At 43.6% G+C, this 144,179-nt stretch overlaps 1 protein-coding gene across 5 annotated transcripts; it reads left to right on the top strand.

Annotated features, from left to right (window-relative positions):
- Positions 1–66,474: 66,474 nt before the first annotated feature.
- Positions 66,475–125,446, top strand: LOC127683357 (uncharacterized). 5 transcript variants are annotated; one of them, XR_007977525.1, is made up of 4 exons: positions 66,475–66,694; positions 98,709–98,844; positions 122,067–122,272; positions 123,852–125,446. XR_007977525.1 is itself a non-coding variant. In XM_052180534.1 (3 exons), the coding sequence occupies exons 1-3, from the start codon at positions 66,661–66,663 to the stop codon at positions 123,981–123,983; spliced, it is 372 nt and encodes a 123-aa protein (XP_052036494.1). In that variant the 5' UTR covers positions 66,475–66,660; the 3' UTR covers positions 123,984–125,446. The 5 variants fall into 5 exon arrangements, 2 of the variants coding, with proteins under 2 accessions (XP_052036494.1, XP_052036495.1); XR_007977526.1 differs by lacking the exon at positions 122,067–122,272; XM_052180534.1 differs by lacking the exon at positions 98,709–98,844.
- Positions 125,447–144,179: the final 18,733 nt, after the last annotated feature.

Raw genomic sequence — 144,179 nt, 5'->3', positions numbered from 1 at the left:
AACCATCCAGGGCAGGGTCCCTGTTGCCAAGACTCAATGGGTGAGTAAGACCCATTAGCAGAAGGACAGAGGGCTAATCATATTGTTAGTGTCTCCTAGGACTGTTCCTTCAGCTCATCCTAATTTGAAGGCTTCTTGCTGTCTGCTTAAAGAGAACACCATTCATATGTTCTCATAGGGCAGAAGGGACACAAGCTTATGACTTAGTCACTACCTGAAATCCCCTTCTTAATGATTTCAACATGAAAACTTTAGAAGGACATGATTATTCAAGCCATAACTCCACAGAATTCTAAGGCCTAGGGTAAGTCAAAAGTATGGGACCACAACCAGTAGAAGGTCGGTGGACTATAAGGGACCCACTGTAGATTTCACTCCAGAGTGTCTCCTGGAGCTGGAGAGGTGAGAGGTGATGCCTGACCCTGATGGTCCAGGCAGGACAGCTTCCATCTTGCCTCATTCTAAGTGGCTTTGGGCACCTGTCTGACATTATCTCTTCCTGCCTGTGCAGCAGCTGTTGGCTGACAGAGGCTGAGGTGGGGCCAGGAACCCATCTCAGGGAAGTGAGGAAGCATCAGGAAGTGGGATGGTGGCAAGTGAAGCTCTGAGCCTCTCTCCATCCACATCCTATGAATAAACAAATCACAGGTTCAAAAGCAAACTCATTAAGAACTGCAACACATGGGAGGGTGAGGCAGGAGGAAAGTGGTGAATTTGAAGTCACACAGTGAAACTTTTTTCTCAGTAAACCAAATCAAACCAACAAACCAATTAACCAGCCAACCAACCAACCAGCCAACCAACCAACCAACCAACCAATCAAACAAACAAAACCCTAAAATCCAAATAGGTTAGGGGCTTGGGAGAAGGCTCAGGGTAAAGTGCTTGCCCTGCAAGCCCGAAGGACTGAGTTCAGTCCTCAGAATCCACACAGGAGAATGCCTGTAAATCCAGCACTCTGCTGGGGAGATGAGAGGTAGATACCGAACAACTTCCTGGAAGCTCGCTGGCCAGCTTGCTGCAAGAAACACAAGTGGAGGGGAAGAACAGACAACTCCCCAAAGTTGTCCTCTGACCCCCACCAACATGTTGTGGCATGTGCTTGCCCCCACCTATTAAATATGTTTTAAAAATTCAGAATGGGTCTAGAGAGATGACTCAGCAGTTAGCAGCACTTGATTGCTTAACTGAACTCAGGTTCGGTTCCCAACGCCCACATAGTGGATCACAACCATCTGTAACTCCACCGTCTCTAACCTCACAATCACCAGGCATGCATGTGGTGCACATATATAACATGTAGGCAAGATACTCATACCCATCAGAAAATGCATCTAAAAAAAAGTTCAATAGAATCCATCTCTGAAAGCAGATTTCTGTACAACTGTCCCGGCCACAGTTCTTTGGGAATAAAAGGAGTCTTTTACACAAGCCAGGTTGAATAGACTGCAGATTCCGCAAGGCACACTGAACACTAGCCCTGAAAGGCAGACTGAGGAGGCAGACATCATTCTTGTAGGAACTGTTAGAGAGCAGAGAGAGATGTGGTGAACTTGGCCTCTGAGGAGGATTAATTTCCAGTGAGTTGTCTTTCAGAAGCTAGTGCCTTTCAATTCTCCCTTTTGTTGTTTTCAGACATAAAACTTGAAGGAGTGCTCTTTTGGCATCAAAGAAGGGCCTTGCCTGGGAGGTGTCTTCACCAGCTTTTCCCTACTGTCCCGCACAACATCTGCTGGAACTTTTGACATTCTGCTCTTCCTTGCCTCTAGATTTTAATGCCAACAAATTAATGCGTAAGATGCCAGCAGAAAATGACTTTGACGGGGCAGAGTGACCTTGCGTTTTTTGGTTGGGAGGAGAGGAAAGCATCAGGCACACTAATTGCTGAATTATAATGAACCTTTCTATGATCCTTTGAGTCTCTCAGAGGAATCAAAACAAAATGAAATTAGAGCAGTAATATCAAGCAGCCAGCCTTGCAGGGAGACAATAGGTGGAGATAAAAGCCAACCTCAACCTCCCTGAAAGGATGGGGAGGTGGTGGGACTTCTTTTCCAAAGGCTCTGTTAATGATTTTTATTGGTGTTGTTCTTGTCTTAGCAGTTTGTGAAAACAGACACATATGTGCAGGCGTACATGGGTGCATATGTATGCACATGGGTGTGCACATACTCTATGGATGTATATGTCACATACATATAAGAAAGACATTTTATATTATATATATTTTAATTCTTATATACTTACATAATTTCCTATTTCCCTTTCTTCCCTCCAAACCATATTCTGTACTCCTCCTTGCTCTCTTTTAAATTAATAGCCTCCTTTTCTTTACGTGTGTGTATGTGTGTGTGTGTGTGCTCGCATATACTCCTAAATATATAAATACAACTTGCTCAGTCCATACAATGTTATCAGTATGTATATGTTTTTACAGATAACCATTTGATATTGGATAATCAGTTGGTGTGCTCTTCCCTGGGGAAGATGATTTCTCTTGCTCTCAGCATTCCTTAGTTGCCGATAGGTTTTTGTGTAGGATTGAGACATGGGCAAAAGAGCTTTTCCTCTTCCTCATTAGAATATTTATTGGCGAGGTCTACGTTCAGGTCATGTTTAAGCAGCCATGTAGCAAGACTTCCTCAGTATAAGCTGGTGATATTTCTAGAGGATACAATCTTATTGCAGACTTACTATTCCTCAGCCTTTTCCGTTCTTTCTACCCCTTCCTAAGGATTTCTGAGCCTTAAATGCAAGAGTTATATTGTAGATGTGTCAGTTGGGTCTGGGCTTCATAACCTGCATTTTGATCCATCCTAGTTTTCTGTAATGGTCTCCATCTGTTGTGGTTCCTGGATGAGGGTGAGAACTATAGTTACCTTGGTACAGGGAACCCACAGAAGTGACCACTCAGGCACAGTTTATGGCCAATTAAAAGTCTTTGTTATAGCTAGCTGGGACTACACTAAGGTATTTGGAACCCAAGTTATAGTGCCAAAGTGTTTAAGGTAAGGGGTTTTTTAAAGGTAAAAACTACATCTCAGCATCTTTCTCACAGCTACAGCAGGAGGTTTTGTGCAAGCAAGCACTTTAACAGAAGCTAAGATAAATGAGCTGGGACATCTTGACCTAAGACAGAGTTGTAATTTTCCATGCAACTCTTCATCAAGGAGATTACATTTTAGTTAAACCTAAAATGGCCTGAGCAAGAATACAAGATGGCAGAACCTCTGCACTGTCTTGCCCTGTCATTATCTGTGGTTATAAATATTTACAATGTAGTTAGGGATTATGCTGGCTAATGTAGGCTATCCTCCAAGATCCATGACTTCACCAGCTCTGAAGTTGGCTAGGTTTCTAGGACTAGGGATTACCTCCCTCTTGTCTTAAATTTAATTAGAACTGTTGGTTAATGTCAAGGTATGTGTGCCATTACTGCATCCTTAGAGTTATCATACCATAGTGGACATAGAGCATCCTTAGGATTATTGTACCATGGTGGCCATAGATGTCATATGTGGGTAGGACCATTGGTTATTTCTCTGCTTTACAGGTTTGTATGGAATGTTGTGATACCCTGAAAGCTTGTGCTTTCAGGTCCTGCTTGGGTTCTCTGTGCATTGAGTCTGATGTACATGGTATCTTCAGCAACAAAAGCCTACGTACCTTGAGGTTATCATCAAGATGAATGCTTCTCATTGTCCTTACCTTTCTCAGTTGCCATGCAAATCAAGAACTTGCGAGTCAATTCTCATTGCTTGATTCTTCTGACCTCTGTGTCATTTATCTCCTTTTCTGACTTTTTCTCCTGCCCTCAGTACCTTCTGTGTTCTTTCACCAAGCCCATGGAGCTTTTACTGGTTACTAAAGCAGACTGCTAATATCTCTACGACACTGGGGTCTTCCTATTTATTTCTTTACCTGAAACTTGGCTCTTTTATGAAGCCAATATTTTCTATGAAGTTTGCTGAACTGGAAGTTGTCTTTCTCCTGAAGCTTTGCTTTGGAGTAGGGTGCCCCTTTCTACTCTACATTGTTCTTACTTCTCCTCCTTAACCTACAGTATTAGTCAGTGTTCTCTAGAGGAACAGAGAGAGATTCCTAGAGTGCTGCTGTTCTTTGGTTTACATTGAAAAAAGCTGATTTTAATATTGGTAAGGAATACAATAGCAACTTCCAGGAAGAAAGAGGTGCACAAAAAGGCAAAGGTTCTCCTTCTGCCTCCCTTCAGCTAGGCTGCCACATGTAGATGCCGCTCATATTTTAGGATAGATCCTCCTATGTCAAATAACCTGATCAAGAAAGCACCTCCTAAGAGTTCCCAGTGACTTTCGTCTTACTTGATTCCAGATCCAGTCAAGTTAACAAACAAGATTAGCCACCATGGACTACCTATGTGATTGCTCTGATTCCTGTCCTTGCTTCATGCAGTCTATGTTCAACACAATGAACTTCCACTGCTCAGAACCCTGAAGTGATGAATCCTTCCCAGAATTGACAAAAGCTCTCCCGGGGCTGTCTGCTCTTACTGCACCCAGGGCTTCCCAGGCCTTGTCACTATTTTCATTCTGTTCTCAACCCTATCATTTGCTTGGCCATGTCATAGACTTGCCAGCCATACTTCTACCATCTGCAAAATTTTTACCCACTGTTCAGTCCATTCTGCAGATGTTGTCATGGCTTAACCTATCTTCTTGCAATGTCTGATCTATATTAGTCAGTGTTCTATTGATGTAAAGAGACACCATGACCATGGCAACTTTTATAAAAACAAGCATTTAATTAGGGCTGGTTTACCATTTCAGAAGTTTAGTTTATTATCCTCATCACAAGAAGCATGGCAGCATGTAAGCAGACATGGTACTGGAGAAGGAGCTAGAGTTCTACAACTGGATTAGTAAGTAACAGAGAGAGAGAGAGAGAGAGAGAGAGAGAGAGAGAGAGAGAGAGAGAGAGAGAATACTGGGCCTGACTTGAACATCTGAAGCCTCAAAGCCAACCAGTGACATACTTTCTCCAACAAGGCTACACCCCCTAATCCTTCTCAAGTAGTGCAACTCACTAATGGGTATGTATTTAAATATATGAACCTACGGGGCCTGTTTAAAACACTGAATGCTGAGATGCTGTCTTTTCCCTGAGGGTCCTGAGGCAATTCAATCTAAATTAGTTACCACCCTCTTTTCTCATTCCCTGTCTCATGTTTCTGACTGCCACACCTATTGCACAATCTTTTGCTTGTTAATGTTCTTTTTTTCTCCCACAAGCACTGGAGATTTGTCAACATTATATTCCTATTCGTAATTTTTTTCCACACACATTCATCTGTGCATCTTCTTAAAGACTGAAGGTATCCTAAATGGGGTATTTTCTTGTGATATGTAGTTTCACTACATTTCTTACAACAAAATGATTGCTTTTGATTTGTGTTTCTATGACTGTATATCAAACAGAAGCTCTAAACAACCAGGTTCCAGGGACAACAAGTTGCCTCCTTCATGACTTCAACATGTATATTATTAATTACCTGGTAAACTATTGCAAACATTTCCATCCTATCATTTCTCCGTCTGAGACTGATGCTTGCTAGGGTATCAAGTATGAGCTTTTACACATCTGCTTCACTCTTTATTCATGCCCATCAGAGTATTCTCTTGATGTTTCAAAATCCTTTACCTTCGAAGCTGGCTAAAGAATTCATATGGAAGCATGATACCACTAGAAGTCTTTATGGACGGATACACCAGTTTTACATTTTTATGGATTTGACAACCCAGCTTTGAAAGAGACAATTGTGAAACATCACATATTGGAAGGTGTCTGGCTGATGCCTTAACCTAGTCTATGAGATACCTCATTTGTTCTTTATTTTGCCTGGCACTTGAGGATTTGCAAGTGTCTGACAAAGGTGTTAAGACCTGATTCAAGACAGTTGGCATTTACCCACAGTTTAAAAAGCACATTCAGAATGATTCCCACCTTTTAAATGTGTTTGTTATTATTCTATGGTGTGTAAAAGTGTAAAAAGAATGACATGGTTAATATATTAATATGACCTTCAATCATCTTTGTGCAGCATTTGCATCCGTTTATGCAACACCTAATTGACAGTTGGCCCTCCAGTCCTCTCCAGTGGAACTGCCTATTAAATGGAATTTATGGCCACTGATTTCTAAGTCGGTTAAAGGACATGAAATAAAAATTTACTTTAAGTGATGCTCAATGAAATCTTTCTCTGGTTGGGAAAAAAAAATTCATTTTAGAAAATAGCTATTTATGCTGCAGTCGAGAAAGCACATTGAAGGCATACTGAGCTTCTGGGTCCACGTGAGAAACACCTGGGTGCTTCTTTTAGGTGTGGGAACCCTGCCTGTTTGAATGCACAGATTCCAACCTTGCTACTGTTCTTCTGAGTGTTGCAGAGGACTAACAGAGAAGGTGGAGGATGCACATGTATCTGTTCATCGAGTATCTTAGATCTCTGGTGCACGCTGGCTTCCTCATCTCTCCATGGCCCTTCTGCAGTGTCGGCTCCCATGAGAAAGTGATCTTGTCTTATTTATGGATGCATCCGCTAGCTTTTAGTAAGCAAATCTTCACAAATCTTTGCTGGATGAATTAATGAACCAATACACTGATTACCTTGCCTTATTGTTACTGTGATTCTGATATAATTTTTTGCTGTTCTAAACCTGTTAAATATTTAGTTTACAAATCAATGCACTTATAATGATGCTCGAGAATAGATGCTCATTTACTTTCAGTAAGTGAATGAGCCATTGCAGGCTAAGAAGTGTCACCATCTTCAGCTGATTGCTGGTGAGCTCCATTAGGTAACCATGTCTTCATCATCCTACCTTGAGATTGCCAGAAGATCAAGCCTTGGGCAAATATAGAGCTGAATATATCCTCACAGTCTCTGGTCTCTTCAACAATAGATATGGGTAATGTAAGATCAATTGTTTTTTCTCTGTCACTCTTTCTACATCATCTTATTTTCTATCTTCTCACAGAACTAAGCAATGTACGGATATTTCTTGCTTCTCTCTGAAACCTAAAATCAAGTCAGTGGATTCACATACAAGAGCCTGTGGTAGTGTCTTAGTTAGGGTTTCTATTGCTGTGAAGAGATACCATGGCCACCACAACTCTTGTAAAACAAAACATTTCATTGGTGCTGACTTTCAGAGGATGAGGCCATTGTTGTCATGGCAGGAAGCCTGGCAGCATGCAGGCAGACATGGTGCTGGAGGAGCTGAGAGTTGTAGATCTTGATCTATAGGTAGCAAGGAGAGATTGTGTGCCACACAGGCATAGCTTGAACCCCTACACCCACAGTGGTACACTTTCTCCAACAAGGCCACACCTTCTAATAGTGCCACTTCTTATGGGCCAAGCATTCAAACACATCAGTCCATGGGTGCTATTCCTATTCAAACCACCCCAGATATTTTTTTTCCAAATTTTTGTTCAAGCTCTTTATCTAATACCATCCAGATATTCTGAATTTACTTAATCCACACGAATTCAATGTGAGGTCTTTTATCTTAGAAATATTATGGAAAAAGAAGTAGAAGTTCACATGTGTGACAAGTCTGGTCTTAGAAATCTGTGAAGGAAGCAGAGACACAAGCTGGAGCAGGATAGGTGAAGAGGACTACAGGTTGTAACGTGCTTTCTGTGTCTTCCTTTTTCTCCTTCATCTTATATTTATACGTAGAAGCAGATTGCAATGCTATATAATAGGAAAGTTTGCAGGAGGACAGGTGGGAACCCAAGAAGGGAAGGGGCACCTGAGTTCAGTACTCTTGCAGAAAGGAAATTATATTCTACATAATTTCTAGGTAAAGCGGGAATTTCAACACACATCAATACATTAGAAAAATAAAAACATTCAAGATAGACCAGCAGCAGCAGAAGAAAGAATTAAAAAGAGAACAGGACAAAGTCAAGGAAATGTGGGACAAAAGTTTGTTGTCATGCGGGGATTATGTTGGAGTTTTTAAGATGAGGGATGGAAAATTAGATAAAACTGTAGATATCCTTACATATTGGATTTATGACTTGTTATGAGAAAGTGACATATGAGTTAGGGTATAATGTTATAGTTTGGGCTGGAGAGATGGCTCAGTGGTTAAGAGCACTGACTTTTCTTCCAAAGGTCCTGAGTACAAATCCCAGCAACCACATGGTGGCTCACAACCATCCGTAATGAGATCTGACACCCTCTTCTGGGGTGCTGAAGACAGCTACAGTGTACTTACATATAATAATAAATAAATATTTAAAAAAAATGTTATAGTTAACTAATTTTTTACTAGTTAACTAATTCTGGAAAAACTATTAAACATTTGAAAATCCCCCAGTAGAGTGGCGGGGCAATGCTTCAGCTAGTGGTCACAGCACTGAGGTTCAAAGTAAAGGGAATGATGTTTTCTACCAATTCTTTCAAGAATTATTAATTGTAGGGTTGTTGAGGGAGCCAGGGCTCTAGTCTCTATGACAGTAGTTCTCCACCTGTGAGTCTGTATACCTTTGGAGGTTGTGTATCAGACATCCTACATATCAGATATTTATATTATGATTCCTAGCAGTAGCAACACTACAGTTATGAAGTAACAATGAAATAATTTTATGGTAGAGGACTCACCACAACACGGGGAACTGTATTAAAGGGTCACAGCATCAGGCAGGTTGAGAGCCACAAGCTTTAATAGTTGACATGTTAGTGCAGAGAGTCTGATGTCACACACACAAAGCAGCTAGAGGAAGGAAATGACGTGGTTTCAGGTAGTGATAATTGCTGTGAAGGGAAAGGACAAGGTAGGTAAGACTGATGAGACAGGTGTTGGAGGGCAAGTTGGTGTGTTAGACATGTCAGTTAGGAGCGTGGCCAGAGATGAAAGCTGGGGGTGGGCATGCTAGGCATGAGAAGCCAGAGAACTATGCTTGCAGGCGGGGGTAGCAGTGATCCCATGTTTGAGGGGTGGTATAAAGGTTGACATGGGTGACTCCAAGAATGAGGAGAAGGAAGAGGAAGGCTCTTAGAGACAGTCAAGACAGTTTACCGAGAGGAGGTTATTGTTGCATTTTTATTTATTTTCTTTAGTCTAAGGACAACCAGAAACAGGATTAGGACACAAACCATCAGTCTTTGAGAAGACAATTGTTGCATTACAAGAAGGGAGAGGCCAGACGAGAGACTGTGCAATATTTTAGGCAAGAAGTGTTGATAGCTTCACCAGGAGGGTTGCTGAGAAGCAGCGATACACGCATGCTCTATTCTGTGTACCCATTTGACCAGGAAAGGATGCTCAGAGGGCAGACAGTGTTCCTTTTGAGTACGGTTGTCTTCTGGAATTAGCATTTGAATCAAAGACTGACTGAGGAACATTACCCTCCTCAATACAGGCCTGGAGAGAACAAGGTAGTGGAAGCTAATCTCCTTCCTGTTTCATTTGGGACACCCACCTTCTCAGGCCTTCCTGGGGACATCACCCTCATAAACTCCCTTAAACTTGGACTGTGACTTACACCATTGGTTTCCATTGCTTCTCAGACCCTGGGCTCAATCAAATCAAAACATGCCACTGGCTTCCACGATTCCTCTGCTTGCACAGTTGATGAGAATCTATCACGTCTATAATTTTGTGAGCCAGCTCCTATAATGAGCCTTTCTCTTCTTTCTTTTCTTTCTATTTATCTAATATATACACAAATCCTCCACTTCTATATTCTATGTCTTCTATGGTTCTTCTTCTCTGGAGAACCCTAACTAATTTATTAATATATGGCTGGATTTGGGACATTTGGAGTGCTACCATACAATGTTGATCAATCGAGAATGGTCTTAGATAAAATGTTAAATAAAATCTCAGTATTTGCAAGGTTCCAAGCACATTCATAATAGATATTAAGATTTTATGACTTGGTACTCAGAAAGGAAGCTCAAAGGTTTTGATGTTGGAAATGGCATGAAACTGCACTCCAGTAAGTTAATTAGGTAGTATCATTAGCATGGGGAGATGATCTGTGTGTAGTGCTTCTCAACTTAAATGTCTACACGATTTCCCTGGAGACCTTGTCAGTACAGAATCTGGATCTATATATAGGTCACAGATGAGACACAAGAGTCTACCTTTTCAACAGGCTCCTAGTTGGTTCCAGAGTTGAGTTGCTGGTGTGCAAGCCACACTTCTGAGAGCAAAAAGTTCTTGGGATTGTATCTGGAGAAAGATGATTGTTATTTACACTGGGCTGGGAGTGTGAGTCTAGAGAAGAGAATTTTTCTTTCACAGTGGAGGTAGAGATTGGACAACAAAGAGGAATTAAGAAAAAAAAAAGCAAAGTATAGAACCAAGGTGTGAAGGAAATGAGAGGATCAAGAGTAGCTACTAAAATCAAGACTGCGGAAGGCATTTGCTAGTCAAAATTATTTTTCTCAGGCAGCAGCATAGGCCCTGATGAGAGTTCATGGGGTATCAGTCCCACGCCCTCCTCAGCTGTGTGTGAAGGGATGAAGTGTCAAGGTTTCTATCCTTTTGTGTCTCCTGAATGTTGGGGCACAGAGCCAACATGAAGAGCCCATGGTGAAGGTGGTGGTAACCTACACCAAGCAATGTCATTGGGCCAGAAATCAATAAGTCATTTTGGAAATTAGGAATGACTATGCCTTTTTTGGCCATGGTATCTGAGCCAGTTTCTGCATAGTTCCTGATTCTGCCTTCAGGTATTAATCATTCAAAGCCCAGGGATCATCACTCAAACTTTCATGGTGACAACAGAAACAGTGGCCCACATTACTGAGCATTAGGTAATAAGCACTTGCTAGGCACGTGAAAAATATCATTTCACTCAAACTTACAATGCTAGGAGAAAGATCATATTGTTATCCTGCCTCACTCAAAACACGGTGTCTTCCAATACTCTGCTTTTTAATCAAAGGACATTAGGTTTTTGGGAAGTTCAGTGGTTTGTCAAGGCCCCAGTAATGTGACAGACTGAACTGAGATCAAAGTGGCTCTTTTTAAATTTATTTTTTAAATATTATTCATTTAATGTGTATGAATACACTGTAGCTGTCTTCAGACACACTAGAAGAGGGCATCGATTCCCATTACAGATGGTTGTAGGCTACTATGTGGTTACTGGGAATTGAACTCAGAATCTCTGGAAGAGCAGTCAGTGCTCTTAACTGCTGAGCCATCTCTCCAACCCCAAAGTGATTCTTTCAACTAGCAGACCCAGGGGCCCTTCTTCCTGCAGCTCCCCTCTTAACCATTTGTAAAATGACTTCCCAACGGGACGATTTCAAAATCAGATACTTCCACTTTCCTGGAGTTAAATAAAACAGTGTCCCTGGGCAGCAGTGAATATAAATGGGTGCTCTCTAGCTATCCGAGTGACTTTAATCACAGGTCTTGAATGCTTGGGCTGAAATATTTTCACTTGGGGGAATTGGTGGTGGTTGGGGGAGGGGCTAGATGAAACTGATAGATTCTGTGTTCCAGTCAACATTTGAGCGACAACTCCCAAAGAGGGATGCTGAACAGCCTGTAGAGTCCAGTTCATACAGATTAGTAAAGGGCCCAGATAGTGGAGATTTTTACAGAGCCTCTGAGGTATTCTGGTGGACAGCCAAGGATATGTCCCCAGGTAGCACATCTTTCACTGTCTCCTAAGACTTCCTTATATAAATACCCACATGACATAGACTCGTGTGCCCGATGACTACCAACACTATTTTCATGGTGGCTTTGCTCTTGTCATGGAACTCAAGTGGGACTCTGTGGCTCTAAAGCCACATCTCAATGGCTCATACAAAACAAAACAAAACGAAACAAACTCTGGACTTCAGAGGTGAAAAAAATGTAAACATGGAAAGGATGAGCTTTTAAAAACTAAGGAAAGAAAAAAAAAAAGCTATTTCTGCAGAATGGCTTTCCCAGGAGCCTGACCCAGCTGTGGTACTTGGTGTGCTCAGAGGTAACCTGGAGTTAGGACACATCCTAAAGGCCAGCAGGATCCGCCTCAGTTTGGCTGAGAAAGTGCAGTCACTGGATGTCCGAGATATTACGCAGGGATCTGAATGCTGGGTACAAGCGCTACATGGAAATTATTTCAACAGTAAGTCTGAGTGTCACGTGTCCTGCTGGGACTCTGGGATCAGATGCTCCTGTGGGCAAACGGGGCAGAGCGGGAACCCCATGAAACCCCATTGCAAGGAGGTGGCACCGTGGACAGTAAAATTTGCCCTAGGGTTTTGGAGCTGGCCTTTCTGCTCCAAACCTCAGCAGTACGCTCTTATTTTCAGACGCTTCAGCTGTAAGAATATGTGTGTGTGTCCAAGCTCTCCAGATGGAGTCAGGTCTGTTGTGTTCCCTTTTGATCCCCACCGTCTCTTACTTCTGCTCCTGAACTGCTGAACCCGGAGCGCTGTTTGCCTTTCTGTGGCAGAATGACATCAGCAGGGAGGCAGTTCCTCGGCCAAGGGAGCCAAGTCCTCAGACACCATCTCGGAAGTAGGACAAGTACATTTTGTTTCTCCAATTCAACCCAGAGAACTGCTTGGTCCCTGAGATCTGTGCCAAATGTGTTTGCGCAACGTCGGCAGCGGTGCCCAAAATGCGGCGCAAGACCCGGCCAAAGGTTTCGTTTCGTTGTGGAATTGAATACTCACAGATGGCAGGGCTAGCGTTGGTGGCCGCGTCTATGCGAATTGCAGACTCAAACCTCAGGAGGGGTTAGGGTCCTAGAAGGCATGGTACTAGGCCTCTGGCTAGGCCTGTCATAGCCTATTGCCTCAGTACATAGCCTAGCCAAGGCGCACAGAGCATTGAGGTAAAGCTGGCCAGGGCACTGTGCCATCTTATTTTGGCTAGGAGCATGTTCCTGGGCGGGGGTGGGGGAGTTGGGGAGTTGGGAGGAGAAAAGCTACCAATTTGGCTGTTACTCCTGAACATTTGCTCTGCATTCTTGAATCCTCTTAGTTAAAATCCCTATACCCCAGGCAATGGGGCAAGAATACACACACTCTACACATGTGAATGCATGCACACACAGAGACCCAAAACCTCTTAGTAGATAAAAACAGCTATTGCATGTGTACCTATATGTGCATATTTTTGTTAGGAGAAATCAAGGACTATGAAAATATGTGCATATATATATATATATATATATATATATATATATATCAAACCAATATTTGAAGGCTAATGCTGGTATCTTTCGAAGTCTAATGTAATAATAAACTTGTATGTTTTGTAGGGCCTTATAGGTCACAGTAAATTCCATTCATCTCATGGGCCTAACCACTCTGTAGAACATGTGTTAGCTTCTTCTCTAGTTCAATACTTAAAGGAAACCAGGGAAATAACTTGCTCAAGATTGCATACCAATCAAGTCCCAGGATCAGGACTAAAACCAGAGGTCATCCTCATCCAATCTCTTTACCCTCCTGGCCCCTAATCTTTATGGTAAAATGACCAAAGGGAAACAATCCTGTAATCTACTCATCTATTTGCAGGACTGGATGACACAGCTCAATGCCTCCCAGAGTAGTCAAGAGACCAACAGCAACATCTGCTTTACTTGCGGAAAACAAAACAAAACAACAACAACAACCCCAAACAAACCAAAACCAAAAACAGAAACAAAAACCCAAAACAAAAGAACCAAAAACAACAGCGGTCCAAGTCCATCCCTGACCATTTGAGTCATAATCTGCACTTTGATAGCATCGTGTGTAATGAGCCGAGGTTGGGACACTAGGGAGGATGGGGCTAGGGCTATACTCTCTTTCTTGGCACACTTAAGAGCTCCTGAATGTTTAAATTACATAATCGAAGGAACAAAAAAGGGGGTGAGGTGGGAAGAGTTTGGTATTCTGTCTGGACTCCACCCCCACAGTTACCTGGCAACAACCAGGTATGCTCCACCCCACAGTTACCTGGGAAGAACCAGGGAGGCCTGGCCCACTATAAAAGGGAATGCTCGGCCCCTCCTCTCTCTCTCTTACTCTCTTACTCTTCTCTCTCTCTCTCTCTCTCTCTCTCTCTCTCTCTCTGGCTCTTCCTTTCCCATCCCTTCCCCCCTCTTTCGACGTGGTCATGGCCAGCCTCTACTTCTCTACTCTTTCTTTCTATTTGCCTTTCTCTGCCTCTACTACCCTCTTAACTCCCCTCCCCATGCCCTGAATAAACTCTATTCTATGCTATACCTTTGTGTGTGTGTGTGTGTGTGTGTGCATGCGTGTAGTCCCTCAGGGGGAAGGGATGCCTTGGCATGGGTCTGCTGAGGCACCCCCTTCCCCCACACCTCATAGAACATATTCTTACGCATATTTCTCTTTTTATGATCACAACAAAGAGGAAGGAGGAGGAGGAAAAGAAGGAGGAAGAGAAGGAGGAGGAAGAAAAGAAGAAAAGGAGGAGGAGGAGAAGGAGGAGGAAGAGGAGGAGGAGGAGGAGCTGTTGCCAGCTCATGCTAGGAACTTACACTGGACTGCTAAGAGCCTCCGAAACTCTCCAGGTAGCTGTTCTGCAGTCAGGGTTGAAAACTGATAGAGCAGAGCAAGTGCTTTCCACCTTTGCCAAGTCTGTGAGTCTTGTCCGCCGGAAACAACCTAAGCATGCATCACCTGCTCCATGCCTGGCAGCGACGTCAGGATTCATAAAACATTTGCAGCATTGAATCTAAACTTTCGTATTGCTTGGAGATCTTATCCGATAAGCCCCTGCGGGTGGCCATTCCCCGTGGCTAACTATTCCAAGGGCACAGTCAATTGGAGTCCCTTTTTTTTTCTTGGAAAAAGAATCAAAATGTCAAGAGAGAAGCTGCTAGCTTCCATATCTATCTGAAGAGATGTGAGTAGCTTTGTGGTGAGTGAGGAGCGTTGCGCAGCATTAGAATACTCAGGGTGAGGAGAATTTACTGGCTCAGATCATTTGCAATTCAGGCAAAGCTCTCGAGGGTGCCTGAGGATGGCCAGGATGGCCAGCCTCTCTGTACATGCCACCTAGAACATCAGCAAGAACAATGTCCAGGCCCTAGGAATGACTCGGCCACCTGGTGAGGCGCTGGTGGAGAGTCTGAGGGCATATTGTGCTTTATGGTTTCTCTTTTGATTTTTTTTTTTTTTTTTTTTTTTGAGATACAAAACCCCAAACAATCTCTACATTTTCCCGTATCCAGAGTCATCACAATGTCATATTTGGAGTCATGCTTACTCGGTTGTGGAGGCATCTGTTTGAGATATCAAGACAAAAATTCATCAGGGAATGCTTATATCTAGGTCAAGAGAGGACAGCTGTGTGGCGCAGGCCACAGACCCAGCCCACGCAGGAACTTGTAACTCTAGATGGCCCATAGCCAGGGGGACCCACTTATTTACTAGGTTTGCCAAGCAGTCCAGAAACAGATGAGGATTTCTTGTGGAGCCCTGCCTTACCACTGATAGGCAAGCCTGGGCACTTGTATTGTCATCTGACAGCTATGCCTGTCAGGCCTTGCCCTGGACATGTGAGGACACATGCTTAGTTTGGGTGCCGCACGCAGAGAATGGGCAGCTGTTGCCATTCTTGGCAGCTGGACTTGTGCCTGGTCACGTCCTGCTCTGCTAAGTGCCTTTCCTCCTCTGCTTTGCCTTCATGGCTTAAGAACTGTATGTATAAACTGTATGTAAACAGTATATATATATATACACACATATACATACATACACACACACATATACATATTCAAACACTTCTTGGATTTCTCTCTTCTCTTCCATTTCATCTCTTCCTGGCCCACATACAGGGTCCTAGCTAACTCTCTGGCTCTTCCTCCCAGACATGACCCCCCACACACCAGGGCAGTGGAAAGTAATGTGCAAGTGGTTTCTCCGAAGTCTTGGGCTAGAGATGCAGTAAGTTCTGGGTTCTCAGTACCTGAAACGACCCATGTTCACTCTCTGCGAGTGATGAGTTGGTCCACTGGCTATCTCATGACCACCACAAGACAAACTGTGAGAATCCACCAAAGCGAGAGGCTGAGATGGGAGAGATCATGTCTTCCTGCAGATCAGTGAAAAGCCGGACATGGGTTGAGGGTTCCTCCATTCTTCTACAACTTAGAGTCTTTTCAGAACATTTATATTCTTATTTTTAAAATTTTAAGTTAATTAAGTTTTTTTTATTAATTAAGTTTTAATCTTTTTTGTGCAATGACTAATATATATGGGTTCCAGTGATATTTTGAGATGCATATATTATACAATGACAAATTTTAAGTAATTAGCATATCTGTCATGTCAAATATTGATCAATGGCTTTGATAAATGACTATCTCCACCCTCATCCACTCCCAGAATCCTTATCTAACTAGAGTGGGGTGACTAGGCCTAAATATATTTTATAAGCTGTCTTGTTATTCCTCCTTCCTTGGGTAGGCAGTGTCTTTTATTCCTTTTCTAATATGTGTTTGATGTATGTGCTCAACTCCCCAAACTCCTACCTGCATGCTTTCAGACAAGGTTTCACGTCGCCCTGGGTGGCCTATATCTTTCTATGTGGCTGACAATGGCTTTGAACTTCTGGTTCTCCTGTGTCCTTTTCAGAGATGCCCCTACCCTACCACGACCATTTTATGAGGGGCTCGGAAAGCAACTGAGCTATATCTGCAGACTGCTAGATCTTAAATAACATCAAACTAGCAAATCCCTTCTTCCAAGGTGCAGAGCAAGATCCTTCCCAAATTCCCAGAATCCATGTAAAAGACAAGAGGGTAATCTCACATTCCCAGAGTCCTTAGAGGGAAGCCTGAGCAAGGGAAAGTGTCAGGGAAAAAATGCAGTTTCACTGCTCCCTTGCAAAGCAGTGGCTTATTAACTGCTAACTAAGTGTTGCCCTCTGGTTGTCCCAGAGGGGCTGGCTGTAATGAACAAGGTGGAAGAATCTGGCTCATTTGTAATTACACATTAGCACCACTGAAGTGCAGTTCACACCCACCCTCTCCTTACAGAGCATCTCTTAGACCAGTCTCTGTGCCCCAGGGCCAAACTTTCCATTGCTTATTCAATTATGTTGTTCCATAGCTAATCACTTTTTTCGTTCGCCTAATTCTTCCACAGTGAACTGCCTCTGGAATGGGGGAATCATTTGCATATCTGTGTCTTAATTACCCTCTGCTTCGGAGAGGGAACTGCCATTCCCCCTGCCTCTCCTCGCAGCTGGGCAGATTCCGGCTGGGCGAGGAAGGAGATGAAGCCCTGGCTGGAGGTTGTGGAGTTCCTCACCTGCTGACTTCCAGCTGCGCAGCTGAGCTAACTGCTAAGACAGAGCAGCAGGAGGACACCTGTGGACACCACTTGCACGTTTGGCCCAAGAAAGTGTATAAATAGCTCAGTGCTATAGCCTTTGCCTAGTCTGTGTGGTAAGGCCTTGAGTTTGAACCACACCAAACCAAACCAAATTGAACCGAAACTTCATTCCAACCAAATGAAAATCAAAACAATAAAACCAAGCAAGAATGAAACAATAAGCAAAACAAAACCAATTCTCTCCCCTCAAAACCAAAGCCAGCACAATGACAAGAATGTGTCCCCCTTCAACCATCTCCTCCAACCGTGGCAATAGATAGAGAAAGGGACAAACTTTTTTCCATGAATATTTACTTAAAATTTTTTAATTAATAAACTAGTCTGTGCATGTGAGAGAGAGAGAGAGAGAGAGAGAGAGAGAGAGAGAGAGAGAATCTGCATGTCGCAATACATGTCCAGGACAGTTCTTCAAGGGGGTCTGCTCACAAGTCCTCCGGTCGCTGCTTTTCTGTTTCCAGTTGAGCATGCTCCTGGTCAGGCTCCTAGACAGTTGTGCTATCTCTGCCTCCCATGCTGTCTTGGGAGTCCTGGGGTCACAGATACCCACCAGCCCACTGTAGGCTCCGGGCATTGAACTCAGGCTTCCAGGATTGTACAGCAAGAGTTTTTTAACTAAACCATCTCCCCAGCTTTGGAAGACAAGCCATTTAAAGAGGGCCCTTATAGAATAGCTTTATTATGTTGGTGGGGTTTCCCTACAAAGAATTGGGATCTCAGTGTGGAGGGATCCAACACCTAGCTTAGGGGCTCTGATGTTACACTACGCAGGTGTAGCTCCACTGACTGAATGAACCTTTCTGTGGTGATGGATTGTTTTGTATCCACAATGCTCAGATAGCCAATAGCTGCACATGGCTCCTGAACACCTAAAATTGGTTATTGTGACTGAAAATGCACACGTTAAAGTACACTTGATTTTAATAATTTGCCATTAAAAGTAAGTCACTCCATTTGTCTCAGGACTACTGGTTTACAGTCAGGCAAGGCAGGCAATGTGAAGCGTAACTAGCCCTAGGTGTGATGGGCACACCGTGTCCTGTCCACAGAACAGCTCTACTGTGCTCTAATAAAGAGCTGCTGTGTGAAACCCCAGTGGGCTGTGTAGAGGTGTTCCACTTGGCATGAGATTTTGTCCTGAGGAGACTATGACACATTGGAAATATAAACCCAAAGTACATTTGATGAACCCAGCCTGCAGAGTGATGTAGCTTTACCTGCATAGCACCCGGAAGCACAGTGGTGGTTTCCCTTCCCGATCACACACAAATGGCTGAATGGGAGCTGCACAGCAGGCTCAGAGATGACAAGGAAGAGATCAAAATTCAGAATCTGTCGCATGATCTCTCCTGAATGTGCATTCTCATCACATGACCTTAAAGTTGGAGCATCGTCAGGGAAATGACTGAAAGAAAACTGGAGCTGTATTTTTATCCCATTTTCTCCTCTGGACATGTTTGCTTTGCCAGACTGACATGGGAATTTATTCATTCCTCTTATTATTCCAGGCTGCAAGGCTATTCTCCAGGCATCTCAAATGCCCCTGTGGGAGGAAAGAGGGGCTCTGCCTCTTGGCTTCAAGGAGCTGGAAACAATCTTGTCTAGAGGACTGCAGTGTCTTTGAAGTATCACATTTTGTCTCCAAAAAATGGTATGAAACCATGGCAAACCACTCTTCAATATATTTGTACTTACTTAATATTAAGAGAAAATCCTCTCCAAATCTTCAAGTAAAACTGCGCTTATAAAGGGAGACAGCAGTTTTATCTCGTGGTTTCATGAATCATCATGCCTGTGGTCTGTCTCAGGGAGCCCCAGCCCGCCCGTAGACAAGTGTTGACATGCTCAAATGATTTAAACGGTCAATTTAAATTTCTCTGTCATCTCTACTCATTACTAGTTAACAGATAGGTAAGATATTTTTGTTTAACAACATCAAGGTTTCTAGTTGTTTCGAGAAAGGAGACTATGAACAGGCAGGACCCTGGATCCTGTCTCTTATCCTTAAATTTAAGGTATTTCCAGGTGTTGCATAACAGGTTTCTCCAAGACTAAAACATTCTATTGTCAGGAAGCTCTTTAAACAGGAAGTCTCTGAAGCTGACCAGATTCACGAGTCCCTCCCTGCCAGAGTCAGTAAGAAAAGCTGAGAGTCATTCTTAGAAGAAAGGAAGCTAAACTGCAAAGTAGACTCTCAGATACGCCACGCTGCAGACACGACTAAGACTACAACAGCTGCTTGGAAGACCGAGAAACTAGCTGAATTGTCTGGAAGAGGTTTAGACCAGAGTCACTAGAAAAATGACCCACTGTCCAGCCTGTTGAGCTGCTACAGGCTGTGCAGTGTGCTCCAGGTTCCCAGCTCTCATGAGCTGTCTGTCACCCATGCTGGGTGGGCTTTGGTGATGCAGCTGTCTCTGAGTTGCTCCTGTAAGTAACCCTTCACCATCACTCCTAGGGATGTGATCGATCCCAAGGGATAGGGAATCCTATCTGGGATGGCTAGATGTATGGATGTGCAGCATCTACCCAGGACAGGTTTTGTCACACAGCACAAGATCAAAAATATAGACATATGGCAAAGCAGACCTTATTACAAGGAGGAAAGAATTCAGCAGGGTGTGGTGGCACACACCTTTTATCTTAGCACTTGAAAGGCAGTGGCAGGCAGATCCTGGGTGAGTTTGAAGCTAATCTTATCTACGTAGAGAATTGCAGGTCAGCGGAGAACCTGTCTGGGGGAGGGGGGTGAGACAGACAGAGGGAGAGAAAGGGAGAGAGGAAAGAGGGAGAGAGAGGAGAGTGGGAGAGAGGGAGGGGGAAAGAAAGGGAGAAGGAGAGGGAGAGAGAGGGAGGGGTAGAGAAAGAGAGAGGGAGAGGGAGAGAGAGGGAGGGGTAGAGAAAAGGAGAGGGAGAGAGAGGGAGGAGGAGAGAAAGGGAGAGGGAGAGGGAGAATTCAAGGTCATTTGCTATTAAGAATGTCCTTGTTTTCTAGGCTACTTTTGTCTTAAAAGAGAAAGATGCACAGGATGCTATAGGAATCGTGAGAATTAAACTCAGCTCATGTTGGGGATTTAGTGAAAGTGGCTCTACTTCTGCTCCTAAAAGAAATCTCTTTAAGAAAGTCAATGTGAGTGAGGTTGCAATGAATATTTAGTGCATACATATATACTTTGAATGGGGAACATGTATGATACAAGAAGTACAGATCACACAAAAGAAGTCATAGGTTGCCACTAAACTCATATAGATGATGACCTTGAACTTCTGGTCCATCTGCCTGTACCTCTTTAAATGTGACATCACAGGCATGTACCACTTTGGTCAGTTTATACAATGGACTGAACCCAGAGCTTGTTGAATGCTAGGCAAATGCTCTGCCCATGAATCTAAATCCCCAGGTCCCTGGGTGAATTTTGGGCCTCTGGCTTCCCAGCACGCTACCATCTTTTCTCCACGCTTCTTCCTTGTTCCCTCCGTTTTGCTAAGGCTTCCAGTTGGTTGGTAGACGCTGAGGGAAGTAGGAGAATTGGTCGGTGAACAATGCGACAGTTCATGAGTATTTTTTAATTAGATAAGTGTTGGAAAATTAAGGATTCTTTGCATGTTGACTGTCAGCCTTGATGGGAACCATAGCAGAGTATATTGTGAGTCTCTTCTCAGGGACTGGTCCTACAGAGAGCTTTAGGTTTCTTCTTTGTTTGGTTGGTTTTTTAGGGGTTGGGGTAACTTTGGTCCCCTGTCTGCACTTTATTTTGTGGGTTTGCATTTTGTTTTTCTAATATTGAACTCACCATATTATATCCATTATTTTACTTTTTATCCTGCCTAATTTTTATCCCATCAAATATTGCTACCATAATTTTATTTGACTACTACATCCATTCCTACTATTGGAGTTCCATAAGCACCTTGAATGTGAAATTTGGTGAATAGAACTTAACAATTTTCATCCAGACCCTGCTCTCTAGCTGCCCCCTTTCTGTCAGATGGCAGGGAAATGACTCACAAAGCTCCTCAGGTCCAGGGCCATTCCTCAGTTGTCCATCTCGTGAGGTTTTCCTTGACTAGGTTCCTACTACTCCAAACTCATTGCCGTCTTCCTCACAGTCTGGGCAATGGCCTGGCTGCCATAGTGTTCTCTCCTTGAAATTTGATCTCAACTTCTGGGGTAATTTTGACCCTGCTCTCCTGAAATCATGTTTTTTTTAGAAAACAGATATAGCCATCTCTTACCTCAAATTTCCTATTGACCATTGTTTAAGATTTTCCGTAGAGGCTGCAAGATTTGTCCTAAGTGAACCTGGGTGGAACTTCTCAGTCAAAGCTTCAGTTGATTGTCTCCTAGTGCTTCATAATCAGGCTGCACAGAGAGCTAGCTGTTCACCACTCCTCAGATCTCACATAGCCACATGTGGCTCCGGGTTTGTATACTTCAATTGCCAGGGCCGCCTCTTCTTCCTACTTCTTAACCCATCAGTTGTTCAAGCCTGCTGGAAAGTGATGGTGTTACAGATTTAGTTCTTCTTCAGCTCCCTCAGTTAGGACTAGCTATTCTGTCTCTTACATCTTTCAGCTTGCCCATGGTTCTTTTATAGTGGCGATGTTCGTAATGTATAGATTAGTGACCTAGATGGGGAGATTCTGATGGCACATACTTTGTTTCTCGGTGTGTCCTCAGAGTCTAGCACAATGTAGATGCCCATAAGTTTTGCCTAAGTACTAATCTTAGCAGTGATGGTCAGTTAAGTCAGAATTCCTGGGGAATGTACATCCTTGACAGTGATCAAGGAGGCCAGAAGGAGGACTTGGTTCACCTAGAGCTGGTGGTTGTTAGCTGCTTCCTCTGGGTGCTAGGAACCAAACTCAGGTACCCTGGAAGAGGGGCAAACGTTCTTCACTGCTGAGCTATGTTTCTAGTCCCAAATTAAGATTTCATTAAAGGCATTTATGAGTGAATCAAGGGCTATCATCAGAAAAGGCCTCAAACTTATTTTAAATTACCTTGTGCCTGTCTGAAAAACTGAAATTATTGTTTAAGCCCCTCAGACATTACACCACTAATCCTTTTCTAATGATCTCATCCTAAGAAACAGCATCAGCAGGGGACTCTTGAGCCTCCCCTCCCCGTAACGACATAATGAGCAGATTTGGGTATTTACATAATAACTTAGGATGATTTCAGAGCATTTTAGACCAAATATACAGCCACTTAGATTGGAGTCATCACACCCATCTCAGCTCTCTTAGGAATTAAAGGGAGATGGAAATGGAAAAAGCCAAAGTCCAGTAGTGTTTGGGTGTGTCTCACTCGGTCTCGGTTCTTAAATGCCCTGGGTTTGTGTCATAATTAGGAAACTGGCTTCATAGAAAATTGCACCACTGAAGCTTTGAGCAAAATATTAAAAGTAAAAAATCAGTTGAAGCTAAAAGCAACTAACTCGGTTCCAAAGTGGTACTGAAAACAGCTAGTAATTATCATTTATACAGGGGAGGCCACTGAGCCCGGTTTGACATGACCTGCTATGTTGCTCATTTCTGGTGTATGGGCTGCCTTGTTTAGTATTTTACTTCTATGTCTTTTCTTTAAAATTCACAAATAACCCAACGGGTTATTTTTACCCTAAGACATTTACACGCATGTTTGCCATGTTCTTTGCGCCTCTTTATTCTTGGGAATCATTTTCTTTTGCCTGCAGCCACTCTTATAAGAGTGTCTGTCGACTCTATAACTACCGCTCCTAGGCTCTTCCTATTTAAAAAATGTGTTATTCTCACCCTCTCATTTCAAAGAGAGCTCTGTTGTGCCTCCAATGGTTCAGCTCTGGTTGTTGCTCTAGGCTGGTGTCCTGTTGCGATCACCTGTCTCGGTCTCTGTACACCTCTTCTTTGTCTTCAGTTATAATAGTTTGGTTATATTATTTGGTTGTTCTGCAGACTCACTGTGAAGTGTCTCCACGAATGTTGCTGTTTATGGCCTTCGTGAGTCACGAGGTAACTGCCATAAGTCCACTTTGGGAAAGACTCGTTTATTGCCTGCCGTCTTTCCTTTTGTTGTGATTACCCCCACCTGCCACTTCGAACCTGATTATCAGATTCCTTTGAGATCTCCATTGAGGTCTGTACCTCACATGTTTTTCAACTTCACATGTTTGAGTGCAGTTCAGCCCTAATCCTTTTAAACTATAGACATAATAACATATTCTGAGAGCCAAGGACAAGATAACTTACTCCAATCTCTTTCTCAGGTATATTTTATTTTATGTTTTGCAAAATTCAAGTGTTAAGAGTATGTCCCCACTGTCCTTCTCTATCTCTACTGCCCACAACCTGGGCAGGATGTGTACACCCTATGAACAGGATGAAACGCTTTGAACAACATAAGATGATTGTCTATTTTGAAATGACCTGTGTTACTTGGTATGTGCTGGCATCTTCCCAGACTGTCAAAAATCCACCTAGTTCTTGGAATTCTATAGAAGAAAATATTTGGTGTTAGTCTTCTCCTCAAGCTTGAAGATCACTGACCTAGTCTTTCTTTCTTAAAATCTGCCCTTTTATAATATGATAAAACTCTCAGGATAGGAAACAAGCTCACCAACCCTGGGTCATGATTAGAACACTGGAGAATATGTGTATAAGTCTCTGTCTATGCTGTGTGTCCATGTGTGCACACATCAGTGTAGAGGGAGAGCTGCAGATAGAGTGTGTGTATATGACTGTGTGTCTGTGTGTGCACCCACATCAGTGTGCAGGGAGAGCACACCGCCTTGTAGAGGTAAAGCCTGCCTAGGGTCATATCAAGCAGAACAGGCAGGGATTGGCTCAGGAAATGCAAGATAATAACTAATCTTGTATCTACTCACTTGTGTTCCTGTGGGGGTCCCCATTATGTGTGGGCTAATGATCTAGAGGAGGGCGTTGCTTATCCACTAATGACTTTAAATTGCATTAATTTTGAGGGCTTAGGTCATCAACATGGAATGAAAAAGAATGTATGTACATTGTATGAAATTTCCATGGCAGCTGAGACATATTACTACAGGGTAGGGACTAACACAGTCTGACAGGGGGTTGCTAGGCTAATGGCGAGGGGCAGGACAGACTGCATATCTTTTTCTTGTCTTTTCTGGCAGCCACAAAACTCTGCTGGTTTTGCCCAAAGTTGGCTATTCGCAGAGAGTGGGAGAAAAAAATCAGCAGGGCAGTGTCAAAGCCCTCCTAATGCTGTTCCCTCTTGACTATCTGTAGCTGGAAAAGCTTCACTCATTTGGAAGACCCTTATGCTTACATCAGGATGCCCAAGTTATCCAAGGTACTGCTCCCATCTCAAGCCTTGGTCTTCATCTGAAGCTCCCTTCTACTAAGTAAGGTGACATATTTATAGGATTAAGGGATTAGGAGTAGTTCTCAAATTGTGAGTTCAGACTCTCTCAGGGGGGTTGCATATCAGATAGCCTGCATATCATATATTTATATTATGATTACATAACAGTAGTAGAATTACACTTATGAAGTAGCAACAAAATAATTTTATGGTTGGGGGTCACCACAACATGAGGAGCTGTATTAACGAATCACAGCATTAGGAAGTTTAACAATCACTAGATTAGGGTGAGGACAAATTTTCAGGGATATTATCATTTGACTCACTGCTCACATCCAGAGGTTAGAAACCAGGGCCAGGTAAAACTCAGCCTCCAAATGGAATAAATGTATCGGGGATCTGCCATAGTTTGGTAGAACAGGAACTGGCAGGGACTAACGTGTTGAATAAGAAGCAGAGATTGTGTGGGTCAGAAGCTTATGGAATAAGTGCCCTCCTGGGCTCTGTCCAGGGGCCCCATGCCAGCCATTTTTTCCTAAGCCTATGAATATTATACTTAGTTCAAAATCAAAAGTCAGACTAATGTGTTTTAAATAATGAATATTTTTTGGGGGGGATAATGAGGTGTGGCAGGATTTTCCCTGTCCAATTAGTTTAAATATTAGTGCTGCAGTAGGCCTGTGATTGAACAGGGAAAAGGGAGGCAGAGCTAAAAATTGTAGAGACAGGGCAGATGAGAGAGAGAGAGAGGAAGCAAGATGGGTGATGGACAGGATGATTCAGACCCAGCGTGACTTTGACTAGCCACAGGTAGATATGTTATTATATAGGGATAAAATAATTGGGGTAACTTGTCTAGGTGGGCAGCTTGTATCATTATCAATTGACACAGAAATTATCATGTGGGCATTTTGTTGAGAATTTATTGATATGTAAATCGGACTGGTTAATTATAAGCTTCAAGAGTTTTGTTTCTACCGGGTTGCTGGGCGTTGTGGTGACTGACCACAGGGTGGACGGTCGTTGTGTGGGGCTGGATGGCAGTGACCCACTAAGGGAACTTGGGAGCTCCAGCCCAGAGAGACCATGGGAGTTGAGATCATCTGGCTAGAGCCATGTGGCCCAACTACACCCCGCGTAGTTCAAGAAGCATGGGGACTTGCCAGTCATTTTTAACATTTCCTGCAATAATGGGGTGTCTAGGAAGGAAGTATTTAAAGAGGTGAGCACATAGACTCATGGTTAAGAGGGAACCAGGGGATTCCTAAGAATGATAAACAAGTCATGTATGTAAAAACATCTTAAAGCATATTCAAGGGGTCTAACGAGGAACAATGGAATAAAAGATAATGTGAATCTACTTTGATCAGATACACAAGTAAAAAGTATTCAGGCTGGTACTGTGAAAGTGGAAGAATATTCCCTTAAAGAGACCCTAGTTCTAAACACCAGAACCTGTAGCCATATGACCTCGGATTTTGGTAGGACGTAGTGGCATATGTGATAGCTTCGGTGCTGTGAGGAGTGTTGGAAGGTGCTGGGAAAGGCTTTGAGTCATGAAGTGGGAACCTGCCCCCCTTCCCACTTGTCTGTATGAGTTGGAGGAGGGAGGGTGGGAGTGTGGAGAGGACAGGTAACAGCAACCCAGGACGTACCGCCTCACTGAACACCGAGGACCACGCGCGGATCGATGCGCGTGGCCTCTAGGAGCTGGAAAGGCTGAGAAGTGTCGAGTGCCCGGACAGAACCACGCCTTGCCAATGCCACACTTGGATTTTCACTTGAGGGACTCAGTTGTGGACTTCTGAATCACTGAATGCAACATAATAGCATTGGTTTTGAGACAGATTTTTACTATGTCACCCTGACTTGCCCAGAATTTGCTGTGTCAATTAGGCTATCCTCAGACCCATGGAGACTGGCTTACTTCTGCCCACCTCAAGTGCTTGGATTAAAGGTGTGCACCATCATAACTGGAAAGTTTGTATTGTTTTAAGGTAATAGGTTTGTGGTCATCTGTTGTGGTACAGTAGGTACAGGTGAAGGACATGTTTGTTTTTGCAAGTCTGTGTCTTGTGATGGAGCCCAATGATGATTGGCTGTCCTCTTCATTCACAACTTAAAGAACTAAAGAATAAGTGAACTATAGACTACGGTAAAATTGTCCCATCCTAGAAGAGTCAGGGTGATGATACTTCTTTGCTGTCATAACGTGTTTCCCTCTTTTGTAAGCTTCTTTTGATTTGGGCACAGACATCCACAGAGTATGCAAACATGGTCTACCACACACATGTATGTACAGGCACCTAAGCAACTCTCTGTCTTCTTAAATTAAGCCTTGGTTGAGGAAACAGAATGCTTTTCATTTGGAGCCCATCGTGCTCTGGTGGGATGGCCTGTAGGAAGCTAATGTTACAGCTCAGACTGTGTAATGTTCTGAATCAGATGACCTTAGACTCTTGGTTCAGTCTAATTAAGCCTTTTCTGCCTGTACGGAATGTTCTGGTTTGCAGCAGTAGTTGTGTAACTGTTTAAACTGTACACCTTTGCTCCAGGGAGCTGGCTGGTACAATACTCTCCACTCTTCTGTTGTTTTTCTGTGAAGCATGCAATAGGATAATCTGTGCCCCTTTAAATGAATAAGAATATATTACACACTCAGTTTTGTCGAGAAATTTCTGGGTTTGTGACTATCAAAGGGGTGAATTTGGGAGGCAGGCATGGGGTAGAAATGGTTAGAGTTACTTACTACTCAGAAAAGCAAAAGGTCTTTCCTCTCCTGCTGTGAGTGCTTTTGTCTGCATACTGTCCAGTGAGCCTTCAGCCTTGCCACAGGAGCCTTAAAGAACTGAAACTGAAAAGGGACAGTGAGAAGGTCACTGGAAGCCAACAGGAGAAATCTGGACTACTGAATTTTATCCTCAAAGTTAGTTCGAGAAGGGGCGGTGCTGGTTATACTTTGTTATTATATTAGTTGATCCTTTGTCATGACCTGGGTGAAATGGTGAGCCCACACAGCTTGGCTGGGATTCTTTGTAGGGAAGAGAAACAAGACCACCCCACTGCTTCAGCGTTGGCTTAGACTAAGGGTTTGTTTGTTTGTTTGTTTGTTAATAACCTCCCACTTTTAGAATGATATCACAACTTTTCTCAACTCAGATTGTTTAACCTACAGTTTGCCAGAGGTGATGGGGTCTCAAAAAGGGACTAATGCCTTCATGTGGGACAACTTGCTCAGCTTCTCTGTGACTTGGGTTTTCACCTGTAAAGTGAAGAGACTAGTGCAATGCTCAAAACATTGGTTTTTTTTTTTTTTTCCAGTGGGGGCTTAGCAAATTGTGCACAAAGAGTACACATGATATTGCTAACCAGAGAGTGCATCCTCTACAGAAAGCTACTCTTGTTATTGGCATACTCATGAAGTAAGACTCTATGCCAGAAATAAGGCTAAATGCTCTGGGGAAAAGATGAGCAAAGTGCTGCTGTGTTTTCCAGGGGAGAAAAATGCTGGAATAACTAAGAATAAAGCTAAGACTCTCTGCGGCTACGGCTCCACGATGGAGCAGTTCTCTAGCATATACAAGACTCAATTCCCAACTCTACTATCACAAAAGAAACTGAAACTAAAACCATGCATGCTGTGCAGACTATGAACAGGGCAGAGCACGCTGACCACTGGACCTGGGAAGTTTTGGCTCATGAAGGACGTTTCTATCTTTTAACTTCTGAGTAAAGAAGTGAAGGGTACGTAGGTATTCAGGAGACAGATGTGTGGGAAGGATATTTCAGATGGAACTGTATCCCTCTCCTTCCTGCTTGGTTACACATCTCACAGAGGGGACAGGGTACAAAGTTTAACATACAGACGTGGAGTATCTGATACCCATCCTCAGACTGTTTACACACCTTAGCTGTGACCGCACTTAGGTTCATTGAAAGTAGACAAATAGAGGCTTGGCTCTGTTTAACAGAAAAGAGAGCAGTTATCAAAAATACCTCAGCTGGGTGGTGGTGGCATACACCTTTAATCCCAGCTCTCCAGAGGCAGAGACAGGCAGATTTCAAAGACTGAGGCCAGGACAGCCAGAGCTACACAGAGAAAACCTATCTTCAAAAAAAATCAACCAACCAACCAACCAACCAACCAGCCAACCAATCAACCAAAATAACCAAAAACAAACAAAACCAAGACCCCAAATAACACCCCCTCTACTACCACCACCACCACCACCACCCCTGCAAATACAACCCCTCAATGACCCCTCAATGTCTACAATCACAGTGTTTACCAGGAACATGGGGAGATCCAGCAGCCTAGCCTCTCCTGGTCTTCATACTTCTGCTAGACCCTGCTTTTGCTTGCAGCAATGCCAGAACAGGAGAAGAAGAGAACCCCAAGGAAAAGCATTCTGCTGCAGATGTAAGAGAAAATAAGCCCCATCACTTGCTCAGCTGTGCATTTCTTCCATGCCTCGCTCGGACCATCCCTTTCCTTCCTTTGGTGAAAGCTACTGACTTTAGTTGTTCGTAGGGAGTATGTGAAACATCAGATCATGTGAAAAACTCTGTCTCTCTAGACTGTCTTCTTGGTGGGCGGCACTTAAGTCTGTTTTGTACTTAGTAGGTATTCAATAAATACTAGTTGACTTAAGACGTTGGGTCTTATATGAATAGAGGTTTGTTTTTAGGATTTATTTGGCTTGTAAGTTACATGAAGGGAAAGGCCAGTCTTGACCTGCTCATTAGGGTCTTGGAGCTAACACAGGTGGTGGTCAGGAGGTGCAATCTATCTATCTATCTATCTATCTATCTATCTATCTATCTATCTATCTATCTATGGAGGTGCTAAATATATACATTTAGCACCTTTGGTATCAGTCTCCACCTCCTTTCTTCTATGCATAATGAGTAGCTGGTGGTGACTGTGATTGCGCTTACTGTGCATACTAAGCACAAACGGACATGCTGAGTAGGTGGATAGATTGACGCTTGAATAAACAAATTACTGGATGAGTGAATGAGTAGATTGGTTGACAGACGGAGAGTTGGGTGGGTAGGTGGGCAGAATGGGCATATGGGTTGGTGAATGAATGAAGTGTGAATGAGTGAAGGTGCATGTGCATGTATTAATGCATCGGATAATTACTGATGAGCCACTTTTCTAGGGATGTTTTCAACTGTCATAATATTCCCACAGCTGACTTTATCTGTGAGTATGTGTGTCATACAGTAAAGCTAAACACACAGCTGCAGGTGTGTCTTCCTTATTTTCTGATGCAGTGAGGAAACGCTTATGAGGAGAGGGGGGGCTGAGGGATATATCCTTCCAGGTGTATAATGAGATTCCTTGAAACCGCCCCATTTACACGACCATGTTTAATCCTCACAGCGATTTTAATGAAACAAGTGTTCTTATTACCACCAAATTGCAAGCACTTAATGAAGAGGAATAGCTTGCTCGGAACATTGTAGAGCTAGCGAGGACTCGAACCTGGCTAGGTTGCACTCATTTAGAAGTCTGGACCCTTTCCTAATATACAGAGCAGAGAAATCTTAGTGTATAGTTGACCAAGAGGCCTCAGAAATATGAGTGGTTTTGTTTGAACCCAGTGAAGCCACTAATTTCTTGCCTTGGCAAATCGCTTAATTTGCCTTCTCGGTTTACTCTATATTTTAATGGAGGAAATAGAGTCTTCTTAGCAGGAGTGCTTGCTTGGAACAATCAAGGCCTATAATAGAAAGCTTTGAGATAAAGAGCTGGAGGGGCGTGGGTTGAACACACTGCTGAGCAGGAGTGAGGAACTCCATCTTGCTCTATCTTAGTGAGCGCGTTTGTAGTGCGCTGTGTCTGCAGAAGATTCATTCATTACCACGAGAGACACATAACTGGGCAAAGCCCTGAGGATAAGTGACTGTTGGGTTTGCAGCTCTAAATGCGACGTCAGTACTATTCCTTTCATGGCTTAGGGACTGTCACAGAAGAAGCCGAACACAGGTGAAGGTTGGGAGGAGCGCTATGAGCGCTACGTCCCCTGGGCATGGCTCAGATGTTGTGCTCTTGAGCTCAATTACCTGTGGCTATCTGCTCAAGACCTGCACAACCTTGAGTCTATCAGCATTCTCTCCTCGATGCGGGTGGGGCTCACGAGGCCTCCTTCCCCCCACAAGGAACTATTCATAGTTAATGATTGTTGGGAGAGGAGGAATAATTTTCTTCAGCATTGTATCTAATGTTAAGCTGCCCAAATTACTTTAAATAACCCTCCATCTCCCAAGGCCATAGGACGAACCCTGAGCCCAGTGGGTTTCTCTCTCTCACACACAAAAGACCCGAGGGGATGGAGGGATGATTTATTGATTAAGAGGACATACTTTTCTAGGAGAGGATTCAAGATCAGTTCCCAGAACCTATGTTTGGTGGTTCAAAACCACCTCAAACTCCAGTTCCAGGGTTCTGACACCTTTGACCCCTCAGTCTGTCTTACACACGCACTTAAAATTTTTTTAAAAAATGAATCTTTAAAGATACAAAAATAGGAGGAATATCTGTGAAGAAGAGTTCAGCAGGACTAGGAGGGTCTAAGAAAGGGTTATGGGATGGTGGTGAATATGACCAAAATATACTATACGCATGTGCGAAGTTGCCAGAGAATGAACACATGTAGTTTACAAATTAAACCATCTTCCAGTGATGAGTTCTAGAGAGGAAGTCAGACTTGGTAAATAATTTCTAGATTTAATTTTCACATGCTTGTTTTAAACAGTGTTTTTAACATTGTATTATTGTGAAAGAAAGCTATTGCTATGGCTTGCTAATGGTGGCATTTCAGTTCTGCTGGGCAGTCAGAAAAGCAAGCACATCACAGCCATCACCTCTGCTGTCAAGGTTGACACACTTGGCATGGTGTGATTTTCTGTAGTAAATTGAATGAAGCCACAGGCCATGAACAAGACATGGGAAAAGGACATCTCTCCATGCTTTTTGGGTCTTTTCTTTCCAGAAGGGGTATCTTGGGGTAATTTTTTAAAAAAAAATAATTTTAGCTGATACGTACAACCAGTGCACATTTATGCTGCTTTCCTCTTCTGTCTCTGATGAGGACTACCATAGATTCATATATTACCTTTCATCCATTCTTTGGTTTGTCAATTATTTACAGAGCATTAGCTCTGTGCCAGGCACTGTCTAGGTAGAATGGAGACGACCTTACCTCCTAGAGAGACTCACAGAGAAGAAACCACTTGAGACTCAATCATGGAAAAATAAAAGGTAAGAAAAATGAGGGAAAGTGGTAGGATCTGGGAGACAAACCAGGAAATTGTCTAGGAAATCAGCCTCAGGAATGGATTTGAAATGAAATCTGAACACCAAGCAGGAGTAACACGGCTGGGCTTTGTGGTGTGTGGGACACCAAAATGAGTGGGGCAAAGGGCAAAGCCTCACCCCGGGTGCTCCTGGTCTGGTGTCTAGGGACATGAACAAATACACTTGCCAGTTACAGTAGCATCAGGTGCTGCAGTCAGAGATGCACCAAGGAGTGTAAGCCTGCGGACCTGATCCCTGGACCGGTCCTGGGGAAGCCGATGCCTAGTGGATAGGGTTACAGACAGAGAGCATCGGAAGGGAGGGCATGGCGAAGGAGGTCTCCTGGGAAGGCCAAGGATGCCAAAGAAGAGCCCAGCTGACAAGTGAAAGCAACATTTCAAATCTGGAAGATGGCGTGTGTCTGATCTCAGTGTGAACCTCTGAAGACCTGTGGGAAGATTTTAACCAGGAGGGAAAACGATGGGGTTTACACCAGAGAGACTCTGTACAGCAGGAGAAGGCTGAGAGTGGGTTAGAAGGGAGGCCTGGAGCCATATTAGGAACTGACAAAGAAGCATTGGGGATACAGGTAGCAGAAATGGGCAAACTTGAGAATGAAGATGGGTGGCTGGTGGCCCGAGCAGGAGGTCACAGACAGCAGTCATGGTAAGATTCTCTACTTTGCTCGCTGCACTATTCCTCCAATAATGAGTTCCATCTGCATCTTGCCCACCCCCAATTCCCACAGTGTCCTGGGTAAGCATCCAGCACCACAGAGTCCTGATGAAATGGTTCAGGTTTTCCAGATATCTGTCTTGGGAATATTCCTTATTTTATGTACCATCAGAGTGATCTTCCTCAAAGTGACTTTTGGATGAACTTCAGATCTCTTGTCACTCTCCACAAGTCCTTTCTTGACCTAGCATTTGACAGAGACCACTCCAAAGGGTGGCTGTGTGTGATTTGTCTGTGAGGGCACAGGAGATAGACGTTGACGTTTCAAGCAGGTTCTTTTTGAAATGCCAGAGTATACCTCTTTGAGATTGTATTGCTTAATCCCCCATCCACCCCCTGGTCTTTCTACCTCTGTGTCTCTGTCTCTGTGTCCATCTCTTTCTCTTCCATCCATGTCTGGTGTTGGTTTGTGTGCACACGTGTATGTTCTCTCCTGTGCAAGCCAGAGGTTGACACCAGTCTTCTTCAGTTGTTTGTCCACAGAGTCCCCCACTGAGCCTAGAGATTACCATTATGACTGGCCAGAGAGTCCCAGGATCTGCCTGTTTCTACCCCTCAGTCACAAGGTTACAGATGTGTGCCACTACACCCAGCTTTTATTGGGGCGCTGGGAATCTGTGTTCATGACCCTATATTTTTGCAGTAAATGTTTTACCCGCTGAGCCTTCTCCCCAATCCAAGTTTCTACATTTTTGTTAAGAGTACAATACCCTGGCAATAAGCAAGACTTAGGCAACTATACTCTATTGTTCACATTTTAGGTTGTGGCCAGATACTGAAATCTGGAAATATTCTACCCAGTCCTGTGAAGAACTTGACAGAATCTGTCAGAAGCTAGTTTATCTGACTATTTTGCAGCAGATAGGTTGCTTTACCCATCCAAGTCTTCACTTGTGTTGACTCTGGCCACTGTCACATGCTCTGCTGTGTTGTTTTGGACTCTGACACATACATTTCATTGTGTTATGCATTGGGGTATGCTTTATAGACAACTGTAAGCCACGGGTATGTAGAAGCTGTTGTTAATTCTAAAGTAGAGAAGGAGTCAAGGACTCCCTCCAAACTATCACACAGGTGAGTTCCAACATGAAAAATCACTCTAGGAACCTAAAGGAGTGATAGAAGGTCCTTCTCTGGAGACCTGGTTTGTTTTTATCTAATGGATTTAGTGACTCTGGCAATGAGCATATTCTCCTTAGACAGGTCTTAGGAGAGGCTTGGACATACAGGACTGTGTAAAGTTCCTCTGGTTCAGTGATCTTCCTACCTAGACTTTCTTGTTGATGTTTGAGAATGTCATAAATGAATGCATTATGACCAAACTCAGAGTTTTATGGAAAAAAAGTGATGCGTAAATATTTAAAGGAAACTCAGTGAAATTGTCCTGGGTTCAGATATGATAGCAGGGATTTCTATTTGGAAATACAGATTCACAAGTTATACAACTATAAATAATCGTTGATGCATATAGACAAAGTCCATATGACATGGCAAGAAAAGCAAGAGACAGAAGCCGGGTGTATGCGGCAGAAGAAAACAGAGGCAAAACAAGGAAGACTGGAAAACTTCCTAGAGTGGGGGAAAGACGGTCATATGACCCCACAGAGAGGCTCCTCACTAAAGATGGGAGAGGGAAAACAGAGGACAAGGCTCTCATAGGGCTCAAGAAAGAGGATTCTGGAGCTGGGAATGTGGGCTTTGCCGGTGGCTTTAGGAAGTGAAAGATGTGGTTTGAGGACAGAGTCCAAACTCTGGGGAAGAAAGAGCCTTAAAATACAAAAACAAAAAGAGGGAGATAATAAAGAATTAGCCTTGAAGAAGTGGAAGCAAAGGAAACTTGCAACAGAGGGAAAAGGTCCTTGAATGTGAAGAGGAAACCCTGTTGTACTAACGTGAGGGTAGAAAGGGTGCCCAGCATGGTGGGGGCTGGGCTGTGGCTCAGTACACCATCGTCCTGTCTCTAGATACACTGTCTCCCAGTGTGCTTTTCACGTACCTGCCATAGAAACATGTATAGAAATGGTGTGTGCCTCTTATAGATTCCCCATGCTCGGTTCTCCAGATGTTCACAGTCTAGCAGGTAGGGAAGGTGGCCTTCAAAGAGACTTTGGAGGCCACGTGGTGAAGGTCATCGAGTCACCTTTGGCCTGGCTTCCTGGTTGAGTGTACTAAGTTTCTTCCACTGCTTTCAGTCCCACTATTTCCTTCTTCTCCTGCAAAGGCTCATGATGAAGATGAGGTTAGAAACAAGAACAGGAAAACACTTTGAAGATTCTGGAGGCTGCTACCTGTTACATGGAAACTTTGTGTTCCTGACCTCTCCCAGAAGGCGCGCCTTCCAGCTTCCCACATGTCTGATCTCTCCTTAATTTCTACCTGCCTTGCCTTATGCTACTGTAAGTTACAATTCCTCTGTCCTCTACTTACTGCTTGCTAATGTTAGATTGCATTTAAAACAAAGACCTAAACAGTATGCACTATGCAAACCTTTGGTCATGTATTTCCTTGTATGTTGGACATATCTTCATCCATTCACTCTGCCAAAGAGTAATTATTTATTTGTAACTCTGTCCTAACTTATGAAAACAAAAGCAAAAGCCATGCATAGTCTTTGTCTTCATGATCTGAAGTCTTTGATAGAAATTAAATAATTAGGTGGTCATTATAGAACAGATCACAGGCGGCTTATAGAAACATTGGAGTGTTATATCTAAGCTAAATTTAAGATATCTTAGAATTCCTGAGAGAAGAAATAGAGGATCCTTTATCTACAGAGAGAGAGCATGCCTTTCCTATACATGCACATGCAAGACAAGGCTCAGAACCATGTGGCATTTTAATCTTCTTTAAAAGTTTGATGCAGTTGTTGTTACTGGCAGATTGCAAGGAGTCTTTCTTCCATACAACTCCTTGTCAAAAATGGCAATGGAAGGCTCAAGAAGGTACTGGCAAGTGAAAGATGAGAACCTGGAAAATCTGTTAATGTGGACCTGACTCTGGAAGACTGACCGTTGATGTGCTCATCCACATCAAGGGCCTTCCATTATCCTCAAGCTGACCCACTACTCAATATACTACCGGGGGGGGGGGGTGTCTTTCACTATCTCTTGCACCAGAAGAAGAGGCAGAGCCTTGTGCACATACCCCCAGTGAGGCTCTCGTGTAGGTCAGATGCTCCTTGTAACCATGAACATCTAAAGAGCACATCTCAGGGTAGGGCCTGGGCTTGTGCTGTTGGCACGGAACTGCCTTGCAGCCTGACTCCTTGGCCTTTGGCTGGATTGTTGGGAACACAGAGCTATCTGTACCCAGAGTATGAATTCAGTAGAAAGCTTTTGTATGGGTTTTTTGTTCCCCAGTCCTCATGGCAACCTGGGCATGCTCCCAGATGTGAAATTCCTGTTCTCCAGATGTTTCTGTGGACAACTCTCAGAAACGGGTGGACCTAGAGAATGTTCTACACAGAAACATTTGTGACTTTGTGGCCCTTTCCAGTGCAGTTCTGTGAACCAGAGATTTGGGGGCGGGGAGGGGGAGAATTAGCAGGGGACTTACGAAAGCCTGGGCAGTCCACATGACATGCTCTCAGAGCAACTCTAGTCACTATTGATGCAGTGATTCTTCTGGATGGAGCACAGGGCATTGGTTGCTTTAACGAAGGTACCTCTGGCAGACAAATGTAACCCCTTCCTTGTTTTAGTGGTAACAAAGCTATTAATTAGTATTTTTTTATTTTAGCTACCTGTGCTCTCTTGGAAAAATAAAAATTAAAAAAAAATTCTCCCCAAGGTAAGGTGGAGTTTATTGTGACTAACTTCAAGAGATGTTAAAGGATCCTGTATAGACATGCCTTATGCCTTGCCAAGGGTCTTTTACAAAGCTTGTCACATAGTAGAGTCACAGTTCATACTGGATCCCCCTCTTGCTTTGGTCCCTCTCTTAAGTTACTGATAAGGAATCTAGGCCTCACCTCAGGACTGGTCCTTGAATTTAATAGTGCTCACAGGGATATGGCCCTGTCTGACTGTCTCTCCATATGAATAAAGTTGTGGAGACCTGTTTGCAGCACATTTATCTTCTTGTTGTAGAAATAGGCAAGGGAACCTTGCCTCTAGGCGTTAGAGGCAACCTCTCTGTTTCTGACTTTAGCCATACCTAAGTTAATGAAGGCATATTTTCTTAACCTAGTTGTGATCAGTGTGCAGTGGGCGTGGAGTCTCCTGAGGCCTATGACAAACTATGTTCCAAAATGATCGCTTGCCTCTGGTCTGATATATATATTTCAGATATATCTGGAGTGGGTTCTCTATTTCAAGATATGTCACACACACAAGTCAAGTAGTTGATGACTGTGCATGCTGACAGGGAATAGAGAGGCATAAGACTGTGAATTAAATGGATTACCATGTCCTCGTGTTATGGCTGTGTTTGGCTATTTGTTCAATGGTTCAGTTTTCAAGTGTTAAGTGATGTCCATTTCTTCAACACCTACTGGCTGATGGTTCCTATACTATGCTTTATATCAGGAACCATCTAGGAAACTGACTTTCCTAGAGATGGCCCACCATTTTTATATGGCCTGCATGGGTGTGCTCTGAGAGGCAACGTCCCAAGAGACTTTATCCTAGGATTTCTTCTTGCTGATGCCTTTTCCTGTCACTATTGTTTAGCATAATGATTCCTGGACTTTAGACCACCCTATTGGGCATATTTCCTGAAGATCAACATGAAGATGAACTTTCACAAATTAATGTTGTTTAGATGAATTAATGATTTTATAGAATTTCTGATCTGATTCAAATAATTTTAGAAAGCAAGTTTTAGGAGATGGTTGTTTTGCAAGAAAGATGAAATAAAATCATAATCAAGAGTAGAATGTGCCCACTCCTCATAGAATACTAAGTAAAGGCTACATAATAATGAATACAATGAGCTTTCACAATTACACTAAAAAGAGAATCAGGCTTGGGACAAATTTATGATCGAGAAAAAAACATTCATTCTAAGTCAGATCCAAGGATGAAGCCACAGGTGTGCACCATGATAAAGCAAGGCCATGGGAAACTGTGGCTTTGAACTTATAATGAGCTTATAGAAGAAAACACTGCTTTTAACATAATACCAATATCTTTCTGTAACTCCTCATTTATGTAACAATTTATTGATGAGGTAATTTTCTAAGGAAATTTTGTCTAAGAAGATATTAGAAGGTCAGAGAGAAGTAATGAACTCCACCTGGGATTCTGTCCCATACACCCACCAAGTGATTGTGTATGGCTTGCGCGGGGGGGGGGGGGGGGGGATGTTCTGCCCCATCCACCAAATGTATATATGTATATATCTGTTTTTCTATACAGACATATGTGTATATATGTAAGTATGCATGAACACTTGTGGAACTGACAAGACAGGTGGTTGGGTCTGACCAGTATGTGTGTGTGTGTGTGTGTGTGTGTGTGTCTGTGTTTGTGTGTGTGTGCGCGAATATGTATGTGTCTGTGCATATGTGTCCGTATATGTGCTTGTATAAAAGATTTTAATTCCTTAATTCTTTTCTTTTCTCTCTGGTTCATGAAGAGTTGATAAATTTTAAGCCTCTTGTTCTGCCTTCAAGAGGTCCTAAGGAGGGAGGGAGGGAGGGAGGGAGGGAAGGAGAGAGAGAGAGAGAGAGAGAGAGAGAGAGAGAGAGAGAGAGAGAGCTTATTAAAGCACAAATAGTATGAAACTAGTGCTTATTAAAGCACAAATAGAGAACTATAGAGAAAGAAAAACTAGAGCTTATCAGCACAGAACAATAAGAAAGAGTTACATTTCCAGGGGCCATAAACTTCTGGCCTCCCAGAACAGTAAGAGAGAGTTACAAGGCCATAGATCATCAGTCTTTGGCCTTCATCCAACTCTGTGTCCCACCTCAGTACTTGTGATTCTGGGAAGGTCCCCAGCAGTTCTAGGAATTAGGTAAGATGCAAGAAATAGCTCTTTCCCTGAGAAATGCATAGCCCAATGGGTAAAGGCAAACAAATTCAAATATATATTAACCCACAGTGTGGAGATAAATGGTGGAATAATGCATTCTGAGTCCACTGTGAAGCAATAATCAAGACAGCTCATGATATACCAAGAAAGAAGAACATCATCCGCCATTTACTGAGTACTCTCCATGCCCTGTTTTTTGTCTGAGATATATTACACAACTTTATCATAACAATCCTCTGAGACAAGGACTGGGACGTTGCTTGTTGAAAGATTTTGTGCAAAGCTGTACAGCTAACAACTAGAAGAACTGAAATATCATACCTATGGCCATGCTAATGGCCATACTGTGCTGTCTTCCTGGAAAGAAAATCTATCAACCACTGAACTCCTTCTACATGTGGAGCTCACTTAGTTGGATACTCCTGATATTTCCAAGACATCCAGAACACAGGAAAGAGGATCTGTGAGTCCTCACTGGTCACACACCTGTCTGGGTCCCACTACTCCATCAGTTAGCCAGAGCCTGACAGTGAGCAGGTCTAGGCTTACACCACGTTGGCCGTTTTCTCACTGCCTGCCAGGACTTGCCTCCTCTAGCCTTAGCTCCCTCGTCAGTTTACTCCGTGTTCCTCGTGCAGAGAACAGTTTGTCCTGAGTGTCAACATCAGCCTCCATCAATAGCTAGTGTCACTGAGGTGGCCATTGTATCCATTCGGCGGCGGTATGACTAACCGTTGCAGTATACATTTCCACAATCATCCACTGCGGAATATAAACAAGGCCCTTCTGAGAGGGTAAGGTGGGTGCTTAGAGAAAGCAGCTGTCTGTTAGAACAGGAACCGGGGCTCCCCAGCACCTCACATTGCATACGCCAGCCCTCTGAGTCACCCAGCAACACCCTTCACTTCCTCTCCTAAAAACAGTTGCACTTTGTGCCACTGGAAGCACGTCTACTCCAGCACTAGCCACACTTAATGGTGGTCCTGGACACCTTGATATTAAGAAGAATTAAATATGACAGAGCCCTAATTACACAGTTTCTGTATTATAAATTACTTTTGGTTGTCAATTGCAAATTTATTTTTCCTTCCTTCTTTTTTTTTTCTTTTTCTTTAATCTGTTTGTTTTATTTGGTCCTCTAAAACCAGGAATCAAATCAAATACATAGATGTCCTTCCTATGAATGAAGATTAAAAACCCCCTCTTCTGATCTCAAATTGCTACTAAGGCCATTTGTTCCAAGTTCCTATGCTGGATCCTATGACATCATGTAGAAAGAAATGGGAGAAGAGGGGCTTCTCCTGATGGTTATAGAGAGCTGAGCCTCTTGGGGCCCTAAAAGGTATCAAATATAATAAATTGTGGTAACATCATGTGAACTTCACTCGAGGGCATCATAAATCAGAGGGCAGGAGGTACTGACCTTCAGGTAGTGCTCCGCATGCTTGTCACACTGGAGGCCCTAGGCCTGCTGGGAAATGAGTGAGACAGGTGCTTCTAGGTGTGGGATGGAGGATGAGTCCTTCTAACACCTTGTGCTGAGTCCGAAGCACGTGTACAATTGTTCTGTAGATGCGCAGTCTCTCTAGTCCACCTGACTCACAGGTTGGTAACTTAGTAATTGATGAGGTATTCTTTAGGTTGTTTTTACCAGTGAGTCACAAGTGTGGAGGAAAAGGGATACTGATGGTGGTTCAAATTGTTTCATGATGTCACTGGGAGGTAAGGATACTTCTCTGACTCTTCAGGAGACAGTCGCTTGCCAGCCAAGAGTCATTCCTGTTAGAGACAGGCTGGTGTCACTCCTGGAACCCCCACATACCTGGTTCCCCCCCAGGAAAGAGTCGGGATGAGTGAGGTTGTATGTGTAAAATGTTTGACAGGTAAAGGACGTTTTCTCCCATGATCCCATTCCCTCAAATAGTCTTTCAACCACTCCTCATGAACACTGAAACTCCCTGCCCTGGAAGCTGTGCCCGAGCCTGCCTAGGGGCCTGCTCGCTCATCCTCTCCCACTGTCCACGGGAAGCCATGTTCACGCCAGGCTGAGTGGTCCTTCGTGGGCATTGCTCTTTTCCTTAGAGACTCTCTCTGAAGTACTGCAGCTTTGGCACCAGGTCTCACCATTGCCCACTGTCCTGCTCTGAGCCAGTTCTTGTCGGTGACTTGTGAAGACCGCTCCTGCACGCTGATGCGCTGGTAGTACCTGGCTGTGTTCATCTTTTCATGCTTCCATTCAGATTCTATTCGAGGGCCTATTGTATGCCACACGCTATGAAATGAGTTGGAGATGTAGGAAGAAAATCTATACTCTACATCCTTCTGCTGTATATCAATCTATGTCTTGAATGCATACAACGAAATGATAAATAGGATTCAAAGGAATTATCTCACACCGCAGGGAAATAATTCTGCCTCCCTCAATAGTGTGCTTAGCTTACCACCAGCCTAGAGTATTGCTGAGCCCAGTTCTTCCTTCCTGTGAATCTCTGTCGATTTTCTGGGCTCCCCCATTCCCAGAGCCATGGCCCCCTTGCCTATGTGGAGATGAAGGCCTTCTCCCCTTCCTCTTGTTCTTCTAAGGCTGAGAGTGGGTGCTTGCACCACTGAGGTATGACCTGTTATTGCACTACCCCCTGGATTGTTCTACTCTCTTGATACTTTTATTGGGGTGAGAAGATCTTAAGCCAAAATCAAATTGCACTTAGCTTGAGAGAGAAGTCATAAAGACAAATAAATGAGAAGTAATAAATATAATGAATATAAAAAGAAGCCTCTCTCCCCCCTCTCTCTTACCCCCCCAAAGAGAGAATTTCAATGTTTTGCAATTTGCCTACAAGTTAAAAGGATTTATTTATTCAATCATATATTACTCAGAATCTTACAAGTAGGCTAAAGTATGCAGAGCAGGTTTCTCCTCCACTAGATGTATTGATTCAACATTTGAATCATCATTCATCAAGGACAAGGACCACCCTTCTGTAGCCTTGGTACAGTTGTTAGCAAGCCAAGTGTTTATTACAGTCAAGTTCTATGCATATATGGTCACTGGTTTCATGTGTCTAGAGAAACAACTCTCACACTGGTAGTCCCCAGTCCCCCAGGTCTGGCTCAGTGTTCTAGAACCCTACAGTCTCGGGCCACTCCCATCTTCTGACTAGGGTAAAAGGAACAGCCCCATTAAAGGACAGTCCAGCAGGGTATACCTGAAGCTGTGTCTGGAAATCCAGCCTACCGCCTACTTTCCTGTTTTCTGAGCACTGGTTTTCCTGTTTAAAATAATTACAATGGCCTCTATTTCCTGCTGCCAAACCCTGATAGAAAATGGCAGCATACGAACAGTGATTTATCTTTTACCTTAATTTTAAAGTATGTCCCGGGATTGTTGCAATTAGATCCAGTCTGGAGAATATGGCATGAGAACTCGAGTTCCTGTTCTGTACCCAATGGGCATCTGTGCATGTGACTTTAAAAAGGTTTTCTTAATCACTTGAGAATTCCACACAATCTATTTTGATCATAATGATCACTCCTCCCTCTTCAGGAGCATACAATCTTAAACAGCATTTCAACTTCCAGTGTCCTTTTCCCCTAGGTGCCAAATAAGGCACACAGAACTGCTTCACTCTCTGCCACGCCCGCCCCATCCTTAAATGCAGAGAACGTATGTAGCTTTGAGCAATACAGTGTGGCGGTTCCCTTTCCTCCTCTGTGACCCCATAAAGCCCAACTTCTTCCTTTCAGAATGTATGTTGGAAAGCTGATAATCAACACGAAGTGGGAGATGAAATCAAATGTCCTGCCTTACGCTCTAGTCAGGATGCTGTGGGGAGAAATCTCAAAGCCACGGTTCTGAAACTGTGTGCAGTGAGAGCTGACAAATATTCAGACTAATGAGGAAACAGAAAGGCGGTGGGCCTTTCAAAGTCAGACACCTCTCAAGACCGACATTGCCGTCCTCTACCACGGGTCCCATGGAAGAGAAGTCAGACTACAGCGGCGAATCAATCATAGCGAGCTGGTGAGCAGGCCATCCACCTCTTTACACCGCTGAGAACATTTGCCATGCAAAAGACTGTTTGTTAGACTTGAGCTGGCTCATGCAGGTGGTTCAAAGTGTATTAGGAAAACTGTCATCATAAGCAAATTACATGCCCATTAATACAAACCATTAAAAAACAAGCCACAGAAATAAAATCAATGATATTTGCATGTTTTTCATTCTCGATGAAGCCTGTCTGCTGGTGGGACAGACAGCCCAGCAAACTGCCGCCGGAGCCTCTGTGCAGGTCCCATGCTCTTTGCCGTGCCCTGCCCAGGATTTTCCTCTCCAAACTGTTGCTCTCTGAGGGGATGCCTTCTTTGCCTACACAGTATTCGTCTTGGGGTCTCTAATTGAGGCCTGCATTCTGAGGAGAAATTTGAGATTAACACCGCTCTCTATTGGCGTAGACTCTAAGCATGACCATGTTTCCTGTCTCCCATGAATTAATCACTGTATTACTTTTAGATTTTAATTGCCTAAAGCCAACTTCCCAATGTATTCTCTACAGGTATACTACTGTTGCAGAGCAGGTCTCATTTGCTTAATTTGCTAGATAAGGAAAACAACCTTGGGAGCTAATGTTATTTAGGTATATTCATTTTATTTATTTATTTGGTACTAGGGAAAATAATCTAGGGCCTTGAGAATACTAAGGTTCACTTAACCCTGAGCTTCGTCAACTTTAATTATCTTAATTAGCATTTTTAGTTAATGGAGATTGGAATAGAATAGCAATAAGAAATTAATAAAGTTTAATGAGCTCTAATTCGAATGGATCCAGCATCTTCCTGGTAAAGGAAGCCGGTGAAGGGTGCTGCCCAGGCCTGAGTGAAAGCGAGACTGTAACGTCCTGGCCTCTTCGCTGTTTCCTGTCTGTTTCCTACTTTGTGTCTGCGCAGCTTTCCACATGAGCAAACACACCTTCATCCTGCGTGATACGCATGGCAGGGTAGGCGAGGGGAACTAAAGCAACAGGAAATGATGTCACCCTTTTGGCTGCGAGCCATTCTATACAGTGTCAAGTACACCATATATCAGTGGGAGAATGTGTCTGTCTAATTGTTCTAGTTCTGATTAAAGTGAGTGAGCGGAGAGCCTTGTGTCTCCTGAAGAGTTCCTTTTGTGTACATCTGAGTAACCGTTAGCTAGAAGTGGCATTCATATCCTTAGAATAAAAAAAGGGGGGTGGGAGGAAGCATATAATAGAGAGAGACAGGAAGAGCCATTTCAATTATTTTTTGTTTTGTTTGTATGTGTATGAGCGTTTTTGCTCATCTGTCTGCGTAAACTCTGCATCCTGAAATTAGAGTTGCGAACAGTCATGAACTGCAAATGTGGGTGCTGGGAATTGAACCCGGGTCCTCTATACAAACAAGTACTCATAACCATTGACTCATCCCTCTAGTCCAGGAAGAAATACTTAAGAGAGAAGATCTACAGCTGCTTGCCAGAAGTGATATTAAAAAAATTTAAAAAAAATTAATGTCAATAAATAATGCTATACATTTTAAGAGTTTTCAAGTATATAGTTTTTATTTTCTTGACTTAAAATTTTAAATTCAATTTTATTCTTGGAGTGTGTTAGATGTTATTTTATTTATATTGCATGCAGGTGTATGGGGAGGGGTGCATGCGCATGACCCATGTGCAGGTGGAGGAACTTGGTTCTCACATTCCATACTTGTGGAGAGTCTCTTGTGGAGACTAGAGATTAAATTCAAGTCATCGGGCTCAGTAGCAGGCATCTTTATCTAATGAGTCAGCTTGTTAGCCCTAAGCACGTGATTTTTATATCTACTGTCTTTTTAAAGCTTCACTGTAACCCTGTGTAGTACGTAGAAATATTGTTCTGATTTCAAGTTTGTGTATAAAGAAATGTATTTAGGGTCAAGATGTAGCTCAACATTTGAGCACTTATACAACCTGTGTCTTCACCCAGAACCCCAGAAAAAGAAAACAAAACAAACAAAAAGATTCGGTTCAATAACATCTCTCTGACCTGTGGACACAGCAAATTTCATTATAAATGATTTCGAGAAGTGTGCGTATCTGAATAATTTATTAGCTCCTGTTTTGTTTCTAGATGTCAGGCTATCCCACTAATTAATTTAATGTCACGTTAGGATTGGAATCAGCCAGGGTTACCCTGGAGCAGACAGGAACATGACAGGACTCTCTTCCAAATGAGAATTTTGCTCCAGTGAGGAGTCATGTTGGCCTGGCTATATTAGCTATTAAGCTCAAAGTATGTACCAAGCAAAACATGCCAGACATTTGTAGATGTTTTTCTTGCTCCGCCTTATAGAATCTTATCTACCCCAGCTGATGAGATGGCTCAGCGGGCAAAAGAATTTGTCGCCAAGCCTACGGTCTGAGTTTGATTCCTGGAACCCATATGGTAGAAGGAGAAAACCAAATCTCTCAGGTTGTCCTTTGATCTCCACAGATGTACTGTGCCATGCATGCATGCATACACATACACTGTCCCCCCAATATGCCAGCAGATGTAAAACAGAAAAGAAAGTTTGGAGGCGGGCTCAACTAAAAAAAAAATGGTTACCCCAAAGACCCGGTGGCATGAACCCAAACTTTGGAACCTACATGGAGATCGAGAAGGAGTGAAGCCACCTCCACAGAGATGGCCTTTGACCTCTACATGTGCTATTACACACACACACACACATGTACGTACATGCCACATATACACACCTCATACATATCACACACACACTAATGATGATGATGATAATAATAAAAATTTTTTAAAAGAATATGTATACCCCAAAGAGACACAGAACTGAAAAAATAGAGAATATTATTTGGAATATTCTGGATTACTTACAGGTAAATGAGGATCAGCCTGGCCTCTCTCCAGTTATCTGTTCAGCTGTGGTGTCAGCAACTAGAAATCAGCTGGAAGTCTCCGCCATGTGATCGTGCAAAAGGCATTTTTTTTTTTTTTTGTACTCTGAGTTCCTTTGATTTGTTAGGAAGCTGTTGATCTTCATCATTACCCTATGGGCTAGGGATGGCATAGTTTTCTTCCCTGGGGACCCCACAATGTAGAGAGGTAAATGAACAGGGCCCCAAGCAAAGCAGCAATTAAACCCACCCAAACAACACAATCACAATGACTGCGAGAATGCGCCATAGCAGAAGCAAGCAGTTTGAAGGGATGGGGAAAGCTTCTTGGAAGCGGGGATGCTGGGGAAATACAAAAGTAGCTTCAGCTCACAGAGAGGCAACCACCATTGCATCCAAAATAAAGAGGATAGCTAAATGTGCAGAGTAGTGTGTTAAAATGGACAACTCATAAGATATGCACAGAAGTTCAAGTTAAAATGAAAAGGGATATGCATAAAGATAGTTTTAATCAGATGCTTCCGCATGCACAGAAGGTTTTCTGTGACTCGTTTTGTAAGCAGCTCAGCTCCGAAGGAGTAAGTCTTAGGATTTCACGTGCATAGGATATGTGAACACAAATCTTATCCAAACACAGAGCATGGTCAAGTCTACTCCTGGGGCAGGACACTGTATGTTTCTTTGTGTCCAGGCGGTGCTGGGGCTGTTAGTCTGCAGACCACCTTGTAGATTTGGCTGCTGAGCGGGAGAATAATGAGTGATAGGCTTGGCCATCGTGGAGAGGCCAGTAGCCGAAGCTCGTGTGCCATGGGCTGGGTGGGATGCTGTTAGGCAAGAGGCCAAAGTGGTGTTGTTTTGTTGTGTTTTAAATTTATTTTATATATGTGAGTCCACTGTCGCTGTCTTCAAACACACCAGAAGAGGGCTTTGGGTCCCATTACCTTTGGTTGTGAGCCATTGTGTGCTTGCTGGGAACTGAACTCAGCTCCTCTAGAAGAGCAGTCAGTGTTCTTAACCGCTCTAGCCCAAGGTCAAAATGTTTTTTAAAAAAAAGAGGGATGGTAAGATCACATCTGTGTCTAATGACAATGAGAAGAATGGCTGTCAGGGTGGGACAAGCCACAAGGCTGAGAGAGAGCGCCTGTTGCCACGATCCAGGCACTGTTGATTAAAATCAAGCAAACAAACACCAAAAACCCGAACATCACCAGTGGTCGCAACAAGTATAAAGGAGTGAGAGTGGATGACAGGAATGTTCAAGAGATAAGACAGGCAGGCTGTGAGGGATTTGAGGCAGAGGCAGAGAAGAGGAGAGGGTGATGCTTAAGCAGCAGCTGTGAAAGAGCAAGGTTGGCTCTGTCGTGGGGATGTCTAGAACGCAGACATGGGGATTGGTCAAGCTTGGAGTAGAAGGAAGACGCCTTGGTTATGATGCAGAAGTAAGGTCCAGGGAAGCTGGGCACAGACTAAGGTGCCCAGGTAAAGTCACAGAAACGGGGAGATGAGGGCAGGATTCATTACTGCATGGGCCAACACAGAGGAAGCCACCAGCATCCACACCACAGCACGAGGAACACAGCAAATCCTGCAGAGGTTACACAGCAATGATGGATGTAGCATTTGAATGTTCAAGATGGCTCAAGGGAAGTAATTTCAGAAACACTGCAGATGCAGGACCAAGTCAATTGCTCTTTTGTGATTCTTCATTGTTAAAATACTTACTTTGAAGCTTGGAAACAGGTTGGCAGCCAAACTCTCAGAGTCACTGTCTCTGGAGCAGAGGCTAGGATAGGATGACTGGAGGTTTAGTCTCTATGTTTAGATGTTTCATTATTCCGTTTACACTAAGATGAATTTCACAGATATGTAATATCCCAATTTTATGTCAGGGACTGTAATACATCCCTTACTCTTGAAACTTATCTTTTCAAAATATTTTCATGTTTATAGTCGAGTCACACACACAGTACACAGATGTCCTGAATTTCTACCCCACTTTCACGCCCCTTGGCTTACATCAAGGTCTTGCACCAGTCTGATATGCTTGTGATGATGGCCAACACATCATGGGCTGTTGACCTTAGGGTTTGCTTTTGATATAACTTGTTTTTAACCTAAAATGGCTGGGATGCTCACCCCCACCAACCCTTCAATGCTTGGTTCTCTTTGACTTCCATTTTCTTGCTGTGATCACTCCGTCGCCCATGGAAGCTCACAACCAAGCAGGCTCCAAGCATCCTGTGTGATGGACACTGCTTGCTGCTTGGTCTCACTCAGCAGACTGGGCTCTTATAGTACGCTCTTAACATGTGCTCTTTCCTCATGGTACCATTTGATGGTTGCATACCAAGCTGTCATAAGGAAGAGGCAGCGGGTACGCTTTGAGCCCACGGAGGCATTGGTAGTAAACCTCAGCTGTTCCCCGGAGACACCATCCTGTTCTAGCTCTTTCCTTAACCTGTCCCTTTGTCTTGTGTTCTGTCCCCCCTAAATGCTTTCCTCTGGGATTTGATGCAAATTTGGGGCCTGACAGCTTTTATTGCCTTGCCTACTCCCTAGGGTGGTAAGCAACAGAGAAATAGCAATTGTTGATGACATTGCTATTGGCTTTCAAAAGAGAGATGGTTCAGGGCATTGGGGTAATTGACTCAAAAATGTCTTTAATCATTTCAAAAAAAGAATTATATATATTTCAATGCAACCTTAAAATATTCATGAGTACTGCGTTCTTCCGGTGTGGTGGAAGAAAGCTGCAAGAAGCCAGATATATACATATTTAGTATAAATTAAGTGCATCCCAAGTATACATTCCAATGTCATACTGTCAGTTTCTTAACACTCATAAAGGCTACAATCTAAGCATGGCCTTCCGTTATCTTTCCTGTGTGCACCTATAGTTTTCGTTGCCATCAGAGATGTGCAATTATGATTATTGAGCATTTTACGGTTCTTATCCAATCCAACTCATAGATCCTTCTCAGAGCTCAGAGCATGGCGCTCATCAGCAGCACAATTGTCACCTGTGCTTGATAATAATGTTCATGGTGCTGTCTGTCACCTCAGTGCTCCATGGACACAGCAGTTTCCATGGACACAGGCTTTACAGGGCACAGGCCTGCCTTACTCAATGGAAAGGCATACTGCTCAAGCCAGGACTTGGGCTCCAGGACACTTTCTTTATTCCAAAGGAACAGCTGTGAGGACAAGGTATGTTGGAAGTCACATTCTGTGACTCGCTTACCCTTCTGTGATAGCCTATGTTGTGTGTCCTTCCTGTTTTAAGTTACCTGGCTGACTTTACCCTCAGCAGCGGCTGGGTGGCTCTTTCATTGGTGGACATGTGCCAATGTGGGTACTGGACAACACAGGCAAAACCACGAACAATTCCTTTTCTGTATTTGTGCTGAACCTGTGGGATCAAGTCCTGCGGACGTGTCCTCTCCCAACCATCTTATTATTAGCGACACTACTATTAACCCTTATTTCTTTTCCCCCTTTGTATTAATGCCATTCTGATGACCAGTCTGGGGAATATTTATTCATGTTCCTGTTCAGCAGCTAGTAGTTATTAACTAATGTGGAATGAACGTCTTCCCGTGCAGTGAAGATATGTAGTCAAATGACGCATTTGGTTTGTGCCCCAAGAGTAGCATAGAAATGGGCAAGAAATGGGCAAGGGGTCCTTTTTATCCCTTTTCATCTGAAGAAGTTGGCTTGTCCATCTGGGAGCATCTGGATAGCCCCTCAGCTTTGAGGTGTCTTCACCTAGTGTCCAGCTCCCTGCGCACCCGTGGGGAGAGGCCTCCTTCTTTCACATCTGGAACTTAGAATACGCCCATGGAGACTGGTAATGACTTCCTTCTTGGCTCTCAGAGTTTCCTGGGTTTTCTGATATTTCTCTGTGCGGAAGAAGATTGGCCTGGCTGTTAAAACATATTAGTAGAAGAACGGATTCTATAGAGCAAAGGAAAAGAAACGTATGCACACGTGGGCACTGGCAGCTAACTCAACCAGACCTACCTTCCACAGCCATTGTTCAGTCCTCAGAGCGGTCCAGGCCCTGGCAGGAAAGGAAGAGGCCACCCGGAGAGGCATTTCCTAAGGCAAGATTAAGCAGTCTGGGGAGACTAGACTTGGCCAAAAGGAAATGGAAGAAGGTGCTCTGTCTCCAATGGAGAGATTCTGGGAGAAGACAGAATGATAGGAACCCAACAACGAAGACTCTCAACATAAACAAACCTCCCTTATCACTGCCTAAGCAGGCCGGGACTTCTGTCAAAGTGCAGGGCTCCACCCCTCACACTTCAGACAAGTTCCCTCCCAGGCATCCCTTCAGCATCTTTTTCCAGTGACACATTGCAGGGCTGAACCTTCCTCCCGCTGGAGGACCTTTCTCATGTCTTACCCGGATCGCTTCCGCTGGAGTTCAATCCTGCTTGCAAAGTTTAAATGGAAGTGGAAAAAACAAAACAAAACCGTAGCCCTTTCCTCTTTCCTGAGCTGTCCAGTCATTTGATGGCTTTGAGAATAAATGTTTTTCCCCTTTTGGTCATTAGAATGTCTCTCTGAACTGGTAAATTCAAGAGAAACTTTGTCAAATCCTTACACTCCAGGGAATAAGCTGTAATTACCCAACAGATTAAAAGTGCAGCCGCAGTACCCCTTCCCCCTACTCCCCATCTGGTTTGTGCAGGAAAATCTTTTGCTCTGGACTCCTAATTTCCACCCGGAACACAGCTCACTGCTTAAAGAGCATTTTGTTTTCTGTTTCTGGAAGCCATTGTGTATTGCACCAGGGACAATGAGCTGGTCATTCAACTGTAGCCACCAAGCATTAAACTGACCACAAGGGTCCACATTAGCTCTCAGAGGGCTGAGACCCCCCAGAACCACACATGTGTCCTTCCATGTCCCCACATGTATGCAGAAAGGTGGTTGTCATCCCTGGACCCACTCTGTCCACTTGACCATCATGAAGCACTCGTAGCCTCTCTGTCAGCTCTGGAGGCTGTCCCCACAGCCACCCTTACACACTGTGGAACTGGATTGTTGTTGGCACAGTCCAGGGGACAGCAAGCCAGATTGGGCGGGGAGAGCATTCCATTATTATAACACAATGCCATAATAGGGTTCAGAATTCTTTTCATATTAATTCTTATATAATAGGAATCTTCAAACTCAACTTTTATCCTGAAAAGGGAGAGGTAGAAGGCGGTCAGGCTCTTGGCTGTGTTTGAACACGTTCATCTAGCTGAGTACCAAGAAGTTCTCTCTCCCTCACCACGCAGCTCAGCACATCTCCCCGTGGTCTTGGTTGCATGACCCTGAACCTGGGAGCCCATGCTGCTCTTGGGAAACTGGCCCTTCTGGAAGACTGGCTGGTTCTTCTTGCCCCACGCTCAGAGTGCTTTTGGGTGTGGAGCCAAAACATCTCCAGGCCTCCCCAGAGGCCTCCGGCTTGTGTAGCAGGCCAAGCTGACAGGTTGCCAGTTGGTCTCCAAGTGAAGTGTCCCTCGCAGCCCCCAGTCACCCACTGGCAGGGTTCAAGTGAGAGGCTTTCCAGCAGGCCTCTGGAAAGGTGACTCCTTCCTAGGTAACTCTTCCCAAATGCAGCAGAGACTTTCAAGTGTCTTGTTGACAGACTACCTCACAGACTAGACATGGACACTGAGACCCAGAAACCCGGACGCTATTTCAGACTTGGCCACAGTCCCCTGGGTGTGGTTTTCCTACCACAGAGAGGACAGTAGGCAGGGACTAAGCCAGGTAGCAATTCCTTTGTAATTAAAGTGCAGGCAATGAAGTTTAGCAGTCTTTGTAGCCTTGTCCATCTCAGTTCAATATGATACTGGCAGTGCTTTGAGTAGAAACTACCCTAGGTAATCCCTACGAATTCAAGAGACCTCTAACATGCCTATGACAGCAATTCAGCTCTCATCTTTAACTCTCTTATTACTTGTTCACTGAGCAGACACGCATCTAGACTATATAGTGATAGCACTAAATCACCATGTATTTTAAGTGTGAATAAGTAACATCGTCTAAGCCTGTGCTCCCCTGTGCTCTTGAAACACTGTTCAAGGATTCTGCAAAGTGGGTGCTACTTAGACATTATTGCAGCCTCTCTTAATGCCACTGGGGAAAGAGGACTCTTTTTCCTCTTTTCCCTTGAGGTTCTACTGATTTTCGATGAAAGGGACTCCATGTGTAAATGTGATTAGTTTCTCTAAAATTCATCTGTGCAACTTGAGTCTATTGGGGTTGTTTGTACAGGATTTGGGCCCAAATCTCAGTGGTAACTTCTAACCGAGGAAAGTAATAAAGTCCATAAAAAAAAAAAATCAACATTGCTAAAGAGGACCATAAGATCCCCTTCTCCTCAGGCTCCAACTCCAAGGATCACTAGCAAGTGACCCTGATCTGATCTAATGAAGTGGGGCTCCCTCTCATTAGGACAGAGTGGGCCTAGCATCTTCCGCAGCACAGCCACCCCGTCTCTGAGCGTGCCAGGCAAATGCGGAATGTTCTCCAAGCCGGAGGGAGCTGGCAGTGGACAGTGAGGACATTCCACTGAAACTGGGCCATCGGGAGCCGAAGACAAAGGCAGCTGATTCGAGTGCACCAAATTGGAGTTTCTCTAATCAAATATATTAAATTCGCCATCATTCTTGATTGTTTTAATGGGAAGAAGGGGCAGCTGTGCCTTTCATTCTCTGAGCATTTTATTTTGTGCCACGGGGAAAGAGGAAGGGGAGGGGGAGGGGAAGTCAGCTGGAAAGGGAAGAGGGATAGAGACGGCAAAGAAAACTACAGGAAACTGAAGTCCTTTGTCTTACACGGAAAGTGATTTTGCTCGCCGCTGAGCTCCACATGGCGCGTTCCCAGAGCTGCCAGTCACCGAGAATGCTCCCCAGAGACTGTGCCCACGAAGCGCTCTTATACAGAAAAGTAGCCCGCGAACAGACTCAGGGCCCAGAACACTCTGCAAAGAACCCTGGTGACTCGCACGTTAAGTGGCTTTGCTTGGCTGGCCACATGGAAACCTGCTCAGCAGAACATTTCCCCTCGATATTTGCGCTTTGTACAAGAATTAAGTCTCAAGGCACTTAGGGGCAACTCATCCCTACTCCTTTTGTAACCTTTCGGGGCTAAGTGCTGAATCCACAAAAGGCCCCCTTTTACCTTTTGAACGTTGAGCTTAAAATCCCACTGAAGAAACCTGGCCCTCGCTATTCACTTTTTAAATAGCCTAACAGATGGTCCAAGAGAGAGGTTTCCTGCCCCAAGTGAGCACAGCATACAATGTTTTGGCGTAGCACCTTCAGCCTCAGAGCAAAGCTTGGTCTTGTGATGTCATTTCCTCGTGTCGGATGGCGTTGATAACAGGATGAACCCGAGTGAGATGGGAACCAAACATTCTGCCTTGGGATCAATAATGTGGGCCGTGTTAGGCAGGCGACTTCAGAAGACATCGTGCTAGTGCACGTAGCTTTTTACACACGGGCACAAGTCTCAGTGAGAACAGAGGTCTGTGTCCCCCACAGTTCTAGGCACACAGACTCTCACAGGATAACTTGAGTCATCCAGGGCTTTGGAACCTCGTGCCTGTTACAGGCTGAAGCCAGCCTGTTTCTGAGCTGGAATGTGAAGGCAGCTGCCTGTGTCAAAGGGCCAGAGAATAAAGCCACAGTGTAAAATGAAGCCCCAATTCACCAGAGAGAAGATGCTGTTAAACCATTCTCTGCTTCCCGCCCCCACCCCACCCCCTGCCACTTCCTTGGGGGCCCCCTTGGAGACAAACGAATCTACTCCTCCTCTGAGAAAGAAGGGTGGAGGCCCCTTTCAGAAAAAAAAATGTTATTGGGCTCCCTTTAAATGTCCTCATTTGAGGGGAATTAAAAGGAAATGTCATAAGACAGCGTCTGTGCACTCAGGGGCATTGTATCAAGTGACACAATGCAGGGGAAATGAAGCTCTCATCCTCTGGGGGAATCTAATAACTCCATCCATCAACGCGGGGCTCCTGCCATCCACGGTAGGCCTCCAGCCTCCTCAGGCAGGTCCCGTGATTCCCCGTGAGGCAGCTGGATGAAGCAGGCAGAGGAGAGGAAATTTGCAGGGCATCCTTCCTTCTTCTCTCTCTCTCTCTCTCTCTCTCTCTCTCTCTCTCTCTCTCTCTCTCTCTCTTGGACAATGCCCCTTTGTCCTCAAGGCCCCGCTCCCCTCCGGGCATGGCCTGAACAAGCACTGTGGCAAAAGCCAAAGGAACAGTTTAGTTCTCAGCCTGTTCTTCAGCAGCCCTGAGTGGCGTGAGCCTTGTCCACAGCAGCCCAGGAGCCCCATCCTGAGAGAAATCACAGGGCCGAGAGCCAGGTGACTGACTCCATCACCAGTTACTTAGTAAACTTTTGGCAAGTCCCCTTGCCTTCCTGTGCCTCAGTCTTCCCTGCAGACTTTGAGGCTATATGAGGATGGAGGACCTTTTAGCCCTGGTGATGTGAGTGTGATATTGCCAGGGACAGCTGAGGACGGGGTTACAGGAGACTTCTGAGTCAGACAGTGATTGAATCCCAATCTCACCACCATATGGTTTGGTTCACACTGTAAAGCTTCTGTTTTTCTTTTGAGAAAGTATCAAGTTAAGCCCAATCTACCACACAAACGCACTGGGAGTTTAATAACAGGACTCAGAAGAAAGAATCGGATTGATGCCTACACACAATCCATCTAGAAAGTGAGCTTTTCTTGTAACCTGTCAGCGTTGAGTAAATAAAAAGCCACATTCATCCAAAGCCTCAAAACTTGAAAGAAACCGTATTGCCAGTTCATGTCATAAGTTCTAAATACTAATTTCAGAGAGAACATTGAAAAAAATTAGTTATTGGAAGATAGGATTATAGCTTGGTTGATTTTGCCAAGCAAGTTTATTAATACACAGTGCTCACCTATCTCCTTATTTCTCAATTAAAAATAGTGTGTGTGTGCCTGTGCACGTGCATGCATTCCTGTGTGTGTGTATGTGTGTGTGTGTGGACACGTACATGTATGTGACTGTAGGTACCTACATGCTAGAGAGCATGTGTGGACATCAGAGAACAACTTTCAGGAATTGCTTTTCTTCCTCTACCATGTCACCCAAGGACTGAACTCAAGTTGTCAGGCTTATGTGACAAGTGCTGTCATCCAGTGGGACATCCTGATAGCCTTATCGCATGTTTTAAAAAGATACAGGTCTTAATGGTTAATCATTCTTCCCTGGGAAAGGACCCTTATGAAGCTTACTTATGCAAAGCACATGCAAGTTCATTAGGAACATACAGGTTCCTTTTAAAAAAATTATTTATGCCTGTGCATGACATGTATGTGTGAGGGGACACATAAGCTGAGGTGAACCTGTGGCAGTCTGAGGACAGCTCTGTGGAGCTGGTTCTCTTCTTCAGCCTTTACATGGGTTCCAAAGATCAAATCCAAGTTACCAAGCTTCTGTGGCAAGAACTTTGGCCTCTGAACCATCTCATCATGCCAGCCCTAGGTTCCTCAAATATGTTTTAAATGTATGGTGTTTCTTCCTCCCTGTTTCGAGCCTACTGTAAGCATGGGATGGGTTCCCTACTCTGTCATCTATATAAGGCTAGTCTTGGGACATGTTTTCTGAGGAGTGGTTACCGAGTTACTCTGCCTCTAGGTGACTGTGATATTTTATTTTTTTTTCCCTTCTCTTTAACACAGCACCTACATGTATGCCATCTTTGTGTTATGGGCTGAATCTGTACACCCAGAACTTCACAGAAGGGAGCAGAAGGATTTGTAGGACCTGGACCATGCTATTCTGCACTCTGCCTGCCTCCATACTTAGGCCCATATGGAAAGCATTCTCCTTATACCCCTGAAGAGCAAAGCTGAGCTCACATCTCAAAGCTTGGCCTCTCCTTTCATTGCCATCCATGGCATTTTGGGGGTACCTGGGTCTCCTCCTGGAACTCCCCACACAGTTGCCACTGAACTCGTGGAAACTCACAGGAAGTGGACATCTTTGAAGCTCAATAGATTCTCCTGGTCCTTCAGCCACGCTTCTATCTTGGCCCAACCCTGGGGCAGAAGGGTATCCGAGTTCACCTGTCCCTTTGCTCCTGTCTTTCCCTGGCAGGATTAGCATGAGTCCCCAGCACAGAGAGGACTATTTCTTTCGAGCGAGCGCCTGGGCTGCTCTCATCAGCTTGGAATCTGGCCATTTCCCGCCCCCACCCCTGCCCTGTGGAGTTGAGGGCTAATTGGACAGGCTAGATATGAGAAGCTGGATGGCTCCCCACCTCCTACTGGTTCGGGTTCTTACACAGAGGCCTCATGTGTTGTGAATTATAGAAATGCCAGCCACACCCACAATGAAATACAAGCACCAAAAAGCTTTTGCGAGCCAAGCATACGTGACTCTGAATTCCTGTCTCTGCTTGCGCTAGCTCTATGAGGCTGGCTTCCGCGAGGGCCAATGACCATCCGTCCTGGTATTTGCTTGCTTGGCACCAGGTTGCCTCGTTTCTGATGCTTTTCTTTAACTCTTTGCTGCCAGCAGCTAGAGCAGTGTCACAGTCTGTCTGTATGGGTGGGAGGACCCCTCTCCATGGGAGGCATCTTTACCATCAGAAGAAACACAGAAAAGCCATTTAGGCCCAGTATCAAGTCATCTGGTAAGAGATGTCAGTGCCTCTTGCTGGGATCTGATTCACAGCATTTCAGAGCTTAGAGAGTGCTTGTGTTCAAGGGTCCATCTGGCTAGACACAGATATTAAGTCCTGTGCTGCCTCTCTGCTCCTCCAATCACAGAGCACCAGGAACCGCTCCCTCTTGTCTGAACTTATGCTGGTAGCTTAGAAAGGTAGCATGCTAAGGTCACCATGTACATGGGCTTTGTCTTTCTGGATTTGAAAAAGAAAAACTTTATGAGTTTCTTTTAAGGTGATTTTGACTACAAAGAACACTGTACTCTTTTATCATTTGGGAGACTTCAGTTCTACTAGGATCTTGTCAAGCGTTAAGAGCCTGCTTGAGGTTGACATGCTGTCTCTTCATGTGGTTTGAAGCGCTCCAGGCTTACTTACTTCTGATGTGGTATCTGTAGCCAATGACAGCTCTTCCCCTCCCACTCCTCACCCCGGGCCCCCACTCAAAGATATAATATGGGTGTTTTGGGGTTTGGTCTTTAACATTTCCCCCTCTGTGAAATTTCTTTAATTCTAAGAACATTTTCTCAGCTACTCCAAGGAGCTGCCATGTTCGTTTCTTCCTTTGCTCAATAATGGGGGCAGTAGGAAGCCTGTGAAGCGAGCCTGGGCAGTGGAAGCAGGTGGTCACCTTCCCACCCAGTATTTCTGAGTGCATGCTCAGTGTCGGAGATATGCTAAGAGCAATAGTTGTACCCAGCCCACAGTCTAACCTACTTAAGACACAAAGAATTCCATCATCCTCTTTTATAAAATTGTGTGTATGCACACGTGCACGTACGTACGTACATCCATATGCATGTATGTGACTTTTGTTTGAGACAGGAGCTCTCATTGGCCTACATCTAGGTAGTCTAGGCTAGCTGGACAGTAAGCACCAGGGATTCCTTTGTTTCCACACCCATCCTGCCATTGTTGAGAGTACAGATACATACTGCTGTGTCTGACCTTTTACATGGGTCTGCAGAGCTGAACTCAGTTCCTTCACAGAGTAAAGGCATAAGCTTCACTGACTGGCCTATGTCTTCAGTGACACCTCTTAAAGGTCACCCACTCTCTAAGCTACAAATCTGAAGATCGTATCCAGTACTCTGATTCTTTTCTCTCCCTCAAGTTCTGGGGCCTATCGGACATCACACCTTTAAGTCCTTATTTATTAAGCAGAGGCCTCTGAACTGGTTAATTGAATGGCATGGGAAAGGGTACCATGCATGGTTAGAAATATGTCTTTTATCCCAGTATCGGTCCCTGTCCTGTTCTGATTTGTTATCCCTTTGTGACCACCTCTCAGGGACAGTTTCTCACCTATTGGAAGCCTAGGCAGAATGATTTTCAGGCCAGTAGAGAGGAGTGCCTTTGTCAGCGACTTGAGTTCAAATGATCAGAACTTAGCAGAGAAGGGAGTGTCTGGGTCCTATATAGATTTAGGCAACCACAGAGCAGGTGTGGACTCCAATTTCCAGGATCAGAAAGCAGGGGATGGAGGCTGGGACTCCAGGCAGCTGGAGTCTGGGGGGCTAGGTCTGCAGGCTGCAGAGTCAGTCTGCAGCTAGCTGTATGTGAAGACAGCAATCCCTTGTCCCAGAATGACTTATGGAATCCAATGGGATTCAGAGTGCTTCAAGAGGGGACAGATTTCACAAAAGGAAGAAGTATTCTAAGACAAGGAAATAAAGCAAAGTCAGCCACGCCAGCCCTAACATCTTCCTTGTTTCTGTTGGGAAAGGGCTGTTAGTGAGCAGTCAAAGCTTCATGGCTGTTATGTCCCATTTGGGTTGCCAGAGATTTCCATGTGCAGTAGAAATGCTGAGTGTCTTGGCTAAATACATGGAGGACACACATAGTCTCAGACATTTGGTGCTTGAGCGTGGCGATGTGCTGTGAGGTGATCAATGCTGGTTGTTTCTTGACCCGATCCATCTCTGAATACACCACCCGAACCTTCCAACAGTTCCTCATGATTAATGAGTGCCTTACACACACCTTCACATGTTGACATCCCCCTCACCTATCTCCTTTTGGCTATAGAACGGTCTGCATGTCTGGGTCCTCCCTTCAAATTTCCATGATAAAATCTGTGCCACCAAGGCCAAAGTGATCTTTGGAAAGTGACTAAGTCATGAGGTCTGCTTTTACATGAATTGGGCTAATTCCCTTATAAATGAGACCTCAGAGAGTTTTCATTCCTTCCACCATAGGAGGATACAGTAACAATCATCCCGAATGTGAAAGAGGAAATGGTCCAAGCCAGACACAGCATTTTGCTGGCTCTTTGATCTAGGGCCGCCATCTTCTAGAACCTCAACATATACATTTCTGTTGTTTCTAAGGCAGTTGGTCTGTTACTATGGGATTGGATGGGATGTACTATGGCACGTCGAATGAAGGCTGTAACAAACTAACATGCTGCCCTGCCTCACCAGACCCCACTTTGAACACACTATCTCCTCATAGAAGGTTGAGTCTGCCTTATGCCTTTGCTATTGCCTCTTTCATCTCTAGGGGTGGTTAATCTCCCTCCCTATCAGGAGGCTTTCTGATTCCATCTCTCAGAAGAAGCCTGTCTACCATGGTCTCAAGCAATGCCCTGGTTCAGTTCTTGCAGAGCAACCCATGTCTATCTTTGGCATTGTGACTTTTCTGCATCCTATAATTGTTGGCTTAATATTGTCCATGAGCTCTGGAGGAGGGTGGGGGGGGCAGATCTCTCAGTCTTACATCCTTAGGTACATAATATAGATCATAGAATTGTTACTGAATTGGGGGGGGAAAGGCAATTATACAAACCCAAAATATATTGTTTACCTTAACAAGGTCTTAGGATACACTAGGAGACTGCAGCGGCAGCACCTAACCTTGAGTAGTTAATCCGAAAGATGTAAAAGGATCCATTTGGAAATGCTTTTAAAAAGACAGGGCATACTTCAGGATTTAGAAAATGCCACGTTGACCTGGGCAGGGAGCAAATATGGCCTTAGACTTAATTCTCTATTCCGAACTAACTGTTCTCTACTTACAGATTCAGATTCTAGAGTTCTATGGTTCCTGTTCTCACGATGGGACCTGAAAACAGGCGCTGTTGACATGTTCACTTGGTCATTCTGAGACTCCACGTAAGGCTGGTGAAGGGTAGGATGGAAGGCCTATGAGCTACTTTCTTCGTTGCTATGACCAAACTCCTCACAAGATGTAAGTCTGTCATGGTGGGAAAGGCAAGTAGTGTGGGGTGTCTGTAGGACAATTTGTCACATCTCAATGAGCAAGGGAGCAGAGCTAGGGCAGAGGTGGCTGTCCTGCAATGCTGGAGTCTCTCCCTGCAGGGAGCTACTTTCTCAACCTTAGGCCCCACTCCCCCTAAGCATTCTACAAGCTCCCTACAGGTCCTTGTCAGCAACTGGAGACCAAGTGTTCAAACACAGGAGCTCGTGGAAAGACATTTCAGATTTAAACCGTAACGTCGAAGGGATAAGGAGAAGGAGCGAGTGGTGCTTAAAGGCGCAGTTATTACCGTTGAAGAACGCTAGGCTCAGAAGAATGCTCGGCTCTGCACAGAACAGGCAGTCATAGGAGAGCAACTTGACTTTACAATCAAACCTCTCTCCAGCTTCCTTCCTTCCTTCTGTGATATTTGAAACATTTGTAGCACAAGGAAGAGGGCCAAGACTTTCTGAATGTCACATTATGCCACCTGGATATTGGAACAAGGGCCATAGACATGAGCAGTCAACACATCTTGACGGAAGGGTGGATGTTATTAGCCGTGTCTTTGCTGAGGGAGGAGGAAAGACCTGTGTCACTCAATTTGGCAGACAGAAATAAATAGACCACCCTGTAAGGGCCTGAGGAAAAAACCAGGCCTCCTGAGGTTTTGCCTCTCTTGCTTCTGAAAGAAAGTAAACAACAAATAGACACAATGAATTTCCTCTCCCGGGCCTTATATCCCAGGGCCTCCATTAGCTTGGGAAGTCTCCTCAGACTGGAAGAATGGGGAAGGAACTTTAGGTTGAGAGCTTTGGGGTCTCTTGGGTATTGGTAGGAGACCAGTGCCTTTGTGGACAGCAGAAGTCCGAGGGGGCTGAAGACTTCTGACTGGGGTTCACAGTTTTCTACCCTGGCCCCATGAGAGGCTCAGCCCGCTTCTGCCCTGCTCCCCCAGCTTGCAATTTTCTCCCCAGGGTTGAACTGTGGTTGGGTTATTGTGAGTGGGGAAAGCTCTGTAAGCCAGGAGAGAGGAGAGAGATGGATGGCCAGTGAGTCCTGTCCAAGTAGTGAGCTGATGGTGATTCATGTCCATCTGGGGCTAAAAACAGGTTCAGAGGGAAAGCTGCTCAAGGTACCGAAAGCCAAGAAACCCACAAATAACACCCAGAACCTTCAGCTGGCTTTGGGAAGCTTGTCTCACCACTGAAACGAAAGGAAAATGGAGTATATGTGACTCCACGGCTGAGACGTCTGAGGGTGTGTCTCTGATGCCGGAAGAAGTGACCGACTTCATCCTATGTATTTACTTTCATAGGTTTTGAAACTGATGATGAAATAAAAAAAATCTAGGAAGCAGAGAAGGGAATTGGTTACATATGTTGGTTTTAGTTATTTTCCTTAACACTAAAAGCTAAGTAGAAAAATTCCTTGTATGTATGTGTACACACACACACACACACACACACACACACACACACACACTTTTAAACCCTTCCCTTGAAATTCAAGTGACTTTACCTATCGTAATGAAATTATAACCGCTGGCAATGACAACTCTGGAAGATGTGACAAGATGCAGCAATCGGCTAATATTTACCAAGCAAGGGTTTTAAAATTCATTTGCCCTGAAGTCACCTGTGCGAAAGCTGTGTATGATAGACCGTTAAACTCCCACTTATCTTTGAACACCTTTACATTCTAATGGAATCTAGACTCAAATTACATATTTAAAGAAGGCTCCCATATAAAATATGTCCCAGATCAGTAAACTCAGTTTGTGTTTTCCAGTTATAATTTAGTAGAGATAGACCCCAGAAAACAAAAATAAATAAGAGTGATTAGTGATATTGCTAAAGATTTTTTTCCAGATTCTATGTGGGGTTACTTTAACTAAACATTGATTATTTATTTCTCCTTTTTTTTTTCTGTCCAGAATGTAGGGTTATAATTATCACACAAGTTCGCCAAGTGTGTATTATTAGCTATTTGATGAATCAGTACATTTCTCAACACCAGTTCTTTAAATAACCAGGTGTCCCCCTTTTAACTGTCGATACGAAAATACAAACATTGACACCAGGCAGGTCTTCCTGACCCTGTAAGATCGACAGCCAAGGACTACTATGTTTACACTCTTAGATAAGGACAGCTTATCTCTCTGACATGCTGTGTCTGGAATTTTGAAACACAACCCATGACTTGGCTTTTCTAGGTATGGAAGGACTTCATGTGCTACTGGCCACTCTGCCCTTGCGCATGGCACACGGATGGGTGAGTGGGAGAGCATCCCCTTGGAGCCATGGACCTGGATCTGCCTTTGGCCTGCTGTATTTCTGTGGGCCATTCCTGGGTCCAGGGTATTCCATGACAGTTCTACTCTGGGTTGAACTTTGTTCCCCTTCCCCAATCCATATACTGAAGCTCTGACTTTCAAAGTATCACCCAAAGTGACCAAAAAGAGTCTTTTTTGTTTGTTTGTTTGTTTGTTTGTTTTGTAGTAATGGGTAGGCAAATGTTCCGCAGCCCCCTTTTCTTCCTTCCTTTCTTCCTTTCTTTTTCCTTTCCTTTCCTCTTCTCTTCTCTTCTCTCCTCTCCTCTCTCTCCCTTTCTTCCTTCCTTCCTTTTGTTCTTTCTTTCATTTGTTCTTTCTACCTATCTTTCTACCTTCCTTCCTTCCTTCCTTTCTTTCTTTCTTCCTTCCTTCCTTCCTTCCTTTCTTTCTTTCTTTCTTTCTTTCTTTCTTTCTTTCTTTCTTTCTTTCTTTCTTTCTTTCTTTCTTTCTTTCTTTCTTTCCTTCCTTCCTTCCTTCCTTCCTTCCTTCCTTCCTTCCTTCCTTCCTTCCTTCCTTCCTTCCTTCCTTCCTTCCTTCCTTCCTTCCTTCTTCTTCTTCTTTCTTTCTTTCTTTCTTTCTTTCTTTCTTTCTTTCTTTCTTTCTTTCTTTCTTTCTTCTTTGAGAGTTTCACTAAATCGCCCAGGCTAGTCTTGTGTTCCTTGAACTTCCAATCCTCCTGTATCAGCCTCCTGAAGTCTGGTGCAGAGAGAATCTTTAATAGGAAATTTAGGTGGATTACATTCTTAAAGGTGGAGGTCTTAATCTGAAAGGAGCTCACTGAGCTGCTTCTGCAGAGGACCTAAGCTTAGTTCCCAGTGTCTACACGGTGACTCACAACCACGGGTAACTCCAGTTCCGGGGGATCTGATGCCGTCCATGGGCACTGCTCACATTCGGTGCTCAGATGTATTCATACATATAAAATAAAAATAATTTTAAAAAGTAGGAACAGAGATTTCTCTCTTTGCCGTGAGAACATAAGAAGTTAATGTTGGAAAGCCCGAAGTGGCGCCCTCCCCAGCATCCTGTCGGCCTGGTACCCTGATTCTCCCATTTCCAGAGCCATAAGAAAATAAATCTTCATTGTCTAAGCTGCTCACTATGGTATTTTTGTCACACACACCCCACCCCCAATACTAATACAGATGTGAAGCTGGTTATAAAAGAACTGTCAAGGCACAACTTGTTTGAGCAGAAAACATCTTGTTCCTTTGTAGTCCTTCCTCAAGACAGCACCCTCTGTCCCTCCTTCTCTCGGTGTTACCTGTACTTACACAAACTGATGCTCTTTCTGTTACTAATATACAACACTTACCAAGGTCTCACAATGGGCTAAACTCTGTACTCAGTGCTTCTGTAGTGTTTGTTAAAGGAGTAAGACATACTGGTGCGAACCAACTGAAGTCAATCTTTATAACGACTCAGCAAAGTTGTCAGTATTATCAGCACTCCACTTCATAGTTACTAAACTGATAATTTAGTTAAGTCGGGTAGCAGAGTGGAGATTTGAACCCTGCTTTCAGGGCCCCTGCTGTGAACCACTTGTTATGTTCCCACGAGAAGCCTGTTTTAAAGCACACCACGGACTTGCACAGTAGGTGATGTGAGAGACTTACTTTGCTGGCAGAGAAAACCAAGGCACAAAATGTCCATGGTTCCAATCATTCCCAGCATCATGCATTCAAACCTAGGCTCTCCAAGCAAGGCTGGACTCTTCTACCCTTACCATCTATACAGATCCTCTAAAGCTGATAATGCTGGAGATAGATTGTCTCCTGCAGGTGCCATCTATGGAGCTCCCATGGAAAGGCCAATGCAGGGAACAGCTCCTGGAGGTTGGGCCGCATGCTTGCAAAAAGTAGACACAGTTGGTGATGCTCTTTTGGCCATGGGTACCAACTCTACATCTGGCTGTATTCCATGTATTTTACCAGAGATTCTCAGAGGCAGGGAGGGGACTCAAGTCTCTGGGTCCTGACTCAGATAGAGTCCACGTGTTTAGGAGTCAAAGCTTCTTTGTCTGACATTGGAACAACTTCTCTCGTTCAAAGTCTGCTGTGCACCTGCAGATTCCCATTAAACTGCCTGCCGAATCAGGAATAATGATTCTCAGGGGGAAGAGATATTATTTGCATTTGAATTAATGTTGAGTTCAGAGTCACAGATTCCTCATCAAGAAGGATTTAGAGCAATTGCTGATATCCTGGGGATCTGTGGCCAGCTCATTATTTTCATCTCGCGGGGTAGCACTAGAATCCTTAATTTTTTTCAAGTCTTCTTTCAAAAGTTTGGCTCTTTTTACCCCCATGATCATAATTATAATAATTTTGAAACATCAGTCAGCTCAGATATCAAGGTGTTGAATGGATAATTTCACTTTAATGAATATGTCTCATATGGGCTTATTTTCCACATCTGCCCTGAACTGAATAGCTAACTGGTTAATATGAGAACTGTTCCGTTTCATTAGCTTCTCCCCGTTCATCTCCTTGAGGTGGAACGGATGCTCTGCCAGTTGTGAGCCCAGTCAGCCATTTCCAAATTCTGGAAGAATTAAATAAATAAATAAATAAATAAATAAATAAATAAATAACTGAGATAGTCTTCTGCAAGATTAGCAAGTGTTTGTTATGGGCGTCATAGGCACCTGTACCTGAGACTATCACAGGCAAAGTATTCAAAGAAGGACACACAACCCTGGCAAGGACTGATGTCAGTGGAGACAAGGTGAGGGAAGGTGGGAGAGAGGGGTAAAGGGAGAAATTAGGGCATCATGGTAATCTGGGAGCATTGCCAAGTGAGTTGAAAGCTTTGCCACATTTTATGGAGGTATCTTGGCTACTGTATGGCCCAGGAGAATATTTTAGAATGTAGTTTCAACTAAGATGGGGTCAGGAGATGCCACAGCACCCTGGAAAGAGAAGAGGTGGTCACTTGCCTTCCTGGACCTCCCAGCTCAGCCCAGATGGAGACAAGATCAGTTAGGACAATCTGGACTGTGAGAGAAAAATCTGAGCCTTCCAAGAAGGAGCCAGACCACGCCTCCCAGCCGGAAGGTCGAGTGCATGTCAGTGGGGCTGTGATGAGTATCTTTCTGCTCCGATGTCCTTTGCCTAAGATAATCCTTAAGCTTTTCTACTTGGGGCTGTATGATGACCACTGATTAAAAAAGCAGAGTTGGTATGCTTCTGTTTTTATGCTACCCCCAGGATGGGAATAGTTGGAGAGTCTCCCATTCAGGAAAGAAACATTCTTCACCTCAGGTCTGGCTGGGTGAATAAGCCTTGTCCTGCTCTGGGAAATAGAATTGATCTAAAAGAAAAGTCTTAAATCTGAGCTCTGGAATCAATGACTGGCAAGAGGTTTGGGTGAGCTCCATCCAAACGGGCCAATCAGTGCTAGGAGAATTATTTTGTGGGATGTGTGGGTTCTGGAGAAATAGAACTAGAGAAGTGAAGGAAGAAGTAGAGTGTCAGTCAGCTTTCTGTTACTGTAACTAAATGCCTGAGACAATCAACTTAAATGCAGGCAAAGGTATGTTTGACTCACAGTTTCCAAGGTTTCCGTTCATGACCACTTGCCTCTGTGAATAACACACCGTGAAGAGAAAGTACAAAGATGGAGGGGCCTGTTTACCTGTATAGGAGGCGGGGGTTGAGGAGAAGATGGGAAGAGACTTTAGGACCAATATCCCTTTAAGAGTCATACCTGCAGTTCACCACCACAGCTCTACAAAGCTCCACACCCTCAAAGTTCTGCCATCTCACCGTAGTGCCAAGGCCTTGGTTCCAGGCCTTCAACACACTTTATGGACTGTTAGAGAGATAAACATATCTCGGAAGGAAAGACAAAGAAACAGAACTCATTATGCTAGTCCTTACTAAAGAGTGTCTCCAGTCGTGCTTTGAGGTGAAGAGATTATCTGATGTCTAGTGGTCCAACCTGAGCCAACTTTCCCTAAGGCTAGAAAACCAGTTGTTTTACTTTAGGTGTTTACAAAGTATATTATCAAAGCAAGCAAGCAAGCAAGCAAGCAAGCAAACACCAAGAACTTAAACTGAAAAAAGTGGGGTGTGTATGTGTGTACACTCCAAGGCTATTAGGTGTGTGCCCTGCCCCCTGTCCTGCAAGCCTTCAGAGGAATGGAGCCAGGACACCCCAAGTTGTCCAGTCAGAAGAGAGCGCAGAATGAGCTGGAAATTCAGCATGAGGTGCCTTCCGGTGTGGGCAAACCATCTCTGTGGCAACCACACCTTGTTCTCCGAACACTTGGTTAACTTACACATTCTTTGTGTCCTATATGTGTTTCTACTTCTCGTTGTCACCCAGGAACATTTCTACGTTGTCCATTTCATGGACTTCTCTGTTTGGGATTAGCAGCTGGAATGTCTTCTCTTTTAGCTGAAGGTTTGGAATGTAGGTGGAAACAGCCAGGTTATGGTGTACTTGTGTTATCAGTTTACGTTTTAAGGAGCTGTGAAATTCATGACAGCTGTCTAAAGATGAGCAGGATGTGGGCACAGTCACAGGGTGTGCTCCCGCAGGATGGTCCCTCCGTAGGCCTTCAGCGAGAGTGGGGGTGGGTGGGTGGGTGGGGGAGTGGGAAAGAATTGCGTAGCCTGTGTTCGGTTCGCAGAGTGGTTGAATAATAAGTGACCATGGGCGTAAACTCGAGAGCTCAGATACCTGAGGACAACTGAGGAGAAGATGCTGCTGTTGTGTGAACCTCATGACCCCACGAGGTTCTCCTGTTAGAGGTTTCTGCTGCTGGAAAGTGTGGAGCCTTTAAGAAGGAGACTATGGGATGTCACTTCTTTCTCTTCCAAGCCACAGGTGAGCAGTTTTGCTTTGCTGGTTTACCTCGCTATATGTTGTTTCTTAAGATCCGAAAGGAAACAGAGCCAATTAATTATGGACTGGGACATGTAAAAACCATGTGCTAAAATCTATCTTTTCCCTGTAAACTGATTGTCTCAGGTGTGCCAGTTAGTTTGACTGGCAGTTGGATTGTGAAATTGAGGGGATTAATGAAGCACTTCCTAGGTGTGTCTGTGATGGCATTTCAAATGGAAATTAAATCTTGAGACAGCAGCATAAGGAATGTATCACTCTCTTGAGGAACTCATAGCCCGATGGCATAGTTTGGTGGAGGTAGGGGTCCAGCTGAAGAAAAGAGGTTACCAGGGTGCTCCTTGGAGCACTCAATCTGATGCTCCCCCTCTCTCTGCTCCTCAGTCACCACCAAGTAGACAGCTCTCCTCAACTTGCTTTTGCTGCCATGGTGTATTTGTCCATAAGAATGAGTATAAAAGACAATGAACACGAATCCTCTGAAACCTGGAGCCAAAGTACATTTCCTCCCTATGTGCCTGTCAGACAGGCTGGTGCAGCACAGAGAAAGATAACGTATTTATTGGGTATTTGTTATGGCAACGGAAAGAGTGGCAGGAGGACGTGTCACATGGGAAGCAGACGAGACCTCACAGCTTGAGTCCTTCTGTGTCTTCCTTTTCCTATAATGGCAGCCAAAGTACCCTGGCATGCCCAAATGGCTCTCCAGGTACCCACTACGTTGTTCCGTCACAGAATAAGTGAGGATGACACAGCAAGCAGTACCTAGGCATCCGGGGTGATGGAACTGGAGCTGACGGCTCAGAGAGGCGCTAACAGAGTTTAGAGGACCTTGCTCCAGGGATGTGAAGAACAGCAAGGAGAATGGAAGGACCTAGTTAGTGTCCCAGAGACTTCGGAGTCTGATGCTGTCCTGATCAATCCAGTGCAGCAGGACAGCCAGCATCTGTACTAGGAACATTCAGACCCTGGGTACTTCTGTTGGATCTACCCTGGGTAATGCTGCACGGAGGAGGTTTTGAGCCTCTCTGGCCTCCATGTACTAAATGTCAGTCCTCTCTTCCCTCTCCCAGGGAAAGGAACAGGGTGGCTAACAAAGCTGGCTCCTGGAAACCGTCAGTTTGCCTGATGAAAATTTTAATCCCTAGTTGGGAACAACTGCACTAGAGAAAAAGCAGAACTCAAGTGTCTGGGGTTATAGGTTATCTATGGGACGGATGGCTGGGCAGCCTTAACCCAGGAGCCCAGAGCAATGACAGCACTGGCAAAAAAGACTCACAGCCGAGGAAAGAAGGTTGGAAGGAAACTTGGAGAATGACTTCAAGATAGAGAAGCATCTAGACTTAAAATCTTAGCCACTTACGTTTGTATCCTTCTAGCCTCTGTCCCACAGTTACCCGGAGATAACCAGGTATGTCTGACTCACTATAAAAGGGGCTGCTCACCCTCTCTTCACCCTCTTACTCTCCTACCCTCCCTCCCTCTCACCTCCCTCCCTGCTCCTCCCTTCCTCCCTCAGTCCCTACTCTCTCTCTCTCTCTCTCTCTCTCTCTCTCTCTCTCTCTCTCTCGCCCCCCTCTCCTCACTCTTCAGTCTCTCTTCTTTACCTTCCCCTCCCCCACTCCCTGAGGCACCTCTGTTAATAAAGCCAGAGAGAGAGAGAGAGAGAGAGAGAGAGAGAGAGAGAGAGAGAGAAAGAAAGAGAGAGAGACCTGACCTGGCTTGCCTTGATTTGTTCCGGAGTGTGACGTTTCATCTAACAACTTAGTGCAAAGCAAATAAACAAACAAATAAATAAAAAGAAGCAAGAGATTGAGAATTGAATGGATGTCTCGATTTAAAAACAATAGTGAACACAAAACCTCAAGGGTCTGTCAAGGGTGTGTGTTGACAGAAATGCTGATGGCACTGAAGATGAAGGGGCTCAGGTGGAACACCGATTACATCTACTTAACAGTAACATAGATACTACCAAGGCGAGAATCATCTTCATTTTGTAGAGGAGGGTTCTGAGCCACCAGCTGCTCTTCTCGAAGCTAGAAGCTGCGGTGGTTTGAATGGCTATGGCCCCCATAGAGTCACGTGTTTGAATGCTTGGCCCATAGGGAGTGGCACTATTAGGTGTGGCCTTGTTGGAGGAAGTGTGTTGTGATGGGGGTGGGCTCTGAGGTCTCCTATGCTTAGGCTCCGCCCAGTGGGACGATCCAGCCTCCTCCTGCTGCCTGTACATCAAGATGTAGAACTCCCGGCTCCTCCAGCACCTTGTCTGTTGCATGTTGCCATGCTTCCTGCCATGATAGTTGTGGGGCAGAGCTTAGACAGAATCCTACCATTCCCCAGTCTTGGTTTAATTAAAAAAGAAAAAAATTAAAAAGAGGTGATGGCGAAGCAGGAATAGGGTCATTGTGATCGCTGGCTGCTTCATGCTGACATTGGGGGCGACGTGTCTCTGGGGAACCTAGAGAAAGGGGTATGGGGGGTGTTTGTGCAGTCTCAGGAGAATTGACTGCTTCCTTGCTGTCCAGGGTCTGTGAGTCATCTGAGGATAGGTCAGAAGAGCAGGTCCAATAGAAGCTGTCTGTGTCTAGAGAAGCTGAGAGGAGACTGGAACGTCTGAAGGTTGATTCTCTGGAGCTGTCCTGGATGAGGCAAGGGCCTGGACTTGACAAGATGTTGAAACACATTATAGGTGGGGAATAAGATTAAGTAATTGAAACCCAGAGGAATCCCAGCCTTTGGAATAGGTAGTAAGTAGGAACTTTGGGTAGTGTACTTATCTGGATGGAGCCTATTCTGTCCATGAGAGATAGCTCTGTGTAGGTTTCCTGTAGCTAACAAGTTTAACAACATGAGTTAACCACATGAACAGTCTTTAAGTGAGCCTTTTGTGATGCAGAAGGAACAAGATTGAAAGTTGGATCAGTTAGTGGAATATTTATTATTAGAGTTGGGCAAATCTATAGGAACTCAGATGTTAGGACAGTGTCAAGAGCAAGAAGAGGAAATATGAAATATTTAATGGAAACAGAGTTTAGGTAAGGAGATGACTGTCTAAGAATCCTAACAATAGTAATGGATGAAGCCTCTGAAACTGTAAGCCAGCCCCGACTAAATGTTTGCTCTGATCAGAGTGTCTCTTCACAGCAGTAAAACCCTAACCAAGACAGAGGCTAAAACCATTTCTGTCCAGTTGCAAAGTTCGTGTTGCTTTCTCCGTGTTAAAATGCAGATTCTTACCAGGAACCTGCGTGGGAGAAACTCTTAAGTTTCCACCGGCCCAGGAAACCTGAGCAGGACCTCCAAGCAGGGCTCCTCAAGCACCAGAGACAAGAAAACTTCTGCTCTTCCAGAAGTTTCACTGTAAGGCAAGCCAGTTATGAAAAACTTGGCTATAGCAAAGCTTCTGGCTCAAGAGGAACAAAATAAAATGGTGCTTCGATGATCGTGGCAGCAGGCAAGGAGAAAAGGATACATAGGGTCTTTCCCCACCAGAAAACAGAGTGCGAGGGCGAGGCTTTAGCAATAGGGTTTTAGAGAAGTTTGTAAGATCGTTTCTATGTGCAGAACGTGGTAAGCCTACCAAGCCCATTGCTTCTAAATACCAAAGATTACAAACCCAGGACGCCAGGAATAAAACAGGTCATTCCATAACTGGGGAAGCTCACTGCGGACTGGGGAGACCTTGGAGCTCACTCTAACTTTTGACACTCTCAGTGTTCTAAGACAAAAATGAGTATTTATAATTCTCAGAAAAGTTCCTCTCCCCTCCCATCCCCTCTCCCTCATTTTTCATGGAAAAAATTCCTTTTGGATGCTAGATTGGCGAGGGGGGGCGTGTTGGAGGGGTGTGTCTGGGGTATTTCTGAGAAGTAAGTGTTACCGGGGGTAGAAGATGAGCGCCTATGCCTTTACATCCTCCCCTGTGCAATTCCCAAGGGACCCTGCTAGGGGACCCTGTGGGGGATGGGAAATCACCATGCTTAGCTGTATTCCTGAGGCAGATGGTTAGAGTCCCAGTCATGCATGCCAACAATACTTGTTCCAGTGTGTGTACCCAAATCACTCTTTTATTCTACAAATACCTGTAAACGGTCCTATGTTGCAATTGGGTACATAAAATGAGCTGAATGCTCTCCCTTCACAGAGACGGAGTCAGAAAATGATGAGCAGTAAAGTTTGTCTTTATCGACATGGGCATAAGCTAGGAAACATCCCACAACTGGCACATTCAGATTGGGTGGGTCTAGTAAGGAAATATTACCTTAAAGTCTGTAAGACCAGTGAGGGGTAGCCTTGCAAAGAGCCAGGGAAAAAGGCATTCTGGACGTAAAGACTTTAGGGAGGCGTGTGGAAGGCTGGTGTTGGGATCCTAATTAGAATAGTAGTGTTCTACTTGCAGAAACTGGAGAGACAGAGGAGTTCTGGCCCAAGATTAGTTCAACTTCCAGCTCGATGCACTGGATATCCATCCACCAGGAACTTTTGAGCAGGAGGGAGTGTGCCCTCCTGTGTTCTAGAGCTCCTTCCTGTGTTCCTCCCCCAGTTATTCAAGTTGTACGGTCCCGTGGATGTGCTCGGTTCTGACATCAAGTGACACTGGGCAAGGACATTGTGTGATGGGCACGGGCTGCTGCTGGCATCCATCCAATGTGTGTCGTCGTTGTCGTCGTCGTCGTCGTCGTCACACCTCCGAGACATAGGCTGCCCTGGTGAGGGAAGAGAGGGTTGGCACAGACAGGTGAGAGCACGTGACTGGCAGAGCTATCTGTTTCTATGGCCCCGGGTCTGGCATGGAGCAGGGGCCAGGAGTCCTCACAGAACTCTCCGGCCTGTGTTGTCTGTCTGCTTTGTACTGTATTCTTGGAGGAGGAATAGGCAGACTGAGGTAGAGGCCCCCAAACCACTTTATATTTCACATTCTGTCCTGTCACCTGCATACAGTACTCCCTGAGGTGTGAGGGATAATTTAGATTACTAGTTGCTAAAATTATTAGCCTCTTAGTGGTAGCTGGTGAGTCAAACCGAGAAACACATTTTTTTTTTTAAATGGCCTTGCCACTGATGAATAGAAAAATCACTTGCTTTGTTTCTTCTTTAAAATACATCAACTTATGGTGAATTTAGCTTGAAGCAAATGGATTCATGTTATCATCATATTAGTGTCCTGACCCCAGAGCTAGAAATCTCCTAGCCGATAGAAGGGACACAAGCATTTAGCTTAGCTTTTCTCATGAGACGTCTCACAGCGATGGGTTTGAATCCAAAGCCAGGAACAGGAAATCTTCCGGTTTCAGCCCCCTGATTTTCTAGACAGTTGCTCAGGGGATTCCCTTACTGGTGGGGAAACAAAAGAAGGAACTTGGAATTCTGCTGGACAGCTTCTAGAGTGAGAAATGACTTTTCTTTCTTTTTTTTTTAATCGAATGTTGGTTTTTTTCTATATTCTTTGTTTACATTTCAAATGATTTCCCCTTTCCCAGTTCCCCCTCCCCATAAGTCCCATAAGCCCTCTTCCCTCTGCCCATTCCCCAATCACCCCCCCCCCACTTCTCTGTCCTGGTAATCCCCTACTTTGCTGCATCAAGCCTTTCCAGGACCAGGGCCCTATCCTTGGAAATGATTTGATATGTGAATTGTGTCTTGGGTATTCAGAGCTTCTGGGCTAATATCCACTTATCAGTGATTCCATTCCATGTGTGTTCTTTTGTTGTGAATGAGTTACCTCACTTAGGATGATATGAGAAATGACTTTTCTTAAAACACTTTCACATGAGAAATTTCTAGAAAGAAATGCCCTCTTGATTGCTCCCTCTTACCGGCTCACCTTCCAGCATATCCCAACATATTTAGGATTCTGCAAAAAGAAGCTGGAAGTTCCTGTTACAGGGGGTCACATCTCGAACTGAAGGAACCAAGCTGCCAAAAACAAAGCCAGGGCACCTGAAACTGATTGGCTTTCTAAGAGCTGCCCATATTTATTTGCTTACAAAGTAGTATAGGCACACACGGGGGCAATGGTCTCAGTTGATCCAGTCTCTTTTATTTTCTTATTTTCTTTTTGTCTTTATTTTTAATATAAGAAACTTATTAGCAATACTTTTATACCTCTTCTTTAAAAAAATGTCATTTCTTTTCTGGAAAGGTTTTTTAAAATCGTTTTCACCACCAGTGTGATAGTGGTGTAGGCCACCCACCTGCACCACCCACCCAGCACTGGGGAAGCAAAAACAGGTGGGTCTGAGTTTGAAGCCAGCCTAGTCTACAGAGTGAGTTCCAGGGCAGCCAGGGCTACCCAGAGAAAACCCTATTTTACAAAACAAACCAGCAACAAACAAATCATTTTGACCAGTCTAGGTATTTTGATGTGAGGTTTTTTTTCCTCCATCATAAGGAACCTAAGCAGCTTTTGTCCCAGATTGGAGGTGAGGGAGAATGGAAGTATTCAGAATCCTCCAGAAGTTTTGCAGGTGAGAGACCGAAGGCACGGAGGCACGGTCTGAAATTCTCAGGCTGGTCTCCATCTCCCCGTGCAACTGCTGCAAAGAAGTGAAACCACGCTAGATAAATAGATAGTATGGGATCCCAGAAGGGACGCTGTGCCTGTAATACACAGAAGCACTGTTAGAGGAGAGCTCTGCTCCATTGTCAGTGATAACAATAATTAAAGGGCTCTGGAACCTCAGCGCTCACCCCTGGGATGTTTAATAGTAATTATTGGTAATTACATATTATTATGTCAGAGATATATAATCATATAATTGTTATTATTAAGTATGATGTTGGCCATTGAGGTTTCAACCCCTTCTTCATTTGTGGGTCCGCTGTTGGGCTGGTAATTGAGATAATAGAGGCTAAGGTACAGAGGAGGGAAAGTAATTGGGTGAGGCATGCTTGCCTGGCTCCTCCAGAACCCCCGGAGTCAGCCGCCTCTCTACCCCAGTGGTTTGGTTGGCATCTCTGGCTGACCCAGGAGAAAATGATTCTCAAAGAATTTCTGGCACGGAGGGTTCTGGCTTCATCCCCCTCCCCCACGGCCTCTGCAGACCGTCTGACTGTGGCATTGCTCGTGGGCAGCTTGTGTAGCATCCTGCCTTCATTTTTATTTTGGGTGGGTGACTGGGAACAGCAGAATTGGCGAGGGGCCACAGAAAGAGAAAGAGTAGACAGGACACTGTGGGCCCCGGAGGGGGAGGGAGGGCAGTTCCCTAAATGTTTCACCTTGGGTCATTTTATTGATTCTTTCAACAATGCTGTGAGGGGAGGCTAGAGTGCTCAGAGAAGCCACCTTTTGGGTTTGTCAAGAAAGACCCCGAGTTTTTGCGCTCCACGGCCCTGGCGTTACCTTCATCTAGTGTGTCTGTGGGGTCGCAGTATCTTTCAGAGGCAGTCTAGAACATTGGACAGCATGTGCAAACCATCCACAGCAGGGCCTGGCTTGGGAAGTGTTCAGTGACTGAGAAGGCTTGGTAGGTGGCCCACAGAGAGCAAGGCCTCAGAGAGAGCAGAAGCTCACTCTGCAGGAGTGAGCAGTGAAGAAGGACATAGCAGCCTGTTTCCATATTGTGGGGAGTGCCCTAGTGAGAGGCTCTCGAGGCCCTCGAAGGTGCCTATCCTGTGAAACGGCCTTCTGGGAGCCCCGGGGTGATCAGTTGAGCAGCTCTTTCAATACAGTTCTGTTTTCAGCAGAGCCCTAGACAAGCTGAGGCTTGTTTGCCTCGTCTTGAGTGTTGCCCAGGTCGCAGGGAGGGAGTTGCTAGGCAATGACTGGGAAGCGTTCCACAGAGCAGTGGATTAGCCAGGGAGGCGGGCAGGTTCGGTGGGAAGAGCGGAGCCCGGGAGGCTCGGGCGCGGAGATGGGTGGGTGTGGCTGGGCTGGGCTCACCTGGAGCAGCTCTGGTCTCCAGAGAGGTGAGGTGAGTCGCAGGAAGAGTTACACACAGACGCGATGCCCCAGGTGTAAACAGCCTAGTTACCTAGCTTGTTCACAGTATCCTTCCAAAGGCTCAAGTGAACCCATCCCCCAAGATAACACAAATCTAGGGAGAGAAGAAACAATACCATTAGCCCTGGGCTAAGGTGTGATAAAATCTCTCTTCCTGGAGAGAAAACCCTTCAAGATTAGACTGAAGAAAGATTTGAGTGAAGAAAAATAAAGGATAATCAGGCTTCTAAGTATTTTATTTCTCTGGCTTTTTTTTTTTTTTTTTTTTTTTTTTTTTGTCTTGAGGACTTAAGAGTATTCTCAAACATTTGTGTTTAATTATCGCCAGCTCCCTTCAATAGAAATACAGCAGAGACAGAGCCAGTCTCCTGTAATGTGAGCAAAGTCACTTTTAAGATAAGTTGGTTTTGTGTGTGCATGTGTGGTGTGTGTGTGACTAGGATTGAACCTAGGTCCTTATCCATGCCATGCAAGCGCTCTTCCATAGGTGCACATCCTTCTCTAGGACTGAGCCTACGTTCTTATCCATGCCATGCAAGCGCTCTTCCACAGGTGCACGTCCTTTTCTAGGACTGAGCCTAGGTCCTTATGCATGCCGTGCAAGCGCTCTTCCACAGGTGCACGTCCTTTTCTAGGACTGAGCCTAGGTCCTTATGCATGCCATACAAGTGCTCTTCCACAGGTGCACATCCTTTTCTAGGACTGAGCCTAGGTTCTTATCCATGCCATGCAAGCGCTCTTCCACAGGTGCACATCCTTTCTAGGACTGAGCCTAGGTCCTTATGCATGCCGTGCAAGCGCTCTTCCACAGGTGCACGTCCTTTTCTTCCCCTCTCCTTTTTTATTTTGAGACATTATTTCACTAAGTTATCCCAGGCCGGCCTTGAACACACCCTACAGTCCAAACAGACCCTGAACTTGTGATTCCCTCTTGCCCCTGCCTCTCAAAACTGCAGTTACAAGCATGGCAAACAGGTCTGCCTGCCGGCAGGTTTTGCCTTTCCTTTCTCCCCCAGTCTCTCTGCATTGCTAAAAACCCTTAGATTACACTCCTAAAGCGAGCCCCCAGCGTCTAGTCCCTTATTTGGCCACTTCCTCCTCCCGAGGCTGACTACCAAGGTCCAGCTATCAAAATATTGAAGTCCAACAATCAAAAGCCCCCTTTGGCCACCTTAATTAGCATGCCCAACCAAAATCAACCAACTTAGCCTAAAACCTCTATAAGCTGACATTTACCTATGGGCCGTGTTTGTCTCCTCTCTATCCAGACCTCTATCCAGATGCAATCCTTTGTGTGTCCTCCCCAGCCTCCCACCCCCAGGCAAATGTCTGTCCCCTCTCTCCTTTGTTCCTTCCAGGGCCCCTCATCCTCTGTTTCCTGTCTTTGACTCTTATTCCCTGACCTTTGTTCCTTTGGGAAAAATAAATCTTTGGACTAAGAACTTAGTCTTGGGGTGTCTTGTGCTGACTTTGAGGTCCTTTGAGGTCTATGCCACAAGACCCACCCAAGATAAAATAATGTTCTTAAATCATTTTTTTTTTTTATGTCTCCAACTTAGTGCTTCTGTCTCTATTATGGGATTAACCAGACTTCATTTCGTTTTAGTAGATATGCATATTTTACAACCTTCCAGAATAAGAATAAGATATGCTTTTTCCTATTTTGTTGTGAAAGTGTGTGTGTGTGTGTGTGTGTGCGCGCGCGTGTGTGTGTGTGTGTGTATGGTGACCATACATATGGTCATGATGAACAGGAGGTAAATTTACCCAAGGATGCTGGGAACTGAACTCAGTTCCTCTGGGAAAAGACTGAGGCATTCTTAGTTGCCAAGCCCTCTCTCCAACCCCAGAAGGGAAATTTAGAATCCAAGTGAGGAACTGGCCTGGGGACAGGACAGCGGAAGCAGGGAGTAATACTTTTGACCAGTTTGTCCAAAAGTAATTAACACCAAGTACTCTTAAGAAGCACTGACAGAGCTCTAGGCAAGTCTGGGCTGCTTTGGCAGCATTGGCAGCACGTTAACAGGAAGACTGCCTTTTGGAGTGGCCACCACCCTCAGGCCTAGTCTCAGGCTATCACGCCTTAATTGCTGTATCACATGATGTATCCATGCTGAGCCGGAGGAGGATGTGCTTCCTTTTGTTGGCTGACTGCAGGTTGTTTCAGGGACAAAGAGGTGTGGCCATGAGACCTAGGAGAGTCAGATGATTGATGCTGGGGTTAAAGAGACAACAGGGTCATTCCAACTGGATCTTTTGACTTTTGAGGGTCAGGACAGGGGCTTCAATGATGGCTGTGGGACAGCCGATTCGTACAATTACCTATATTGGTCTGTGTGTTAGTTATGTCTGTTGCTGTAGCAAATTAATCAGCTCTAAACCTCGCCCCACCCCCTATGCTGTGCAAGTTTCTCGATACCTGCCCCAATGCTCTGGATTCTCCAACGAGAGACACACTCACACAGCTTTATAGTTAATATGCCTTAAACAGCTCAATGGCTGGGCAACTCTTAAACTTCCACATTGCTAACACCTCCCCTGCTATACTCCTGAGTTTTTACTTACTAAAATCTGTATTCCATCTTTGCTACCCTGGACCCAATGAGGGGGTGGCAGTGGTGCTGGGGCTGCTCTTCCCTGCTCTTATGTGATTAGTACACCTCATCTTCCTGCCGCTCTCCAGCCCGGATCTTATTCCTTTCCTGGCATGGCAATTCTGCTTCTTCTTCAGTCCCCTTGCCCACGCATCCTAAAGTCCTATCTCTGACTCCCTGCCTAACCATTGGCCTCTGGCAACTTTATCCACCAATCAGAACCAGCTGGGAGCACGGACCCTCAACATCTTACATGAGGGATTCTCCTGCAGTTTGGGAACCCAAATAACATAATACAAGCATTAAACCAAATCCACCACAGATATCTCCTGTTCTATAACCAAATACCCTACAAGAAGGTGACTTAAGGGAAGGAGGTTTTGGTCGTTGTTTCCACTGTAGTTTGGGCTTTGGTTGTTTACTTTGTTTTACTTGTTATGGTTTAAGAACTGACTGAGCTCATCTTGCTGGGAACTATGGTGCTAGGAGCCTGTGGCTGTTAGTTACACTGTATCTGTCAGGAAGCAGAAAGATGAAACCGGCTCAGTTTGTTCCTTTCTTCCTTCCTTTCTTTTTCTTCCTTCCTTCCTTCCTTCCTTCCTTCCTTCCTTCCTTCCTTCCTTCCTTCCTTCCTTCCTTCCTTTCTTTCTTTCTTTCTTTCTTTCTTTCTTTCTTTCTTTCTTTCTTTCTTTCTTTCTTTCTTTCTTTCTTTCTTTCTTTCTTTCCTTTTTCCTTCAGTTCAGTATTCCAGCTGCTGGATAGTATCCTCTCTACCTTCACAGTGGGTCTTCCTTAGTGAAACCTCCCAGGGACACCCTAATGGCCACACCCAGAGATGTGTCTCCTGGGAGATTGGATCCTGTCAAGCTGACAGGATCAACTATCATATTCTTGGAAAATCAGTTGTGTCTCACATTCATCAATTTAAACAATGAAACAGGAAAACACACCTGCATTGCCTATGCAGACATAGGCTCACTCATCTAGACAGTGAATTCACAAATTCACTGGTTACGTCCAGATTTCAGAAAAGGTACCCAGAGGCTTAGCAACCTTCATCGCTGCACTCTGCAGACAAGACCCAAGAAGTTCTGATGACAAAGAAACTGATGACTCTTGGTACTGATCCGTGATGATAGATTTATATTTCCAAGTAAGCAAGAAAAGTGGCCATCCGTTAGCCTTGTTTCCTTTTCTTGGTCAGAAGTGAGGAAAACATACCTCTTCCTAGTGCTTTGAGACTCCTAACCAGTATCACAAGGATTATCACCAGAAAGCCAAAGAATGACAACCAGTTTGAGGTTTTAGTGTGGTTTTGAAAATGTTTAGGGAATGACTAGCTGTCCAAGCCAGGTCTATTTTGCTCGTGACTATTTTGGTGGTCTCTAAAAGGCAATAATTGAAATATCTTTGACTTTGTAACATATAATTTCTCCATAACACAAACTCTAAATACGTTCCTCTTGCTTCATTGGAAGTTTGTTGCTACAAGTGCGGGCCATGTGGTCTCATGCACATAGCATGGGGGAGGTCCTATAGGCAACCCCCCCGGGGGGGGGGAGGGCACCCGGAGAAGCCTGACTAATTCACATCTGTAGATGCTCACTTTGAGTCAGAGACAGAAGCTAGGGTTTAAAGTCACACACACACACACACACACACACACACACACACACAATACACATATACACACATACAGGCACCCCACCCCACACAGACACACACACACACATACACACACACTAGGACACTTGTTATAATTACATGGTAGAAACACAGTGTGTTGGGAATCAAATGTTGATTAATGTTAATTTTAGGATAAACAGAAGAGGAGAAAGACAGGAAAATCCAGTGGACTCCAAGGATAAAAATATTCTCGAGTTGAGACTCAGCATCTATGGCTGCACAACCCAATAATTACTTCTGAATCGTGATTACCTGTTCTTATATAATTAACTCTGAGGTTCACTGGAATGGTTAGAACTTCTGTCCTGGAATGTACCGATCTCTGTGGTTCACAGACCACTGGACCAAAATACAGTAATATCCACACATTCCACCCGGCCCATATAGAACAAGTGTCCTCTTTCTCTGGAGTACAGGAGGGACAGTGTTCATTAGAGACTAAATCTGCTCGGATGGTAATGACAGCAGCAAGATTGTCAAGGGTGATGCGATCTCTGAAGGGGACTCGGAGGTACTTGTAGCTTCATTTAATTAAAGCCTCCCATCTTAGACTCCCTCTCTCTGCCTCGCTTGGGAAAGCCTAGAAAAGAAAATGTTAATCAGCCCTTCAGCTGCCTAGCGCTGATTAGTACAAGCTGTGTCCAAAATAAAGCGAGAGTGAGAGACCCAGGGGAGAAGAAGAAAGATCTTCCAGTCTATGAACATGAAAGAGTTGTAAATGCCTGTAAACTCAAACTGCGCTGAGATGAAATGGAAGTCGAGGGTGGGATGGGGTTGGAGAACCAACCATGTGCGTTCTTCTCTCACGGAGACGAGAAGAGAGCCTGTCTATCGCTCATTGTCTCCAGAAGCTATTGCTCGTCGCTTAGCAGTAGCCATGTTCACTTCCATGGTAACAGAGCTGTGTCTGTATTTGGGGAATCCACCCTCTTCCACACTGTCATCTGCCTCAGAAGAAAGTCTTGCTTCTTTTGGGTATCAGTTTAGGCAAAACTGCGTGGTACAGTTTTGACACATGGAGGAAGGCTTTTGATGGGATGAAGTTCTCTGGGAAGGCTTATTTTATTCTATTGTATGTGTGTGTGGTGTATATATGTGTGTGTGGTGTATGTGTGTGTGTGTGTGTGGTGTTGTGTATGTATGTGTGTGTGGTATGGTGGATGTATGTGTGTGGTGTATGTGCACATTAATGTGTGGCTACGTGGAGGCCAGAGGAGGATGTTGGATGTCTCCTCTGTCCTCTATCGCCTTCTGTCTTGTTCCATTGAGATGGGCTCTGCCACTGAACACGAGGCTCAATATTGTGTGTCTACACTGGTAGCCCAAGTGTCATAGAAACCTTTCTTTTTCTGCCCCACACAGTGCTGTCATTACAGGGATGTGTGCAACCATGATTGGCTTTTTTTTTCTTTTTTATGCAGAGGTTGGGGATTCAAACTCGGATCCTCATGTGTGACTGCAGATATTCTCACTCACTGAACCTTCTCCCTATACCCAGAGGGTCTACCTTGTGTTTTCTTTCTTAAAGAAGATACGATCAGGACGACGGGGTACCTTCAGCTCTGTTGATAGCACGTATCTTCATATGGTAATGGACTTGGCTATTTTACTCCCATGAGATGAGGTAACATAACAGGCAAACAACAAGGAGGACCAAGCAGTGGGGACATCAAGGGGTCTGTTACCTCTCCTTGGAGCGCTTCTGCCTGAGAGTAACTCCCTTGTTGCTTATGGTAATTGAGTCAGGGTTCCCTATCTGGTGATGAGACCCTCTCAGCCAATATAACGCTTTCTTAGTTGGGTTGTATTTCTTTTTATATCAAATCTACTTTTCTCACCATGCCAGGAGTTTCAGATCCTTAGAAAGGCATCTTCTGATTAGGACTGATGAGGATGACAGTAACCTGTGCTTGTCTAGGCTACCTCCGTAAAATACATTAATCCTTTACAATAACTCAGGGAGTCAGACTAAAGGGAGATAATCATTTCTGTTTTCAAGATCAGGAAAACAACTCTAGGAGGTGAAACAACTCATAGGACATGTCCAATCAGAGTGTCGATATGAAAGCAAGGATATGAACTTACATTCGAAGAGAACTATTTTATTGGTGAGGGACAGTAAAAAAGATTTATAAACCTGAACTTAAGACACTGCCAGCAATGGGTCTAAATTCTCACCCAACCTCCTTTAACCTCTGGAGTCTTAGACAAGTTCTGTAAGTCTCTCCAAACTTTGGCATCCTCTCTTCAAAGGTGACAATGATAAAATTCATCCCACCAGGACATTTCAAAACCTTAGATGAACAACTGTACTTGAAGTATAGAAGCCAGTGGCTGGCACACAGTGGATTCCCTACCCTTAAAAAAATGTTCAACATTAGGCAGGCATTGTGGGAAGTCTGTCCTTGCAAGTATTGTTCAAATTAATTTTTTAGGTCAGCATGCATAGCAATAGGCTTCATTATTCAGCTTTTTAAAGATAAAATGGGTAACTCTGAGTGCCATTCAAAGCAAAAGACTCAATAGAAGCCATTATATCTAGAAACCATTTAAAAAAAAAAAAAACAAGAAAAACATATCCAACAAGAGGAGGCGCTTTGGAAGTGTTTCTGGCTGGTGGGTAAGAAAGGCAAGTGATGGAAAACAGGATCACACTTAGTAGAGAGGAGGCTGGGTAATTTATGTGGGAATGAAAATAAGGGCATAAAAACAGGCCAGGAAGGAGCTGGCAATGTACAAGTATGGAAGAAGAAGCCTGGGTGGGTGGAGGGGCTGCAGTGGCAGGCAAGCTACACGTAAGGTGGTTGCGTTTTGTTCTTATTAAGAAAAGGCAATAGTAGCCCTGGAATTCACAAACAAGCACCTAGCATGTGGGGCCTGAGAGAGTGGAGTCTCCGGCCCCATCCAGCTTCCAGGCAGCCTCTTAGAGCACTATCTGCATTATTTTTTTTGTTGTTGTTGTTGTTTTGGTTTTTTTTTTTTTTTTTGTTATGTTTTTCCTACCTCTTAAGTGAGACTGGATAACTGAGGAGGGGTCTGAAGAAAACTACAGAGATGAGGAATAGAAGTGCTGAGGATAGGTGAACAGGTCTGAACAATGGGTTCAATTTCTCCTGTAGGTCCAAGGGCAAGCAATGAGCTTAACACAAAGTCATGTGTGGAGGTATTTTCTCTCTGACGTACCATATGTCAGGTGCTAAGGTAACCACTTGGTGATGAAACTAGTGATGTCATCTCTAGATGCCTTCTGAATATTCAGGTAGAGCACACTGCAAAACCCCTTTTGACACTAAGCACTGGAGAGTTGGGAATATCAGTCCTAGAGTTTTCTTTGCTCTAGTGCAAAGTGTGCTGCTTCCCCTTAAGGACGCTCGTCTCTTTCACACCCATCACTGCTTTGTCTTGTTTTACATAAAAATGTAAACATCTGTACATTCCTTTTCTGGTCAAACCACATCCTTTTTATGCATCTTTCTACCTCACTTTTTGTTCTGTGTTTCACTGGAAACCTGGCTGAAGGGAGCCAGCAATAACCACACTACTACCTGGCTCTCACACTGTCTTGAAATTTCCTCTGTCAAAGAAATTAGTCCATTGCATCTCAGTTAATCCTTACTCAAAGTTTCAAGATATAAGCAAATCATAGATATCAGTGATTCACAGATGACCTCTAGTCCATTTTCCTAGAGAGTCCTTATCCCCAGCGGGAGTCTGTTCTTTTCTTTACTGCCCTTTCTTCTCTTTACATCCTGGCCATTCAAATTACCACCAGAGGCAAACATTAACAGATGAGATGCAAAAAGTTCATTCTAAAGCTCCTCCAGCCAGTTTGGCTTTCCTATGGGTTCGGTGCCTGAGGCATCTGCAGACTAACCGCCTTCAGAGAAGGGACAGTTAAAAGCTGAGAGGCGAAGGTTCATAGCCTGACCTGTTCTTCTGGGGTCTGATAGTACTTCTTGAAGTTTTTCCGTAATAACCCATCTTCAGATCTGACTTGCTGGTTTCTTTGAAACCAATTGTTTTCTGGCCTGGTGCCTCAAGAATCCTCCCAGGAAATGTCGGTGAGGGTGGCAGTGATTATGACAAGGATCGGGTCAGGGAGGATCTTCATGAATCTGCCTGGGAATTAGGATGTTAGCTTCTTAGTCTATACTTTTGCAAATCCCTCCAGGGAGGCTGTGTCTTCCTGTACTGCCTGTGCTAGCATTTGGGGAAGGACACGTGCGTGCCTGGTGAACTCAGGTCCTCGGCTACCTGGTTTGCTCTCTCTCTTTTCCTTTAAGTCCATTGCTAGCTCTTTACCATTTTCCTCTCTGACCAAAGTCTTCTTTTTCCCCAGCAGCCGCAATTTAATTGTGTCCTGACTCTTTCAGTCTTAAACTTTTGGAGTTAACGAACTGTAATAATCAGTGTGATGAGCAAACTTTTACATTAAAAAGCGATGTCACATCTGTTAGAGAATCCACACCTGAGGCAATGATTAAAAGCACTCAGTGCTCACACTGAAGTCTCCATCATCCTGAAAGGGATGTCGATGTATACAGGTTTTGTGCAGAAACCTGGACCGCAATCCTTGTATGTATGTGTCTGATCATACATGCAATAATGGAGAGCAACTGATAGTTTTAAAATTAGTTTCTCCTTCTGCTTTTCCTACTGTCTCTCCTTTGCTGAGCAGGTACCACAGTGAGCTATTGTGTTTCCTGATCTCAGGGGTCCTCAGCTGGCGAGACGTTCATCCCTCATCTGTGTTTGGAAGGTTATAGTCTGCCCCCCCCCCATTAATCATTTTATTCATTTACATTTCAAATGATGTCCCCCCCACCCAGGCTACCCTTCCACAACCTCCCATCCCATCCCCTTCTCTCCTCCCTCTATGAAGCTGCTCCTCCACCTACTCGCCCAGTCTCTCCTCCTCACTGCTCTAGCATCCCCCTATGCTGGGTCACCAAACCTCCACAGGACCAAGGGCATTCCCTCTTGTTGATGTCAGACAAGGCTATCCTCTGCTACATAGGTTTCTGGAGCCATGGGTCCCTCCATGTATATTCTTTGGTTGGTGGTTTAGTCCCTGGGAGCTCTGGTGGTCCAGTTAGTTGATATCGTTCTTCCTGTGGGGATTCAATCCCCTTCATCTCCTTCAGTCTTACCCTCTAGCTCGTCATTTGGGGTCCCCAGGCTCAGTCCGATGGTTGGCTGTTGGTCAGATGCTGATAGAACCTCTCAGGGAACAACCATACCAGACTCCTGTCAGCAAGTGCTTCTTGGCATCAGCAATGGTGTGGGGGATTTGGTGCTCTCCTCTTTGTCGGGTATTTGGCTAAAATCATTGGTTGGATGTTGGGAGCCTCTCACTTCCCTGGAGTCTGGGATTTTCCAGTGGCTACCCCCAGGTCCCCACTGCTACATGTTTCTATTCAATTTCCTGACCCTCTGCAGCCCTACAGGCAAAGAAACTCCGGAGACCTAATCAGGGAGCATGAAGGAAAAAAATGAAAAGCCAGGAAAGATGCTAAAATGTCAATTATGCACCCATGATATCACTACTTATCTCCCCTGGCAACGATGGGTTGTGAAAAGGATAGGCAGAGCAAAGGACAGTGTAGTCAGGGGCTCTAGCCCGGTGCTGCTCACCGGCAGCCTCCAGCGTGGAGGGTCGGGTGTTAAAACCAGACAGCTGGAGCCTCTCTGTTTTGCAACACACACAGCTGAGGTTTGTCTTGGAAATTGGCTCTCTCTCTTTCCAAAAACTTCAGATCACCCTTGGAATATAAGTAATGACATCCCAGGATCGAGAATGCTCTTGTGCCCACAGAATGCAGAATGACTGACTGTCTGGGTGTGCCTGTGAGTTTCGAATTCAGCATGACTGACATTTTAAATAAAAATCACCTAGCCTGGTTTACCATATGTCTGAAGAAAATACTGTAAAAATGGAGTGCGGATCTTTGCAATTCACTTTGGAGCAAATGCATCTGCTGTCTCGAGTCTGAGATATTTATTTCTCCTTATTTTAAGTGTGCCCAGTTCCATCTTTCCAGATGCGTGTCAGAGGCACAAGTAAGAAATGGAAAATAACCTCTCAATTATTTGAACATGCAGCAGATACAGGGTTTTAGAAAATGAGAAGAGAAAATTTCAGAGAAAACAGGTGAAATACCCATGTCCCAGGTGTTAGAAACCCTCCTTCAGGGCTTCCGAGACACCTGCTGGGAGGCATCCAGTTACATTGTGCCTGGTGTCATCTGGGAAGCTGTGGTCCCACACAGTGAGGGAGCTGGATAGTTCTGGCCTGGCTCTCTTATCTTGACAATGACAATGAAAAGAGGTAGAAAATAAATGCAAAACAATACAGTGTTGTAGAAGCTACTCGTGGAAGCTGACCCCGCCCCAGCTCCCGGAAGCTAGGGAGTGAGGGCAGGAAGTGCCTCTCCCTGGCTGTTGGTGCAGCAAGCCCCTCGTCCCTCTTTACTCCATCGAAGCCACGTGATCGGAAGGCACAGATATCACTTTGTTGCCTCCTCGGGGAGGTGGAGCCTGCTTGGCCACAGCCAGCCTCCGGTTGCTCTAGTCTCCTAGCAGATTTGCAGCACCCTGGCTTCCTGTGTAGCCTGGCGGTATCCAGGGGCCAGGCTCTCAGTGTTCCTGGAGCCCCAGAGGACTCCGAGGGCACTCCACACTGCCAGTGTCACAGTAGATCTGTCCATCCAATCAAACAGTTGTCATGACGTTGGAGCTGGTACCACCCTGACTTGTCAGTGTCTTTTGAGGAATTTTGAAAAGCCGATTTAGTCAATATACTGAGGCTGGCACTGGTTCCACCAGCTACTGCTTGGTCTTAGGCCAGTATTTTTGCCCTCCTCAGACTTTATGGGTCGTTCAAACCACGAAGCCACCTTACCATGGATTCTTCCAATAAGCAGACACTCTTTCTTCCCACTATGGGAATCCTTGAATTTCACTTGTAAACGCCTCAAAAAACAAAGCACAACACAACACAACAACAACAACAACAACAAAAGCATTCATTTTAAGATGTCACTAGTAGGCTTAAGGACTCTATGACTAGCAGTTTGTCAAGATGGCTTAGCTCCTGCCTATATCCAGTGGTAATACTGGTGGCAGAGGGTGGTAACAACACAGAAGTCTTGAGTCCCGGTTCTGGGAGCTATTCTTTCCCCACAGAGCCTATTTCCCTATTTGTAGGTCACTATCAGATTGGATTAAGGCCCACCCTAACAATCTCACTAAAGATTTGCCTCTGAACACAGCTGTGTCCTGGAGTTCTGGGAGTTGAGGCTTCAACATTGGAATCCTGTGTGGCAAGATTCAGCCGTAGCATACTTCAGCAGTCTGAAGTCTATTTCCTAACTTGAGAGGGGTAGGGTGGGGATCTCAAAGGTCCAGGAAATTATTGACGAAACTGGGAATCAAGAAGAGGCTCCGCCCTCTGGCTTCTCCTGTGGGCGTGGCCAGGAGTCCACCTGGAGGCTGGGTCCCCCTAGGCTTTCCTCTCCTTTAAGGGAGGTGAACAGGACTGACTCTCTTCGGTGGTTCCTAGAAATAGTAAACGGAATCCGAATCTGCAAATTCCCTGTGGTTGTTTCCCTTTACCCCGTCGTGTGTATCGAAGGCTCATGCCTGATTGTTGGCAGTTTCTCTTTATACTGGAAATCAATTACCTAATCACATGGGTAGTTACCGTTTATTGAATTCCTGACATGTTTCCTGTCCGGCTGGTGCTAAGATATCAGTGTAAATGTTAACCAGTCTCCTCAACAATTTAATCGGGTCATTAATATTACTCTCACATTACAGGTAGGCAAAGGAAGACTATGAGAGGCTAAAAGAACATTGCCAGGGATTAGGGAAATCCAAAGCTGAACACAGGTCTACACAATAAACACACCTTTTTGGAATAACTGGAGGAATTTGAGTGTTGAATTGTTATTAGATAATGATATGGTATTACAGTTAAGTATCCCGAGTGTGGTTATGTGGCATTGTGGTCATGGAGGAGAATATTGTTCTTCCTAGGAGAGTCGTGCTGACCTGCTCAGCTGGGAAAGGTCCCAACATCTGATAAAATACTCAACTTTAGCAAATTAACAAGCATGTGGGTGTGCCGGCACAAATGCATAGTGGATAAGAGAAAGCAGATGAGACTTTAAAATAATGAGCATTCTCTATATGCTGATTATAATTTTTCTGTAGCTTTGAAATTTTTCAAAAACATAAACAGTTCATGGAGCCAGGCTCGTGCAGTGGAGCATACTGACAGTGCCTCCCTCGGACGGCAGAGATGGGAGGATTTCAAGTCCCACAGCAATCTATATCACATAACAAGCTTAGAGTCATCTTGGGTGACATGGTGACACTGGTTTTATAAACCCAAGGGCTAGAGATGTAGCACAGGGTTAGAGCACTCTCCCAGAATGCTCGAGGCCCTGGCGGTATCTTAGGATACAATGTTGTAAGGTGAAAGGCTCTTACACAACCTGCAGACTCTCACAAGCAGTGGCATACAGCCCAGGCACAACAAGCCCGGGGTCTAACATGTCATGTAGATGTTTCTCACTTGGGCTATGGGTCTAAGTCTTTATTAATGTGTGAGTCATTCTATGACTGCCCGTGCATCTGCCAGCCAACCACCCAGAGCCCAACTATTTGCCAACTCTGTCTCCAGTTATTGCGTTGGAGATTTTCACGAGCTTGAATTTAAGGGTTAGCACACATAGCAGCTGAAAGTGCAAAGTGCCCGGTGAGTTAGAACTTCAAATAAGGAAATTGCTTTGAATTTTAAGGTGTTAAATGTTTCAGTGGGACATAATTCTATTAAAGATTGACCATTGTTAATATTAAATTTAAATATAATTTGATATTCTGTATTTAACCTACTAGTGGTTGACCTGTGATCTAGTATCCTACAAGAGAGATCATGATCCGCTATGAAGACTAAATAGAGTATTAGACATCTCTGCCCCTCCTCCACAGTACACCCATACACAAACCTACAGGTTTGCTAACTGCTGTGATCCTGGATCTTCTGTATTCTAGCAGCTGTCTGAGCAGGAAGGGATGGGCAGATACAGGGAGGAAAAATGCCTCAGAGACTCACCAAGGCTGGGGTTGACCCTTGCCCAGCTACACACATAGATGCGCTGGCACGCTGCACAGCCTCTCATACAGCCAGTTACTGCATGGAGCTGATCTGGCAGAGTTTCGATCCTAGCTTTACTCCTCGCTGGTTCTGTGAACTCTCACCTGTATAATCCAGAAGACAACAGTTCCCTTCTTATGAAGGACTAATTGGTCGATATTTGCCAAGTGCTGGGGACGGTGCCCAGTGCATGGTAAGCCCTGTATAATAAGTATTTGCCCAATAAACAAATAATCTATTGATAGAGAATGTTTGGATTTCTGTGGGGTAGGACTGTTGGTCTAAGATCCCCAGGGCCTTAAGTAGCTCTGACTTGGTGGGGGTGTGGCACACAGTCTTTGGTAATAAGCTTGGTCCTATGGGTTCATTTCTTTCTGAGTACTTGGAGTGAAGGAAGTCTCAGAGGTAATATATAGGCAGAAAGGGTGGCAGCCTGCGGGAGTGACTTTATGCCCCTGACATAGCTGGTTATTGCTGTTTGGGAGGGGATATTAGTATGGTTTGCTTTGGGAACAGCCTCTTGACCTATCCCATTTACCGTGATACTATATTTATAGTGTCTCTTCTGATCTCCGATGCCTCCTTTCTTCCACTCAGATCCTTGTTTCTTTCCCTTTACTTAGCTTTATGTCTTGTCTCAGGATTTCTCCCCCCCTGCTCTCCTTTAAATTCCTTCATCCACTTTTGGTTTCGAAAAGGAAACCATCACTCAAAGAGTGTCGGGTGTTAACGGTGGGAGAGGTTGGCTGGCACCTCAGCCAGCCACACAAGAAAACATTCTTGAGCCTGGTCATCTCCGAGGAGACGAGACTCCAGATGCTGGCACGGGGTGCCACAGTGACTCACAATAATAGTTCTCCGGAGTAGATTTCCGAAAGTACAATGCCAAGTCAGAGCCAGGTCTCTTGTACATCCTCTCCAGACCTTGAAGGCAAATTATATGAAACATTAAATGATTGAGTCACAACTAGGAAAGCCATGGGTATTGTTCTCACAGTTAGGCGCGGCCAGTCCAGGGTGGGCAGAGCCACGCATCTTAACACCTGGGATCCACCTGCCACTGGCAAAGTGAGTTGTCTGCTTGAACTTGACCACGTGGCAGTTTGTATTATCCAAAGATGCCAGCAAGAAACTTCTCATCCAACGCAATCTTCTGAGTGCTCCCTTGTAGATCCCCATCAAGACACCATGAATCTGGGCAAACTTGTGATCACTTTCACCAATAGATTTGGAGGAAGAGACACTAATGCAACTTCCCAGGCTTGGCCATAAAGGATGATGCAGCTTTTGTCTTGGCATGGAACCCATGGAGATCTGAGCTGCAACAGAAGATATCTGCCTACCCAGAGGCTCCATGATGTGGCTGTGTCGCACACAGAGCATCCTCTGGCAGGTACTCTCACATAGTATGCAAGTGAAGACGACTCCGGGTGGTGAGCTTGAGAGATGGCTCAGGAATCAAGAGCACTCACTGCTCTTGCAGAGGACCCAGCTTTGGTTCTCAGTACCCACATGGTAGATCACAAAACTATTCTAGGGGATTTATACCTCTTCTAACACCTGTGGGCTCCTGCCTAAATGTGGTTCAAATCCATACACTCAGGCACACAGATACACATAAAATGGATATATGGATAAGCTAAAAAGACTTCCCAGATGGTTCCAGCCCAACTTTTAAGTCAATCCAACCTTCTGTTGGATTCTGTCTGTCTTCCTGAGGTCTTGGATGTCACGGAACAGAGACAGCCATCAACAGCCACCTCCTCAAGTTTGCTCCAGATTCCCGACAGACGGACCCCATGAACATGATAAAAATGCTTGCTATTTGTTTTAGCTCTGTGAGGTTTGTCATTTCACTGTAATGCGAAGAGGACAGACACATTTTACCAATGACGAGAGCCACATTTGCCTTTGCTGTCTAACTTTCCTGTGTCTTTATGGCCCTCCAGTCCTTATTATTGACATATCTATAATTTTGTTTTCCAAAAATAGTGCTACTAGGCTGGTGAGATGGCAAAATGGGTAAAGGTGCTTGCTGCCAAGCCTGACAGCATGAGTTTGATGCCTGGAATCCACTGTAGAAGAGAGAAATGACTCCAATAAGTTGTCCTCTGATCTTTACATGCATGCTTTGGCATACATGCATGTGTGTGCATGTACACATACACGCATACTAAATGTAATGACAATTTAAAGCTAGTATTTGTATAAATTAGAAACCCAGGATTTAAGATAAAAGATACCCATAATCCCATTATCTAAATTAGAGCTACTTAGTCTTTTTCTATTTACAACCTTATTTTGAGATACATTTTTGTTTGACCCTAGATATAAAGACATATGAGATAGGTATACAAATAAAACATTAAATAATACTAAATCATAAATTAATTTTAAGCATTTACATAAAATTTTGAAATTTATTAAAGATGCAAACAAATTTGCAGGCAGAAATGGGTATGTTTCTTTTTACATCAATAACAAAACTAAAACTTGGGTGAATAATTGATTCCTGGAATGTGCAGCATCTTCAACCTGTTTTGGAATTGATGAATATTTTAAATTTGCAGTTGTCAGGGCTAAGAACACTGCTTCACAATTATTATTATTATTATTAATTTCTTTAATAAAACTCAAGTCAGCAATTCAAATGCCAATTTATTTGCTTCTTGAGAATCTTTCTTTGTAGCCTTAAGGTCTTCAAACTTGTAATATGGAACCAGGCTGGCCTCAAACTCACAGAGATCTTCCTGTCTCTGCCTTCTTAGTGCCAGAGCTAAAGGTGTGTGCCACCATGCACTTCTCAAACACCAATATTAAAATTTAAGCACAAGCAAATGCATGGGTCTCTGATTCTTGTGCCTTCTCTTTTCCTTCTGTTTGTTTGCTTTGCCCAATTCCAATATGTTAGTTTTTGTTTTATCTTATATTTTATTTTATCATTATTCCTTAGGTACCTGTTTATTTTCTAATGAGAGACGGAAAGGGAGTAGATCCAGATGGGAGGGGAGGTGGGGAAAAATTTGGAGGAGCCGAGGGGAAATGTCAATTAGAATATATTATGTGGGAAAAAGATTTATTTTCAGTAAAAGGGGAAAAAAGACTAAACAAAATGAAACAAAAAAAAAAAAACCCATCAGATACAACAAAGTCTTACACAGTGCAATCCAAATGTATACCGGATCAATGCTTACATGCAGAGAAATGATGGTAATATAAAAAGCCCTTGTTTTCTGTAATTGAACTACTATTATATTTGTATAAGAGCAAGTGACTTTCTACCTACTGTATAGACACATTCACAACAAAATGTATAATGAGACAATGCAGAAGGTCCTCCATCTTGTGTTCTTACTGAAGCCATTTCAGGTTTAACTAGAATCTGAACTCCTTGATGGTAAGCCCTGTGGAAAATTACCCAACTGTATTATAGGAACCTAAGGTCAAGATGTCCCAGCTAACTGCTTATCTGAGCTTCTGTTAAACTGCTTGCTTGCACAGAACCCTGTACCCTTACCTCCATCTGCTGGGTGAGATGTCAGGACATGGTTTTTGGCTTCAAAAATCTTGGGCTCTAGATACTCAGTGCTACACTTAGATCCTGAATATCCAAGTGTAGATAGCTTCAGCTGGCTGGAATAAAGACTTTCAATTGGCTATAAAACATGTCTGAATGGTCATTTCTGGTGGGCTTCATGTAACAATAACACACATTAATATTAACTCATTGGAGTAGGCATTTGTTGGTGTTACACATTATGATCAAGCACATGTTGTATGCTCTAAACTGAGGCTGCAGTTAAATCACACAATGCAACATGGGTGAGCACTGCCAAAAACTCCTCTGATTCATCATACAGTTTATGTTAATTTACAGTTATTGCATTTTCAGAAGACTGTTATGCTACACCTCTGGGTCTGGTAAGCTGTTGCTTTTGATTGTGGTTAAATCACCTTCCATCAGCCCTTATCCCATTTTTGTTTAAATTCTCTTGCATGTTCTCTCCTTTCTTTCTGCTTTCCTCCAGCATTAATTGTAATGTTTAGTAGCAAGCACTTTTACCCACTGAACTATATTACAGTAGCCCTGAAAGAATTTTCTTAGTGAGCAACTCATGTTCTATCTGTCCTGCTATGAACCTCCCTAATCCTGTGTGAAGGTACTGGTTTGACTCTGAAAGGCCATATGACAAGATGTGTTGTGAAGATTTGAAGGGGGGACATCGGGGCTGGAGAGATGGCTCAAAAGTTAAGAGCACTGACTATTCTTCTAAAGGTCCTGAGTTCAAATCCCAGCAACCACATGGTGGCTCACAACCATCTGTAATGAGATCTGTTGGCCTCTTCTGGGGTGTCTGCTACAGCGTACCACCCCCCCAGTCCAACTTGTAATAGTTTTTCAAATGAGTATTGAGAATGTGGTAATTTTATTTTTTCTTTTGACATTTTCTGTTTTCTAATTATAAGGTAAATAATAAGATCTAAGCAATATATCAACAAACAAAAGGACACAAAAAACTTATAGAACACTTCTTACTGTCACTCATATATAAATTTTCATATAGTACATTAGTCATCTATAGATTATTTGATACAATGTGTTGAGATTTTTCTGTTTTATCTACACAAACTCAGTTGTATTCTTGAAAACTTGTATGTTGAGGTCCTATTTACCAGTGTGATTAATTTTTCTCATAAATAACTAAAGCTAAATAAGATCATAAGGGTGGGTCCCTAGGAAAAGAAGAGGCCCTAGAGATGAGCATGGTGGGACATGGCCCAGGGGACACAGAAGACAACAGTTTGCAAACTAAAGAAAAACTGAGCCAGCCAACATTTTGATTTGAATTTCTAGCATAGTATAAAAATTATAATAAATAAATCTAAAAAAAAGGGGGGGGGGAGAAGTCACTGTTTCTTTATTTATCTCTAAAGAATATATATTTTTTAACTTGACAATTTTTTTTTTAACCAAAGTAATGGTGTCAGCAACAATGTCATGCACCACCTTTGCTGATTCTAGGGTCTCAGTTTGTGATTGTTATTGAGGTTGTTATACAAACTCAAATCAAAATACAATAAAGTCATGGAAAAAAGGTGATAAAATAGCAAATTTCTCTGACACTGTGCGTAGGTGCACATATGGGCTCCTCCCCCTCTTTCTTCCTTTGTTCCTTCCTTCTTTTCCTTCCCCCACCCTTTTCTCTCTCACTTAAACATTGAGGGTAGTTTGAAGTTGACCTATTTTGCATGCATTTTTAAATAATGACGACTTTGGTTTTAGTACTGAGAATCTAAAGTTTTCTTTTTCTCGGCTAGACAATAAAGAGAGCTCTGCCTTTTGACACTTTGTTGCTTGTATGAACTTCTGTTTTGTGGGGGAGAGAAGCTGAGATGGGCTGCCAAGTGTGCAGGGCAGAGCAGAGAACAAAAGTCACTCTTTCCAGGACGTGTTTTGACCAAAGCTTAATTCACTCTAGAGGAATTTAAAAATAAAACTCCTCACCTATAAGATGTATTTGACAACACTTTGGATTTTAATGTGAACCTATGTAATATAGACACAATTACATCTTGCAGCATATTAATGTCGCCTAAAGTGTGATTTATTTATAGAACTTATCATCTCCCCAGTTCCCAGTCAGAAGCCCATACACAGTAATTAAGCCATTATAAAAACACAATAGGATATAACATAATAGATCCATCCTGCTGTCAAGGCACACAGAGTGGGGGAATCAGGGGAACACAAAAGAGCACAATTCATCCAATTTAGTCCTGCTGTGGAAATGTCACAAACCAGTACCCTCCAAAGCGTAGAGAGGAAGAAAGTAATTTCCACAGACAACTGGGCATTGAGTCTTAATTGTCAGAAAATGGGAGGCCAATCAGCAAGCAGCCAACCAATCCACCAACATTGATCAATTATTGAGGAACAGTGGATCCAAGGTGCAGTCTGATCTCAAGGGGCTCCCAGTCACACTGGGAAACAGGCTCAGAACAAACACACACTATAGCAAGGGTCCAGGAGATGTTACAAGGAGATTGGATTAAGCAAACAACACAGAAGGCACGTTCTGTAAAGGTGAAGGAAAGCTGCTTATGCAGATCCAGAAATGCCAAGGAAATTGTGAGGAGACAGTGGAAGAAGAGAAAGGATGATAGTAAAAAATTGAGAAATCAAACATTCAAGAAAAACACATGCAAGTATTCAGTGAAATAGTTTCTAAAATAAAAGAGTAGACATATTATGAAGACATTGCTTTCCTTTTGAAAAAAATTGTTCTGACAATGTGTAGTAGAAAAAATGAAGGGATGGCAGGATGGCATAGTGGATAAGGTCTCCTATTGCCAAGGCTGACAACCTGAATTTGATTCAGTTTGGAATCCACATGGTAGAAGGAGAGATCTAACTCTTCTAACTTCCACATGCACATTAGATATGTAGTGATTTGAATGAAAATGGCCCTGTGGGCTCATAGTAAATGGCATTATTGAGAGGTGTGGCCTTGTTGGAGGAAGCTTGTCACTTAAGGGTAGACTTTGAAATTTCACATGCTCAGGCCAGGTTCAGTGCGCTCTCTCTCTCTCTCTCTCTCTCTCTCTCTCTCTCTCTCTCTCTCTCTCTCTCTCTCTCTTTCTCTCTCTCTCTCTTCCTGTTGCCTTTGGATCAAGATGAAAAACTCTCAGCTCCTTCTCCACACCATGTCTGCAGGCATACTGCCATGTTTTACACCATGATGACAATGGACTAAACTTCTGAACTACAAGCCAGCCCCAATTAAATGTTTTCCTATATAAGAGTCGCCATGGTCATGGTGTCTCTTCACAGCAACAAAACCCTAACTAAGACACTGTGACATAACTGCACAGATATGCACATACATACAAGTAAATGTAACAAACTATCTTATCTAAAGATACATAAAGTGTTTGTAATATGATACATTTTTAAAAAATTCCCATGTGGTAGAGAATAAAATTGAAAAGAAATATATCAACTTTTATACATTACAATAGTTATACATTTTATTATAATAGATATACACACATACATCCACATACATCTTACAGTATAATAGATTGAAACTAGGGCTTTGTAGGTGCTAGGCAAGTTCTTCCCCTACAACTCCCTAGTCCAACTTGTAATAGTTTTTCAAATGAGTATTGAGAATGTGGTGATTTTATTTTTTCTCTTGACATTTTCTGTTTTCTAACTCTAAGGTAAATAATAAGATCTGAACAATACATCAACAAATAAAAGGACAACAAACAAAAGAAAAAACTTATAGAACACTTCTTACTGTCACACATATATAGAGTTTATATAGTATGTTATTCATCTATAGATTATTTGACACAATGTGTTGAGATTTTTCTGGGTTATCTGTACAAACTCAGTTGTGCTCCTGAAAACTTGTATGTTGAAGTCCTATCTACCAGAGTGATTTTTTTCTCATGAGTAACTAAGGCTAAATAAGGTCATAAGGGTGGGTCCCTAGGAAAAGAAGAGGCCCTAGAGATGAGCATGGTGGGACATGGCCCAGGGGACACAGAAGATAACAGTTTGCAAACTAAAGAAAAACTGAGCCAGCCAACATTTTGATTTGAATTTCTAGCATCTAGACCCTTGAGAAAATAAGCTTCTTTTGTTTAAATGGCTCAGTTTCTGGTATTTAGTTATAGCAGTGCTGGCAGACACTGTATTTGCCCATATTTTTTTTTAACCAAAATTTTAACCTAAAAGTAGCTCATGGTGTTTGTGCACTAGAATGAACTGTCCATTCCACTTTCATTTCTTATTTTTGTCATTTCTTTTGGGTCATCATCCCCATACCAAACATTTAACATATGCATCTTTCTGGGGGACATTTCATATACAAACCATCATCAGCCTGGCCCCCATCCAGTGCCAGTGAGTGCTGCTGGTCCTCCATGATGCAGGGAGAATGTGTGTGTGTGTGTGTGTGTGTGTGTGTGTGTGTGTGTGTGTGCTTCTGAGGGTGTGATCAGGTCTTCCCTTTAGGACTGGATAACTCCTTACCCCACTTCTAAGCCAGTGGATGGTTGGCATCCTTTACTGCTACCTTTCCTTTTGTTTGCTAATTAATCTACCTTCTCAGAGTTTCTGAAACACCAGCCTGTGAAACATCACAGTTTACCTGCACAGTATCTTCTTGTCTAAGAAATTGATTTTTTTTTTTTATCTATGCCAAATGAAGGTTATCCGTCACCAAAGATTACACTTGACATTGTGAAGCACCCACAGGTTAGTTTAAGAGTTACGTTGAAGCAGGGGTCTCTGCACTTGGTAGGTAGAGGTAGGAGGATCAGGTGTTCAAGGACATCCTTGGCTGTATAATGCATGTGAAGCCAATTCAGGCTACATGAAAGGCTACCTCACAAAACCAAGAAAAGAAACAAAACCAGCCAGACAAACCCACAATCAAACACTAAGAGTCGAGCCCAATGAGGAAATTTTATTTATCTCTGATTTTGCTTTTATTTGCCTTTCTCACTGGGGAGCTCTGCCTTCAGCTAGCCACAGATGTTTGAAACAGGAGCCTAGGTAGGTTTACTGTGGTCCTAAGCAATATCTTAACATTAGCACTTTCAATATAGAATGTCAACTCTCAAAAGCCTCTTATAAATAACCCAAACTTAAAAATGACTGAGTGATTTTAAGTGCTATGATTTGGTTAAATTAACATTGGCTATTGGAAAGATTTTATAATCATGACTAAATATTAGGAGTGCAAGGGTTAACTCTGGAACGCTCTGGGGTGGGGAACTGGTAGTTGCTGCATCAATATCCTTGATGATTCCATTTTCTTCCTTTATAGGATGGACATGGCTCAAGCCAGGACTTAGCCAAGGTTGTATGGCAGTTAAAATTCAACTACAACCACCCAGTCCCACTGAACAACTAAGTCTCTTGTACGCATTGTATTTAGTTTCATCAAATCTTGTCTGCTCCATCTTTGGTCTACTTGGAGTTCATGGGTCTGGAATCACATTTGAGTCCCCTTCTCCACCCCACCCTGACTATTCTCCATTTCTGTATATGAGCATGATTCCTGGGGCCATGTAGGATTAGCTTCTATTTCCTCCATGGCTAGCTCACATCATGTCCTTCCAAGGAAGGCAATGCTTTAATCTGTGAGTAAATGCTGGGATAAGTTCTTGTGCACTGTGTAAAAGCACCACCTGTCAACAAAGAACTGAATGACCTATAGCAAGACAGTGGAGCATAGGTGGGACTTTTGGAAAGAGATAGGAATTCTCTTTCCAAGTTTTGGAAAGAAATAGGGAAGAGTCAGGAGCAGGAGATTTACCACCAAGAAGCAGAGCAAGTCAGATGTATGACGCTGAGGAATGGTAACCAGCCACATGCCAGATATAGAATGGTAAAACAGGTTAGTTTAGTTATGAGCTAGTTGGGCAACAAATTGAGCTTAAGGTCTAGGCATTAATTCATAAATAAATAAGCCTCTGTGTCATTCATTATTCGGGAAATGGGCAGACATAGAAGAGGCCAATGGTTATAAGTCTATGTATCTCTGTATAATGTATGAACTCTGCCACTTACATAGGCATTATCATTGCACAGTGACATTATGGATTGCACAGACATTATGCATGGAAATAGGGTTGTAGATTTTCAGACAAGGCTATTACTCTGGGCATTCCAAGTGAGCTCAGTGTAGGTACATGGGACCTTGAAAAGGTAAGACGGCGAAGCAGGAAGTTCAGGGAAATAGACGGTAAAGGAGTGCTTTGAACCACATGACAGTCTTGGCCTATCACAGATGGCTTAGGAAGAGAAAGAATATTGGTGCCTTTAGGAGCTAGGACTGGCCTACCATGAAAGTCAGCAAAAGAACAGGAGCCCCAGTCCTGTAAGCACAAGGCTGAAATCTGTTGACAAACTTAAAAACCAGATTCTCCCTTGGAGGCCACAGAAAGAAACAACCTTCTGTCACCTGGATTTGGGTCTGGCTCGCATTAGAAAATGGACCTACAGGGTTCCTCTCTAGTTGTCTGCCCTCCCCCATTTCAGAAGCCAATGGTCCACTTCCTCCGCTCAAATGGACTTTAGCTGATCTGTTGCTCATTAACTAGTCCTGCTTATGCCAGTCACATCAAAATCCCACTCCCTGGCCTGTCACCTTCAACTCACGTCTTGCATTAACATATTTCTCCTTGCAAGACTTGGTACTTATGTGAAAATGATTGTATAAGATGCCCTGGGTAACATGGGCAATGGTAAACCTTAACTCTGTTTAGAGTGCACGATTACAGGGTACTAAGGGGAGATGGAGATGGAAAACTATGGATAAGTATAGTAGGAAGGGTGTAATATCAGATGAACGGGTGACTATGTTATGACAAAAACATGACAGCTCTGGCATTGAGAGAAAAGTGTGTGTGTGGGGTTGGGGGTGGGTGGGTGGGTGGGTGTATGTGTGCTCATGTGTGCATGTGAGCGTATGTGGGGCTGTGTGGAAGACATGAGAGTATAGACAATCCTACCTAAGACTTCACAGAGCTTCAGTCAGACTTTATTATCCTGCTTGATAGTGCATCTCCCAACAGTGATAACTCTCCCGACAGGTGGAATAGCAGTGGACGCGCCTCAGCGCAGGACGGCACCTGTCATCACTGACTCCGCGCCATGGACTGCCAGTTTGAGGGTCTCTGCCCCTCTGCTTGCCCAGCATAAAGCAAAAGACTGCAGAGGCACACTCAGGTAGAGGATGGCATGGGGAGGGACAAGGACAAAGTTCCCACAGCTGGCTCAGGCAGCCAGAGGAGAGCCACACTGAACACTCTCCTTGTGTAGCTTGCTTATTGTTAGAGTCTGACACCCTGCCAAGTTATTCGTATTTCTTCGTTGTCAGCAGCTCAGTGCAGGACAATAGGGAAAAGAGTTCTTTTGGCCTCTCCTACACTTTAGCCCAGAGAAGAATGGTTTTTGAAGTTGGACTTGAATGGTCTCCTTACCTTATTTGCCCTGACCCGCAGTTGCACTGGGCTCGCCAGCGGGGAATCTAGAACACGGGCATGGAAACTCTGTGTTTACAGGGTGAGCCCAGAGCTTCCACACTCCCTGAGCCACAGCCCGGAGTGGTGATTTAGGACGGGTGTGGGAGGGAGGCTCGCTGTCAGCTTGACAACCACCTTTTTGAATTGAGAATTCTAACCAAACTTGCAAGGCCCTGCCTAAGTTTTGAGAGTTTTTTTTTTTTTTCTCTTGGAAAATGTCTGGATCTTGCCTGCACCCCCACCCCCACCCCCTTCCTGCAAGAAGAGATGGCTAAGAGATGACAGGTTTACTTGGATACGAATTCACTGTTGGATTTTTTTTTTTTCTGAGTTTAGTGCCAAAAAGTTCTGCAATTTGCTGAATAAATTTTTCTGAAATTAGACAGGGGTGAATAATTGAGAGCGAGCCGCCTGGGTCGTTGGGCTGTGGTGGCTCTGCCCTTCTGGGAACATGGGCCCCTCCCTTCCCAGCCACGGCTCCTGGGCAAGTTGATCATTCTGAACACCAGGCTCTGATTCACAACTGTTCAAACTGCTCGTTCCTGGCGTTGCAGAGATGCCGCCACTCTGAGCAGCCGTGAGGTTTCCTCCTATTTGTCCGTAGGATGGCAAGGATTTATTTTTATGGCATCGGTCCTCAATGCTTTTCTATGACTCTCAGGAAAACCTATACAGCACTCAACTCTCATGCGGGGCCCCAAGAGCTGCAGGGTCAGCAAAACCAGCCAATAGCGTGCCTGTACCACAGCAGGCTTTCATCCTAGAGTGAGCTCTCTGGAGGCTAGGGAGAGGCTCAGTGGCTAGGGGTGCTTACTGTTCTTGCAGAGGACCCTGGTTCTGCAGCCAGCACACATCTGGAGTTTACAACTGCCTGTAACTCTGTTCTAGAAGATGTGATGCCTTTTGTCTTGCCCAAGCTGCTGCGGACATGTGGTACACATAAACTCAGGCCCACACATGTACGCATGATGATGATGATGACTATGATGATGATGATGATGATATTTTTTTAAAGAAGAAAAATAAATAAGCTGTCTGAGTTTCCTGACTTTGTGGATTGGAATGAGAGCAGCATCTTGCAGGTGCTACTTAGAAGCCCAGAAAAGGCCGTGAAATGATGTTTCACCACAGAAAATGGCTCCTCTGTAAAGTTTTTTACAGAACATGGCTCTCCCAATTAATATGCACAAAGTCTTCTCAGCTCAAGTTCATTTGTTCTTAGGTGGGCATTAGGACTTTATAGCATCATTAATTAACACCGAAAGCATTGCTTGATACCCGTATAACACTAACTCTAATTAAAGGCACTGGAATAAACGATATCCAGTCACACCAGGAAGAGCATGGGGAAGGAAGGAGACTTCCCTTGTGGGAAGCTTGTGTTTTGATGCTTCTTTCTCTTGGTCTAACCATGTCACAGCCTTGGAGTATAAGAAGAGCTTCTGGAATGCAGGCTTCCCTACACAGCATCTGGTGGTAGAGATGGTTAGGGTTCCATCCCACAGGGTTGTCAGGGCAAGAACTGGGTCCACACTGAGCTCCCTGGGAGGGAAGGCCTTCGGGTCATGGTATTGTGTGAGGGAACCCCAGAGGGAAGTTTCAGTCCTCTGATAGCAGGCTGGCTGTGAAGAGGCAGCAGCTCCCCAGTGGGTTATCTTCCCTCAGATGCTCCCTACTGAAGAGGAAGTGCTGAGACTGGAATGAGCCAGTCAATGAATTTCTCTTTGAACTTCTCTGGGAAGTGGGTCTGAGACTTTGAAAATCTTCAAAGACCTCAGCCCATGAAATCTATAGTTGATTTTTTTCTCCTAAGTTGCCAGCATTAACAAAAGATTTGTATTCAGAAAGGAATAGGACAGTTCTCCCAGCAAGAGACCTAGATATTAATAGGATGAGTGAGACAGGGAAGCCATAGAATCTGCTCTTGAGGAAGTACCAAGGAATAAATAAGGATTAACTTTGGTCACGTCTGTGGCATCAGAGGGCAACAGGGGGGAAGGGCCAGTGTGGGCTTTTGGGGCTAAGGTTGGGGAAGGAAGAGCGGGACAGGATAAAATACCATCCTGTGGAAGTTGGGAAGCAATGAAATGCCCTCAAGAGCTTCATCTTTGTCAACATCTTGAATGCTAGTTTTGAAGCTACAGCATAATAGTTTGTCAGTCCTCAGTAGGTATCAGATAGGAGCTTACCTGGGGTATGGAGGCTTGATACCCTACTGTACAGTCTGTATGGTTTACTCAATGATTCCCCATTGCTTTTTAGCAATGAAATCAGACTCCAAGGGTCATCCAACTTGCTCAAGTATCTTTACCTTGAAGCTACAATAACAGGGAGGCAAATCTGAGTCTGTCAAACTCCAGCCACTACATTTTGTTTATAAGACCAAAGGGTCTTATATCTCATGGTCCCCAGATTCTGAAAGAGTCCCACTTGGGGGTGGGATTATTTTGCTTCTGATTTTCAGAGTCCTCAGTTTTATGTCACCAAATGAACATGGGCTGCTTAAAGTTGTCAGCTCTGGGGCTGAGGCCGTGACTCCTCACTCTTCTGCCAGGACGAGCAGACACAACTGGCTCTGCTCAGTGAGGGTTTTGGATGACTCCTCTCTTTCAGCTATGGTGGTTCCTTTATCCATCTGCCCCACTGGCACTTGAATTGCCAACAGGAAACAACTGCGAAGAGGGAAACCATTCTTCCAGGCAAAGGAAATGCACGGTCCTTGAGTCAGTGGAGCTCCGAGAAGAGGAACCAGATGTAGCCAAGATGGCACCCACCACAGGTGCCTGTGAATTGATGGAGCCCAAGGCCTCTCGTAGATTGTGAGTCATCTGCCTCCTGCAGGATGCCAGCTAAGCCTGCAGCTCCGCTGAGGAAACTGTTGAGTAAAACCTGTCTGGGTTCAGCCTCTAGACATCTCTGAGCTGTAGCCTTGGTTGCCGGAAGCAAAGAAGTCATGGTTCTTGATACAGGATCCCCAAACCCTCACGTCCCCCATCTCCTCTTTCACTGTAGGAAAGAGCTGTGTGATAAACCTTCACTGCTGTGTCTTGGCTGCATGTTTCAGCAATATCGCTATGTCTGGAAACAGCTACAGAAGCATTCATGAGCCAGCCCATTGCTCTGAGTGAGTAAGTAGCCGGTGTGGCCTGTTCCTTTGGATTATTGATAAAGATGTGAAGCAAAGAGGAAGCCCTGAAGTCTCCTGCTCTTCTTTCAAGGTGTCAGAAGTGACAAATGGCTATTGATTTTTACTGGAAGAGACTGGACTAGGTATTATTATTATTATCATCATCATCATCATTATTCCTTTCTCTATTCCCTCTTTCTTTCTTCTTTCCTCCCTACCATGCCACCCCTTCTTTTCTCTCTTCCTTTTTTAAAAAAATTATTTATTTATTTATTTATTTATGTATTTATTTATTTATTTATTTATTGTGGTTCTGGAAATTGAACCAAAGTCTATATATACCAGGCAGAATGCTTTTCTTATTTTGAGACAGAGTCTTAATAAGTTTCCTGGACAAGCCTTAAATGTGAGATTTCCCCCTGCCTTGGCCTCCCTGGTGCTTTAAAATCCTGGTGCCTGGACACGGCATGGCTGCTGCACACATGAGCTCCTGCCAGCCGTGACAACCTCCACTTAGAGATTCTAGCATGGAAGGGAGAGGGACCCTCAGGCTCTGTCTTCCCTCTTATGACACCTGTTTCACTTGACTTGCAAGATCATAGGTTCCCAGGGAGATTTTTATGCTTTGCCTCCTTTTGGTTAAACTTGGGAGCCCTCATTGCTTTACCCCCAACCACTCCACTACTTGCCTGATTTGTTCTGTCCCAATATTTCCCTCTGTACTTTAGTTTCCTCAAATTTGACTATAACCTCTCTCTAAACGTATTTCCTGATGGTGGCCTGATTCTGGTTTTCTGTCTTCTACATGGACTCATGTTAAATACATAAAAGATTTGAAGCTTGGACCTTCACTTGAGAGGAAACGTGACATTTGTGATTACCCCTCTTCTCCCCCCACCTCTCTCTCTCTCTCTCTCTCTCTCTCTCTCTCTCTCTATATATATATATATATATATATATATATATATATATATTCGTTCTTTACCCACGAATTCCATGACTTCTTTTCTCTTTATAGTTGAGCAATAGTCCATGTATAAATGTTCCACATCTTCATTATCCATGCATCAGTTTGATGGGCATCTGCATTGGTTCCATTTCCTAGTTACTGTATATAGAGCAACAGTAAACACAGATATACACGTTTCTCTGTAGGAAGATATGAAGCCCTTCAGGTATATGCTCAAGGGTGACATAGTTGAATCATATGACATTGAATATGACATTTCTATTCCCAGCTTTTTGAGAAGCCTACAGACTGATCTTCTCAGTGGCCACACTAGTTTATCCTCCCAACAAGGTGGGCAAAGGGATGTCCTTTTGCCACATCTACACCAACATCTGCATTCTTGATGGCAGCTGCTAGGACCAGGGTGAGGGGGACTCTTAGTTAATGTGGTCCCGATAGCTAAGGTCATTGAATACTTTTTGAAATGTTCACTGCCCATTTGTATTTCTTATTTTGAGAATATCTTGTTCAGTTCCATTACCCATGTTATTTTTTTTTAAAAAAATGGGTTGTTTGTTTTCTTAATGTTTAGCTTTATATATATATATATATATATATATATATATATATATATATATATATATATATATATATATATATATATATCTTAGTGTCTTCTGGACAGACTTTTGTCAGATGTAGAGCTGGCAGAGATTTTCTCTCACTCTGTGGCCTCTCTTTACCTGATTTGACTATCTTATAGGCTATGTATGGAAACTTTTAAGTCTCCTGAGATTTTATATGTCTCTTGCTGTTCTTATTCCTCAAGTTATGGAGTCCTGTTTAGAAAGCCTTCTCCTGTGAATCTATGGTTAGGCAGACCCTTTATGTTATTCTCTACAACTTTTAGCGCTGAGGTCCAGATCCATTTGGGGTTGAGTTGTGTGCAAAGCTAGAGTTAAGGATCTAGGATCATTTTCTTTGCATGTTGAAATCCAGGTTTCTACATACTATTTGTTGAAGATCTGTCTTTTACTCAATATATATTTTGGGCATCTTTGTCTAAAACCTAGTATTTGTAGTTTTATAGAATTGTATATGTGTCCTCTATTTTGTTCTGTTAACCCAAATGTCTGTTTTGTGTTAGTATTTTTTTTAATGCATTTTCATTGTGCCTTGCCCCCTGAAGTCACTTGTGGAGTTTCCCAGATGTGGACTAATTCATCATATAAAATATTTTTTTTTATCTGAAACATTGTAAATGTCATATTTTCAGAATAGGCATGTTCAATCAGCAGAATGAAAAATAAAATATGCACAGAATAAATTTTAATACAAGCTAAGACTTCAAAACAGGTTCCACAGCTTATGTGTCAGGGATGCCATAAGTGTGTTGGAGCCTTGTGAGCATCCTGGCAATTGTTTAGACCCACAAGACAGAATTTAAATCAAATGAAGCTGACCAGTGAGCAAGGAGATGACAGAGGGACAGAGCAGTTGTCCTTACTGGAGCTAAGAAGCCCCTGTGATACTGGAGACAAGCAGGGGTGGGGTGGGGCAGAGGAAGGTTTAACCACTGTTTTCCTTGAAGAACTTCCACATTTCAGCATTTTAGCCCTGCTAGCGCTAACAGCTGTGCAAATGGCAGTGACCTATGACCTTGAATTGTTGTTTTTTCTATGTGTTTGATTTCATGTCGACTTCTTCACGTATATTATCTTCCTTGAATCTGCACATCAATCGATACATTAGATCCTACCATTGAACTTCTTTTCCCGATGGGAAAACTTCTATTACATTGAATATGAACGTTCCTGCGTGACCTGTTTTATTAGTTTCCCATCACTGTGTCAAGGTGCCTGAAGTAGTCAATTTATGAAAGGAAAAGTTTATTTTGGTTCAAGGTATGGGATGTCCATTGTGGGTTGGTCTCATTGCGCTGGGGTCCATGATAAGCACATCAGTCTAGGATAGTGCATGGTGAAGGAAAACGTTCACTTCCTGGCAACCAGGAAGCAGATAAAACAAGGATTGGACTCCTATTTCCCCATATATAACCCAATGTCATAGCTCCATTCCCCCCAGACCCTACCTCCTAAAGGTTTCACCACTTGTCAGCAGAGCCCTAGACTGGACACCAAGGCTTTAACATTTGTGCCCATGGGGGCTCATTTAATCAAACCACAGCAGCTAAAGGTTTGAATGAAATTCACCTATTCCCCCATACGACGTTAATGAAACTTTACTAGGAAATCCTTCTGAAGGTTATTCTAGAACCTCTAACCTTTTATAGAGTAAATTTTGCTCACGATTTGATCTCTCCTTGAAACCTCTGTATCATTCCCAGAGGCTTCCAGGCTTAGGTTAGCTGGAGTTATGGTTCCAGCCTCTTCTCTGCTTATCTAGAGCTGGCCTTATTCCATCTGAAGCCTTCTGCATGCTTACCCTCAACCTGACACTCCTCACCAGTTCTTTATCTCTGTCTTCCCAACCAGCTTTGTATAGGGCAGCTTTCGGTGTGCGTATCCTTTGGCAGTGTAGCTGAACGATGCCCAGTGTTGAGTGCTAGACTTTTTGAGGACTCTGTTCTCACAGACCAACTAATCCTCACTGCAGACCTGGGGAAATGTTGTTCTGCTTCCAACAGAGAGTGCAGGGCTTAGGTGTACAGTCAATGATCTCTGCTTACTTACAGCCTTGGAAGTGGAGTTGTGATTGAAACCCATAATCTAGTCCCAACACTGCTTTCTAGGAGGCAAGAGGTGCTGCCTGTCAGGCCAGGGTTGGGCAAGGAGATTGCTCTAGGCCTTTACCATGACAAATTGAGACAGAAGCCTCTGTCTAAGGTGACAGTATTTCTTGCCTAGTAGTGAGACCAGTAAGGGAGCGTATACATGTAGTCCTGAACACCTGCAGAATTGTTCGTTTGGAGGAAGGAGACTCAGGGCAAGCCTTCCATTTCCACACACTTGTTTTGTGGCTTGGCATTCATTCCAGTGCTCAGTTCATTGCACTTCTCGCAGAAAAGTCAATCTGTGTTACAGTAAATCATGGTGATGGTAGTTAGCTGTGTAGTTAATAATAAATAAAAATAACAATGGCAGTGCCACTCTTAGTTGTTTATGCACATTTAATTCCCCCAGGCTTTACGTCCACTCCCGAGAACCTGTAGATTTCTCTCCCTGTAGTTGGAGGAAACTAAGGCCAATCGGTCAAGTAGTTTCTGAGAGTTTATGCCTAGAAAGTTGTAGAGCCATGGCCCAGGCCTTGGCGGTCTTGTTGCAGTTCTTAGGATGTCCTATAACCCCACAGGGAGACTTTCTCCCTCTCCAGGTACCCCCATAGGTGTTCTGGCTTTCTGTGGCCTTTTCCTGCCTCCTACCCTTTCTTCCCCATTCTCTCTCCTTCCTTCTCTCTTGTCTTCCTCTGCCATTACTCCTTAATCTTTTCTTTCTTCCTTTAATCATCTGGTGGCCTCTTTTGCTTTACCCTGGGTGGCTGAAAGGCTGATTCCAGGAACTGGGGCCCTTCCTGCCTTTCTGCCACGGCACGTGGGCATCTCTGTTATCTGCATCTGCTCCTGCAGAAAGGCCCGAGTTGCCATCTTGCTACCAATTAAGCCCCATGTATCATAATTGTACATTTTCCCACTGAAAGCTAAATGGTGAAGCTAACAGGGCTCCTGCTGAGAACAGATGTTCTTGCTCTGGCCAGATGCTCCACGTGCCGTCGATCTGCTGGAGCTCAGCGTCAGTGAGTTTCCTTTGTACTTCCATGTGAAGTGTTTCTGGTTGAAGGGTTCTTAGGAAGGGCTAAAAATCCATGCTGTCCTTACATCAAGAACTGGGCACCAGTCTTGAGGGGGTGTGAAGTAGCCATCCTTGGCACTTCACGATCCATCTGCTTCAGGGGGACATAATCCTGTTCCTATTTGAAAACTATCTTGGTTTGCATTTTATAATTAAGCATACAGATGCTTGCGTCTCTGGTTGTTTCCTTTCTAGTTAATCTGGCAGCTCACAATTCTATTTTCTACTTTCTTTTCTCATCTGTCTCTATGTGGAAAGCAGGAAGCACTCCCCCCCATCAAGGGACTTTGAAGACTGGGATCATACCATTCATTCAATTAATATTCAGCAGGTGCCTTCTTTAGAATTAATTTCTTTAGATTCATTTTTTTATGTTTTTGCATGTGTTCTTGGTATGTAGGTACCATGTGTGTGGTGGGGGTCCGAAAAGGCCATCAGATTCCCTGAAATTGGACTTACGATGGTGGTGAGTCACTGTGGGATTTGGGAATCAAACTCCTGCCCACTGCAAGAGCAGTGAGTGCTCTTGAATGCGGAGTCATCCACCCAGCCTGTAATGTGTGCATTCTCTGTGTAAAAGTTTTTCAACTTGGTAGAATTCACATTCAGGCCGAGGGAGACAGAAAAAACATTACTAAACAATGCAGCTACTGCTCAGGGGAGAAAAGCAAGGGAACAAACCAAGTTACTAGGAGAGAGAGAGAGAGAGAGAGAGAGAGAGAGAGAGAGAGAGAGAGAGAGAGAGAGAGAGAGAGACTAAACAAGTTGCCTTGCATGAGACAGTCTTCCTGAAGAAACCTAAGCTGTGATCAGAGAGAAACATTCTAGAAAGTAAGACTGGCAATTGTACTGTCCTTGAGGAATAGAGATGTTGAAAAGTTTGAGGCTCAAGACAAAGGCCAACACAGAAGGAAGGAAGGAAGGAAGGAAGGAAGGAAGGAAGGAAGGCAGGCAGTGTGGTCACAGACACAGATAGGGATCATATTTGTATGATCTTCTGTTGTCTTTTGTTCCTGGAAAAGTCAGTCAAACTCCAGATATTCCCTGTAAGTTGTTCCTGAGCTCAGGGTCCTTTCTAGATCAATGAACTCTGCTGATTAGTTTGGTTTACCCTTCACTGGTGGCCTTCAGGCACACTTTCTCCTAAGTTCTAAGATGGAGAAGGTCACTCTTTCATATAGACTGTAAATGGTTTTCTGTGAATCTGGCCTACAGACTCAATTGTGGATGAAAGGAACCACAAATGTAGCTGGCATCCCCAGGCATCATGTGAGGGCATCAGTACCAAAGTCTTCTGAGTAATGTGCAGTCTTGGGACAGAGCAAAGCCAGGAGCTCCCCTCATATGGATTCCAGACAGAAGTGTATGCACTAACTCCCATTAATTGTGTGAGTTAGGGTCTCTCAGGGAAGCCCTGGCTGTCTTGAATTTTGCAATGTAGATCACACTAGCCTCTGACTCAGAAATCTGCCTGCCTTTGTGTCCCAAGTACTGGAATTAGATGTGGGCACCGCCATACCCAGCTTTCAGGGAGCTCTAAGGGCTCGTCACTTTTTCTTCATGGTGGTGACTGCACAACCATTTACTCATTGCTCTCCAGGGCAATCACTTGCTCAAGTCCCTCATGTGTTGTCTTATACAATGTTGTAGGTTTGTTCCTTCTTTTGAACTTACTTTAAATTGTGTGTGGTTTTCTGAAAGCAGGTACCCACAGGTGCTAGAGTTCTCTGATCCCCTGGAGCTGGAACTGCAGGTGGTTGTGAGCACCTAATGCAGGAACTGAGAATCAATCTCGGGTCCCATAGAAGGACACTAAATGCTCATGGACAGAGACATCTCTCCAGCCCTGATTTGCTTTTTCTATATTCCCATTTGCATCCTTACCTTCCATCATATACACAAGGTCTGCCAGAGGTGCTTCATCATCTACCCTACAGTTCAGAGTTCCCTGGGGGATCATTTCTGCATAATGGGTATCATTCTGTCATTGTCCAATATGGTAATAATCAATAGCAGATACTGTCAAACATTTACTTGGACTTAGGTACTGTCCTAGCCATCATTTTTCAAAATGCACTCTCATAACAACTCTTAAAGGCTTCATTACCATTTCATATGGTCAGAAATAAAAAATTAGAAAGCAATAGCATGACTTATACAGTCAAAGGTAGTAGATCTGTGCTTAGAAGTCAGATGTTTCTGGCACTAGGGCACAAGATTCTTGGTTACTTTATGTTCAGGCTGTGCATGTCAGCTGTGCCTGGGGACACCTTGAAGGAACTGGTTCTCTGTTATCTCTTTGATGGTAGACAAGGCTACCACCAAGGGTCAGAGACTTGATAAGGTTTATGATGATGTTTATCTTCCAAGACAGACTAAGCAACTGGCATGGAACAGAAAAAAAATGACTTAGAATCAAATCACAGAATTGGAATATTTGCTTTATCACATGACAAGCACCATGGTACTTCTTTCTTTATTAACCTGGAAAATATGGGCCATTATAACCCCATATAGCTTATAGTGAGGGTAAGTCAAGAGATAGTATGTAGAGTGTCTAGTTTAGATAGTATTCACCTGGGATATTTATTATATCATTATTATAATTAGTACCTACTGCTACTTCAAGCTGAAGTTCTACAGAAAGCAGCAGCATGAGTTAGGGTCATTATTCATAAAACACCAAAGGCTCTGAAGAGATGAAGCATACTATGGAGGGAAGCCAGTCATCAAAGGCCCTGTGTTGAAAGGTTTTACTTGCAAGGGATGACCAGAATAGAAAACTCTGTGCCAAGAGAAAGTCATTTGAGTAGGTTTTTAAGATGAGGACATTTATGGAGATGAAGAAGATGGGGATGGAATTTGGGGAGTGATGTAACAAAAAGTTCTGTAATATTGGTTATGGTGATAGGCGCATGGCTTTGTGACACACTAACCACGGAATCATGTTTTATCAGAGTAATGGGTTTTATTATGGCATTTTCACACACACATCATTTGGCCCAAGTGTCCTCTACTCCCAGATCTCTCCTCTACCATGTGTTCAATCCCAGATGCATATTAGCAGGTCTTCTTCTACCCTTCACATAGTTTGTTAATCCCAAATCATAAGGTAAGTAAACCGTGGGATGCTGGGACTATATCTCACCCAAGTTTTCGGTGAAAACAAACCTCTTGTGCATGCTAAGAGAAAAAGAAAACGAATACCCTGCAGTCTATCACGTCAAACTATGCGTTTCTCCAAACAACATGTGCTGTCTTTTCTCTGTGAAAATACTCAGAAGAAAGTATTAAATTATTCTTGTTGTTGTTGCTAAAAATCTAAAGGCGAAACAAACCCAGTAAGGGAAGTGAGATGAGAAGGGGGGGGGGCAGAAAACGAGGAATGTGGTTGCCTGCAAGTCTACCTAAGCACCTCACGTTCAACAAGGCCTGTGCTGCAGCTGTCTGTGGTCAGGATGAGGGAGCCACTATGATCTGCCCACACACTCCTGTGAGGACTGCATGAAGAAGGGATGTGACTTTGCCCCATGGGCCATAGATGCGTGAATAGTTATGAACTGAGACAAGAAGAAACAATGTTGTTTTTGTGAAGTATACCGTGGTGTCCACAACTTAGTTTACTGACACTCCAGTAATGGACAACTAGTTAGCCACAACTCCAAGTGTGTTCTTCCAAGAGTGTAAGACACATCAGATTATATAAGGTTATAGGAAGATGTAGAACTAACAAGGTCATAGTTATGATGCCTCTAATCTCTGAAAATTGAAATAAAGAAATGAAAGCACCTGCCTAGTATTAAGCACCTTCAAGGAAGAATCTTGAATGTGTTGTTACTGAATGAGTCTGACCATAATGATCTCTGCTATAGGACTTTCCCATAGTCAGTAAGCTCAGCAGAAGAGGAAAAGAATTTAATTGTGGGTTTTTTTGACATAATAATAGTAGGTTTGTTTTATTATTCTTCTTGTAGAACCTTACAGTGTGTAGAGAATTCCTATATCAATCACTGGTTTTATATTTAAACAGCATAGAGCAGACTCGGAGATAACGAACAATTTCAAGGCCACAAAGCCAAGGCAGAGGATAGACTTGAGTGCAGTTCTCATCTCCCAGGTGATGAGCTGAAGTTCCTAAGCTCCAGTTCATCAATTTAATAGTTTACAAGAGTGTATGCTGCTGTTGACTGAAGAGAGAGCCTCTCTGCAAAAAAACCAAAACCAAAACCAAAACCAAACCAAAACACACACAAACACACAAAGCAATCATAGGGAATGTCAATCAGGATTTCAGAGAGTTGAACTCCTGTCCTTGCTGTACCACATGAGGGTTTATAGCCACTAGATAAGGAAACGGCTCATCAAGGGGAAGCATAACACCATGGAGGGCTTAGGCAGAGCAGCAGGGGCTCCAGCATAGGAGATAAACTGAGGCAGCAAGGAGACAATTTCTCACAGGTCATGTCCAGGAAGCCAGAATCAAGGACTGGAGACCACAAACAGGAGTCTAGATAGGCGGTTCTCAACCTGTGCACTGTGACCCCTTTAGGGTTTGAACAACCCTTTCACAGGGTCCATAGAAAAGACAGATATTTACTGTATACTTCATAACAGTAGAAAAATTACAGTTATAACATAGCAAAAAAAATTATGGTTGGGGGTCACCACAACATGAGGCATGATATTCAAGGGTCATGTCATTAGGGTGGTTGAGACCCACTGCTCTCAGTGTTTAGAGGAATTTGGAAAGGTAAGCCGGTAACACCACTGGTGGTTCTACATCACTAAGTCTGAACAAAGAATGGTGTTTAAAAGACCTCCTTTTGCCAGGCCCAGTTAGCTCAGTCATTAGAGCATGGAACTCTTAATCTTGGGGTTGTGGGTTTGGTTCCCACGCTAGGCGCCAATATGTTGCAGAAATTATTTTATTTATTTATTTATTTATTTATTTATTTATTTATTTATTTATTTATTCCGAGACAGGGTTTCTCTGTGTATCCCTGGCTGTCCTGGAACTCACTCTGTAGATCAGGCTAGTCTCAAACTAAGAAATTAGCCTGCTTCTGCCTCCCAAGTGCTGGGATTAAAGGCGTGTGCCACCACTGCCCGGCTTGTTGTAGAAATGGGGTTTCTACCTTTGACCATTTAGTTCCCAGATAAAAGACACAAACAACCTTACATTTACAATAAGCCTTAATCAGCACGGGAGCTGGGCAGATATTTGCCCTCTATGCTATTAGAAGCTACTTTTCTAAGATAACCCTGAGTCATTACTTCCTATGTTTCAAACTGAGAAAGCACAAGAAGGTATAAAAACTGTAAATACTTAAAAATCAATGATCTCATTACTTTTAAAATAGGGTTTTTCATATAGCCTAGACTGCTATATAAACTATTTCACAGTGCTTAGATCGTGATGTAAACTACCATGACTGTCTTCAGGGTGACTTCTTAAAACACACACTGCTGCTACCTTGATTTGTCTCTGCATTAACAGACATGAATAGTGTTGGGATCTTATTTGGAATATACCTAATTAGAAAACTATGAAGCCATATTGAATGTCTGGCTTCCCAGGCCTGGGTTGTAATTACTGACCCATGTTTTCTGATTAATTTAATCATGCATCTGAAACTGGGGAGAGTTGGAATGTCTAGCTTAATTAATATCCATTTTGGCATCTCTTGGACTTTACCAATGCTTGATCATTCATAGAATTAGCATTTTATTATCGGGGATGGGACTCTTGCTGTTGGAAAACTTGCATCTTTCTGCAAGGTTCTAAAATGCCACCAAACCTCAGAGTCACACCACAGCTTCCTAAATTGCATGCTCTCTCATGAACTGGATGTGGATATCATGAAACACTTGATAGCAGTACCATTCTGAATGCACAATGACAACATCAATTCATAAAGAAAGCATGAGATGAAACTGAGGCACAGATAACTGTGCTCACTTAAATTGCATCATGTGGCTCCACTGCAGGCTCAGTTCTAAACACATGACACACATGTTGTACCACACATGCCATGGTGCCTGTGACTGCTGCCTGAAACAGCTCTGCTCAGATTTGAGACTGTTGTACATTATGAATTGCAGTGTTTTTACTACATACACAAACTTTTCTGATCTTACAGAAATGTGATGGTTTAATTAAAAGAACAATGATTTCCATAATTTCACACCCTCATTCCTCAGCATTTAAGTATCGATTAGCCTATCCTTTTGGGTTGCATTGTGTTTGAGTTTTAAAAATTATTGTTTGAGCTATTGTATTGGTCAGGGTTTTCTAGAGGAACAGAATTTATAGAATAAATATCTACCTATCACCTATCTATGAACTGTCTATCTATCTATCTATCTATCTATCTATCTATCTATCTCCTATCTATCAACTATATATATATATATATATATATATGCATGCATCTATCTGTCTATCTACCTTTCTATCTATCTACCTATCTATCTATCTATCTATCTATCTATCTATCATCTATCTATCTATTGTATATATGGGATTTACTAGAGTGGCTTAGAGGCTGTGGTCCAGCTAGTTCAACAATGGCTGTCTATCAACGAAAGGTCCAGAGTCCAGTAGTTGTTCAGTCTGAAAGACTGGATGTCTCAGCTAACAACTGGTCTTCAATATATGTTGGAATCTTGAAGAAGTTGGCTGTAATGCCAGTAAAGGAATGCTAGTGAGGGCAAGAGGAAGCAGGCTAAGAAAGAGAGCTTCTTTCTTCAATGACCTTTATATAGACTGTCAACAGAATGTGTGGCTCAGATTAAAGATGGATCTTCCCACTTTAAAGATCTAGATTAGAAATGAGCCTTCCCAGTTAAAATGATTTCATTAAGAAGAAGAAAAAGAAAAAGAAATCCTCACAGGTGTGCCCAGCCTTTTGGTATTTAGTTAATACCAGATGTAGTCAAGTTGACAAACAAGAGTTGCCATCACAGTTATTGATCTGAGTTTCATTTAAAAATGAATTAAATTAATTTTGGCCTGGAATTAAGATGGACTTTCCAACCATTTGTGCAGTGGCCTTAAACGTATGCCATTCATTCTATACGATATATTTGTACAAAGAGCACTCTCAGCAGTGACAATCATAAACTCAAAATAAGGATCAGTTCTGGGAAACCCTGAAAACGCTCTAAATCCTTTTGCAGTATCTAAGGTTTAATTCTTTTTCTAAAGATTAAAAGAAATTATGTGTTTGCTTGTATGCTTGAGTCTATGTGTGTGTGCCACATATCTGCAAGGGCCTCGAAGGCCACGCAGGTGTCAGACTCCCTGGAACTGGAGTGACAGTCATAAGGTGCTCCATGTGGGTGTGGGAAATAGAACTTGGGTCCTCTTCAGGAGCAACAAGTGCTCTTAACCTGTAATCCATCTCTCCACCCCAAGGCTCAATTCTTTAAGTAAAAATAAATAAGTCCATTTGGCCTCAGTAGTATGCAAATGTATTTTTATCAATGGTAAAATTATGTATACTAGAGAATTGCTTGAAATAATTTTATTATCAGTAAATGTTTAATTTTTTATCTGTTTATATTCCTATATATCCAAAAATTACATAAAATTTTTTCAGGAAAAATGGGATTGTGTGTAGGAAATTTTCAAAAAATTGGTTTATATTAAACCATCGTTATTAATGACACCTGGGACTTTTTATCACCTCCCTTTCTGTGTGACTCCCTTTAAATAAGCACATGTCATGTTAAGGCAGGCTGGAAGCTGCCACCTACAGAGGATGAATGTGCTACCAAGCTCCAGGCTTAGACAGATAATCTCTGCACATGGCTATGACAAAACTAGGTGAGAAAATGTTAACAGAAAAATCAAGTTTGGAACAACATCACAATCCTAGGCTGGGGTCAACGAGGTGAGACCACTCAGGACATGAATCAAAGATTTTAGCATCACTAAGGCAGGCTACCAGGGTCAGGGTTTTGGGGTCAGCAGAGGAAAAAAAACAAAAACCCAAAGCTTGATTCTAAATCCTCACTCTCTCAATATGCCCCAAGACCTGGTTAGGTGTTGCTGAATGCACCCTAGGGGTTCATGCAGTCTGGGGACCTAAGGAGACTGCAGAAAGATGGAGCTAGACAGTAAAAAGTGCAGAGAAATAAGCCAGACTGTGTGTTTGTTCTACCAAATGGACCAAATACTTTTGGTTGCAATGACACATCTTGAGGCTGTATGACTTGAACAACATGCATTTGCAAAGAGCATAACTTGTTTAACTTTAATATCTCACCGAATGTTCTGGGGGATCTTGGTAAAATGCTGATTCTAATTCAGCAGACCTGAAGCAGAGGACTGTGTTTCTGCAGCCCATCTCCAAGGGATTCTGGTCAGAGAAATTCTGGTGTAGCAAGGACTTGGGGTGGGTGTGGGTTGGGGGACGAGGTTGCTGCATTCTTAAAATAATCAAGCACCTTGCAGAAACCTGTCCAGTTGTCTGGATCTTCCCCGTTCTTTAGCTAATTTAAGGGGGCTTATTATATTTACAGAATGGTTTGATGCTCTTCAGAAAGGTAATTTTGCAAAGATGTAAAGGTCATGTAGTTTCATGTTCCTCGTCTTTCCCCACATCCTGTCCTATAGAAAGGACTGACAGTCTGAAGACAGAAATTAGGCTGGCATTGACCTAGTGAAGCAAGAAGCACACATACGTAGCCTGTTACCTGGGAACAGAGTAGCAATTCTTTCATAAATGAATGTCAATGAGGTATAATTTTCTGCTGTAGCAGAATTTCTACACCTGACAGTATTCCTAATATACTTTAATTAAGAGGTTAATCTGTTGTAGAAATTGCTTTTCTCTGAAGCCACCTGAAATCAATTTAAACTCAATTACAAGTGGTTAGCTATTGTTTATGTGGTTAAAGATTAGAGAATACATTTTTGCTTGTCAGGAGCCATCAGAGCAAATTTTGAATGTCACGATCAGAGGAGAGCTGAATAGTTGAGTGTTCTTTAATGGGCATGGAGAAACCATTAGAAAATGTAATCAGTCATATTTGATGACTTGACCTTGGGACTCAGCTAGAAAAGGGTCTAATCATGCCTGTCCCCTAAGTGCCACCAAGATTGCTCTGCTGAAATTAATTGATCATTACGTGCTTTCTGAGAGTCTAATATACCCTATTTGATGGAATATAAATTGCAAAAATAATCTGTAAATTATATAACAAGCTCCAGAATACATTTGCCCTCTGTCTCCTTAGCAGATATTAAATCTGACAGCTACTTTCAAAAAACGATCAGGATTGCTTAACTCTTTCAATAGTTTGGGATGCTCAAGTTTTACAAAGAAGAGAAAACTACATTTCAATGTATGTGCCCAGTATATTAATTTGAATTTTTGCACCATTTTCTTGAAGAGTGAAAAAGAGGAGGCCTAGAAAAGTTCTCTAGGGGCCTCGGGTGTATCCTTTTATTCAATTGCTTCATAAGGCTCTCAGTTGCTATAAAAAATATGGATGCTTGTTAGAGATTAGGAAGCTGTTTTGAAGCCTGTCTGCTTCAGTTCTAAGTGTAAGGGAGGATTACATAGCCCTCTAACAGGCCAACCACTTTGCTAGAATGCTAGCCAATTCTAGCCACTCACAAAGATAGTGTACTCTACTAGTTATTGGTAGGTTAAAGGTTACTAGTCACCCTATCAGGTGTCAGAGTGATGACTATAACTACCAAATCTGTTGTGTACACTCCGTTTGGATCCTTCCATTATGACATTATCACGTACGCATTTCACCCCACATTTGGCCAAAGTTACTAAAAGTCTCTCTCTAGAACTCTTCTTCTCCTAGGGAGGGCAAAACATTAGAAAAGAAGTTTCCTTTGGGCTGACACTTATGTTGCAAATAAACCTTCCAGGATTTTTTCCACGAATGTTGAACGGGTAACAACTGAGAAGAACTAGACCATCTGTTCTTGCCTAATTGGCATCATAAGGGAAGACCACATTTCTAGAGCCTTGGAAGAAGAACGTGGGATGAAGTAGACTGAGGATGGTGTTTTTCACGAGTCTGTTCCTTCCATGCCAGAACCGAGGGAGGCTTTCCAGGGGAGACACTCTGGGAACTGGACCCTAGAAAGCTAAACTCTTGGGAGCTGAATTAGGGATGACACTTATCTATAATGACTATAGTCATTATATTAGGCTTTCAGTTACACTATAAATCCAAATATTGGCTCATCAGTTGTGAGCTTTTAAGTGGATTTTTGAGCCTCTTAAGATGGTTAATCTTTACTGTCAACTTCACTGGGTTTAAAGTCACCATGGAAACAGACTTCCAAATGTGTCTCTAAGAACATTTCCAGATATGTTTAACCAAGGAAGGAATACCCAACCTGAACGTGGACAGCACCAGTCCCCGGGTTTGGAGCTAATAAAAGACAGAGCATGAGTGAAGTATGAGATGCCTCTGTCTTTGCTTCCAGAATGTTCAGGCAGTGTGACCTGATGATACCTTACACTTCTGTGGTCATGCCTTCTCTGAAACCATGAACCCAAAGAAACGCTACTTTCTTAGGCTGCTTTGGCCAAGTGCCTTGTCCCAGCAATAAGAAAAGTAACAAATATTCTTCTTAAAAATCTCAGTTCTCGCATCTGTAAAATGGAGACAATAATGAGAATCACAAGAGAAAAGTACATAGCAGACACAGTAGAGTACTGAGTGGGTATACTTTTTTTGCTAGTTTTTTTTTTTTTTTTTTTTTTTTTTTTTGCTGTGACAAAAATACCACAGCCAAAGAACCTGTGGATCAGGCAAGAAGCATATGCTTATAGTCCCAGCTCCGAGGAATAAAGTTAGCTTGAGCTACATAAGGAGAACTTGTCTCAAACCAAATGACCAAACGCAATGCAAAGGAGGGGGGGACTTTAGAAGTTTTTGGTGCCTCATAGCTACCAAAAGTGTAGCTTAATAGATTAGTTTACCTCAGGGCGGCCAAGAAGCAGAGAGACAGGCAGGGGAGGGAGGGAGGGATGCAGGAAAGGGATGGAGATCTCTCTCCCTGGTGAACTTTTCCCCTTTTATTGCATCTCGGCACTGTGCATATGAGACGGGTACCATCAACATTCAGGGCTTAGCTAATCTTTTCTGGAAATGCTCTTATCGAGATACTCAACTATGTGATTTATTGGTCTTGTAGGTGCTTCTCAAACTAATCACGCTCACAATCAAGATTAACCATTACACTAGCTAAGCTTTTATTCCAGTGAAGCAGCTTTGGTACCTGTCTTTTCTGAATTGTATTTTGCACAATCTGGGAAAGATTTTTTTTCTGCCTCGAAAAATGTTTTCTATGAAGAGTCATACAAAGATACTGAAATAAAAATGGATCTGATTCTTCACAAGTATACCAATGACCGAGTCTCTAGGAGTAGAGCTGGGTGAAGTATAAAGAAGAGTAGGAGAGGTCCAGGGTGTGGTCTGGCAGAGCCACAAACCAGCTCTGTAGGGTTGAGAGCAAGAATTCCTCCCTTCTGTGGCTCAATTCTTGTGTACAATAACAGGGTCGACCAGATGCCTAACTAAGGTAGTTTAGGGTACTGGGGGTGATGACCTTCTCTATTAGACTATTTACTGTCTCACCATCATGATGCAATAATCCACAACAGAGGGTGGTATGGGAAGCCATCCTGGGAAGTAGATTGGTGCATGTCAGTGAATTCAGGTTAAACCTCCTGTTTGCAATATATGATCATGTATCCATGACAATACTTGAGTGTCAACTTCACAGGGCAGGATTGGAAACCATGTTTCCATTTCTCCTCTCCTTTCTGTCCTAAATGATGCTGATAGTCACAAAAGTACCTGTGTGGTCTAAATACATGCTTTAGGAAATTTTGCTCAGCCCCAGTGTGTCCCACCTCTCCAGGATTCCTACTTCCAGAGTCACCTGAGACCCTTTAGCACGGTTGTCCTTTTGAGATACCCAACTCCTTGCCCCCTGGCTTGCTTCAGTCCTATGAGTAGCCATGAGTCATGTCTCCTTCTGTTAGATTTCTGCCCAGAGTCAAGTTTCATGCGATATAATATGGTGGCCACTAAATCTCAGGAAGGGCTTGCTCTTTGAACTTTAAACAACTTATAAGTGACAAGACAAAAGATTGAGTAGCCCTTTTGCTAAAGCCAAAGAAGAAAGCATTCTAGGACAAAGCTGCAAGGTGAAGGGATTACAGGGTGGGGTAGGACTGAGCAATAGACTGGTCACTATTGGGCTGTGTCCGTGACTAGTAGTAGCACTAAATGTAAGTTGGAACGGGGGCAACTGAGGTGGCCCTGCCTGATGCTCTATGATTCTATCCTATGCTAGATCTATACATTTTCCTGTGGTGGAGGCATCCTGGAGGGTGGGATGGGGCTTTGTGCTATCTGCCCTCTGCTATTTGCAGGAGGAAAGAGAATTGCCAGGGTCCCAGAGAATAGTGGTGTGGATACTTACAGACATTTGTAGCAACTTCTCTACAACTCATCTAAGGATAGAAGAATGTGTGAATGGTTTTACTGCCCTTTTGGCTGATTTCCCTCAGGGCATAAATTGCCATATACTCTGGATCTCTACAGTCCCAAGGTCTGGTGTTCTATCAGAAGAATTGTGCCTTTCACTCGTTTACATGAGACTTTGCATAAGCCATGCTAAGGAGGCTGCTGTGGGTGAGTCCTATATTGAAAGTAACCCTAACTAAACTGCATGCTGGAGACGTCTGCTAGAACCGTAGCTCTCTGACAGATTTCCTTGTGGCTTGGGAAGCTGAAGTCAGCCCACAATGCTGACTTCTTTGTGTCCTGCTGGTCAATGAATGACCTTGGAAATAGTCAAAGTCTCTATGTAGTAACTTCCATAAAGTTCAGCATCACCTTGCATTGAATCACTCACTCCAGGACCTGGCTACTGAATCAGAAGCAAGAATGGATACATGTGGAGAACGCGTGCAGACAAAGGCAATTCTAACTGAGGAAATAATCTCCATTGATTTAGTCACACAATGAAAGTTTTTACTCCTGTGTAAAGTACTGTAACAGCCAAAAGCTTTTTGCTTTACCCTCTAAAAGCTCACTTTAACTCCGTTTCCCTGGAAATAGCAAGCACATTCTGTCACATTGCGTTCTCCCTGTCAGTTGAATTTCTGGCATGGAATTTTGGGGTTGAATTGTTTCATCCAAAATTTTTTTCTTTAAATAGTCCATTTATTTGTTCCTTCTCTTCATAATTCCTGTATTTCTTCATTAAATGCACCAGCCAAATGCAACTGAAGGTATAAAATGTGAATTACATCACATGCAGATACAATAGGAGGTGTGGGTTTTTCAGTAAAACTATCAAAATACTTTACAAAAAAGCAGCCAAAACCACAATTTTCTCCATCTTATGTAACTATTATCTGTGCTTTCTTCTAAATGTTTATTTGCTCATAATAAACGTTAACACCATTTTTTTTTGGTTTGTTTTATGTTGTATTATCTCCTAACTTGCTACATGAGCTTCTTTTAGTAAGGATTGGAACATAATCTGTCCAATAAATGTACCATTGTGGCAGACTGAAAAACTGCTTTTAACACCCGCAGCCTGCCCACACACATCCTCTGCATGTGATTTTGCAGCTGCCCTCATGAGGGTGTGAAGAGAATTTTCCAGCACCTAGAAGATGGCTGCCATCGTTTTGGCCAACAGGATATAACAGACATGAAAGTCTCTGTTCCAAGCCTGGGCATCACAGAGTCTTACGTATTTATTGCCTCTGTGGAACCCTGATGCAGACAGATCACCACGATGAGAAAAAATCCAGTTGAGTCTTCTGGTAGGGTGAAGCCTCAGTTTTTTCTGTCATTGGATGTATTCCTCCTGAACCAATCAGACCCCAGGTTCCACAGGTGGATAAAAGAGTCCAGCTGAGACCAGAAGCTGGAACTCTAGCTATTGTGTAAATTGCATTAAAAAATTCACTTTTTAATTTAAAGAATTTTGGGGGTGACTTGCTATATAGCAATAGCTAACTAATATGGCTATTGATCTTATAACTATTTCTTTTTTCTTTTCAATTTGGGCCTTTTCAAACATTCTCTGTTATAGAAGAATGCTTTTGATTTGCATTTCCCTAATGATTAATGAATTTTATGAGGTCCCATTTGTCAATTCTTGATCTTAGAGCATACGCTATTGGTGTTCTGTTCAGGAACTTTCCCCCTGTACCGATGTCCTCAAGGGTCTTCCCCAGTTTCTTTTCTATTAGCTTCAGAGTGTCTGGCTTTATGTGGAGGTCCTTGATGGCTAAGATTAAAAATTCAGGAGACAGCAGGTGTTGGCAAGGATGTGGAGAAAGAGGAACACTCCTCCACTGCTGGTGAGGTTACAAACTGGTACAACCACTCTGGAAATCAGTCTGGCGGTTCCTCAGAAAACTGGGCACGCCACTTCCAGAGGATCCTGCTATACTACTCCTGGGCATATACCCAGAGGATTCCCCAGCATGTAATAAGGATATATGCTCCACTATGTTCATAGCAGCCCTATTTATAATAGCCAGAACCTGGAAAGAACCCAGGTATCCCTCAACGGAAGAATGGATGCAAAAAATGTGGTATACATACTTAATGGAGTACTATTCAGCCATTAGAAACAATGAATTCATGAAATTCTTAGACAAATGGATAGAGTTGGAGAACATCATACTAAGTGAGGTAACCCAGTCTCAAAAGATGAATCATGGTATGCACTCACTAATAAGTGGACATTAGCCTAGAAAATTGGAATACCCAAAACATAATCCACACATCAAATGATGTACAAGAAGAACGGAGGAGTGGCCCCTTGTTCTGGAAAGACTCAGTGAAGCAGTATAGGGCAAAACCAGAACGGGGAAGTGGGAAGGGGTGGGTGGGAGAACAGGGGGAGGGAAGGGGGCTTATGTGACTTTCAGGGAGTGGGGGGCCTGAAAAGGGGAAATTGTTTGAAATGTAAATAAAAAATATATCAAATAAAAAAAGAAATACAATGTAAAAAATAACTGCAGGTGACCTGAGAAAACTCAAAAAGAAGGAGAAGAAGAAGAAGAAGAAGAAGAAGAAGAAGAAGAAGAAGAAGAAGAAGAAGAAGAAGAAGAAGAAGAAGAAAAAGAAGAAGAAGAAGAAGAAAAAGAAGAAGAAGAAGAAGAAGAATGCTGTGCTATTGTCATTGTGGGGCATGCAGTGCAAGTTTTTGTTCGGTTTGAAGATAGAGGTAATTAGATTGTATGACCTGTAAACTTTTCAAAATACTGTGTGATTGAATGAGATTCTGGGGTTGTCTTTATAGAGTAATTATTACCACAAATGAAACAATTTATTTCTCTATAATTGTTTTGTATGTAGCTGCACTTAGGATCAGCAAACATTTCCCTGTGGAAACATTTGTGCAAGATCTATAGACTTGCAAACCAGGCAAGTGCAAAACAATACAACCAACCCATTTGTTTTAGGTGCTTTGGCTTACTTATTATTGTTACTGCCATTATTTGTGGTGTTTTGTTGTTACTGAGGTCACACTAAACAGAGAATGGCTCGTGGTTTCAGAAGGTTGGCTTTATCGTTGCTTAGATCCATGCCACTGAGCACAACAGCTCACTGTTGGAATCTCCTCACAGAGAGCTAGCCCTGCAAGGTTCTGTAGGCAGACAGCAGTGCAGGAACTTAGTGCCAAAGGTGCCTGCCACTAGTGACCTCCCTTCAGCTATGCCCTACCTCCTTATAGCTTACTCCAAAGTGCCCCCAAAATAACGCTCCGTCTGGAGAGCAATTAGTCAAGTTTCAGGCCTTTCCCATCCAAGCCTTAGTGACTGACCCCATTCACTGAGACGTGAACGTAAGGTTAGCAAATGTGTACATTTGAAAGATGTTCACAGGGTGATGCAGTTCCGCAGCAGCGGCCCAGACACACTGTCCTTAAATGCCTATGTTATGTCCATCACCTTTATTAACACTGTGAAAGGTGACCCTCTATTGTTTTTCTCAATTATCAGTTGATAGAACCCTATCCCAGGAAAGCCTTCTGCTCCGATGGAGCTGTTTTCCTTCTTGTTGCCCTGAAGATCTTTAAACAAAACACTTGTCCCTAAAACCAGCCCTCTGTTGTCTCTCAATTTCATTCCTTAAGTTCCCAAGAACCAGGAGCCACCGATTCAGTGGCAATTCTTCAAGACAGTGAACGTCCTGCCCGGCACCCTAACGCTCGAGTTAAGCCCACCTGAGGAGAGAAGAAAGGCCTGCTTCAAACTCAAAGACACTCTGTGTTTCCCGTGTTACATAAACAGAGTACTGTTTCAGAATAAGGGCCTCAGTTCATGTATTCAGTCAGAAGCTTGGCAGTGCTTTTCCTTCTGTCCTGGTCATAGGACTGTCTGAAGAAACTTCAAGTTCCTGATCTGGGTTTTTTTATTCCCTTACCCTAAATGAGTACCTCAGCCAAAATTCTACTTAGGAGTGGTACCCAAACTCCAATCCAGTTGCTAGTTCACTCAGTTTTGGAATTGGATATTGGGTTGTCATGGTGGAAGTGGATTATATCTGTTCTCCAATCCAGACCCTCTCCTAAGCAATTTTACACTCTTTAGAGTTTGAGGAGGGTCTTTTATAGGGATTTGTAACCTTGGATGACATTGGGGATATATATATATATATATCAGGACATGTTAAGGCCCATTAAGGGAGAGCTATTTCTTCCTGGTTAAAAGAATGGTTAAAAGAATACCTCTGGGTAGAGACATGATATTCAGATCTGCGATAAAGACTCAAATGTTACATACCATTGTCTCTTCCCTTAGGAGAGAATCCAGCTGGCCTTGTCAATCACCTGCCCAGGAGTCCAGCCCTCCAGAAAAACTGGTCCATCTGAAGACAAGCTAAGGAGACTAGCGGAGTCTACTACACTGCTCGGAGTCTGTCTGCTTTTCTGAGTTACTCAGAAAAGTGTAGCTTTTCTATTTCTTTTGGATCCTGATCAAAACCTGAGCATGCTTTCCCTGCACTCGGGGCTTTCTCGTTCATTTTCTAAGCTCCCCACATCTTCCTCAATGTTGCTGTGTGTCTGCCACACAGCGGCTTGTCAACCTCCATCACTGCATCTGCCGGCTTTCCTGGGCTGTAAGTCCCAAACCAGCCTTCTCTCATCCTTTCTATCTTCCTCTTCCTGGTAGCTGCGGAAATTTACATCTTGCCTACCCTATTCTTATTTTTTTTCCAAGCTCATAAAACTGTCCCAAGAGTCCTCGGTTTCTAAATTCTTTTTATCAATGAAACTAAGAGCCCTGCAGAAGGAACCCCAGTTCTTCTGGTAACAGTGTGGTCTAGTGACACCAAGGCAAAAGGGCTCTGTGTCCCCCTCTGCACCATGAATGGTCCCCTACGTCTACTGCTCTTCCACACTTTGCAGGATTTTTCCTCCACAGCACTGCCCATGAAATCTGGAGCTATTTTGCACTTTGAGACTGGTTGGGATGGTCCAAGTGATGATGTAAAATTAGGGAAATTTGTAGAATTGTATAATTTATACTGGCCTTGTCACCATATAACAAAATTGTGAGTCCTTGAAGAGTTTATTAAACCATCATGTCATATGTCTCATCAACGGTAAGAATTTAGATGAGCTCCGATTTCTCAAATAGGAATCAATAATTTTCTAAAACACCCTTCAGTGTTTTTGAGTTGCTTCTCTGAAAGTGATGTCTAGTGAAGCATCTCAAATTAGACAGATTCACAAATATGTTTTACTGAAAGAAATTAGAACCTCAAGATGTTCTCTGAAGCAATCGCATTAACTCATCCTTTTCGTTGCTTCATGGTCAGAGATTTTTCTGGTAATAAGGTTTCTGTTGTGCTACTTCTGTGTGGCTTGCTCCTCTACCAGGCCTTTCTTTGCTGTCTAAATAGAAAAATGTGTGCATAGCCTGGTGCAACAGAATAGTGGTTAGGACCACGTGGAAGCCCTAGGGGTCTGTCTTCATGGCAGAAGGACATCTAACAACACGTCTAAGAGGAGAGAATCCTGAGCTGAAGGATTTGGAGGAGAGAAAGAATTGAATCTGAAATAATGCCAAGAATTATAAAAGCCATGTTGATGTTAACTACTGATGGCCACTGAAATTCATTCATTCACCCACTGGAGTTTGATTAGTGTCACTTACGTGTTCTGTGAACCAGGCAGCAATCTGCGTGTTGGGAATAGAGCAGTGAAGACAGATAAATCCCTCATCTAACATGGAAGTTCGCATTCTTCTATGTGGAGATGCAAACAATGCGTTAACATGTATCATGTCAGCTGGTAATAAGAGCCCAAAGTTAGAATGACAGTGACAAACTGAGAAGGAGGAAAAATGCACATGCACACATACACACACACACACACATACACACACACACACAAATACACATATACTTTCACATACATACATACCACACACTCAGACACAAAAACACACACCTAAGCATACATATACCACACATACACATACACACATACCTATGTATACACATACACACACATGCATATATACACATACACATATGTACACACACACAAAGATACATAGACACATATACAAACAGACACACATACATATACATACACACATATACACATACACACAAAGACACACACATACACACATACAGATGTACACATACACACACATATACACATACATAGACACAGACGCACACAGACACACATACAAACACATACACATACACGCATATACACACATATGTATACACATATACACACAGACACACATATACACATATACACATACACACATATACACACATACATACACACATACACACACAGACACACATACAAACACATACACATACACGCATATACACACATATGTATACACATATACACACAGACACACATATACACATATACACATACACACATATACACACATACATACACACATACACACACAGACACACATATACACAGACACACATACATATACCTACACATACACATGCAAGCACACATACACATATACACGCATACACATACACACATGGATGTACACACACATGTATATGGATAGAGTATAAATATGAAGTCTGGGAATGAAATTTTGAGACCATTAACTTCTTTAGAACAATGAAAACATTTACAGCTGTTTGGGGCCACAGCTCTGATCTGTGCATCTCAGCTTGGGCAATCACCCTGCTGTGTATTTCTACACCATTAGCCATGGCACCTGGGAGAAGTAGCATGCAGACTGTGACCCTGGAGGTCACCTTGCCCTTCACTATTTGGGGCGGATGACGTCAGTAGGCAAGGCTGGCATGAGTCAGTGGTGTGTTCCTGCCTTTGTCAGCTCCTGCTATTGTTTTTCTCCTCACACTTTAGTTAATCATTTGTTTGAGTTAAACTCACCCACTCACACGTTTTATTAAGTCTCTCCCCACAGTTTCATCTATGCCAACTCCACTGGGGAAAGGAAGGTGGAGTGTATGTATCTATTAGCACTCTGAGGCCTGTGTTCTTTATATCCATCCTACACTTAAGAAGCCAACACCTTGGAGTGAGGGACCATAATGACTGAACACTGTTTGGAAGACAGATCCAAAGTTATCTCCAGGCCCAGGGGCAGAATTTATCTTTCTGCATGCAAGGAAATGCAACTATAACAGCTTGGTTCTGTGAATGTGTTATGGAATGGGAAGGTTCCATACTGAGTTGTTAATTTGAATCCACACCTTAGGATAACAGCAGGGAGGATAGCCAGGATTGCAGGAGAAATGAAAAAAAGGTACAGACCAGGGATCACCAGGATTTCAAAGACTCTGGTTGCTTGCAAGTTTCTTTGTAGCCCAATGCTTCTGAGTTGAAAAGTCACTTCCAAGATGCATGTATGTGAAGGGAGGGCCTTAAGAGAACCCTACTCCCTGTTTGGGGTGAGTGCAAACAGGAGAAGACCCTTAGCAATGCTTTCTTTTTCTTTGATTTCCCCCAAAGTGTCTTTCATAGCTTTGCAGCAAACGCAAGCAAGGCAAGCCTTCCAGATCTTGCCTGGCTCCCTCTGCATGGAGAGCCTTTCTTCTACCTGGCCCTTCGGAGGACTTTGCCCTCAAACACCAAGAAAGGCCTGATCTCACTGTTGTCCACAGCCCACTTCTGACCAGACGCCAAGTGAAATTTCAGCCCAGACTAGAGTCTTTCAAAGCCAGGCCGAGCCAAAGCTGGGCCCAGCTTGCAGGAACTACTAATGACTTGCTGGTAGCCACCCAAGTCTGAGAAGCCTACAAACACTTGAAATAGGGCCTTGGAATTGGAAAAGAAGTTTCTTCTCTTCGTTCATCACATCACCATCTGGAGAGCTTTTATAATCCTTCTTGCACTATGATTATATTTTTTTATGCCATAGAGTCTGCTAATTAATTGTAATTATCAAGAACAGGAAATTTCAGTATGACCAGATCATGTTTATCCAGAATAGCAAAGTTGGGGAACTGTTCTTTATGAGAAATACTTGGAACTGTAGGATTTTAAAAAGCTGGGTAGAGCTTCAGAAATGAGTGAGTTCAGATGATTTCTATCGTACTTTAGGAGACAGGAGTAAGCGGCCTACATTTCAGGACTGTCTAAGTATTTGAGTGAGAGAGCAATGGCTTCCATCTTCCGAGTCTGGTGATGGCCATGTGTCCCCCAACCTGATGACTAGGGGCACCCAAAAAGGTCACTTTCTGCTTCTGGGTGGAATCATCAAACTTAGGATGGAATTTAGTCAAGTGTCTCATTACATCACTTTGTCTCTGTTAAACTCCAAGTCTTTTTGGACATAGTGTTCTATGTGACATGAAGCAATAAATTCTCAAGAAGAAAAGCTAACCCAAACAACTAGCTGGTGTTTCAGAGAGAGAGAGAGAGAGAGAGAGAGAGAGAGAGAGAGAGAGAGAGAGAGAGAGAGAAAATAGAAATATGAGTGACTTAAACTTTAGAATTGAATTAAGTGGCTGTTCTTGCCTCCTGTGACACCCACAATCATGTCTAGACGACATTGCTCCATGCTGGGATCAGGGTGTAAACTCTCTGGACATTGGTGGCATCGCTGTCATATGACTTACAGTGCTTTGGCCTCACTTCTAGAGTTAAGGAAAACTTTTTGTAACTAGTTCGTAAATGGGTCTTTTAAATAGTTCTTATTTATCATTTCATGTATTAAAAACGTTGTGTGTGAAATCTCAATGTGTAGGACAGACAAGGGCAACATCTTATGTTTCCCGTGACCATCTTTCTCTTACCACGAACAAGAAATGGAAAATCTAGTCAGTCTTAAAACAGCATCAGCATACAACTCATTCCTATGCAAATACTGCCTGGCTTGCTGACATCAGCCTGGAGTATCAGTGGCTCTGCATATAGGCATAGATTTATACCATCCACAGTGTCTCACCTGGACCTTATGAGACATGTGCTATGCTATGTGTGTGTACCTGTGTCTGTGTGGTGTATGTGCATATGTGCACTGGACTCTGCATGCATGTATGGAGACCATAGGTCAGCGTCGGGAGTCTTCCTCTGTTTTTCTCTATTTATCGATTGATTGATTGATTGATTGATTGATGGGTTGGTTGCGACAGGGTCTCTTAGTGAGCTTGGGGCTTACTAATTCAGCGAAACTGACTAACCAATAAGCCTCCAGGGGTTCCATGTCTTTATGTTCCCCAACACTGGGCTGCAAACATGTACCACCATGCCTGTCTTTTTCGCATAGTTTCTGCATAATACACACACACACACACACACACACACACACACCATGTCAATAGCTTTGTACTGTCTATTGGTTGAACTTCACATTACAGGCACCATACCCTCCTCCTTGAACTTTCACTTTACTGGCCTTGAGGTCATAGTTCTTCTGGGATCTCTGTCTCTTTGCTTGTGATTTTCTACCTTTTCATATGTCCCATTATAGACAGGGACTTTCCAGCAAGGTCCCATGTCTGTGCCTTAATATTCTATCCCCAGAATAGAACCTGGCACAAATTCAGCATCCAGCACATATTTTTTTGTGTGTGTGTGAATGAATAGGAAAAAATGTAAACTGATCGGTGAATGTGATTTGCATTGAACTGAAAATCAAATTTGCTCTGATTATCAGTAGGCGATACACTCCAAGTTTCAGTCATTTCGGCACCACATGTAGAAGGACATGGCATGAGTCACAGACATCAAGTCCTGCTTTGGAGAACCATCAGAAGCAGGCAGTGCTGCGAGAATATGCAATAACCACAAAACGAGGTTGCTTAAAAGAAGTAAACTGAGGCACGAGTGTGCTTCCTGGATTCCTTGCCTGCTCGTCTGACTCATCCAATGTAGTCTGTTCATATTTCTGAGATTTTTTGGTATGTGTTCCTTTGGACTTATAAGTGCTGACGATCAAATGCCCAAATGATCCCTGCCACCTACACAGGAAGGACAAAAAAATTATCAAAGCCTTACAGTCTTACCAAAGGATCTAGTCTGTGACTTTTAAGATCTCCTGCTCTCTCTCAGGATTCTCTCTTCCTCTGGGGAGCCTCTTACACTCAGTAGCAATTGTTATTCTGTTCTGGGAGAACACCAAGAGCTATGCTGTGAGGCAGTCACCATCCTTGGAGCAACTGTTCTTGCTGGCACACAACACAATACGCTAGCTGGATCTGGGGAGTCAGGTACCGGTATTCAGAGAGAGCTCTGTTTTTCACTTCTCATGAGCCCTTTGTTGTACAGACCATTGTTTGTTATTATACTTCCAGGGCCGTTCTGCCTCCAGGCGCCTCCAGAAAACACTTAGAATTCTCTGTCCTGGATTATTCTTGCCCTGTACTTCCAAGTTAATCAGAGTATTTTTTTTTCAGTTTAACTTCCATTGTCTCCTAAAGTCTGCCCACTCACTACTCTACAGGAGACTTTAGCATTCATAACTTAGCAGAATCAAGTTCTGCGAGGAGGTTGCTAAAATGCAGGTAGATTTTTGAGCTCGTCTTGAAGAAGCTATGCATTTTAAATCTGGCTGCTTCTGATGCAGGCACTTCCCTGACTATACTGAGAAACATTTAGATTGTAACCACCAATAGTCGTTCTGCATTCATTCATTCATTCATTCAGCCACACACACACACACACACACACACACACACACACACACACACACACACACCTTTCTTTAACATCAAAGCTTTAATAACAAGGGTTGTATTTGACAGGAACAATTGATTCGTGGGTTATGTTTACTGTCATTACTTATGAACTATTGTTTTCTAAGCCTCCTTAAGGATAAAAACAGGCTCGTGTCTACCCTATACAGGTCTAGGAAGCAGCTTGGAGTGAAAGGCTTATTTGGCTTATCACTGGGTAATGTAGAAATGTGAAAAAAAAATTTCCCTTACACTCAGACAAGGAAAGGAAATGCTTCTTTGTGCCTTTGTTCAAAGATGCTTTCTACAAGTTGGACTGAACTGTTGGTAGCACATTGCTGCCACATATAAACAGGGGGAAAGCTGAACCAGGTCCAGATAATGGCCACATGTGGTTGAAGGATGCTAAGTTCACCTCTGCTTAGAGCCGGAGGTCTGAGCAGGTTGTAGCTCGAGGACTCTAGCAACAGTGTGTCTTATCTCCAACGCCATCAGTTCTCTTCAGTCCTGTAACTCACAGTCTTGTCAATTAGACTGAAATGCAACTGTTAGACTGGGCCCTGTATACGGCTTCATCCTAGTAAATCTAAGAATTTGTGTACACATGGAAGCCCGTTCTCAAGATCACTAAAAGTTCTCCGGGAAGCATGGTTCATTGTTGCTGACCTTCCTCCATGACAGTTGGATACCCAGGGGTGTGCTGCATGGCTCCAACGCTGCTGCTGCCAGCAGGTCCTTCAGTTACCTTTGCCACCTGGCCTGCCTAGCCCTGTGGATACCGGAAAAGCTAGAGGCCTTGCAGCTGAGATTGATCCTACGTTTGTGTCGTGTGATTTGTGCCTATTTAGCCATTCATTTTTGTTCTTTCGTAGGCAGGTGCTGTGGCCTCTTTTCGGCTATGGTTGGTGGTTCTTCTTTCCTGTCTGGCCACCACCTTTCTTTCTTCTCTTCTGCTTCAAACAACAATGCTCTGTGGTAGGAGGAGTCGGCTATTTCGATGAAGACATAATGACATAATCCTGAGCACATGAAATTTGACATAAGATAGGTGTGGATTGTCAACCCGGCTCTCCTCGACACTGGCTCTTTGAACTTGGCTGATAGTTTTCTGTTTTTCTCTCTATGAAAAGAGCATTATGTAATAATAGGCAACCAAACTGACTCACAGATGATGCTTCTCACTGGCTTTCTTTTCCTTCCTTGCAGTCTTTTCACTCTGAGGAAGCAGCCACAGCCACAGCTTTCCTGCCATAGGAATTATCAGTCGGTGTTGGAGATGTTTGCTCTCTATATCCTGTCTTCCTTCTCCTGTCCTTCCTCTGTGGTCCATGCTCTCTTGCCTTTAAAAATTATGGTAGGCAGATGTTTAGTGAGTAAGATAGGCAAGAAGTTCTCCCAGCACTGATGCAAAGGGCTTCCATGGGCCTACAAGCTTAGGTAGCAACATCCTCACAGTGTGAGCTGCAAACCACATAAAACCTCAATTCTGGGAAAACTAGGCAGGCCAACCCCATTGAATAACCCAGAGCCTGGAAGGGTTCCTTGGAAGAATTGGTTCTAGTTTCTAATAGCTAGCTACATCCCCTTCTGTTAGCAACATTGCAGGTCAGGGCCAGTTCTGGCTTTAATCCCATTGGTTGAATCCTTCCTTGTCAGGCAGTTTATGCATGATGTAATAGACCTAACTATCAGAACAGCCTTGGCTGTAAGACTATCGCCCACTGAGACTCAGCTGAAGGATCTCTGAAGGTCGACAGCTAGCAGAGGTCCTAGCTGAAATTTGAATCAAGTTCTGACTGGACACAAATATGGACTTGCATGGGTAGGTTCTCCTGTCTCTGAGAAATCAAGGAATCCCAAGGTCCAACCAGGTGTCAGATCAGCCTGCAGGGTCTGTAGGATTGAAGACCATTGGAATTGTCTGGGCCACCATTGCCCTATGGAGTCTCATACAGGGTGAAGAGAAGGCAGTTATAACCATGACACCATAAAACTGCAATGTCTGATCATGATCCTTTGCCTGCCTGTTACTGTTCCAGTGTTGATTGATAAATTACATTTTCAAAGATTACATCAGTAATTCATGCTTTATTACTCTTGAATTAGTATAATGCCTCAAATCATCTTGTTGTAATTTGGCATAATTATCTGTAATTAAAAATAAATTCCTGTAGGGTGAGAATATTAATTCCAATTCTAATCTCTTTATTTCAGTGTGGCTTTGAACAAACCAAGGCTCAACTCTTATGCAACAGAGCTGAGCACAGCCTATGGCGGGAGCTTCCCTTACTCCAGAGTGTCTGTGCTTTGTACTCTTTTGCTGAGCTCCAGCCCTCATCCAACATTTTTGACCTACTTAGTGTTCTTACAGGTACTAGCTTGCATTGTTGTTGTTGTGGTTGTTGTTGTGTTAGATTAATTCACTTCAAGATTCCGAGGAAAGCTGTGGAAGGTATTCAAGGGTAAACTTCACTCAGGCACATATGTCTAGCCTGTGAGCTTCTGGCTTTTCTCCTCCCACAGAATGACCCTCACCTGCCATCAGCATTAGCACTACTGGAAACATGTTACATCTCTGAGGCTGAGAGGGTCAGGAATCTCCTTTTAACCGGGCTTTCTGTGTTTCTGATGGCTGGGAGTTTTAACCACCCTGGTGGAATGAAGAATCCTGCTCCGGCAGATACTCTTGAATATGCTGGAAGCTCTCTCAGCACTCAGACGACAGAAAGGGGAACAGATCCTTGCAACTCTGAACTTGTTGCCTTCCCTGGGTGTTAGCTTCTGTGGGAGCAGGGTGGAGACTGATGGCACTATCACCTTCCAGGTGCCAGGGTGGAGACCCAGCTGGGGACGCCCCCAGGGAAACACTCCCAGGTGTGTGAAAGCATTAAAGCAGATTCAGGAGGTGACAGAAGAGGCTGGCTTCTCTCACAGGGAGCATACCTACGGTGAGCTGGCAGTGCTGCCCACTTGTCTCAGCCTGGGGGACCTTTGCAGGCCACCACTGCAGAGATAGAGTATGGAGACAGATAAGGCAATTTGCTGCTCAAGGTGTCTAGCAATACACTTACAAGGTTGCTTTCTAAACGGTTCCATGAAAGAAATGTTATTTCTCAGCCAGATAAATGTATTTGGAGCTGATATTTTAGTTATGTCCCCTGCTGAAGCTTTATTATGTGAGGAAGACATTACTAAGATTCCAAAAGAAGTTCTCACCTTAGCCCAATTCCCTCTCGAGTAAATGTTCCCATGCACATGTTTACTGCCATAATTAATCACCACACGGCCTTCTTTTAGTTGGTGTACTTTGTTGGTACACAGATACATATATACATGTATTATTCATTCATCAAGCTTTTGAAGCAATGCACAGAAATCTGACCTGTAAAGAGCAGGGCACCATGTATTCCTTTCTCAGCCATACAGTGAAAATATGGGTCCTTCCATCTTCTTTGTATAAAGAGGAATGTGTGACTGCATGAGACAAGTTCAGGGAAGTAAACTCCCATGACTCACTTTCTCTGTGAGGAAGGCTCTGCTCTGCTCTCCACCTGCTGGTGGTTAAGGTTTGTTAGGGTCAGGGAAAATGAATGATTCCATTCTGAATGTTAACAGTAGAATTACCTGCCTATTTTCTGGGTAAAACACCTGGGAGCTGTTTGCTGATGGATCTGCTCTATGCCCAGCTTCTCTATTCATCAGATATTTCGAGTTCCTTCTCTCTGATCTCTTTATCTCTTCATGGGTTTACTGCTCCAATGCTGAGGGCTGCTGCTATTTCATATCCGTATAAAAAGTTCAACTTTCTTGCATTTTTCCTTTCTCAGTTGTGATTCATCCCCTTGTTCTCAGAACAGGGTAGGGCAGAACAATTTCTGTTTCTTCTAAAAGTACAGGTTGGTCTTTAAGTTTCACCCATTTTCTAGTTCCACTAACTCCAACTGTAGACTTCCTCTATTAACAGCTGCATGGCTCAACCAGGCTTCTAATAAGACAGCAGCACAGGTACTTGAGTATCTGATTAAGTTCTGCTTCCACTACCTGATCCCTCCACTTCCCAAGGCAACTAATTCCTTAGACTTGGGGCAGGCACTGGGCAGGAATCCAGTATCTACTGAGCTTGTAGCCTATGAGATACTGACAGAAAAACCATACCCCATTCAGGTCAGGAAATGGTTAACTAGGATAGCTAAAATTTATCTTTGAGGGAATTGAAGTGTAGTTGATGGCTGGTGCCAACTAGCTCTGTAAGCATAACCCGCGAAGAAAGTCCAGGACACTGCTGCAACCTGATGGCAGCCAAGACTTTTTAAGGGAGAAACATCATGAGGGCAGGGGTGGGGATTGGGAGCTGGGGGGTTGTGGGGCAGTACTGAGTCTTGCATGGCCACTTCAAAAGGAACAGTGTGACACAGTTCCCACCCCTCGAGCAGACCCCATGATAATTAGAAGCAGCATGAGTCTGAGAGGCAAGGGTGTGTCTAATGTTCTTAGCAAAATGGTAAATGCTATGACCTTCAGGACAGCCTTTAAGGCTGTGGGAAAGAACTCTGAAAATATGAGTTCAAGAAATTGTGATTTCTCAACTATGCGAAGTATAAGGATGCAATATTAATAGTATGAGGGGCTTCATGGACCTAAAAGAACAAAGGAAGCTGCACTAATGATCCTTTTTGTCAGAAAGATGCACAGGCAGGTAGATTTCTGAGTTCAAAGTCAGCCTGGGACAGAGCAAGTTTAGGTCTAGGTGTAGAGGGAATGGTAATCTCAGGACAGGTTCCCACCCAGCTAAACTTATTGTTTGTGCTTACGAAGGCAGGCAGATCTCTGAGCTCATTTGCTACATTAAAAAAAATTCTACTTACTGTCTCTAAGAATCAAGGGGCTAATGTCATAAAAAGCTGATTCCTGGGATAATCAGAAGGGAACCTGGGGTAATGATTGAATTGACATGTAAATAAAAGACTGGGCTTTGGTCTGAGCTATAGAGCTATCCACACAGTTGTCTGGAGAGCCAGCTCAAGCAAAACCCAGAGATGTCAGTTTGTACCAACATTTAACATGGAGTTGTTTCTTTGCTGCTCCCAAACACATCTTCCTCCAAGCCGAGGCTGGTCTTTGGCAGGAGTTGGGGAGAGGTGTGGTGTTTGGTGGCTAGATTAGCCTTGATGCCTTTCATCCATCTCCAGTACTTTCAGGATTTTCTTTTCCTCTTGCTGCTAACAAAGCTCACCAAGGCCTCTCTCTTGGAGCACTTTCATTGGTCTGTGCCAACAATTGTGTCCATGGCTCCCCAAAGTGCTTGCCATGGCTTTCCTTGACATAAGCCACACACCTGTCTATTCTTTACCAAATAGCTGTGTGTACAGCTGTGTCATGGTTAATTGCATGCAGGAAGCTCTGGCCTCCAGATCCATATAGCTGATGTGACAGAAGGAAGGCAGCAATGTGGTCAGAACTGAGAAGCATTCCGTTCCCTCCCCAATCCCAAGCCTCCACAAATCTGTTGTAAGACAAACAAAAAAGTTTATTTCTAATTCATGGAAAGGACATTACCTGACTCCCAGAGGTCGCACTCATGGGTCAAAGCTAAGGACAGGCCAGCCAACTAACTCCTCATTGTTGCCAACAGCCTTAGCTCTAGTTGCTCCTTGGACAGTCTTTGTCAGTCATGCTGCTGTCTGACTTTTGGTGTCATTTAGTTTTAGACTCATTGGTAGAGAAAGCATGAAGGAGCTGTATATGGAAGATCAGAATTTATTTATAAAGCCAGTGCTGGAGAGGAGATTCAGAAAAAAAAAAAAGATGCTAAGGACAGTACCCAGCAGTGTAGGCACATTTGATTAAGAAAAGACCATTGCTAAAAATAAAAAAAGAAAAGAAAAGAGAGAGAAGCCATTGTTGGTCTCCTCAGAGCCAAAGTCAGAAGGAAAGAGTAATGAGCAGAAATATGGTCATGTTAGGTATTAAAGATTCAAAGTAGCTAATGACAAGATGCACGAACAACACAGCAGCTTTAGAAATGTAAAACTTCAGCTGTTGGCACCATCCTTAGTATTTCAGAGAGCTAAGAAAGAGGGGTTTTAAGGGGTTAAACTGCAAATAAGAGAGAAAATTGGCAAATTCAAATGGGAAGCACTGTAACTGACAAATCTGAAAAAGAAGATGGGGGGTTATTGACTGTCTGGGACAAGACAGGTTTTCCCACTGGGGAGAGAATGTTTGCTTCTGAGCTTTGTGAACTCTGAATTTTGTCTAAATTTAGTGTGTTCTTTCAGAATGGATGGAATCTGAAAAAAATATAGACTTACCAATAGTAGCAGTAAACATGCCCCTATAGTAAATGTTTGTTGTAAATACCTATGCCACTGTTTTTTCTTTCCAATTTTTTAGGAATAGCTCTTATGAAATTACTACTTCAAGTCTATGTAAAGAAACTAAATTCACAGAAAATTGTGTGTGGCCCTTACTAAATATTGTTTGCAAGGGTGGATATGATCACTGAGAACATGCTTCTGTCTGTAAACCCCATGTGCCTGAACCCTCTACTCTTGCAGAGACCTCAAGATAGATTCTGTCTATATCCTGCATCCCAACCTTCTTAGGATTCTCACTAAGTGCATCCATTTCCATTTCTCAAGCTGGAAATATTTGTTTTTGACTGAATACTTAGACACTGAGCAACCCTTGAAGGAAACCAGGGAAAATATTTCAGATCCTCGAATTTAAAATACCATATCTTCTTTCTCCTATTGTCTTCAGTTCTATGTCTCCTAGTGACTTGAGTTCCACAAGGATTTGTGGTATTTTTGCCTCCTTAGGTTAATTTGTATTGGGAGTGCCAAAATGTCCAAACTCTCTTAATTCACTGGAGGTTACCATCTTGTGTCTAGTCCCCAACCTGTCGTCTCAGTCTCTTCTAGCTAGTCAGCATCCTCTTCCATAATCAGACTTCTTTCCTTATAGCACCTCCTATAACTCAGAACTGTGTAGTTTCTTTTTTTTATAGTTTACCACAGATCCATTATGTTTATTTGAAGGGAAAGCTTTCATGTGTACTGCAGCTGGCTCCTTCTTTTAAACTCCTACTTACTACCCACTCTACCCACCTGGACTTCTAAATATTAGTCAACTGTGTGGAAGGAAAATGATAAAATATTCTGGGCTGGACCAATTGTATGACTCTTTGCAAATAAGAACTAATTGTCTAAAAGAGAAATTAAACTCTGAGGGTAGTGAGAGATTAGTAGTAACACTGGATCAATGACCTTTAGAGCTGCAAAGACATTGGCAAGACTTTAACTTTCCAGATGTGGCTTGGGGGAAGGAAACTAATTTTCTCCGGATCATTTAATTAGCTAATGAAGGTCTCCTTCATTCCTAGACAAGACCCCACATGTAACGCTTTCTCTTTCGGTTTTTGGTTTCTACTACAATAATGTAGACACACCTATAGTCATTTCTATGTGCAATGTAGTAACATGTATGTTACACTTATCTGGATGCTCCAAGACAGAATCTCAGGGGTTAGACCAGGGAACCCAAGACCAGACCTTGGCTTTCATTATTTTTCCTCTATAAGGCACTGCACTTTCAAAGACTGACCCCAGGTTTCATAACAACTAGAAAAGAGACCTGGTGGATCTCCCACATCTTCATAGCAGAAATAAGGCTCCACCTTGAAAGGGAAGTGTGCAGGTACCAGGCTACTGCCCTCAGTTCCAGGCCTGTGTCTTTGAGAAGAGCTCAGCAAACCTAGAAACTGCTTTTGTTTGTGAGTTGAGGTGAAGGAGGAGACTGGCTTGAAGCAGTACCTGGTGCATTCTCTGGGGAGCTGTGAGTCAGGCTTGCAGCATGGCCAGTTGGAGTCCTTGATGCACTTGGAAATGATTCAAGGACACAGCTAAGATCTCAGAATGCCAGACAGGAGCAAATCACAATCCCTGGCAGAGAGTGGGACCTGTATTGGTGGCAGGAGGTCATCTTGACTTGTATAGCAGCAGAGTCACCGCTATCAGCAAAAGAGAAGGAGGCAGGATTCATTTCCCTGGAATCAGTCCCTGTGTGAGGACACTGACAGCCATGGTGGTAGGAGCCAGTGGTCCAGGATATCCGATAAGGCTCTACAAAGTTCACTAATGGGTTGGGTGAACTGGTGAGTGGCTACCCATCTGTCTGATACATAAAGTGGCAGATCTAGGTAGATAAGGTAGGTGGCAAATAAGGTAGAGCCCTCCCTCACCTACAGTCTTACTTGAAATAAAAAAAATGAATGCTAGAGCTGCCTCTAGCCCCTCCACAGGAAGCATCCATTTCTGAGTTCAGCTCAGGTGTTCCTTCCTTCATCTTGATGCCCCTGGGGAGTGAAATATTGGCCAAGTTCATGCACATGGAGACTAGGGTTCTCCTAGTCTCCCAAGGTTAGGCAGAGCTCATAACAGTGCTGATTTTATGTCTCTTCCAAGCCTGCTGTTTGGCAGGAAAATACAAATGGAGAAGCAGGATGTCACTTGGATCTTTCAGGCACCAAAGATTTGGAAGGGTACTTCTGCATCTGCCCTCCTGCAACATATGTAGAAATTGGAGTCACCGAACAGAGAGCAGGCTTTCGTGAATGACAGGAAAAGTCCCTGCAGGAGACCAACAGGCAGGGACAGACAGAACAGTTGCCTTCCTCCAGGTAGGCCAAGAAGCACAGTTCATATGACAGAGAACACTTTTGTTGGTCTATTTGTTGCCTGGGGTCTTTCAGGCCTTCTTGTTGGGAAGGTAATATTGAAAGAGGGCATCTCTAAGTGGGTGATGCATCTAGACGGGGTTATAAGGAGTTAAGTAGCAAGAGGCTTGATACAATGGCAATACTTCCTGTCCGTCATGCTATGGCCCCGATTCAGGAGTATTGGATGATAGGTGCTTCTTGCGTGGCAAGAAACAGGATACAACAGAGGGCATCTGTCCGATGAAGCCCCAGCATGATTATGATTGGAGGAGACCCCTGCTGAAGACCTTTGACTCTGAGGACCCCTAGTCGCCATGTGCATGAACTGTATTGTGGTTTCTCATGAAGATGCTCAGCCAACCTCAGCTCCTGCTGCTCTGGATGTGTGATCTTTAGCGTCTTCTCTCAGCACTGTTGCCTTAATAGACATCTCTCTATTACATTGGCTGCTTAATTTGCAGTTTTAGCTTTCTAGCCATTTTGGCTTGCATTTAACTGAAGATAACTAAAGTCTACTCGTGACTTTACCAATATACCTTTCAACCTTGCCCCTTTAGCAAACAGCCAGAGTCTCTGTGTATTTCTCAACTAAAAGTCCTGTGGATGGGGATGTGACTGGCACATGGAGCCTTCTTTAAACTCACTTCTTTATCTGGGGCACTTGATCAGCCTAGGATGCCAAGCCCTAGTCACGTGTCTACTTCTGGTGCAATCATTTGAGGTCAAAGGTAACAAAGATACACCTAGATGTACTATTTTGATGGGGACACTGGGCAGAATAATGTTCCTTAGGACAGGACTTAACTAAACTTTGTTTTACCATGAATATCAAGACTTAAAAAGCTAAATTAAATTGAAAGGGGGAGAGCAACAGTTCCAATCACAGGAAAATTTCATACATTTAGTTATTGTGATTAGCCAGATTAAAATATGGGAAATTTTTGGAGTGGCTTTTATATGGGTTAATTAAGAAATAAATCCAAATAGTAAATTCTGGGGTGAAGCAAGTGAGAAACAGATGTACAGATAGATGATGGTGAAGGGAGAGGACAAGGAGAAGAGTAATTTCAGAGCTCAAGCAAGGGTGGACTAAAAACACCCGTGGGTCAAGATGGAGCACACGCCCCGCGGACTGTGAGCGAATACGGAAGCATACATGGCAATGTCAAGTTTGGCTTCCATGTGTGGGAACCAAGAATTTCTCGTAGTCACAGCACTGAAGAAATCCTAATGCTCCTGTAAGGAATAGGCCTGGGTCTCAAGAAAATTCAAAATACAAAGTATTTCAGCAAGGCAAAATTTTCCGCCTGCAAAATGGTGTGCACCTGTGCATAATCGAGGCCACAGGTAACCACATACAATGGGCTCCCGCTGAGTTTTTATTTCATTTTTTATTGGATATTTTATTTATTTACATTTCAAATGTTAGCCCCTTTCCTGGTTTCCTCTCTGCAAACCTTCTATCCCATCCCTCCTGCTTCTATGAAGGTGCTCCCCCACCCATTCACCCACTCCCACCTCCCTGCCCTGGCATTGCCCTACACTGGGGCATCAATCCTCACAGGACCAAGGGCCTCTCCTCCCACTGATGCCCCACAAAGCCATCCTCTGCTACATATGCGGCTGGAGCGATGGGTCCCTCCCTGTGTACTACTTGGTTGGTGGTTTAGTCTCTGGGAGCTCGGGGATGGGGGGGGGTTGGTGGATTGATATTGTTCTTCCTATGGGGTTGCAAATCCCTTCAGTTCCTTCAGTCCTTTCTCTAACTCCTCTATTGGGGACCCCGCACGCTTTCCAATGGTTGGCTATGAGAATCTACCTCAATATTTGCAAGGCTCTGGCAGGGCCTCTCAGAAGATAGCCACATCAGTCTCCTTTCAGCAAGAATTTCTTGGCATCCACAACAGTGTCAGGGTTTGGTGACCATATATGGGATGGATCCCCAGGTGGGCAGTCTCTGGATGACCTTTACTTCAGTCTCTGCTCTATACTTTATCTCCATATTTACACCTGGGAGTATTTTGATCCCCCTTCTAAGAAAGACCAAAGTATCCACACTTTTTCCTTCTTCTTGAGCTTCATGTGGTCTGTGAATTGTATCTTGGGTATTCTGAGCTTTTGTGCTAATATCCAGTGAGTGCATACCATGTGTGTTCTTTTGTGATATCTCAGGATATTTTCTAATTCAATCCATTTTCCTAAGAATTTCATGAAGTCATTGTTTTTAGTGGCTGAGTAGTATTCCATTGTGTAAATGTACCACATTTTCTGTTGCAAGAGTTCCTGTACCTCAGTCTGAGTAATTAGCACCCAGTCTCACTCTTATATTGAGTGGTATAGTGTCTAGGAAGACATGAAATGTGATCATATATTCTAATTTCAAGAAATGCTGACCATAGATGGATTTGAATTAATAGCAAGTGACATTTTTTTTTTAGTTTCTTTAATAGTGCTTTGCATTATTTGACCCTTTAATAGAAAAAAAGAACAGTATATTTTGTTTACATTGTTCACATCTACATATCTTTTAAAGAAGATGAGAAAAGGGAAGGGAAATAAAGATATTCAGGAGACTTGGAAACAGGAGGGTGGGGTAGTGTGAAAGAAATAAGGGACGTGAAAGAATAGTTGGATTCTTTGTAATTCCTCAAAATTTAGAAAAGGGGGGCTGAGGTTTGACTTTTAAAATCGAGCCTGGAAGCCCAAGGCGGCAGATGGGTGGATCATTCCTTTATTCCAATGCTACAATTAAAATCAGAGAGAAAAATGGGGTTGCTGAAACTATTGGCAAGTTGATTGCCAAGCAACCGATCGAATTGCAAGAGGCCAAGCCAATTCACATTCCTTAACAACAAAATAATTGGGCTCTGTCTGAACTATGTGAAATTAGCTCCATTTTAAAGACACCAAATGAGTTTGATTACCCAGTCATCAATGTGGTCCACAGGATTAGCTTGTTACAACAGTTCAAGTAGTTGGTTTGCATCCAAAAACATTGGATCAGGAGCACCACGAAAGTATAGCTTCAGGCCCCAGGACCGAACCGCTAATCACCACTTTACCTAAAGATACACCTGCCACGGAAGCCAGCCATGGAGCTCGCTGGGAGAGCGTACCGGCAGAGAAGTGAATGGTGACTGGCTTTGACCTTGGAATATGCAGGAGATTCAGTCAATCGTTCAACACTCCACTCTGCTGCACTCTGATGGTAACTACTGAGGGTGAGCATAGATTTCAGTGCCTGGGTACACATATGGCCATGAAGTCTAGGATCCCCAGGCTACCTGGTCTCTGACTCAGGGACTTCAAGTGTCAGGGTATCAGGGTACTGCCCTCTCACATTTAAGTAGCTTGCTAGAGTATACTCCTAAAGCACAAGAGAGGGTTTTATGATATTACAGGTATATGAGAAAGAATGCCAGTCATGACCACGATGCATGTGGTAGGGAGGCAGCTGGGGAGACCGTGGGATAGACAGAGACAGAAAGGCTGAGGCCAGGTGTGGGATAGTCCCAGACACACTCACCTTTTCCCACAGACCCATTTGTGATGCTCTTCCAGCACAGCCAAGTGCCCATCAACTAGGAACCCTACCCAACCTTTGGTATATGGAATTATTTTGCTTTGCCTGTATGTGTGATTGCATGTGTGTATTTGCATGTGTGTGGGTGAGCATGCATGCATAGGTTGATATTTGGTGTCTTCCTCAATGACTTTCCATCATACCCACTGAGGCAGGGTCTCATTTGTGATACAATCTAGAGGTTGGTAGTGTTGAATCAAAAGGCAGGGGAAATCTTGTGGGCAACAGGAAGCAGCAGAACAATCTCAAAGATCATAGAATCAGTAGTTAAAGAAAGGCATTTGCTGGGGGTGAGGAAACACAGACAGACACACACACAGACACACAGACACACACACAGACACACAGACACACACACAGATACACACAGATACACACAGAGACACACAGCAGGTACACACAGAGAAAAAATTCCTCTGCAGAGTGGATGGGGATGCAGCACACAGGACTCCAGAAGCTGAACAATCCAGTCTCTTCTCAGGGGAAGGGGTTTTAAGTCTCTGAACACTTTTCTTCCCTAATATAGGGTTGGTTGGTTTGAAGAAAATAGGGGGATTGATTGGCCCATAACTGTTGTATAGCACCTCCTCATCTGGCCTCCAACTTGCAGGAGTCAGTGCATCAGCAGGGAGCCTCCTGGTGGGAGACAAAAGCTTACAGGGCCTTTATTTTAAACTGCCTCATATCAGATAGTAGGGAAGAGACCACCCACCATCTTGGAAGTACACCGCCATTATTGCCTAACCCTTCCCGATCTGTCTACCAAGAAATCTCTCATTCCTTTTTCTCCCTTTAACCCAGAGCTCAGCAATCAGGTAGAATATCTGTCCAGCCTTCACCCATCTCTCTCCCCACGTCCTGTGCACTGGGATTGTAGGAAGTTGGCATTCTCCTTCCAGCTCCTTCGTCCCCATGGCTTCTGGGGGTCCAACCTTCGCTCTTCACATTTACACAGCAAGTATCTTACTCACTGAGCCATCTCTCCAACCAGTGTGCAGTCTGTATTGGGATTTTGTTCTGCAGATGCGATTGATCAGATCACTAGCCATATGTAAGGAAGGTTAGGCTATGGTCATGACCAGGCCACTCTGAGCCCCAGCCCTCCGCTTCTATGGCTGGTTTTTCTTGCATGGCCAAGCTCCATCCTAAACAAACTAGGCTCTCAGGGGTGCATCACACTTTGGTCTAAACCCAGGAAGAGTCTGAAGAGCCGCTGTCTCCTGTTGAGATTGGAGCTTCCCACACTGCTGCTATGGCTGTCAGAGTGAGAAACATGACATCATATCTCCGGACCTATCTCCAATTCACCTGCCTCCCCTTTGTGCCCCTGCCTTTCTCCTTCACCTACCAGGTTTCCCTGTAGCTCTTACTTCCCCACCTCTACCCCAGAGTTCCAAGATGGGGACACTGCTCTTTGCTCTTGCCCTGCCTGGATTTTGACTCACCTGATCTGTGTCCTCTAAGAGAGGACAGTGAAATATTTACCTAAGCCGTGCCCAACAACCCCTCCCCACACACGTCATCATGTCACCATCCAGGGGCTGCTTCCTTGTGTTATCCTTCCCTTCGCCATCACACCGTTATCCTTAAGACCCCAAAACAAGTGCCCAATAGAGTGTGTGGGAAGCATGTACAAAGGGAGCTCAGCAAGCAGCGCAGGCAGGAATAACCCCC

The sequence above is a fragment of the Apodemus sylvaticus genome, chromosome 4 (genome assembly GCF_947179515.1).
Source record: "Apodemus sylvaticus chromosome 4, mApoSyl1.1, whole genome shotgun sequence".
Classification (NCBI taxonomy): Eukaryota; Metazoa; Chordata; class Mammalia; order Rodentia; family Muridae; genus Apodemus; species Apodemus sylvaticus.
The sequence above is the reverse complement of the archived record's forward strand: the minus strand, read 5'-3'. Positions and strand labels throughout refer to the sequence as shown.

Coding starts and splice junctions, on each gene's coding strand:
- LOC127683357 (XM_052180534.1), top strand. CDS start 66,661: ATGGGATGTCACTTCTTTCTCTTCCAAGCCACAG. Junction 66,695..122,066: donor CTTTCTCTTCCAAGCCACAG/GTGAGCAGTTTT, acceptor AAATAACTGCAG/GTGACCTGAGAAAACTCAAA. Junction 122,273..123,851: donor TGTTCGGTTTGAAGATAGAG/GTAATTAGATTG, acceptor CTCTTCCCTTAG/GAGAGAATCCAGCTGGCCTT.